Source organism: Martes martes, assembly GCF_963455335.1.
Source record: "Martes martes genome assembly, chromosome: 16".
Taxonomy (NCBI): Eukaryota; Metazoa; Chordata; class Mammalia; order Carnivora; family Mustelidae; genus Martes; species Martes martes.
This window is the reverse complement of record NC_137904.1, coordinates 54,387,623-54,531,801: the sequence shown is the minus strand read 5'-3', so window position 1 is coordinate 54,531,801 and position 144,179 is coordinate 54,387,623. Positions and strand designations below refer to the sequence as shown.

The 144,179-nt window shown below is 37.0% G+C and overlaps 2 protein-coding genes across 2 annotated transcripts in view; both read left to right on the top strand.

The window, feature by feature from the left end:
* Positions 1-35,553: 35,553 nt before the first annotated feature.
* ABCA5 (ATP binding cassette subfamily A member 5) lies at positions 35,554-107,138 on the top strand. The gene is made up of 40 exons (XM_080826725.1): positions 35,554-35,754; positions 48,398-48,514; positions 49,557-49,761; positions 51,658-51,819; positions 52,759-52,847; positions 54,641-54,870; positions 56,487-56,628; positions 57,568-57,756; positions 59,197-59,344; positions 61,460-61,628; positions 62,719-62,777; positions 69,503-69,613; positions 70,819-70,994; positions 71,527-71,646; positions 72,763-72,901; positions 73,924-74,014; positions 74,199-74,338; positions 75,268-75,387; positions 79,204-79,405; positions 81,111-81,152; positions 81,656-81,825; positions 84,141-84,268; positions 84,691-84,828; positions 86,354-86,467; positions 89,155-89,325; positions 90,288-90,401; positions 90,782-90,916; positions 92,397-92,471; positions 92,972-93,063; positions 95,111-95,237; positions 95,545-95,662; positions 95,759-95,850; positions 100,283-100,458; positions 100,825-100,900; positions 101,020-101,114; positions 102,069-102,188; positions 103,473-103,622; positions 104,024-104,103; positions 105,214-105,269; positions 106,162-107,138. The coding sequence occupies exons 2-40, from the start codon at positions 48,413-48,415 to the stop codon at positions 106,267-106,269; spliced, it is 4,971 nt and encodes a 1,656-aa protein (XP_080682851.1). The 5' UTR covers positions 35,554-35,754; positions 48,398-48,412; the 3' UTR covers positions 106,270-107,138.
* Positions 107,139-129,621: 22,483 nt separating this feature from the next.
* Positions 129,622-144,179, top strand: part of LOC308357209 (uncharacterized protein) — a gene marked incomplete at both ends in the record, with an annotated part of 65,411 nt that continues 50,853 nt past the window's right edge. The window contains 3 exon segments of the mRNA XM_080826674.1: positions 129,622-129,747; positions 129,893-130,138; positions 143,427-143,630. Of these exon segments, the coding sequence (XP_080682800.1) occupies positions 129,622-129,747; positions 129,893-130,138; positions 143,427-143,630 (576 nt within the window).

Here is a 144,179-nt window from a genome sequence, read left to right as displayed (position 1 = left end):
CAAGAAATGACAAACCTGTCATAGATCGGTGTAAACGAGGAGAAGGCGTGGGCACAGGGCCCAGACAGTGAGAGAAGGGGAAGATCAGTACCTTTTCCAAGCATTTCCCTCATCTGCCTGAAGTTTAATCTGGGAAGGATTAGAATTAAATTCTGGACCACACTATGTGTGTGACTACATATAATAGTATTTAAATGTATATGACAGCGAAATGGGTAGTAAACTAGATACGTTTATTTTGGGTTTTCAGTTTTATGATTTATAACTCCTAATTCCTATTATCCTGATAAAGTTGTGTGTTGAAAGTAATGATTCAGGTAATTTTTTTAAAGATTTTTTTTTTAAATTTATTTGACATAGAGATAGAGAGTACAAGTAGGCAGAGCAGCAGGCAGAGGGAGAGGAAGACGCAGGCTTTCCACTGAGCAGGGACCCCGATGCAGGACTCGATCCCAGGACTCTGGAGTCATGACCTGAGCCGAAGGCAGTGGCTTAAACAACTGAGCCACCCAGGCGCTCCTAAGTAATTTTTTTTTAAAGGAAATGCTATAATCATGTAGACCAGAGTGTGATTACAATGAAGATTCAACCGGAGTCTTACCATTTGGGTTAGCACCATGCTTTATAGAAGATTATCTCTGTAGGACCTGTTACTCTTTGAATATTTATTCAACAATTGAATAATGCGATATTAAATTCAGTATCCAAGTGAACAGTTCTATAACCAAAGGCCTAAGCGTCGGGCATTATTTTGATCTTACGACATTCTCAAGAACCTGGGAATTAAGTGTATTCTCTCCACTTCTGGATAATGAAGCTGAAACTTAAGGAGATTTAAGACCTTCACCAGCCAGCAAGACAAGAACTCAAGATCCAAACCCAGTTCGTTTCAAAGTCAAAGCTCATCCTTTTTTAAAAATAAGATTATTTATTTATTTATGAGAGAGAGAGAGAGAGAGAGAGAGAGTGTGTGTGTGGGGAGGAGCAGAGAGAGAGGGACAAGCAGGCTCCAAGCTGAGCTTGAAGCCGGACACAGGACTCCATCAAAGGATCCTGAGATCATGACCTGAGCTGAAACAAAGAATCAGACACTTAACCGACTGAGCCACCCAGGTAGTTAAGCTCATTCTTAACTACCATGCACATCTGCCTCTGTGCTACATCAATGAACAATTTCCTTTTGGGCCTTTGTGTCTGAATTTAGGATAATCTTTTGCATCTACTTTATACAGATTTTGATGGTCATCTGTGTATCATGAATCTTGGTGAGTCACAGAAATTACTTATTCAGGTTGTAATGATTACACATTATCAACTCATTGAGGTTAATGAAATAGCTGATAATAATGTTTGAGGCCTAATTGTTAGTTTGGGCAGGTTCATTGCAGGCTAGGTATCTAATCACATAATGGGCCTTTGTGAAAACAGAACACAGTTGTAAGACTAGTATCGGCAGCTCTTAAAGGAAGATTAAAGCAGCTGACAAGGTCTTGAAAATTCCCATGGGTATTACGGATTTCATTTTAATTGAAAAATGCAAAGCCATTATATTTCCTGTAACCGAATTCCTAGATCACACACAATTTACACTATTTTTATTCAAAAGTTAGCAACCTTGATTTCTTACAAATATGTAAAAGATATTGGTGCATATGGAAAAGGTGAAGTGGTTATGCAAAAAAGAAAACATTTTTGGTCTAAGGCTAGTAGGAGAACGGGAGGATTTTTCTTTTTAAAAGGTTTTCAGTATTACTGTTTTCGTGGTTTCTCATTTTTAAAAGAAATAAGTAAAACTCATTTACTATTTAATGCGTAGAAGAGCGTAGTGGGTTGGATTCTGTTTTACTATTTATGTTGCTACATAAACATGTTGATGTTACACAAGTCACTCCGTTCTAGACATTTAGAATATATTTACTATAAAAACAACTGGATTACAAGTTATCCCCATCCCTTCTACTTGTCCTGTGATCCCTTGGGGGCAGATCACCTGTGGTAGGTTGGATTATATTCCCCAAAAGATACATTTTAGCCCTAACCCCTGTGAATTTGACCTTGTTTGGAAATATGTCTTTGCGGATGCAGTCAGATTAAGACTAGATAATATTGGGTTAATATGGGCTTTAATCCCTGGTATCCTTATCAAGCAAGGGGCATTTGGGCACATGGAAGACAAACAGGGAGAAAGCTATGGGACAACAGAAGCAGCAGTGGGAGTGATGCATCCAGAAACCAATCAACACTAAGGATTGCAGGCAGTTACCACAAGGAAGAAGCAAGGAAGCCTCGGGGGGAGGGGAGCGTGGCCCTGCAACACCTTGATTTCAGACTTCTGGCTGCCTGAGTTGTGAGACGATGAATTTCTGTTGTTTGAATCTACTCCATTTGTGGTCATTTGGTACAACAGCCCGAGTTTGGGTGTCGCATCACCCAAACCTGCAAGGTCCACATGGAATCACCATCTGCATGGGATGAAGCCAAGGAAGGGCCCCCAAACCATCCACAGGTGCTCACTGAGAGCAGCAGCCCAAACTGGGAAGGGCTCTGCTGGATTCAACTCATGAGTTTATGTGAGAGGCTAGGATGGCAAAAGGTCTAATCACGTCTACTGATAACTGGAGGAATCCAGTTTTCCATAAACTCAGGAAGCTGGTACGTCAAAGATCCTTTCCACGTTACTTCTGCTTTAGACGTGATGGAGTTACAGACCATCCAGCCTTCCTTCAGATGAACTCTGAGCCAAACACCAAAAACAATAAGCAGCAGCAGGCAGATTTTGGAAGGCTTAAGCTTGGATGGAAAGCTCCCCCTCTTTCTGGTCGGGCAGACCAGGAAAGGAGCTCAGGGCAATCAGAGCTTCTACAGAGTGAGGAGGGAACCTAAGAAATGGTCTCATCTTATGAGAGATGGAGGACCCCAAAGTCAGAGTGAAAACCTGCCAAGTTTCATGTTCACCCTCAGAATGAAGAGGCGCAAAACAGACCCAAGTCAGACTGAACTGAGAGCAGAGACGCCACCCAACGCAGGTGTAGACAGTTTGAAGTTAATTGCCTACAAAAATGGAAATATCAACAATCTGGAGGAAAATAACAGAATCCACAATGTCCAGGTGACAATGCAAAATTACTGCATGTACAAAGAGCCAGAAAACAGATGTGATCCGTTTCAAAGAGAGAAGACTGTCCACTGATGCCAACTCCAGGATGACCAACACGTTAGAATTAATCAGGTTAGGTTTAAAAGCAGCTATTGTAACTATACCAAATGAGGCAAAAGGGAACTTGCCCACGGGGAATCAAAATAGAGGAAATTTATAGAAATGTAGAAGAGAAACATAGATTTTTAAACATAAATCCAATATAAAAACATATTCCTATGGTACAAATTCAAACATAAAATGTATTGGAGAGGGCACCTGGGTGGCTCAGTCTGTTAAGCATCTGGCTCTTGACTTTGGCTCAGGTCATGATCTTGGGGGCCTGGAATCAAACCCCCATCAAGCTCCACATTTAGCAGGGAGTCTGCTTGAGGACTCTCTTTCTCCCTCTCCCTCTCCCCCTGTTCTCTCTCTCTCTCTCACGCAAATTAAAAGAAAAAGAGAATCAGTAACAGTTTTAAGGGGTAATGTATTCTACTGTAGATACAGTACAATTATTTTCAAGGGTGAAGAATTGGGACTTTATGTTAAAAGTAGAATAAGGGGGCACCTGGGTGGCTCAATGGGTTAAAGCCTCTGCCTTCGGCTCGGGTCATGATCTCAGTATTCTGGGATGGAGCCCCGAATCGGGTTCTCTGCTCATCAGGAAGCCTGCTTCCTCCTCTCTCTCTCTCTCTCTCTCTCTCTGCCTACCTCTCTGCCTACCTCTCTGCCTACTGTCTGCCAAATAAATAAAATCTTTCAAAAAAAAAAAATAGAATAAGCTTTCTGATCTTCTTAGTGGTCTTAGGACTAAAAAAAGCTAAAGTCAGATGTTGGGCAACTGAGGGAGAAAAAGAAAAGGTAGATGAGATCGTTGGCAATTCAGTATTGCTTACAGTAGGATGCCAGCCCACAATACATTATGACTAAGTGCAGTTTATCTCAGGAACACAAGAGCGGCTCAGTATCAGAAAATCCAAAATTTATCGCATTTATAGGGCTATACAGGAAGATGATATAATCATCCCTGTAGATGTAAAAAAAAAATTTTTTTGACAAATTCAATACCTGTTCTTTAAAACCTTTCTAAAAATACTCAAGTATTGATACATGGACATGTCCTTATATATGAACTATGGACACACACACACATAAACACATACACACACAGTATCAGCATTTTACTTACTTAATGGGGAATTATTAGAGCTTGTTCTGCAAAACTCAGAAGCAATACAATGATGCTTACAATTTCCATTCCTATTTAATATTGTGTTGGAAGTATTAGCTGATATAATTAGGTAAGAGTTAGCAATCAAAGACACATAGATTAAAAGGCAAGAAGTAAAACTATAGAGACCTCCACTATCCAATATGGTAGCCAATAGCCACCTGTGATAATTCACATTTAAAGTAAGCATTGTCAGTCTTGGCGCACCTGAGTGGCTCAGTAGGTTAAGTGTCTGCTCGGGTCACGATCTCAGGGTCTTAGGACCAAACTCTGCATGAGGCTCCCTGCTCAGCGGGGAGTCCGTTTCTCCCTCTCCCTCTGTCCCTCCCCGCTGTTCGAGCTCTCTCTCGCTCTCTCTCTTTCAAATAAATAAGAAAAATATTTAAGAAAAATATTGTCTGTTTTTTGTTTAATTTTCAGGTTTGTATTACAAGGTTTATTTATTTTTTTTAAAGATTTATTTATTTCAGAGAGTGAGTGAGCAGGGGGAGAGGCAGGAGGAGAGAAAGAGCTAATCTCCAGCAGACTCCCCACTGAGCTTACAGCCCGTTGCGGGGCTCGATCCCAGGACTCCGAACTCATGACCTGAGTGAAAATCGAGAACCAGCCATTTAACCTACGGAGCCATCTAGGCACCCCCAAGGTTTAATAGTACAAAGTTTTTTGGAAAACCTAAGTAATTATAAGTGAAAGAAATTTAGAATTCAGTTCCTCAGTCATACTAGGCACATCCCAGGTGCTTAATAGCCACAGGCAGATAGTGGCTGCTTTTTTGAACAAAGTAGATATTAACCATTTCCATCATTACGAAAACTTCTATTGGACACTTCTATTACAGATAATATGTGTATAACTTGAAAACCCAAAACAAGTCATGGAAAAAATACTACAAACAAAGCATTAGGAAAGTACTGAGTTTTAAAATTAACACACCAAACCAATAGCTTGCATATATAGACAATTTTTACAATAGCAATAAATAGACGTAAATTGAAATACTCATGTTCTTGGATGGGAATATTCAACATCATATAAATTTTAGTTTTCCCTTCATTCATCAACAAACATAAAGCAAATCTCCCCCAGAAATATTGTGATGTTTTTTCTGTAACGAGACACATGGGTTATGAAATGCTTGGGGAGAATTAAGCAAGAAGACTGTGACTAAGGAGAGAATGGGGAGGGGGGCACACTGGCCCCCTACAGAGAGGGCCACACAGGCCCCCTACAGAGAGGGCCAGGAGACAGAGGCAGGCCACTCCAGAAGGACAGGTGGCAGTTTTAAGAAGAAGGAGACTCAATGAGGGTTGCCTTGGGTGCCCCACCCCCTAGCTGTGACAATCAAAAATGTCTCCAGACATCACTGAATGTTCCCTGGAGGGGAAACAAAAGTTGAGAATCCCTGCTTTAGAGTATATCTTAGTATCTGGCAGTACTACTATTGGAGGAGGTCAAGGAAAGAACATGACTGCCGGTTGACCCCCTCAATGGACCCAGGTACTCAGGCTCCTCATCCCCTCCCCTGCCCTTGGAATGTATAAGGTATGTTTTGCCGGCCATGCGGACAGCCAGAAGTATTTTCAAGGAAATATGACATCAAAATTACTGTCACAACAGAAGGTATTTTCCTGATGACAGTATTTCCTCCTTCCAGAATTAATCACTACTCTAATATTCTGACTTTTATGGAAATCAGTTCCTCGATGTTCTTGGTATCTCTTAAGAGTCTAAATAGAACTATTGCATTCTGCCCTTTATTACATTTTATATAAATGGAAGCATACTGTTTCTCTTCTTAGGTATCTTCCTTTTTTTTTCTCAAGATGTTTTTGTAATATATCCACATTGGTCTGTCTGATTATAGTTCATTTTGATTCTTACAATATTCCTTTTATGGGTTTACCCCCATTTATCCATTCTGTTGTTGGTAGTTAGGTTGTTTCCACATTTTCGCTCTTATGAATACTGCTGCTACAAACATTCTTACATATGTGTATGGTGCACATATCTACTCCAATAGTATATTGTTCCAGAGTATATAGGAGTCTCTGGGGGAGGGATATGTTATCTTCTTTTTTTTTAAGATTGACTTGGTTGTTTTTTTTTTTTTAAGTTTTTATTTGTTTATTTGACAGAGATCACAAGTAGGCAGAGAGGCAGGCAGAGAGAGAGAGAAGGAAGCAGGCTCCCTGCTGAGCAGAGAGCCCGATGAGGGACTGGATCCCAGGACCCTGAGATCATGACCTGAGCCGAAGGCAGAGGCTTTAACCCACTGAGCCACCCAGGCTCCGAGGATATGTTATCTTCTTGAAAAGAACGTGCAATCTGTGGTTGTCCCAAGCAATGCTCTATAAAGGTCTATTCAAGTTTTGCTAATCATGTTTTTCAAATCTTTTATATCTGTCTGTCCTGACTTTTTATTTATTGCATCAATTACTCAAAGGGTTTTTTTTTTTTCCCCAGCATACAATTTATGGTTATTTTTTCTTTTTCCTGTGGTTCTTTTTTCTATTTTTATACTGTGTCATTGAGTGTACCTAAAATGTAGAATGGTTTCCTTCATTTAAAGTTAAATGCTTTATCCCTATGAAGTCGTCCACTTTATCCCTAGTTTCGTTTTTGATTTTCAAGTTTACTTTCTTGCGTATCTACTTGGTTTTACCCCAGGTGCCCCAGTGGGCATGGAGCCTGCTTAAGGTTCTCTCTTCTGGCTCCCTCTGCCCCTCCCTCCCTCCTCTCTTGCGCTCTCCCTTTCATAAATAAATAAATAAATAAATATATTACATTTTCTTGAATGTAGTGTAAGAAAAATAAAAGGAAGCGAAACTGGAATTGTTGAACTTCACATGTCTCTTTACCACAGGAAAACTCATTTCCTAAAATATGTCTCCAAGGTTAATTAAAAAAAAAAAAGTACAGGTTTAAAAACATTAAAAACAAGAAGCTATTGGAGTCATGCTCTTTGAAAACACTGCATGCTTCGTATTTAGGAAGCATTTCTAGACCGTCTGCTGTGAGCCTTAGGGATCCTCTTCCCCCCACCATCCCTGTGCCAGAGTTGTAGCCCTCTTACACCATGGGGCTTACGGTCCTCCTTCGCATTCGGTTTGCTGTAATCCTCGTGGTGGTTTTGCTCTCTGACCAAACGGATTCAGAGTTACCACTGTGCTTTCACTTCTTGCTTCTTTGTTCCTGAATTCTCTGAGACATCTGAATTGTGCTATCAAGCCTTCAGAAAGGCTCATGGTGCGACTGTACAGGGTCATTTTGTGTTTGAACATCTGACCTTATAAACAGAATGGCAAACTAACTGAAAGAGAATATTCCTGCCGACGCCTTGTTTCCGTGAAGGCATTGTGGGTCAGTAATTCTCACACTTTCATATGTGTCAGCATTACCTGCAGACTTGTTAAAAATGCGGATTCAGGAAGCCTGGCATTGGGTCTGAGATTCTGTGTTTCTAGCAGGGGTCCAGGTAGCGCCCATGCTACTGACCTGTGGATCCCCCTCTGAGTAGAGCCTTAAGGACTTTGCTCCATTGTCTTTGGACCTTGAATGTGGCAACAGGGAGGCTGAACACCAGTTTTACTTTTCCCCTCTGAAAAGATGATTTGCTTTTTCACCCTGGACGGCTAAAGAATTCTTCTGTCCTTGAGATTCATCTATCATGTGGGATTTGAGCATTCTCTCTCAGACTTCCTGGGGGGGGGGGCGGGGAGAGTGTCCTTTTTAATTTGGAAATGCAACCTTTTTCTTCATTTGTGGGATATTCTTGAATTATATTTTTGTGCACATCTGTACCATCTGATGGGTCCTGATTTCATGGAGAGAAATTTATGATTGAATTACCTTGGTCTGTGTTCTGGGTCTTGTCACTTCATTTATTGCTTTAATTTCTGTATTTTTTAAAAAAGATTTTATTTATTTATTTGACAGAGAGAGAGATCACAAGTAGGCAGCAGCAGGCAGAGAAAGAGAGGGGGAAGCAGGCTCCCCGCTGAGCTGGGAGCCTGATATGGGGCTCGATCCCAGGACCCTGGGATCATGACCTGAGCTGAAGGCAGAGGCTTAACCCACTGAGCCACCTGGGCACCCCATATTTCTGTATTATTTTTTATATGCATTTACTCCGATTATCCAAAGCTTCTCTATGCCAGTAATTCAATTCTCACCAGTGTCTATTCTATTAATTATTCATTCTTCTTTCCTTCCTCCCTTCTTTCCTTCCTTTTTTTCTTTCTTTCTTCCTTCTTGGTTCTGTAATTATATAGTTTTGGACTTTGTAATAATTTTCCTTAGGTCAATATTACCCTTCCTGATTACATTCTTGAACTATGTTTTCCTGTAAGGTAGCTCTGTGTCTCTTGCATACTATATTTACTCCTCCCTCCATATGATACTTGAAGTTACCAAGCCACTGCCTTTTGCTAAGACTTGAGTGCCTCTCTCTCACCTGATACAATACAATGACTCCTTGATTCTTTTCCCACAGTGCATTACATCTGTTCATTCAACCTTTGGACCAGTTCCCTCAACTCAGAGTGTAGCCCAGCAAGAGAGTGAAGCTCATTGTTCATCTCTCTATCTCCCTTGCCCCCAACAACAGTGAGATATTGTGATTTATGGGAAATATATGTCTTTGGTCTTTCAGAGGACCAAAATATATTTCTCATATGCATTTGTTTTTTAATCACTGTTCCTGACGCACAGATCACAAAACGCTTAGAATTTCCTGAGCAATAAAAACAAGGGCAGCGTCCTCTGTTATAATATTTGGTCTCTTGTTCTTATCCCCCGCAAATGCTTCAAAGCCATCAAGGTGCAGTGGGGGTCTCCACATTCATAACCAGCCCCTTTCCACCACAACTGGGTTTATGTTAATGAGGTGACTTTTGGAAAGCACCTACACATGAGGGCTGGTTGCCAGGGGAACAACCCAGAATGGGTTTTACCCTCTGATTTCCGGGGAGGAGAGAAGTGTTGGAGGAATCAATCACCAATGACCCATGAGTTAATCAATCATGCCTTTGTAATGAAGCCTCCACTTAAAACCCAAAGAGGAGGGGTTTCAGAGAGCTTCCACATTGGTGAACCAGAAACTTCCATGTGCCAACATGTCGGGCCCCAAACTCCAGGAGGACAGAACCTCTTTTGTTTGGGACCTTGTTCTGTGTATCTCTTTATCAGGCTATTGATTGATATCTTTTAATATCCTTTGCCATAAATTGGTGATCTAGTATATAAATGGGTTTCCTGAGTTCTGTGAGCCACTCCAGCCCATTAATTGAACCCAAGGAGGAGGTTGAGGGAACCTCTGATTTATACAGCCCATGGGTCAGAAGCATAAGAAACAATCTGGGCTTGCAATTGATGTGTAAAGAGCAGGGTAGTCTTGTGGTACCAAACCCTTACCTGTGGAATCTGACACCTTCTCCAGATAGAAAGCATCTGAATTTGGTTGAATTAGAGGACATCCAGCTAGTGTCCCAAGAAAGGTGGGGAGAAATCTCCCCCTTTACACATTGGTATTGGGTGCAGAACCCAAAGTAAACCATGTTCCTCATCCCTGGTTCAAAGAGAAAAAAGGGAATAAACCAACTAACTCAACTTGGTTGTCTCCAGACTTGGGACAGGAAAATTTTCAATATGGCTCTTTGCCTGTAGGAAGCTGGTGGGGGGAGCATAGGACAAGGATGAGAGCCAAGTACTTCCCATTGACTCTTATTTCTTGTTGATTCTTTCATTATTTGATTGTAGATGTTGTTTTTTCCCTCTGGCAATTTTTTTTAAAGATTTTATTCATTTGTCAGAGAGAGAGAGAGAGAGGCAGAAGGAGAAGCAGGCTCCGTGCTGAGCAAGTAACCTGATGTGGGACTCGATCCTAGGACCCTGAGATCATGACCTGAGCTGAAGGCAGACGCTTAACCAGCTGAGCCACCCAGGCATCCCATCTAGCAATTCTTTTAAAATTTATGTCAGCTCATAGCACTCCATTATTTGAAATTCTCCAGTGGCTCCCCATCTCTGAGTGGAAAGCCAAAGACTTTACATTGGTTCCCTGGGCCCATAAGGATCTGCTTCCCTTCTCGCCAGTTACCTCCCTGACCTCATCCATTTCTCTCCTCCTTGGTCATTCTGTTATTCCTCAAGCACACCAGGTCTTTACCTGCCTCAGTGACTTCTGCCTCGAACATTCTCCCCTCCTCCCACCCCACCCCACATCTTCAGGTTGGCTCCTTTTCTTTAAGTCTTTGTTCAACTATCCTTTCAAGGTGACCTTCTCTGACCAGGCTTTTTACAACTATAGCCCTCAGCCCTTCCCTTCACTGTTCACATTCTTCTCCATAGTGCCTATGACTCTAACATACCATATCATTTATTTCTTCATTTGACCTCCTGACCGTCTCTACTACTGTGCTCCCTGCCAAGATAAGCTTCATCAGGGTAGAGATTTTTCTGGCTAAAAAAGGACTTGGCACGTGGACAGTATTTAATAAATGTTTGTTGAATTTATTTGTTTCGTGGTGGTTGTGTATTTTGCTCATCATGGTATTGAGGGAAAGAAATTGGGGGTGGGGGATGTTTCTCCTGCTCCTTCAACCCATCTTACTTAATCTTCTCAACAATCTGCTTTATATATCTTGATGAAAGCCAGGCTTGTTCCCAGAAAACCTGCTCTAGTGTGTAATAAGTTTGTAACCAGGATGCCTTTCTATTAGTTCAAACTGTTTCTTTAACTGTAACCAGCTCAGATTCCCTTGTTCCCTGGGGTAACTGAGAAATACATCTGTCAGTAAAATATCCTTTGCTTCTCTGCAGTGCTACATTTATTTTGGTAGTAAGATAAGCAGGTGGACGTTTATTTTGACTCTCTTATTTTGACTTTTATTTACCAATCCTTCTTATATCTTCCCCCTTGATGACAAAAGCCATACGATTAATGAATCTTCAGCAAGTGGATGCCTTCGATTAGTGGCAGAACTGTGAGCAGGAAGAGTTGGTTCCTTTCAAACTCTCTCTGTTTTTTTCAGGTGGTTTTCTTGAGACTCTGTGTCCATATACACTTCAGGTGGTAACTTAATCTCCGCTAGTCCCTTCACAGACTTTGAAAATATTTAATATGAATCAAAACATGACTTTAAGTGAGATTGATATTTGAACACTTATAACCAAAATAGATAGAGTTTATGGATACATAAATCCTTTCCTCAAGTAACAGTAGCTTTAATTATCTTCAAACCATCTGAGTTAAGCCTTTGTTATTTTTTTTAAGATTTTATTTATTTATTTGACAGAGATCACAAGCAGGCAGAGAGGCAGGCAGAGAGAAAGTGGGAAGCAGGCTCCCTGCTGAGCAGAGAGCCCGATGTGGGGCTCAATCCCAGGACCCTGAGACAGAGGCTTTAACCCACTGAGCCACCCAGGAGCCCCAAGCCTTTGTTATTTTGAATTCTTACCCACTCCCTGTGAGGAAGACACTTGTTCACTGGAACCAAAGTCTCACTTGGTCGGTAGACTAAACATGAATGATCACCATCGTTATGTCTCGGGCATTGTGCCTAGTACTTAACACGTACACATTATCTTACTTAATCTTTATAGCAATCTAATTATGTAGGATAATTTTTTAAAGGTGAAAATAAAAATAAGTAAATCGTGACCCTAATACAAATATGAAATGAACACATCCAAGATTTTATTTAACTTACTATTTAATGAGGAAACTGATACATGTTATAACTGATTCAAAGGAAATTCAAGGAATTACAGAGCAATTAGGAATGCTGAATTGAATTTACAAATGAACCTAAAACATGTTCATATCCAAAGGCAATGGTCAATTGCATTTCAGTGGACCCAATCTGCACATCTTTAAGCATGAATCTGTTTGAATCATTGCCAGTGTTTTACATCTTACGAAGTTACAAAATACCTCGATAACCCAGCAGGATATTCTCAACAGGACACTTAATATTCTGTCCACTACCCCGTCTTTCACAGCTGCTGTGTTTTCCTGATGGTATTATTCCAACTTCGAGATTTTAGAACTCAATACATAAGAATAAAAGATCAGCTTAATATAAGTAAGATCTTCAATTTTTGGAAAACAAAAGGTGATGTTTAAATAAAGCAAATAATCACTGAATAGTAGATCTGGAATCCAACACTGAAGATCAAACTTGACATTTTATACCTGAAAGACTCTGTTGTTAAATAATTTGCCAAAATCATAAAGCTGGCTGTTGATGGGCTAGGAAAACAGAGAAACTGGGACTTACTCCTAGAGGATTACTTAAAAAACACAAAAAAAGAAAAACCTTGTGTGTTAAAAGTGCCTTTAAGTATATTATGTTTAATGAATTATCTCTTTAAGATAAAAATAAATTGAAGCAAATGTCAGTCAGAATTCCCTAAGGATTATATAGTTTAGAATAAGACCAGAATCTGTTAGTTTCAGAAGACCTATTTTCTCCCATCGGAGCAAATGTGATGCACTCACGTTGCCTAATTACACAAATAATATATTCATTTAAAAATTACAAATATGTTCTCTAACTGTAAGGTTTCACTGAGCTGATTATTATTTCTTTGATTCAATATATCTGCAAAGAGACATTCTCTGAAAAGACAGACTCATCAACTGACATTCTCTTTTTAATTAAGTCAAAGTATTCCCTTGCCTTAAGGATACATTATCAAAGAGATTACTTCAATTACAGACTTGAATGCTAATTTAGTAAATTAAGGATGTGCCTGACATTTCATCCAACAGATAGCTAACCAGAGCGCTACAATATTTAAATTAAAAATCGAGTCCTGTTCAGATTTGCTTCATGTATATAAAAACAAAACAATTTACTACAATTTTTCTTAGTTCCTTGGGCTTCTGAAATTCAAATAGAGGTTTTGATGCAGCTTCATTTAACATACTTTAGCAAGTGGGAAAGTTCTGGAAGCCCACTGGTCTGCTTACTCAGGTTGGCATGACCGATATAACAAAAAGCAAACAGATACCATAACTTACTGTTTTGGGAAACAAGCAAGGGCTCCTGGGATGGACGGAGTCCACAAATCTCTGTTCTTTGTACTGACCCAGTCTATGTCTCTTCCTCTATTCTAAAACCATTCACTTTGACTTTGACAAAGCATTTCTTTTTTTGTTCAAAGTAGCAACTGATCTGTCAACATTACTACTGGAGAGAGATTAACCGTGACATGGTCTAAAGGCTGGATGGGTTCTGGTGAACAGAAGGAGAAGATTGCAATCTCCCTTGGGAGTAGAGATTGTCATCCTGCACTAATATATGCTTGGCTTAAAACTCAGTTATACTGGCCAGGGCATAGGTTTTTTGAGATACATCTTGCCTTTGGGAAAATAAAAAATGTGGGATGGATACTATGAAATCTTTTCACTGTAGTTGTAGTTTTGATTGACCTTCTTTCCAGTGCCATATTGAATTTTAGATACTCTAACTTGAATGTTTCATTGAACCTTTTGCATCTGCAAAAAGCCCACTATCGGGGAGGAAGACCTTCCTCTGTTCTGTGGTCCTTCTATCTGGACTTAGAATCAAACAGACGTGAAGCAGACTAGCAGGAGAAAATCAAATGTAATGGGCATATGCGTGGGGAATCCACACAGACTGGAAATTCTAAAGACAGTGTGACAGTAAGATGCTCCTCTGAGTTAAGGAGAGGGGTAGGGTCAAGGCAACAAAGGGAAAGGGAGGCCATTAACAGGAAGGAGAAGGGACATGTTTGGAAGAACAGGGTTGCCTTATTATGCCGATAAGTTTCTTAGGAGAGGGGAGTCTCTGTTAATAGCTCTCTTCCTGGAACGGCTCTCCTTTCCGATGCAAACTTTAGCAAAGAGCTCTTCCTGCATCTGCTGGGTTTTGATTACTTATAACTCAAAATAATCTTTATGCCAAAGTGGCCCATCTTGGGGCAGCTTGCCCTTGGCTTCTACAGTATCATTAAAATTGGAAATAGGCATTTGAGAATATAGAATGCCAAGGTTAAATGAAACTGGGATTTAATCTTGAGAAGAGAAAAATGACTTTTAAGTCTTGAGTTAGTGATTCAGGGAACACAGAGGCCTCCCCGTGTGGTTGCTAAGGATCACACAAACCCTGTTGTCCCAAAGGTTTTCTACATCATTGTTGCAATACCTGAAGAGGCGGTGCCTCCTGGCAGATCCAAATTTGCCTTTTAATAGCTGTGAGAACTTGGACCGGCCACTATGAGCTCTTTTCCTAGTTTTGTAAAATGGGGATAATAATGCTCATTACTTCCTGGAATGATTTTAAAGTTTAAATATGTGAATATTTGTAACGTGTTTAGGACAGAGTCTAGAACGTATAGGCGTTGTATGAGTATTTGTAAATTAAATACATAACACAAACAAAGAAACCCCATAGTGCTAGGTATGGTTGGAATCCATTGGATGCTAGAACCTAGTAAGGATGCTGAGAAGAGCTATGTGACAGAAGTTATAAGTCATGCCCAGGTGACCTGCATCTTGTGTATGCTATTGGCCTCCTCTCATGAGTTCACAAGCTGGGTATCCATCGTGAAAAATCAGGACTTCTAAGTCATGGCATTGAAAATTCGGGATCTTCACTCTTTTCTACGTAAAAAAATTTGTTTTTTTCCCCAGCCTTATTAATAAAGAGACAAGAGATAACAGGTGCTGGTAAGGATGTGGAGAAAAGGAACTTTTGTGCGTGGTTGGTGGGAACGTAAGTCCATGCAGCCGCTATGGAAAACAGTATGGAGGTTCCTCAGAAAGGTAAAAATAGAACTACACTGTGATTCAGCAATGCCACTTCTGAGACATCCATGTGAGACCACGGATGGACCTTTTCTCTTTTCTATTTACACTCTCCCTTGGTGATCCCATCCAGTCTTGTGGCTATCAGAATTTGGTAAGTTCTGATTTTATATCGTGTCTGAATCTATGTCCTGAGTTCCATATGCCTACTTAACACCTGCCATGTGAATATTTAATAATGAACATCAGTAATGTGAGTGATGATAAAAGCCGTTTATTTTGCTCATTATAATTTATATTAGTATGCAATTTTATTTTATTAATAAAATTTGCATATTTAAAATATTTTATTTTGTAAAGCACATGATTATGTTTATTATATTATTTATATTATACATTTTTATTTGTGTTAATGTTATTTTATTTATTATTATAATTTAATATTTAAGAGGTCCAATATTAAATTCTTTTTAGTCTCTCCCAAACCAAGTACTCCTATATGGTCGTCTTCATCTCATTATAAAGACATCCTAATTCTATACTTGCTTAAGCTAACAACCTTGAAGATAGCTTTGACCACTCTCTTTTTCTCACTAACTCATATTCAATTCAATGAACAAATCTATAGTCTCCACCTTCAACATTTTTCCAGAAATCGACTTCGTTACCATGTCCGAATGACCCTGGGCCAAGTCATCATCACCCTAATATATTACTGTAACAAATAATATTAGAATGGAGGATACTGATTTTTTTTTAAATCAAGGAACATTAAATAACAATTTCATAAGAATTTTGATTATCTGTATTCACCCTGAGTGTAAAATATTATGGTCAGCAAAGGCCTTAATGAACCTCCAGGGATTTTTTAAATAGCATCTGATTTCTGAAATATTTATGTTGATAACAGTTTACTTATATATATTTAAACTAGGCCAGACTCTGTAGACTTTCTTACTGGACAGATGTTCCAGTGTGACTCTTTCTACTGTGACACATCCAACAAACTTAACCTAATTATTCCTAACATCTCTTTTTATAAAGTAAAAGAACAAACCTTTGTGCTTTTCCAAGAGCCCTCAACCAAATCTCTCAGTTTTGGGGCGCCTGGGTGGCTCAGTGGGTTAAGCCTCTGCCTTCAGCTCAGGTCATGATCTCAGGGTCCTGGGATCGAGCCCTGCATCGGGCTCTCTGCTCAGCAGGGAGCGTGCTTCCTCCCCACCCCTCTCTGCCTACTTGTGATCTCTCTCTCTCTCTCTGTCAAATAAATAAATAAAATCTTAAAAAAAAAAAGGCACGAAATCTCTGTTTTAATATACAAAACTTTTTAAAAAATGTTTTTATATGTAATATCTAGTTGTGGGAAAGGAATTAAAAATGTCATTAAAGGAAATGTGGGGACTTGATTAAGATAAGATAATGGGAGCCTGTGAAACTGTTTAACCAAATTGACAATGTAACATTTAATAATCATCACAGAGACAAAGATGGCCATCTATGAACCAGGAAGTGGACCCTCACCCAGCCAATCTGCCAGCACTTTGATCTTGGACTTTATCTTCAAGTCTCCAGAACTGTGAGAAATACATTTCTGGGTTTTTATTTAAAAATAAATATAGGAAAAAATAAGTACGGAAAATAGCATTATTTTAAAGACCCTCTTAGTTCTTTCAAAGGTGGGAACCTTTGTTTTTCTTTGTCCTGAATAATCAAGGATCTAATACCATTAAGGTAAAGCAAAGAAAATCATTCTGATAGGACACAGACTCTTTGCTCTGTAGGCAGATTACACCTAAGGGAAACAATAAACTTTGATATTATGGGTAAAGCCACTAATCAGTAAGGCCAGGAAGCAAGATCATCAGAATTGAGAAAATTTTGTTATAAATTTTAACATTTCATAGCTTTTATTGAGACTCGAGTAATATAAATCCAAGCAAATAAATTTGCTCTCAAAGTTTTGTGCTTCATTATGCTCCTTCATATTCTGGGAACAAACTGAAATTTTAGGAGACTGGTTCTCTCAGGGTCTCTGTGATGTAAAAATCATACTAATGTAATAATAATACTAGGATGACATTAATGTTAATATCCACTGTGTTCCCCATTGCTGTCTTCAAATCAACAAAATAACCTTTCAATTTTTCAACCTTCCATACTTTAAGTATGGATAATTCTAACCCACATAAAACTCTTTGGGATCCTCAGTAGGTCCTACAAGTGTAACGTAGCCCAGAGATGAAAAAGCCTAAAGCTTGTTGCTTTAGAACAAAACTACTCTTCTTGAAAAAAAGGACTGTTACTCCTGGCTGAGTCTCCAGTCCTTGGCAGTAACTTTTTTTTTTTTCTTTTAAAGATTTTATTATTTATTTGAAAGAAAGAGAGACCACAAGTAGGCAGAGAGGCAGGCAGAGAGAGAGAAGCAGCCTTGGGGGCTTGATCCCAGAACCCTGAGATCATGACCTGAGCCAAAGGCAGAGGCTTAGCCCACTGAGCCACCCAGGCACCCCTAGCCCTTGGCTGTAACTTTTAAAGAAATGTCTGCTTTCTGCTTCACAGAGGAATGCAGGGAATGGATAAAGAGAACTTATCATACACAAGGCTTTTCTCCTAGACTAGCAACACTGTTGAACACCCGTGCCAGAACTCGGCAACCACGTTGTTACGGACCTAAGGGCTGTGCCCTCTTCAATTTGTATATCAAAATCCTAACCTCCAGGGTGGTGACATTTGGAGGCGAGGCCGTCTGGAGGTGATTAGGCTGTGAAGGTGAAGCTCTCATGAATGGGGTTAGCGCCATTATAAAAGAGACAGTTAGGGAGCTCTCCCACCCCAAAAGCCAGGTGAAAAACAGAGAAAATGGCCCTCTGTGAACGAGGATGCGGGCTCTCACCAGATACGGAATCTGCTGGTGCCTTGATCTCAGACTTCCCAGACTCAAAAACTGTCAGAAATGGGTGGGATCCTCACCTTTTTATCTATGGTATTTGGTATTTTTATTATGGCAGCCTGAATAGGCTAAAACACAAATACATCTCGTACATGTTCCTAAAGTGACCAAAAAAAAAAAAAAAAAAAGGACACATTGATTAGTATGACCTTGAACTATAGCCTTGCTGTAGAATTAAAAAAATAAAATAAAATAAAATAAAAGGAAAAGTATGAAATGATTACCCATTAATCAACTCGGTTTAGTATTTGTCCAAGACCGGGTGGGAAATGTGAGCTAGAAGAGGATGGTAAGTAAAACTGAAGAATGAAAGGTAGCTTTGAGGTTCCCCATGGGTGGGAATGTTGTAAAGAGAGATGAACATCACAACGTGGTAGGCACAAATTCCCAGGAGGTGATGATTTCTGCTTGAGAGGTCAAACAATCAGAGGAAGGTGGGCAGCCAGCATCTGGCCACGCATTACTGTATTTGGAAGATATGTCCCCCTTTATCAGAGGAGGCCACGTTCCAACACCCCCTAGCAGATGCCCGAAACAATGGATAGGACAGAACCCTATAATATACTATGTTGTAGGCTCTACATACCTACCTAGGATAACACTTAATTTATCATTTAGGCACAGTAAGAGATTAACAATACAATTTAATTACAAAATAGAACCATTATAACACTATACGGTAGTAAAAGTTACGTGAACGTGGCCGCTCTCTCAAAATATCTTTTGGTGCTGTACTTACTCTTCTTGTGATGGTGTGAAATGAGAAAATACCAACACTGTGATGATGTGAAGTGTGCTGAATGACACAGGTATGGGGACCTAGTGAGGCTACTATTGACCAGAGAGTGTGTCAAAGTGAGCATTGTCTGCTTCTGGACCATGGTTGACCATGGTTGACCGTGGGTAACTGAAACCACAGATAGGATGACCTTATTTGGGCTGGGTCTTGAAGTTAAAGAGATTTGTTGGGTGCCTGGGTGGCTCAATCAGTTGAGCACCCACCTCTTGATTTCGGCTCAGGTCATGATCTCAAGGTCCTGGAATCGAGCCCCGTGTCAGGCTCTGTGTTCAGTGGGGAGTCTGCTTGAGGATCCTCTCTCTTTCTCTCTCAAATAGATAAATCTTTTTTTTCTTAAAGGTAACAGATTTGTGATTTGTCTTTTTTGAGGTGATACTAAGGCCATGCAAATAGATGAAATAGCAAAGAGGAGGTTAAGAAAAACAGATTTTTTTTTTTTCAGAATGTAATTGTTATTCTGTGTGTAGGCATAACTTCATTCGTTTCTGAAATAGTGTTGCTTATAACTGTTTTTGAAAGTGTAAAAGCTAAGGGGCTCGGTCGGTTGAGAGCCTGACTCTTAATTTCAGCTGAGGTCATGATCTCAGGGTCACGAGATGGAGCCCTGCATCGGGCTCCGTGCTGGGTGTTTGCGACACTTTCTCCCTCTCCCTCTGTCCCTCCTGCCCATCCCCTACTTGCACTCGTGCGTTCTCTCTCTCTAAAAAAAAAAAAAAAGTGCAAAAGCCAAAAGAGGTTATCACCATGGCATGTTCAGGCTTGAGGTTACTGACACAATTTAAAAAAACAAAAACAAATAATAATAATTAAAAAAAAAAAACCCAAAACACATCTTGACGAATACTTAAACCAGGCTCTGACAATTTTGCCGGTTTTACCTTCCTTCTCTCTACATGGAGCTTCTTTTGCATTGGTTCCCTTACAGTTTGTGACTTGCTTGATTTTTTAGCTCATTTATTTCTTGTTGCACCTGCCTTGGGTTTCTAACACTGTCCTAATTTACCTGGATGCCACCCTGGAAAGCAAATGGGATTCTGCCTTTGTAACTTAGTTCATGGTCTTACTCAGGCGATGATATGCCCATCTTGCCTGTGTGTGTTTTCCTAGCCTAAAATGGTAAATAATATAATGAATATTTTTAAGCATTCGTTTAGGGCCACATTCTGGTTACTTCTCCCCACTCCAAACCCCTACCTCGATACCAGACAAAAGGATGGGTTCCTGGAAACTGGATTACTGGGTCAAAGGTTATACACATTGCTATGGACTGAGTTGTGTTCCCCCTAACATTCATAAATTGAAGCTCTTACCTCCAGCGTCCTGGTATCTGGGGATAAGGCTTGTAGGAGGTAATTCAAGTTAAATGTCATCCTAAGAGTGGGGTCTAATCCCATAGGACTATGGCCTTTTAAGAAAAGGAGGTGAGAGCAGTCTCTCTCTCATTATCTTTCTGCGGCCCCCTCCACCACGTGAGCACACAGAGAGATGACAGTGCTCTACAAGCCAGAAAGAGAGCTCTCCCCAGAAACTCAACCATGCCAACGCCTTGGCCTTGGACTGCCAGGCTCCAGACCTGTGAGAAATAAATTTCCCTTCTTTAAGTCCCCTAACCTGTGGTATTTTGTTAAGGCAGCCTGAGTGAGTACAAACATTTTAGAAGTTATTGATACATATTGATAAATTACTTTTTAGAAAGGTATTACCAAATTACCCCTTATGACCCTATATCCTCAACAGTACATTCAAAGTTTTTAACGCCTAACTTTATTCTTTTAATATAAATAGATAGCCTTCCAAAGTGTTTAGAAGCTCATTCTTTTAAAGGGCTACTTCATCCAAATAGACTGAGTTTCTGCGGCATTGCCTCATGGATATTTTGAAGTTCTCGGTGTTAGCAATATTTCACAGAGATAAAAACGTCCACTTGGGAATCCCAAAACAAAGCAAACAAACGCATAAGAAAAAAACTTAAAATTTTCCATCATTTTATCATCTCCATTTTTATATTTATGGAAAGGAAAAGCTATGAACTAAGAACTTGAGATGGTCTCAGGGCCATGTATTAACAGAATTAACAAAGACCTATCATATAGGCTCTCTTCATTTTAAAGCCCGCACCTTTTTTGAAAAAAAAAATGCCATTTTTGTAAGAAAAGAATAATACAGAAAGATTGCTGTAGAAACATAAAAAGATACTTCTTCAGTAACTTTTTATTATGCCTTGAAATAGAGTGCTTACTAGCAGAACACCCGCTTTTCCCCATTTTGCACCCTAAACTGTTCTGTTTCACGTTCCATACTTTTCTCTCCTTCAGCTTGTAATAGAAATCAGTGACTTAAGAGGTAGAATGGAATTAAGAACTAAATTCCACTTTCCTTTTTTTTTTTTTTAAAGATTTTATTTATTTGACAGAGATCACAAGTAGGCATAGAGGCAGGGAGGCAGGCAGAGAGAGAGAGAGGAGGAAGCAGGCTCCCTGCGGAGCAGAGAGCCCGATGTGGGGCTCGATCCCAGGACCCTGGGATCATGACCTGAGCAGAAGGCAGAGGCTTTAAACCACTGAGCCACCCAGGCACCCTAAATTCCACCTTCTGATCTACTTCCCTGCTGAGAACATTGTGCCGTGCTGTCCACAGAATGCAAATATTTATAGCACAAAATCATGTACTATTAAATAGTAGCAGAAGTTTGCCCATGACGGCCACGGGCGATTATCTTGAGGATAAATTCACGATGCCGTGACTTTATGTCTGACTCTGACTCACTTTTCCATTCTTAACTCCATTCTTAACTCACCTGTTCCATTCAGGATTACTTTACAGCACATAGCGCACTCTTCTCCTCACTTTGTCCCGAGTTGGCACCGAGTGAGTGGAGATGAAAATATCTTTCACGTCAGTCTGTCTTGCCTCATAACATTCTCAAGCTGTTTTCCCCATTTTAGCATTTCAAGGACAGTTCTGCCCTCCTGGGTCCTCTTGAGGCTGAATGGATTTCCACGGAAGAGGGGCCTGCGGAGTTGATAATCGAAGAAAGCAAAGAGAAAATGAAATTCTCCTATTCTGACCAAGTGGGCAGACGAGGGCAGTCCAATGTCAAATCAAGGATGTTTCCCAAGTCCGTCTTCGCGGACTTCTGTTTGATGGGAAACCCGGCCAGAAATGCCCTCAACCCAGAAAGGTTTTCTTATGGGCTTTCAGTTTGCATCTTAGTGTTATTTTTATAGCATCTGTATTGGTTTTCATCTACCATAAATAGAAAAAACAGAAACAAAAACAAAACCAAGCCAAAAAAACCACGGAGTTGAGGAACTGGAAAGATAATTTGAGCAGAGTGATGAGTAGGTACCGTATGGAATAAAAATGCCAGTTTTTCATATAGAAAAATGTTCTATTTCAGAAAAGAAAAGAAAAAAAAAGCCTTCTGGCTCTAAAAAAAAAAGTCACTTCAGTGATTCTTGTTTTGTTCAATGTAGAAGTGCATAGAGCAATTCTAATTTCTTAAATGACTAATGCTCTTAAAGTTGAACAGAAAAGATGTAATTTAGTGTGTATAATTTACTTGAAATGAAATTAGGTTCAAATTTAATTCTTCCTCTGTGCTCATTGTAGTGTGGAAAATGCCAGATTTTTAATAATCTTTCAGAAAAAAAATGCTGTTTCCTTATATTAGGATCTAATACGATTGGAAAATAATATTCATGTGGCTTCAGTGGAGACATTAAAGAAGGGGTTGTGTCTAAGTCAGAGAACATTTTGTGCAGTCAAAAATCCACATATAAATTTTGACTTCCCCAAAATTTAACTAATAGCCTACTGTTGACCTAAAGCCTTACCGGTAACATGAACAGTCAACACATAGTTTGTATGTTGTATGTGCTACACACTGTATTCTTATATGAAATAAGCTAGAAAAATAAATAATAAAATAAGTTAGAGAAAAGAAAACATTATTAAGAAAGCCATAAGGAAAAGAAAACGCATTTACGGTACTGTGCTGTTTTTCTGGGAAAAAAACAGCATATATGCGGACCTGCGCCATCCAAACCCATATTGTTCAACTGAGTACGCTGAGGAGAATATTTTGTTCTTAGGTAACAGACACCATAGTGTTTAGGCGGAAAGGGCTATAATGTATGCTACTTATTCTCAAATGGTTCAGACAATAAAAACAATCTGTGTGTCCACAAAGTTTTGAGGGGAAAGGGTGTTAATGCAAGAATTCTGTGTTCAGCTAAAGTGTGATTCATGCATCAGGGTAACAATATTGGAGGGGCGCCTGGCTGGCTCAGTCGTTAAGTGTCTGCCTTCGGCTCGGGTCATGATCCCAGGGTGCTGGGATCGAGCCCCACATCGGGCTCCCTGCTCAGCAGGAAGCCTCCTTCTCCCTCTCCCACTCCCCCTGCTTGTGTCCCCTCTCTCTGTCTCTCTCTCTCTGTCAAATAAATAAATAAAATAAAAAAACAAAACTAAACAAAAAAAAAACAAAACTAAACTAAAAAACCAAAGCAACCAAACTGGAGTATAAACATCCAACTTGCTAAGAGACTAGATCTTAATTATTTCCCACCACAAAAAATAAATGACAATTATGTGAAGAGATACAGGTGCTTGGGAATGATTTCAGTGTATCGAAATCAATGTGCTGGACACCTCAGCCTTATACAATGTTCTATGTCAAGTGTACTTTAGTTTTTTAAAAAAGTTCCTCAGATGAACCTGATGCCCAGCTAGATTTAGGATCTGCTGACATCATACTCAGTCTTACAGTTGTATACATGGCTTTCTCCTTCACTGCCGTTCAAGTTTCTTAAGGACAGGAACTCTGTTTTTCAGTATTGCTTTCTCTTGTAGAGTGCCTTGTACATTCACAGTAAGAAATCAGTGGCCGGGGGCGCCTGGGTGGCTCAGTGGGTTAAAGCCTCTGCCTTCGGCTCAGGTCATGATCCCAGGGTCCTGGGATTGAGCCCTGCATTGGGCTCTCTGCTCAGCGGGGAGTCTGCTTCCCCCCCTCTCTCTGCCTGCCTCTCTGCCTACTTGCGATCTCTGTCTGTCAAATAAATAAATAAAATCTTAAAAAAAGAAAAGGAAAAAAAAAATCAGTGGCCGTTTGTAGAATTCAATTGCATAACGGCATATCATTATACCTTCTTTTCTTTGTAGTAGCAATAGATATATTATATATTTATGTATATAATATATATAAAACTTTATGATTTTAATGCAATTGTGGATATTATAAATATTCTTATTTGAGTTAGTAGTATACACATTCAGTTTTTTCTTTGTAAAATGATCAAGTGTTAGAGCACTAACTGGAAAAAAAAAAAAAAACCCTTAAAGAAAATATAATCAAGTTGTTGAAAGCTCTGGGAATTGGTAGTGATTTTTAAAGCTTAGAAAACCTGGATCAAGGAAGGCAAATTTATGCCTCACATTCTTTCTTCTTATTTCCAGTGCCTCTTAGGAGACATTGCTATAGATGAGGGCATGCTTTTTTCACTTCGGTGAGGTTTGGCTTTAGAACTCTTCTTTTCTTTTCTTTTCCAAAAAAAATTTTTAAAGTAATCTTTACGCCCAGTGTGGGGCTTGAACTCATGACCCCCAAATCAAGTACAGCATGCTCTTTCCAACTGACCCGGCCAGATGCCCCTAGAACACTTCTTAACCCGCATTTCACACGGCCACTAACAAGTTATGTGGAGAGGCATGTGAATAAAAAAAAACCGGCCATCCGTTCTTAAAATAAAGGAAAAAGTAATAAAGTTTGGTTTTTTTATGTAACTTCTTGAGTTCTTTTAGTACTTTCCTCCTTCCACTTGAGTGATTTTTTTTCTTCCTCTTTCTCCCCCTTCTTTGCTTATGAGTTATATGTTCATCTCCACTTTTTAGTTGGTGTGTCAGCGGGAAATTACCTTGGTGCAATGATGACCTCCAAGTCCACTACCAAAGGGCTGACCAGAAAGGCTGACAGAACAAATTAAGATGCTGAAATCACACTATTTGTTGACTCCATTTAAAGCATCTGGCAAGAGGCAAAGGGGAGGAGATGCAGGAGATTAATAGTGTTGAGAAGGACCAAATTACCTGAATCTGGTGTTACGAAATAGTCATGTGTCCTACCTCCCATTTTTCCACATCGGCTTTCCCTACTAACGTTGTGGCTACAAGGACCAGAGTTTAGAGTGAGGTAAGAAGACGGCAATCAAAGGTACCTAGAGCCAACTTACATTTTCTCTACCAGCCCCAAGGACTGGTATGCCTGGCTACCATTGGTACTCAGCACTGATGACTCGCTGAGCTCCTGTGGATTTGATCTACCTGGCTTGAGCAGAGGACACATGCGGCCAAGGGGTGTTCTCACGAATATCTGGTGCTTCACGGGTCTCATGAATATTTAGTGCTTATGAGGCAACATTGGTAATAACTGTAGGCTCCTCTCAAAAGCCTTCCAGAATTTAGAAACACAAAATGTTTCAACCCAACTTCTTTCATGGGACACTGTTTTCATTTTGGTGGTTAGAATGTATTATTATTATTATAGTCAATACTTATTTCCTTTCCCCCAACCTTTGAGATGTTTTCTTTTTTCAGTCTTTCTTCTTGCTGTTGTTTTGTCCTTTTGGATTCATGCTTCGTCCTTTTGGATTCAACTTTTTTTCTCACTGAAATACATCTGTTAGTAACCTAGGTCTGTGAACTGTAAACTCTATTGATTTTTTTTTGTCTGAAACTCTTTTTTCATCCTCACTTTGAATGACAGTTTAGCTGAGAATAGAATTTCCAGCACTTTAAAATTTTTATTTCAATCTTATTTTACAATGAGTTGCTGGATTTTTTTTTTTTTTTTTTTGGTCATTCTAGATGCTTTGTAGATGTTCTTTCTTTTATTATTTTTTTCCTGTTACAGTTTTCTTCTTGTTTTTGGTGTTCTTCAATTTAAATAGAAGCTTTTGGATACGGTATTTACTTTTTCTTTTTAAAGAAGCTGTTTTTTTCTTTTCTTTCTTTCTTTCTTTTTTTTTTTTAAGATTTTATTTACTTACTTGACACAGAGAGAGGAGGAGGGGGAGAGCACAAGCAGGGGGAGCGTGGCAGGCAGAGGGAGAAGGAGGAGTAGGCTTCCCACTGAGCAGGGAGACTGACATGGGGCTCCATGCCGGGATCCTGGGATCATGATCTGAGCTGAAGGCACACGCTTAAACCACTGAGCCACCCAGGTACCCCCAGTATTGACTTCTTGAAAATTTATCCGGTTGAGGACTCACTGTATTATTTCATGGGTCATGCCTTTCTTTCTTTCTGAGAAATTCTTTGCCATTTTCTCTTTGAATAGTGCCTCTTTCCATTATCTCTTTGCTCTCTTTTGGAGACGTCTATTAGATGTGCATTGGACCCTATTGTTTCTCTACCTCTTTCTTTTTCTTTTTTAAAAGACTTATTTATTTTAGAGAGAGAGAGAGAACACACAAGCAGGAGGGACAGAGGGAGAAGGAGAGAGAACCTCAAGCTGGCTCCCCAGTGAGTACAGAGCCCGAGGTGGGGCCCAATCTTAGAAGAGATTGGAACCACAAGATCACGATCTGAGCTGAAACCAAGAATTGGGCATTCAAACAATTGAGCCACCCAGGCATCCCTATTCTCTGTATCTCTTAACTTCACTTTCATAGTCACCATTTTGTTTTAATCCTCTGTGCTGTACTATGGGTAATCTTCTAAGGTTTATTTCTAGTTGAATAATCATCTCTTCTGCTGTTTCTGTTATACCCATCTGTTGAGTGTTTTATTTTCAATACAATACAAGCTCTCTGGTAGTAGGGAATTTGTATATCTTGGTCACCATTTTCTCTCCAGCACCTCAAAGAATGACTGTTCAATAAATAGTTGTTGAAAGAACTAATGAATCAATAAAGTCCAACTTTTCCAAATATTTCTTTGTTCAAAAATTTCTATTTTTTAATCTCGTTCTTTTACTTTATTTTTATTTTACATTCTTTCTTTTACGTTTTAAATCATTTTATTCTTTTGTAGTCATGTTAAAGTTGTTTTATTAACAGAAGTTAATTGGGCACAGATTCTTTTTTTTTTTTTCAATTTGGTGTATCTGCTGACTCTCTCTTGTGGTGGATCATTCCCTTGTGTACAAGAACATTGTGTACACATTTTATTGAGAACTTATCTTCAGTGAAGGTAGTTTATTCTGTGGGATTCTTCTGTGCCCTGAGTTGTGCAAGTATCCTTACTACACATTTTTATACTTGTTTCTCTAGTGCTTTGGCAGTTTCTCTGTTTCTAAGCTTGGGCTTCTGTTTTCAAATGTAAAACTAGATTTCCATAGACTAGGACTTTCCCTTTTCATGGGAACTGTGACCCCCTCACCTCTATCCGACCTAGGCTACTGGGTAGAAGATAAGCTTCTCGGCAATTTCCTTAGGCTTTGAATAGTGACAACCCTTTTGGGTCCTAACTTATGTAGGACTTTTAGTTTTAGCCTCATTAAGTGACTCTAGGGCCTCACCTCTTGGTCCTGCAAGAAGTTAAAACTTAACTCCTGGCTCTGATTACTATGACTTTGAATTTCTTCTTCATTTCTGGTATCTGAAGGTTTTACTCTCTCAATTTTGAACTCAGCTCTATAGTTTAAAATAGGTATATTCTATCCATCATTTCTATAAATTTAGAGGAGGTGAGTTGCATGCCATGGCTCTCATTTCTACTTGGAAAGATGATTTAGTTCCCCCCATCTTGCTAATGAATTTCATCCAAATTATCCGAGAGACTATCTCTAAGAGTCATCATCTCATTTTTTTAAAAGATTTTTAGAGATCATAGGTAGGCAGAGAGGCAGGCAGAGGGTGAGAGAGAGGGGGAAGCAGGCTCCCTGCTGAGCAGAGAGCCTGATGGGAGGCTTGATCCCAAGACCCTGGGACCATGACCTGAGCCGAAGGCAGAGGCTTTAACCCACTGAGCCACCCAGGCGCCCCCATCATCTCATTTTTGATTCGTAGAGTTTTTGGCAACAATCTTATAGAGACTACCATTCAAATCAACTCAATAAATAATACAGTGCTAAATGCTTCAGGACATATAAAGATGACTAAGGTGATTTCTGTGCTCAAAACGCAAACATTATATAGCAGGGAGATTATGAAATGTTCATAAGTAATTGTGAGGCAGAAAGTCTTTAAGTGCTACAGAGATGCATATAGCTTTAGAACAAGGCATGCTATATTTATTATTAAACGAAATACAAAGCTTGTTTAGAGAAGGTAAAGAGAACTGAAAAAGTATTTTCTAGTGGTAGTAACAGAAAAAAATGTCATGGTAGAGGTGGTAGTTGAAAGGTGTCTTGAAGAACGAGTGGGATTTCTAAAGGGAATAATAATGGAGGCAGAAGTATTTGACCAGCGAGAGTGGCTCTTCCAAACTGAGGAAAAATCAGAAGCTTAGATTAGGAGATGGGACAGTAGAGAGCATGTAATAGGGAACAGGTAGTCTAATTTGGCAGGTTAGGATGCCGGAATGATAGTATTATTAGAAAGTAAAAATTTAAAAAAATTAAAAATTTTAAAAAGAAAAATATTTTAAAAAGGAAAGTAAAAATAAAAGAAATGGAAATAAAGCATGAATGGGCGTGGGGATGGATGTACAGGTAATTAAATTTTATTTTTTTATTTTTTATTTTTTAAAAATCTTTTTAATTTTTTTTTTAAAGATTTTATTTTATTTATTTGACAGAGAGAGAGAGATAGAATCACAAGTAGGCAGAGCAGCAGGCAGAGAGAGAGGGAGAAGCAGGCTCCCGGCTGAGCAGAGAGCCCGATGTGGGGCTCGATCCCAGGACCCTGAGATCATGACCTGAGCCGAAGGCAGAGGCTTAACCCACTGAGCCACCCAGGTGCCCCGGTAATTAAATTTTAAATTTATCCAAAGGGAAAGAAAGATGTTGGATTTATTTTGTTAAGGATACATGTAAGAACCAGGATCACTTAAAAATTTAGTTTGGGTAGTTTCTTATTCCCCACGTCCCAATCTTCTAATTGGTTCGTTTTTCTAGTTCCCAGGAAGAGGGAAACTGATTCAGCGTGTTTGTCTCTCAGGCATACGTGCGCCATCTAGTGGGCACAGCAAGTAATCACAGGAAATCACAATTCCTCTCTATAGAAATACTTGTTTATTTTCCACTTGTTATTTATACTATGATTAGCTTTAAAGGGGGCCAAGTCTGACTGGATAAGGAAATAAAGTGGTCTAAAACAGTATTGCTTGATCATTGGATTAAGAGAATGTGGAATCAGATACAAATGGATTAGGCACCAAAGCCTTACTCAGTATGAACCGTGAACATTTCCTATCTGAGACTTAACATCAAATTGTATTTTGGGATGAACCTTAAAGCAGGATCTACCTGAGTTTGTAGAGAGAGCTGAGAATAAGTAAGTCGGTAAGTGAGGAAGGACCTGAGCGAGTGCAGGTTACAGCACTCTCCCAAAGTTTTCTGTCCTCCTTTGCCAAACGCTACTCAGCCTTCAGACCCTAATATGACTCTGCGAACCATGTTCCTTCACCTCTCAGGTGTGTATTAGGTGAATCGCTTACCTGCTCCTACTGACAACTATACCCATCATGCTACTGACCACACTGTTATGTCACTCCCATTTTTCTTTAAAGATTTTATTTATTTATTTGACAGAGGGAGATCGCAAGTAGGCAGAGAGGCAGGCAGAGAGAGAGAGAGGAGGAAGCAGGCTCCCCGCTGAGCAGGGAGCCCGAAGCCGGGCTTGATCCCAGGACCCTGGGACCATGACCTGAGCCGAAGGCAGAGGCTTTAACCCACTGAGCCACCCAGGTGCCCCTGTCACTCCCATTTTTATCGATAGCCCTCCTTACAATTTAAACTCCTTAACAGCTTGTACTACACCTGTTTCATTTTCTCTTCTCTCCCTGATGCTTAGGAGAGTGCCTGACATAACTGGCATTCCAACAAATATGACTTACAGAATGAATGGGCAGATTAATGCAGAGAGTAACTGTGGTGGGAATGTGTGAGGAACAAATACTGAGAGTAACTATCAGTAAAGTTTTGTGTTTTTGTTTGTTTGTTTTTGACAGAGAGAGGGAGAGAGCACAGCAGGGGTAGCAGCGGGATGAGGGAGAAGGAGAAGCAGGCTTGCTGAGCAGGGAGACTGATGCAGGGCTCAATTCCAGGACCCTGGGATCATGACCTGAGCCGAAGGCAGACACTTAACGACTGAGCCATCCAGGCACCCCAATATCAGTAAAGTTTAAATGAAAAAAAAAATATTTTTTGGGAATATTACTAGTAGGCAAAAGCTTTTTTTTTTCATTGTATACCGATTCCCTCCATGATGTCCATTTATTTGTAATCTCTGGCGTTTTATAACTTTCACAATACTTCTTTCTGCCTTGGTGGGGGAAACATAGTAGTCTATAGCTCACATTGTCCTTGTAGAGATTAAATAAAAGACTCCATGTGAGGCATATACAGCAGCGTGGAGCACATATTACGTGCCTAATAGTTGGCTTTTATGATTTCACTCACCTCCTCTCAAAAACTCCCTGAAGCAACCCAGAGACTCAAAGATGGTAGATGTGTTCTATCCTCCTTTACAAGTTGGAAAACTAGTGATCATACAGGCTAACGATGCATCTATGATTATGGAGTCACATGAGTTATTACGTTTATGAATCCACAATATCTAAGTAATCATTCATTGCCCTTTCTGTGGCATTATGTTGCTTACTTAGATGGAGAGAAGGAAAGAAACGACATTTGGATGCTAAATAATAAAAGGGCTATAAGGCAGAGAATGAAAGCGAGTTCTAAGAGGTGTATTATTTTCCTAATGCTGCTCTAAGAAATAACCACAGCCTTAGTGACTTCAACACCACAAATTTGTTATCTGATTGTTAGCTCTGCAATAAAAATCAAGGGGTTGGAAGGGCTGCATTTCTTTCTGGAGGTTCTCAGGAGAGTGTGCCTCGCTTTTTCCAGCTCCTAGAGGCCACTTGCATTCTTTCACCCAGCTTCAAAGCCAGTGGTAGGTTGAGTCTTCCCTGTGCGTCACTCTGACTCATTCCTCTGTTTCCCTCTTCTACTTTTAAAGACCCTTGTGATTATACTGAGTCCCCCTGGATAATCCAGGATGATCTCCCTATTTTAAGGTCAGCTGATTAACAAACCTAATCATCTTTTTCCCTGTAAGGTAACATATTCCCAGTTTCCAGGGATCGGGATGTGGACATCTTCGGGCAGATTACAGGTCGTATTCTGCCTATTCCAAAGGGATAGGGAATCCTAAAGCGAATACTGGGAAAGGGATCCCCCAAGGATGAAAGCAAGGGGCAAGTGCTTTGTGGACACAGTGTTTTCAAATGGAAATGTTAGAGGCATCACTGCAAGCCATCGGACATATATTATTAACTCACATTGATTTTGGCAGACAAGGAAACCTCTTGATAATTTTCACATGGCTAAGCCAGAATCTTGTTTGTACTTCCTTTGTGCTTTTATTTCTCTATTTAAACCAATGTAGGGACTTTCATATACTCCTGTTTAATTTTATCTTTATATTTTAGCACAGGGTTCAAGTTGTTGTTTTTTTTCCCCAAAGATTTTATTTATTTATTTGACAGAGAGAGATCACAAGTAGGCAGAGAGGCAGGCAGAGAGAGGGGGGGAAGCAGGCTCCCTGCCGAGCAGAGAGCCCGATGTGAGGCTGGATCCTAGGACCCTGGGATCATGACCTAAGCTGAAGGCAGAAGCTTTAACCCACTGAGCCACCCAGGTGCCCCAGGGTTCAAGTTGTTAACCTAATTTTGTTTCCTGGTCCTGTCTTCAGAACAGAACTTTGGCTACAATTATCCAACTTACTTCGACTTTATCTAATTATAATTATAATTGATTATAATTATATTGATTATAATCAAGCCATTATTTAGGAGTCTCATCCACAAGTATCATGAAAGACTGGATTAAATGCTTTGTTGAAATTAATTTCTATCATGATTATACAATTCCCATTTTAACTCAAAGATCAAATAAAAAAAAAAAAGTATAGGATGACTTATCTTTAGGTAGTCTGGTTCTCAGTAACCAGCAAACCCTCTTTTAAATGTTCACAAATCTATGAATTCTGGAATGTTACTTTTTTGTTCTAAAGCTTTTAGTGTCTGTCTTTAAGCCATTTTTTTGAAAGCAGGTGATTTGTCATCTTTTTTTTCATTTTTTACAGTTTCTCTGAACTTACCAGTCACGGGTCTTGGGTTATCCGTGAATAGCTGTGGGATGTAATTTGTGCCTGGAAACATGAACTTATTTGAAACAGATAGGTGTGATCGCTATCCCCTCACCTCTCTCGAGTTTCACTTCTTTCTCTACTTAGTTTCACCTTTACCACCTTCAAGTCCATTTTCCTTACTGAAGAAAAAACGCACAGATCGAGTCAACTCTCCATTTTAGCCTCTACATTATTCTCTGCTGTAAATTGATAATTCTGTGTTTATGAAAATCTAGGCAGACATAATTATTTCTTTGTGCCCTCTATTATACCCCACGCTACTTTAAACCCGTCTTTCCACCTTTTCTTGTCGAAGGTACCAGGTAACTCCAGCCCTCAGTGCTTTCTTCATGGCCCTTTATAGTTTATACGACATCGTTTAACGGTGGAAAAAGTATCACCTTCCATTTGATGCTCTTTAATTATTTATTTTGTTGTCTCTCAGAATAGTTGTTGATTTCTTTGCTTTTTTTTTTTTTTAATTTGCCTGCAAAACTGGGGTTCTTGCTAAGCAAGAGTGCCAGGTACTCAATATATACTGTGGGTTAGTTGAGTTTCTTACATATCAAATTTGGATAGATATTCTCCACGTATTAATCTCTTTGACTGATTTGCTTGTAATAAAAGCCAAACAAAACTACCTTTAGAAGTGGTTCTCATCTCCAACCTTCTACCAATTACTAATTAATCATGTCTTTAAGCTATTTAATAACAATCTCAGCTGCATTTGAGATGGCAGTTTGGAATTCTATTGCGAAAGAGGCAAGTCTCTTTTTCTGCTTTGCCAGTCAAGACTGTGTTTCTTTATTTGTCTGGCCTTATTCTAGAAAAAGATTCTAATTTGAAACTTCTAAATTATACCTAATTTAAACCCTGAATTTAGAAACCACATCCCTTCTCTTGGTGCTATTTTTTAGCTTGGAGAATTGGTAAATGTTTAAAAACAAGAAATTATAAAGAGTGCTTAATAGTACTAATTTAAAAATGGTATATATAATTTTCAATGCATTGATAATCATGCAGAATAAGCTACTGATGTAACATTGGGAAAAGTGTAGCAAGCTTAATTCTCTTTTTTACATTAAACACTGTCAAAATTCTGGTTCACCATTTATTTTGTTCAGCGATGCAACTTGTTAAATCTCAGTCTATGACTTCTATGATCTATGTATTCCCATGTGATTTATTTGTCTAAAAATCTATTAATGAGATATGGGGATTTGGGTTGCCGTCATGACAACCACGCAGTACGGCTTGTTTGCTATTTCCTAGATACAAGAAGCTCGGAAAAGAATATCCTCCCTGCAGATGCTTATTTAGTACTGGGACCTGGTAACTATGGAAATTTAGTTTGAGATTATGTAGCTAAATTGTTTACAAGGTAGTGAAAACAGATAAAAGAGCTAGTAAAATATGTTATGGTCAATATATTTTTTGGTGGCAGTCTTGTTATGTAAAGGTCTTGGTGTTTTCTCTCTATAATTCCCCAAACCATATTATTATCCTGATTTTGTGATCCATTGCATAAGAAGAATTTAATATCTTCCTTTTCTTTTATTAGGTAGATTTTGTTGAGTGACCAATGCTATTTGGTGGGGATAATAATGACAATAATATTCACATCCTGTTGCACACGTGCTTTTTTCATCCCTAGGTACCTCACATTATGATATGTAAGACCTGGAAATCCAGATTGATGTAAGAAAAAAATCTTAATCCCAGACCACTTATAATTTAATTAAAGAGACAGTACATATGTAAAATGATGGTGAACAAGACAGGAGCATGTATGCTGTTGAGAGGAGAGTGGGACCATTTTGCCTGAGGTGAGAAGAGTTTCGAAGAACTGGGTTTTGGTCTTGAAACAAGAGTAGAAACACCAGCAGGCAGAATGGATGACAGAGAACCTCATAAAAACAGGAAGCTCAGGAAATAAATTCCCCCTATAGCGACATAAAAGAAGAGAACTCTGAACTTAGAGCAGGTTGAGACTACTAGTGGGAAGTATAATTGCAGAGTTGATATGAATATGCGTTTCAGTAACCCGTTTTTACCAAGTTGATTTATGTTTGACCTCCATTGACATACTTGCCCACAAATCCTAGGCCATCAGGAATTCACTCCTCTGAATTTGTAGCTAACGTGTCTTACGTATTTCAAAGGAGAAAAAAATACATGGTTGAATAGTTTTTATTACCTGCCTTCTTCAGTTTCCTGCGTCGTTTCTAGGACATTCTATTTCCCCTCCTGCACTCCCACTGCCAGATTTTAAGCATCATGGATTCTGCCAACCCTCTTTGAATTTCTCATTTAATCCATATTGGGTAGGAGAAACAAAACGCGATTCCTTGGTATTTGGCGGGGAGGGGGGGTAGGATTTGGCAGTGACAGTTGGAGAGATTTGGTTTAAATTTGAGAGATTTGGTGTTTACAGGATTAACAGAATTTTCTAAAAAGGCTTTAAATAGTTAAATACCCCCAAGTAAAGAACTGTGCAAGAAATGTGACCATACAGAAATCTGGAAAGTCTGTAACGTTGGGCGTTGAGCTTTTTTTCCCTTTACAATAACTTTTGACTACCATCTGGGTCACTTTGGGCAGTAAAACTCAAAACATCGGTTTATATTTTTAGCAAAAATAAGTGCGGTTTAGAATCTCCCACAGATGCCTGTGCATCAGGCCATTTGGAAAATTCAGGAGTCGCCCCATTCCCAGACTCTCCTGAGGACACTTAGAAACTAAAAGGATCCTCAGTGTCCAGATGTCTCAGGTCTGATGGGGGAACGAGGCAGAAGGTAGGGAGACAATGAGGACACTGCAACCCAGACACTGCAGCGGGGAGGACAAGGGGCAGCGGAGTGAATCGAAATGCAGTCCTGGGAGAGGGCCACTCAAAAGCCGGGAACGGATAAGAAAGGGATCCTAAAACTAGATGCCACCGGGAGGCGGATGGAAGGGCTGCAGGTCAAGGTCAAACGCTAGGAGGCGGCAGCGTCTGGAGTCAAACGCAAACAGCTGGCTTCAGGCCCCTTGTTTTGCCTGTGCCTCGAGGGAGAGCATGCCGAGGTCTCCGCAGACTGTACAGATCCCAAGCTCCAGGGCCGGCCGCGCCAGTGACACTCAAGCTCTGCGGCTGGGCGCGCGCGCGCGCATGCCCCGACCTCAGCGCGCCCGGTTCGCCCCGCTCGCCCCGCCCCCTCGGAGCCCCGCCCCCAGGTGCGCAGGCCTCGCACGCGCGTCAGCCCCACAGCCCGCGACGGGACGCGCGGGGCCAAGCGCCGGGAGCGCGCGTGTCCGCAGATCCCGGTCCTTCGGGAGCCCCGCCCCCAGGTGCGTTCGGCAGGAGGCGGAGCGAGGCTTCCCGCGCTGCGCGCTCCCCCGGCAGGCGCGCTGCCGGCCCTGCGGCTCTGGGGCGCACGGGGCCGAGCGTCGGGGGCGCGCGCGCGGGGCCGCGCGCTCTCTCTCACACACACTCCCATTTCCGAGCTCCGTCACCCGCGCGGAGTGTCTCCCCAGGCGGAGCTTGTCCCTGCCTGACCGCGCTGCGGCTCGGCCCTGAGGTGAGGGGGGCTTGGAGAGCCGCGGCGCCGGCGGCTCGCCCCGGGGGGGACGCCGCCTCTACGGAAGTGAGAGACCGGCGAGGGAGAGGGGTGGCGGGGAGGGGCCCGAGGGGCGGGGTGCAGCGGGCCTCGGTGGCGGCCCAGCCCGCGAGCTGAGGGGGGCGGGAGGAGCCCCCAGGTGGGAGGAAGCGCGGTTTGCGGGGGTCGCGGTGGCCGCTGCCCGGGTGTCGCGCGCGGGTGCGGGGGCCGCCGCGGGCGCGACGGGGTCGGGTCCCTCGCGGGGCGACGAGAGAGAGAAAATGTGGTGCGAGTCCGTTTCCCTCCAAGCGCCTGAGGCGCCGAGCGCCGGTCACTCCCGGGGACTCTCGCGCCGCTCCTCGCCCTGGGTGTTCGGAGGAGAGTTTGGGTGAGAGGAGAACGCGCAGGTCTCAGGACAGGACTTGGGGGGAAATGCCCTGATTCCCGAGACGCAGGGCAGAGCTCGGGCGCCGAAAGATTTCCGCGTCCCCCAAAGCTGGGTCGGCTGGAGGCATCCATGTATGGGGTCGAGGCGCTCGCAGCTCGGGGGAGGGGGGGGGTCTCCTGTGCTCCTGGGGCTGACATGCACCTTTTTGGACAAATAAGTCAGAAAGACTATAGATGATCCTGTGCTTTCTGTCGAGGACGTTCTGGGGGAACAGAAGGGCGGGGTGGGGTGGAGAAGTGTTGGGCTCCCAACTGTGAGCCAGGCTCCGTGTTAATCTCGTTGCGTCCCGACGGCATCCCATGGAGGTTGGGCTCAGGTGGAAAAGTGGGTCACAAAGAGGTTAAGTCACTTAGGGAGGTCTCCGCTAGCCAGAAAGGTAGAGCGAAGATTCTAACCCGGGGATGCCGGACTCCAAATTCTGGTGCTTTCTTTACGCACCATGTTTTGTGTCTGCCCAAGAGACGCGATGGGTATCTTCAGGGAAGGCTCCGCGCAGGAGAACGCTGTTAGGGCAGTTAAGGCTCTTGGGATGTTTGAGGAGAAATCAAACTAACGAGGCAATCAGCCTTGACCGTGTGCTCTTCGAGTCTGTTTCCCTCCAAACGGGGTTTGGTATAAGAAATCTTGCAGTGCAGGTCGAAGCCAATTTATGAATATTATCCATAATTTATTTGAGTGTCTTTCGTATTCCAGATACTATGTGGGGAGAGTACCAAGATGAATAGGGTTTTTATAATCTCTGCCCTTGGGTTGAGAGGATGATCCTGTAAAGTAACTTTGCAATATTCTTATAAATAATCATAAATTATAAATAATCGTAAATAATTAAGATACATATCATGAATTATAAATAAATCCTAATCTTTACTAGCATATGAATTAATTGGATTTAAATAGTCGTGAGGTCAAACTTTTAGGAACCTATTATATGTAAGAAGAGGGGTGGGAGGGACCTCTGAGTGGCTCAGGTCATGATCCCAGGGTCCTGGGATCCAGACCCCAGTCAGGCTTCCTGCTCAGGGGGGAGACTGCTTCTCCCTCTCCCTCTCCCTGCTATTCTGCCTGCTTGTGCTCTCTCTCTCTGTCAAATAAATAAATACCTCTTAAATAATTAAATACATCTTTAGAAAAAAAAAAGGATGGGAAAGCTGGTTATGTGGGCACCATTGCATTGTTGTTTTCCGGTTCAACAAAAAAATAGTCATAAAATTCAGGTTAAATCATGTTGTCAGTATTTTGTTTTATTATTACATTACCTTCAGTAAATCTTAAAACATGAGAAAAGAGAGTATTTATGATCCCCCCCCCCCATTGAATTAAATTTTATGGTGCTTTTATTAGTTGAGAAACCAGTGATGTAATTTGGCAGGAATTTCTTTCATCTGCCTGATATATTCTTAACCTCTTCCTCCAAAATATGAACCTTAACTACTAGATTCTGTTTAAGCTTTTATGGTTCAGATTTTTAACGAAAACAGAGTTATCATGTTATCCAGAAATGGAATATTGTTTAAATATTTAATATTACCATAGGCGTAGTGGTAGGTGGAAGGATAGCGGGACGTTTGGAAGTTTCTTCTGATTGCTTCAGTTTTTTCAGTGAAAGAGGAATCAAGGTTTTAATCTGAGTGTGACAGAAGTAGAAGTAAGTGGAGGTCTTGGGTTTGGGAGAGTGAATGGACTAGTGAAATACATGATTGCCGGGCAATTAAACAATTATTCTTAGGTATGAAAAACAAAGTAGAGGAAATAGAGAGTGCTATATATGGGTACACAAGGTAAAGATGTCTAATCTAATTTTGCATACTGGGTGTTTCACCACCCATCTCCAGGGCCTGTCTTTTCAGTGTCATCTAGAGCAATACACCTGCACCCTTGGCCCTAGTTCACTTTGTCCATGCCTCAGCCATGCCATAGGAATCCCTGTTCCTTATGTAAGTCAAGCCCTTTTGGGATTATAGCTTTCCCCTTCTTTTCTCTTTGCCTGAAATTTCCATTCCATTCTTTCCCCAGTTGGACTTAATACATTATATTAAATTTTATCTATCTGCAAAGTCATTGACAGTGTGTTTTTTTCCCATTATGTTTGATGCATAAATTTCTTAGTAAGTGTTAAATGAGTGCGCCACTTTTCTTCTTTCTCTCTCCTTCTGTAACAGTGGTCAGCAAACTTTCTGTAAAGAGCCAGATAGTAAATATCTTAGGTTTTGTGGACTATATGGTCTCTGTATCAATTAACTCTGCCATTGTAGCACAAAAGCAATCATAGACAATGCAGAAATGAGTGAGCATGGCTGTGTTAGGATAACACATGTGAAAAACACTCTTAGCTCATGGGTTGTACAAAACAGAATTTAGCTCCTACCTCCTTCATTGTAGTTGGCGGATCTTTGATCTATAAGGACTCTTAACAAGCCCTGATAAACGAACTTGCAGTAAGAAGTTATTGGTTATAAGATTACCATTGGTGGTGGAGAAGCAAAGATAAAGCAGTCTTTTTGGTCAAGAATCTCATGGTCAGATTCAAGATTAAGACATGTAAACAAATAATGATGAGGACACAGTATGGTAATGGTAATTAGTTTATTTATTGGATGTGGAAGTGGAAGACATTAGTGAAAATCATTTTTGCTTGGACTAGGGAGTAACCTCTGACAGTTATGTGTTGGGGATGGGGAACATTTTCAGCAAAGAGCCTTTCCAAAAATCTTTGAAGCTTGCTAAAAAGGTGACTGACCTGGGGCACCTGGGTGACTCAATGGGTTAAAGCCTCTGCCTTTGGCTCAGGTCATGGTCTCAGGGTCCTGGGATCGAGCCCCGCTCTTTGCTCAGCAGGGAGCCTGCTTCCTCCCTCTCTCTGCCTACTTGTGATCTGTCTGTCAAATAAATAAATAAAATCTTTAAAAAAAAAAAAAAGGTGGCTGACCACATCTCTTACCAGGACAACTCAATTTCTTTATTTTATAGGATATGATTTTGATTCATTTCTCTCAGAAGTAAAACTAATACATTCTAATAATTCATAACAATTTTTTCTAATAGTTCTGCATGTTTTTTATTGCTTTGAGAAAGGTAGAATATATTTCACAGCAGGTGTAATGTAGTAACCAATATTTCTTGAATAAATGAATAAATGAATATTTAATATTGAATACTGGATTATATCACATCTAGTCTTAAGTCGTTTATCAATACATTGGAAAAGGAAGATAAGCTTTAGTGGGCTTTGAATTTTCTTGCAATTTATAGATTTGGTGTGAATCGTTTATATCTAGGAAAGTTAAATATTTGATTGAAACTTTAGTGATACTAGGTGTTTAAAACTTACCTAATTATTTAAAAGCTCTACGACAAACTTAATGCATTCCCCAGGTATGCTGTGGAGAAATGGAAAGTAACTTAAAATGTTTAGAATCATTGTGTACTCTTATTTATGTGTGTCGGTCATTGCTTTTAGCATTGTTTTAAGAATTGGCTTTGTTAGAGAGTTTTAAGGATGCTGGTCTGGTACAACTTTGTGCTGGAACTGTATCAGGTATTATAAGTTTTCTAAAAAGTATGGTTTGTTAAAAATATGACATTAGAAGTTTTATTGTATTTCAGTTGTTAGCCTATGCTTTCAAGGATTCTCTTCCAGTATATGCTGCAAAAGAGAAGGTCTTAGGTGTTGTCTCCTCAGAAAGCTCCTTTTGATGTTGTGTAGTCCTCTCTACCATTCACAGCTCTGCCGTGGTTTTCATGAACTCCATCACTACTGAGTGCACTCCTGAATGTGAGATCCTGTTCCCACTTACAATGTCAAATGTGGGGCTGGCTAAGCATCTTATCTTGCCTTTTCCTTTTGTTCTTTTGAATGCCTTTATAGGGCCATAAAGTTTGAGATAATTAAAAAGAATTAGAGTGCAAAAGACGACATTTAGAGCCCTGTGCTAAATATGGCTTTTCTTATGGTTTAGGGGAAAGGCACCTGACAACTTAAACTCTTCACAGATGTCCCCTCGCTGGCCACACCTCATTTCTAACTTTGCGGCCTTGTTTCATTTCTGTCTGTCAGAAGCACCACTTTCATGTCACATCTGTTGATGGATCTCCTCCACCTTTCTTTCAGGAAAACTCATTCACCCACCCATAGGAGTTGGTCTCATCTCAGATATCATCTCTTTATCTTTGGCTTCATTATAGAAAACACTGCCTTCCCACATCTTTCCTCCACTCTAATTTCCCATTGGAAACCCTGCAGAAGAGTGTGGGGGATGAGGGTGAGAAGGGACTTTTGTGATTACCCTACCAGTGTGAGTCGCAGATACCCTTCTTTCATTTTTCTGTCTTCTTCCCAAGGGGCAAACATTCTCAGAGCCAATATGGTCTGGATACTGGAAGAGGAAGCAAAATATTTCCCCAAACACCCATAATTTGCAGGGAACCTTTTACAGTAGAGTCAGTGCTTCACATTATTGTGCAGAGCAGACATTGCCTGTTTATCCCCATGGCCCCTTTCATTCGGGCCTGCTTAGGCACTGTGGGTTGTGAGGGTGAGGACATTTAGGTCCATTGTTGTGTCTGTTTACAAAACCTGACTATAGCTTTAAAATTACTGTTTAGATAAACATTAAACTAAAAAGTTTGTGAAGATTCGATGTTAAGAATGTTTCAGTTTTTTTTTTTAACAGCCAAACCAGATGTTACATAACAAGTGGCCAATTGGATTTTCTTCTTAAAATATCTTTAAGATGTTTTACTAATTTGAATAGATAGAAGTTCAAGGTTATTGAAATTTAACATTTTCACATGATTAGACTAGAGCTTGTGAATAGAAGAAACATTGCTTTGTTTAGGCCAGTGTCATGAGCACAGTATGAGGGCGCACATACCAAGTTGTGTCTTTCCGCAATGTCAGCTTTATTCAGTCATAAAACGAGGTTAACAAAGCAGTTATAGGATTCCAAACTCAATGACATTTCACCGTGTGAGTAACTTGGCTTCTTACTCAGCACACAAAGCAGAAACATAGGACAAGTCACACAGCAAACAGGATAACACAGAGAGTAGGAAGTTAATGAACCAAACATGAAGTCAGTAGGTAGGCTCACCGTTGAGATAAGGCATCCGTCGTCCTGGTCAGCTCTCAGCACTTACTGCCTACCGTGTTTGAGCGGTGAAGAATCTCAGTTCCTGTCGGACATAGTCGGACAGAGCCTTTGGCGGCAGCTTTAAGTGGTCAGACATACAGGAGTCAAGTCTGAAGAGTGACAATTTGCTGCAAAAATCCTCCCTTCTTAAAGGGATTTAGTTAGCTAGAGCCCTGCAGACCTCCTCTGCTTCTGCTGCATTACCCTTAATTGATTGTGTCTTGTTTGACACAGGCCCGGCATGACATAGGTGACTCCATTTTGCTCACTACAGTCAGTCATACTGATCCATCTTTATAATTTTATAACAGATTTCGTAATCGTTTTTGGCTCTTTGCACTTTTACCATCCATTCTGGAAGATTTCCTTACTCAGCGTTCTTTCTAACTCACTGATTTTCTTCAGATGCTGTTCACCCCATCTACTGAGAATTTTATTTCTATCAGTTTGCTTCCTTTCCAGGTTCCAGGGAGCTTTTTTTTAAGTTGCCTTGTTTTTGTTTCATGGATATGATATTCTTTGTTATCCTTTTGAGGATATTAGTTATACTGATTTTCAACATTTCTTTCTTTCTTTTCTTTTTTTTTTTTTTTTAAAGATTTTACTTATTTATTTGACAGAGAGAGATCACAAGTAGGCAGAGAGGTAGCCAAAGAGAGAGGGAGGGAAGCAGGCTCCCTGCTGAGCAGAGAGCCCGATGCGGGGCTTGATCCCAGGACCCTGAGAATCATGATCTGAGCCAAAGGCAGAGGCTTAACCCACTGAGCCACCCAGGTGCCCCTTCAACATGTATTTCAACTTGCCATGGACCAGACACCATTTTTGTGTTTTTAATTACATGTATTAATTCTTTTAGTCATTCTAATAAGTCAGTGAAGTCGGTACTATTATTATTTCACTTACAAATGAGAAAACTTAAACACAGAAGAGTTAAATAACTTGCCCAAAGTCTCAAGGCTAGTGAGTGGCAGAGGCTGGGTTCATATTTTAATTGGTTTGCCTCCAGAGGTCACACCTTTATGCTGCATTATTAGTTGTTGGGATTGTAGACTTTGTTGTCACCTCTTGGTGGTATTGTTTTTATGTAAATGCGTACTGATTCGAGTTTCTTTCAGCATGTCTGAAGATTCTGCTTGGATTTACTGTGGCGTGTTGTTTTTTCATTGTGTGTGTGCTGGGGCAGGGGAGAATAGTAGCAGCCTGCTGAAAGTTAGCAGCCACCTAAGTAAGGCCTTCACTGCCTCTCAATTTAAATAAAAACTCCTACTCTTCCAGAGGGAAATAGATGAAGAGGTAAGATTGGGATTTTTACCTGTTAAGTTAACCTCTTTTTAAAAAGGTATTATTTTAATTCAAAATAGAAATCTTTTTAAAGTGTTGAAGTCAAATGTAGATGGAATATTTCCTTTCTGTAAATATTAAAACAGCAGTTCTGTTTATGTTTGCGTTGATTTTGAATCTTTTTTGGTGGAGAGGGAGGACAGAGGATAAATGAATCAACTCAGCCTCATATTGATGAGATTATCTAGGCAATAAGTAGGAAGTATTCCCTGAGAGACCTGGGTATAATGTAATGCAGGACGATTTGACTAAGGAAAAGGACAAGGACCCAAAAATCTACCTAAAGGAATAGAGAGATCAGGAGCAGAAGGGAAACAGCATGAAAACACATTTTGCTTATAGGGATTTTGTGCTTTGGAGGAAAGGGCATAAAACCGAGAGTTGGATAGACACCAAATTACTGTGTGTTCTCTTCTATAGAAACATTACCCTGTTAATATTATTTTAAAGTAACTTTAAGAACTCTACATCATTCAGTGGTTCTCAACTTTTTATCTGCCCTTAGGCACTCCCGATAGTATCAGTGGAATTCTTTACTTAGTAGGGAGGGGAGGTAGACAGGTTTTTAACATTCCCCTTACCATGCTCACTTTGAAAATCACTCTTGACCTTATGAATATTCCAACTATGGAGTTAAGGACTTTATAACATTATAAATTTATAGCATTATACTGTTATATTAGTTAAGTGGTTTTGGTTGTGAAGAACAGAATCTGATTCTTGCTAGCTTATGTGAAAATAAAATATATTGGGTGGCTAATAGGGCATTTCGGATACTGTAAGAAAGAAAAACCAAGTTTTGGCACAGGAGGTATCATACTTTAATGGAAAGCATAGTACCAAGAGTGCATGAACTTTCTTTTCTTTTTTTTTCTAGCATGGGGCTCATCCCACTGAGCAATCAGGCGCCCCTGAATTTTCTTTCTTACATGTTTCCATTAATGTAACTGTTTACATGACTCTCAGTCTCCGGATCTTAGTTAAAAATTCCATACTTCCAGGAGAAAATTGATTACAGATCAGGGGTAGCCGTAGAGGTGGTAGTGGTAGGGATGGCCATGGTTTGTGTGTCTCTTGGCATGGTGGGAAGGTAGAAGGTGATGTGTTTTTGGAGTAGTGTTGGGGTCCAGAGCTGATGGCCAAGAAAGAATTATTGAGATGTCTTCAATGCAAAAGGTGGTTTTATTAAAGCATGGGGACAGGACCTGTGGGGGGGGGGGCTGCAGCCCTGGGACCATAAGGGGCAACTGATTATATACTTTGGGGTTGAGGGAAGTAAAGACAGAGGGAAGTTTCGAAAGGATTTTCCTGTGCTAAAGAAGACTCTCAGGATAGTGGAGGCATGGCTGTTGTTAATCTGAGGTAGTTTTTCCCTCTACCAAGGCATTATTGTTAAGATAGTTGGGATCTTTCTGGAGGAACATTATGCTCTGCCTGCCTCAAGTTATTTGTCAGTGGGCTGCAGGTTATAAGGACATTTAATTTTATCTACATTTCCTTCTGCCTTTTTTTCCCCACATAGAGGGTAGAAGTAAGTTTTGCTATAAAAAGCCCTGATTAGTGGTGGGGTAGGACCAAGTGTTCACAAACTTCAGACAAGCCTGTTAAAGACAAAACCCTGAGTTCAGGGAGCAGTTCTCAAGGAAGAAAAATATTTATGAGTCCATCAGCAACTTTATGAGGAGCCTGTTTTCTAAAAATGAAGACTTACTTAAGCATGCAGCATTCAATTTGAATGAATAATTCAGTTGGTGCTCACTAAATCAATGTGTTTTGGCAGATAATGAGAATGTTCTTGCTGTACTGGTTAATGTTTCTGTTTGTGTTGTAGTAAATCATCCTTGAATGAGTGTAGTTTTTCTTTTTTTGTTTGTTTCTTCTTTTTGGCCTAGAGATGATTATCAGTTCTTTACAGAATCTAATATAACATTGAGACTGTTGGAAGAATTTATTTTTAACATATCCTCCATTCTTACCTGCTTTACTAGTTCTGTTTTTAATTTACTTGTTTAATATTTTTTATATTATGTCTAATTGTACAATTTTTTTTTTTTAAAAGATTTTTATTTATTTATTTTGTGAGAGAGACAGAGTGAGAGCGAGCATGAGAGGGGAGGTCAGAGGGAGAAGCATACTCCCCATGGAGCTGGGAGCCCGATGTGGGACTCGATCCCAGGACTCTGGGACCATGACCTGAGCCGAAGGCAGTTGCTCAACCAACTGAGCCACCCAGGCGCCCTAATTGTACAATTTTTTTAAAAGACTTTATTTTTAAGTACTCTCTACACCGAGGGTAGGGCTTGGACTACCAACCTTGAGATCAAAAGTTGAATGTTTTTCTGACTGAGCCAGCAAGGCACCACTGCAATTTTTTTAGTATGTGAGTAATGCATATTAATAGGAAAATTGAGAAAATGGAAAAAAAGCACAAAGAAAGTAAAAGTTGTCTATAATTCCATTGTTAAAAAAATCTCTCTTTGTGCACATAAAGAGGATACTTACTTAATCAAAACTTAATTTATATTTACCTTTTTGAGTAAGGTGAACTGTCTCTAAAAAGTTGCCTGCTTTTTTTATCTAGGTGGAGATGGTCAGCCAGTTTGGAATGGATTGTTCTTGTTTTGGAGGGAAATCACACCAGTGGCCCCCATCAAATAGGTTTTAGATACAATAAGGCAACAATTAATGTTCTAGAAGGTGGCCTAACAAGACCTTTTATTGTCGCTTTCAAGCTGCCCTCTCAATACCCTTTGGTGTGTAGAGATTTTAGGTTATTGGGGTAAGCAAATTAGACCACAGAGATTGCGGTTGAGACTCTGGCCACTTCTCTTGAGTTCAGCTTTAATATAACCTCTTTGAAAAATTGAGATAGCTCCAACAGAGGTCCACTTGCAGAAGGAGCTCTAAGGACCTTCAAAGGGTACAGTTAGGCTGGAAGAGGGATACTGGACCTGTGACAGTGATTTAGGTCATACTGTTTTTCTTTTTGCTTTTAAAGATTTTATTTATTTGAGGGAGAGCATGAGCTAGGGAAGGGGCAGAGGGACAAGCACACTGTGCATTGAGCAAGGAGCCAACCTTGAGCCTCAGTCCTAGGACCCTGAGGTGATGACTGGAGCTGAAGTAAGACGCTTAACTGGCTGAGCCACTCAGGTACCCTTTAGTCATACTGTTTAAAAAAAAAAAAAAAAAAAAAAAAATTAAGGCGAAATTTGTTCCCATTACTTCAAAGTAAAACCCCTTACTCAGTAAGCAGTTTCTCTTTATTCTCTCCCCAGCTTCTGGCAACCACTAATCTCCATTTTTCACTTCTATGGTTTTATACATTCTAGAAATTCCATATAAATGGAATCATATAATATTTGGTTTTTGTATCTGGCTTCTTTCACTTAGCATAATGTTTTGGAGGTTCATCCTTGTTGTAGCATATGTCAGTATTTAATTCATTTTTATGGCTGGATATTTAATTGTGTGTATATATGACAATTTGTTTATCCATTCATCTGTTTATGGAGATTTGGGCTGTTTCTACCTTTGGCAATTATGAATAGGGCTGTTATGAACCAGTGTGAACATGCACTTGTTTGATTCCCTGTTTTCAGTATTTTGGTGTTCTTTTGGGTATATATCTAGAAATGGAATTGTGGGGAGATAGGGTAATTCTGTTTAACTTTCTGGGGAGCTGACAAACTGTTTTCCTCAGCAGTTGAACCAACACTCCACTAGCAGTGTAAGTTTCCAGTTTAAACACTGAGTTTCTTATGAGAAATATGCTCTCCTTCAAGTCATTATTCCGCTATAGGTAATGCATGGTTCTGTGACTGCTTTCAAGATTTTTTATTGTCTTTAATTTTTAATGGTTTGATTATGGTGTGTATGGATATGGGTTTCCTTTGATTTATACTCTTTGGGATTCACTAAGCTTCTTGGAATTTGTAGATTTTTATTTCTTGCCCAAAATATTTTTCATCATTAACACTCTTCTCTCCTTTCTGGAACTCTGATAATTTGAATGTCAGACCTTTGTTAACGTCCATGGTTCTCTAAGACACTGTTAATTTTTTGAAAAACCCATTTTCTTTCTGTGGTTCAGATTGGATGGATAGCATCTATTAGTCTGTGAAGTTCACTGACTTTTTCTATTATCTCTGTTCTACAGTTGAGCCCATTCCACGGGTTTTAGTTATTTGTCATTGTGTTTTTCTGTTCGAAAGTTCCTTTTTTTTTTTTTTTAAGATTTATTTATTTACTTGAGTGAGTGAGAGAGAGAGAGAGAGAATGAGCAGGCAGAGCAGCAGAGGGAAAGGGAGAAGCAGACTCCCTGCTGAGCAGGGAGCCCCGTGTAGGGCTAGATCCCAGGACCCTGGGTCATGACGTGAGCCGAAGGCAGATGCTTAACTGACTGAGCTGCCCAAGAACCCCTATTCTAAAGTTTCTCTTTGGTGCTACTTTATGTCTTATTTCTTTGCTGAGGTTTTTGTTAATTTTTCATTGTTTTTAAGAATGCTTGCTATTGTTTGCTGGAACACTTTTAAAATATCTACTTTAAAGTTTTTGTTTGAATTTTTCAAAATTTGTCATCTTGGCATTGGCATCTGTTGATTTTTCTTTTCTTAATAGAGTTGCTATTTTCCACCCACTAACTACTTCTGCTGAGTTGTTTTGGATTGTATGAGACTGGGTTTTGTTTTGATTGTATGGAAAGTGTTGATACTTAATTCTAGCATGCTGTCAACCTGGTTAGGTTCTGGTCACAAGTTTCATCTGCATTCTTTGAGCTGTGTTTCTAATTTTGGTTTAGTTTTCAAAAGCCCTTGTAGTGTCGTTTGGATCTGTCCTGTGTATGCCACCTTATAATCAGTCTGGATCTGGGCAGTAGTCTGTCTTTTAGTTCAGTTCCTCAGGTCTTTGGTACACAGAATAGGATTAGATCCATGTGTGCCTGGCTTTGGGGTTAGTTAATCTAGGAGTTAATAAACAACTTTATTATTTTGCTTTCCTGAGCTCTTCTTTTTATTTGCACTCCCCACTACTTTCGAATTCCCTATGGCTTTTCATTTCCATCATACAGCCAGAATACTAGAGTTTATTTGCCCCACTGGGCCATGCACTTGTGCAACTGCATCCACCACATCCAGAGCCCAGGGGCAGGAGAAGAACACCTTGGGATTTGGCCGCACCCTATTTGAGGTATAGCTCCACTTACTGGTGAGGAAGGTTTCCTTGCCTCAGAGTTGGGACTGCATTAAACTTTGATTACTGCAGTCTGACACTGCTATCATGTGATTTCTTGGAGAAAAGGGCATAAGAGAATGTAGGAAAGAAAGAAAGTGGGGTAGTTTCGCATTCTCTGTGAACAAACTCTCCATTCCGAGTTCTCAAGCCAGAACTAGAGAGCTTTCGGACCTTGGTTTCTGTGCCTCAGTGCCTACTTCCAGTGTATTTAGTTTGGGGATATGAAAAGAGAAAAAGTGGTGAGCTCACTGTTGTGGAGGATTTTGAATTCTAGTTCCCTCTTGTTTCACATGCTGCTGTTTACTTTTCAGGGTCTTCAAATTGATGTTGCATGCATTCTGTCCAGATAGGAGAGACAGGTTGGAGTATGCTTAATTCCATCTAACCTGAGACTGAAACATCTATCTGTTTTGCTATTGAATGGCATGTGCTTGGTGTGTGGTTCCAGTTTTTTCATCTACTCTTTTAACAGACTAATTCAGAAAACATGGCTACTGCAATTAGGGAGGTGGGAGTTTGGAGACAGACCAGAACACTCCTACTGAAGAATTACCTAATCAAATGCAGGACTAAAAAAAGTAGCGTTCAGGTAAATTAAATAACTTTCTTATGCCTTATTGCCATTTTTGTACTGACATATTTCATCTTTAAGAGAATTTATTTTTCTGGATACATTTTTATTATAATTTGATGTCATTAGGTCTCTCTAATATGCTTAAGAAATAAAACTTGTGTCAGCACAGTGAAGTACCTACATTACCTAAAGCTTTCTGAGTGTTAAAAATTTTAATAATGATTCCTAAATTTAGTTAATTTCTGATATCAGTGCTTAAGTTTGAACTTTAGACATGCATTTCCCAGGTTTCATGGAATTAAAAAATAATTCCACAGGAAACTTTGGAACTTTTCCACAGTTTATTCCCAGTGACTTCCCATCATTTGAACTCTGGATTGAATTACCCAAGATTACTAAAATTATGTCATGTATTTGTTTTCAACAATATACATTACTTTAAAAGATAAAAGAAAGTAATAACTCTGGCTAACCAGTTAATAATTCTAAAGGCTGAAAATATATTGTTCCTTTTCTGAAACCAGTATAACAATTAAACAGGTGAAACAGTAAATAGTTCATCCCTATTAAAACTGATTATTCAGTTTAACAGAATATAGTTTTAATAGTAGACATTTAGGTATAATTAAAGCATGTGTTTTAAATTAGATTTGAATAAAGATATTTTTATGGTGAGCCCTAATAGGGCTGTTTGGTAAGTTAATTTAAATAATGTTATATTAAGTAAACTTATTATTATATTTTACATTTAGTAATCTGAGATCTTTAAATATTAGTGTTTATGTCATTTTAATTTATTATGTGACTTGAGTTTTAAAGTATTACAGTGAAACTGAACATAAAGGAAAAATTGTCTAATATTGCTGTTGGGTTAGGTGAGATGCTCAATGTAATATTTCTTTCAGGATAGAATTGCTTTTACTTTTTGTGCTTAAGAAAGGATCCCCAGATTCCTCCTGTTTTGTGCTTGGTATTACATTGTTTGCATAGAAATCTTGATGATATTTGCTGCCACTGGTATATTTTGTAACCATCTTGTTTGTCTCCTTTATTATAGGAAATTCTTTTTCCATTATTTTTTTTATTTTGGTTAATATTAATTAGTATGATGCATCCAAATAAGAAATACGAAGAAGTGCCTGACATAGAACTTAACCCTATGGACAAATCTATTCTGTCTAACCTAATTCTGGGATATACTCCAGTGACTAATATTACAAGAAACATCATGCAGAAGGTTTCTACTGACCACCTTCCTGAGGGTATTGTGAACTTATATATGGATTCTATCTGTAACACTATTTTTCTGCTTGCTTTACTGAGTAAATTACACTCTTAACACTTAAAGATATGTCCCCTCACCAAAATGTAGTTTAATAAAAATTATTAAATCATTCAATCCTGCTGAAGCATGTTTTATAGGTCTTAATATTTTATATTTCTCAGACCATTTATAAAATAAGCATATTTATATAGGATAAAAGATTTGAAGGCATATTTCCTTTTGATTCTGACCCATATAATAAGCTGGAGGTATAAAGATTACAAAGCAGTAATCATTTCAGACTGCCATGCTTATTTATGGAGGTATATGGTATAAACAGAAGTGGTGCTTATCTTTGAAGACGATGACTGTGGCTAAGTACCTAAGTCTATTTCTCTCAGTTTGTACTTCTCACAAGAAATAGACTGGAAAACAGTGTAAATGATGTGATACTAATGAGCCTAAAGTTGGCTGTGAGAGAATCCAAGACAAGAACTAGAGGAAGTGACAATTTATACTATGATGATTAATTTAATGAAATACTAAATTGTTGAAAATAACAGATTAACATGTTATCTTATATAATCAGATAGTTTTAATTAACTTCTAGTATGTATCGTCATAGTTCTGGATAATGCATCACTGAATAGACAATGCTTATACAATCAGGAGCCAGATAACTTTCTCCTGTTGGTTTCTCCTTGACTTACTACTATTTAATATCTTATTGGTATGTTTGTTGGTTTACCTGAGCACAAGTAGCATGGATAGCCATAAGCATTTAGCATGTCAACTCAAAAAACTGATCAGAAATATTGAGAACAAAATTCTTTGATAGTTCTGACTTAGAGGAAAGCGTATACACCAGAGAAACCCAAGTCAGTGTGTATTAACTTAGATGCTAAAATAGTAGAAATATATATAGATACTTTTAAAAAGTTCTGTCTTTTTAACAACAGAACTGTATGAAAGTGGTACATGCATCCATATATGGTAACATGACTGGTAAGATGTTGAACTAACACCCTCTTTAGTCAGATCAATCTGTGTTCACCTTAAAGGTCCAGAAAATCATGACAATTAACACTGAGGTAATACTTTATAATTTACAGAGCATTTTTATGTTTGTAATTGCATTTGTTCTTGACCAGTGTAATCAGCTAGGTGTTAAGGGTGGGGATGCTGGAGTTCAGAGAATTCATTTGCTTATCGCTGCTCACACAGTTAGTAAGTAACGTAGTTAAACACGTAATCCTGTGTTCTTCCATTTCACCACATGTCCTGAAGCTTCTGTAGTGAACACTAGTTGCTTGTAAATAAAACTCTAAGAAAATATTTAAAAATTGGGATTATTTGATGTGAAAGGAATCTCAGTAGAGATTATTTTCTCCACACATCTTCTAGGAAAGGAACAAGCAATAGGGGTTGAAATGGCAATTTTTTATTCAAAGGAGAGTTGTGTCTTAGTTACCAGAGTACATATTTGGTTTCTGAGAAGGATAATGGAATTTTCTTCTTCAGAAGAAATATTTGAAAATAAAATATCCATTCACTTATCAAGGAGTTATCTGTATGGTTTATTTTGAAATAGATAAATGAACTGCATATACTGCATAATAAAGTATATGCTGGACTTCATCATATTAATAACTTTTATGTGTTACACAGACACATAATTTATGTACTCAGATGACAGCTGAGAAATAGTGTCTGAAATTGTGCTGTTATTAATTATCATGTATATTTTTTAAATGGCTCTATTTTCTTGAAAGTTAGAGAATAAAACAGAAGTGCTTATAAAATACTATATTCACTAAATATCATGCTAAATGTCTGTTGTTTGGTAGTAAACTTTTAATTTGTGAGTTAATGTTATTGTTATAATATTTTACAGTCATAATTACTGAAGAATATGCAAATGAAAAAGAATTGTTAGTATCCAGTCTTTCTAAACCCAACAACTTTGTGGGTGTGGTTTTCAAAGACTTCATGTCCTATGAACTTCGTTTTTTTCCTGATATGATTCCAGTGTCTTCTATTTATATGGATTCAAGAGGTAAATAGCCCTAAACAATCTTGTAAATCAAGTAAATGCATGTCTTTGCTGGTTTTAGTTCATATGCAAAATTTGATGGGGTCCAACATTGGCATTTTCAACTGTACTTTCTTGTTCAGAGAAGAAAACAGTCAAGTGTAGCATAAATATATATGTACAAACAAATATCTGTCTATATCTACATGTAATATAAAATATAATTTATATAACATCCATTTTAATATATATTATATTATCATTGATATAATATATAGTATATATTATATATAATATGTAATATTATATATAATATATATAACACATTTATATATATCTTCATTACAGTAACAGCAAAATTTTATCTTGAATTATATGACTTTCTGAATCAGCATTTTTTTCTCCATGTAATTGTTTTTCACATGTGGTGTGCTACATATCTTCAAAATTTCAAGGTCTTGGACCAATGAACTTTATTAGTTTTATGTTTATATCATGGAAAACAACCTTCAGTGGTTAAACCTCTAAAGAGACACTATCAACCACAAACATTTATTGAGCAATGTTGAAGTCCCTTATGCTGAGTGTTGAATTTGTGACTTGATTCCAAAAGGCACTTAGAAAAAAAAATTTTTTTCCTGTCCTCTTAACCTGTACTTGTCCTGGCATTTGGACGTGCTTTGAATCTGATTAAGTCACTATAGAATGACTTACCTTGAAACAGAAAAGTGACTTATTTTAAGTAACCATGTTTACAGTTGATTTCTTTCTATGTAACCCTTTTATTTCAAAACTTTCAAGTAAATAATAAAGAATGTGCTATTCTCTGCCTTCAAAGGACAACTCTTTATTTTCTTTGGTCCTATGGAGATTAATTAATTATATTGCTTTAGTAACCCTCCATATAAAAGAAAGCACTTACATGTTGTGCAAATATTTCTGTCTCACATTTTGTCCCCATAGCTGGCTGTTCAACATCGTGTGAGGCAGCTCAGTACTGGACCTCAGGGTTCACGGTTTTACAAGCATCCATAGATGCAGCCATTATACAGGTAACTATGATGAAGGAAGTAAAATAAAGCCAAGCCATATATATATTTTTTAAAGATTTTATTTATTTGAGAGAGAGAGAAAGCCAAACCATATTTTGACAATTTTGCCGTAAGTCTTTATAGTTAGGAATTTGTTTGTCTACTGTCAAATGTACAGAATACATTTACAGCTTCTTTAAGAAAAAAAGATAAGGAAGGAGTCATGTTTTCTGATTAAATATTTTTCAGACCCCACTTTTATTTGATGGTTTCTAAACACGTGAACGTAGCATTCCATATATCTGTATTGTTGTACCTGTGTTGACCATAGGTAATACTTATGAAAGATGTATATTTACAGACTTTTCCCTTAAATAAAAACAAGTTAAAGAAAGTGAGTATTTTTATTATGTTAATCATAGTAGTAGATTTCACTTTTTTATCTAATAAAAATTTATCTTATTTGCCAAGCAATCTTATTTGCCAAGCATCATTTCTTTTTCTTTTTTTTTTAAAGATTTTTTCTTTTTCTTTTTCTTTTTTTTTAAGATTTTATTTATTTATTCATGAAAGACAGAGAGAGGCAGTAGCAGAGGGAGAAGCACGCTCCCTGTGGAGCAGGGAGCCTGACGTGGGGCCTGATTTCAGGACACTGGGATCATGACCTGAGCTGAAGGCAGACACTTTGACTAAGCCACCCAGGTGCCTGCCAAGCATTGTTTCTAAGTGATATACTAATATGAATCCATTTAATCTGTAGCAACCATATGAGATTTGTGCCATTACTCTCTCCATTTTAAAAATGAAACTGAAGCACAGGGAGATTAAGTGACTTTCCAAAATTCAGTTAATTAGTGGCAAAGCTAATTCAAACTCTGGCTTTTTGCCTCCCAACTTTGTGTTTGAATACTGTACTGCCACTAGGACTAGGATTGTGTATAACTGTTACAATTATAATCTAAAGACATTTAGAACTTACCGAGTGTCTCACATTTTAGTATAAAAGAACAGGAGACCTTGAATAGGACACCTATCTCTGTTAGTTGTTAGACTGCTATATAGTAAACTGACTACAGTCATAATACTTCATTTGACAGGGTTGTTGTAAGAACCAACTGATAGGAATAGGATTGTCTTATAAACTCTTACAAGATGGTATAATGTGTTAATATTACCCAAATTCAATAATATAGAAGTTTAAGGTAAAGACAGTGAAATATAGGATCTATCGCATAAAAGTAGTATAACACTTTTATACTACTTTTTTATGTTTTGGCCAAAGACCTTAGCCATTCACAGCCTAGACCACACTGGATGGATAAGCAGAGCACATATTATTTTAGACAAGGTAGAAGTATCATATGGCCTAAGGTTTTATAATTCTGTCTATATATGCTGCATATATAGATCTTAAAACAATAGAACATACCATTTAAAAAAATTTTTGTAAAGAGAGTCTTTCATGGTACTATAATCATTCCTTAATTCTCAATTTTATAAATGCGTATTTTTGTTAAGATGTGTATAATTGCTTAAGAAGATAATTATTCCATTTTATTTTCTTCGACAAGTTATTTCATCAAAATTTATAGACTTCCCAACTACGGACTTTATGGTATACTTCCAGAATGAATAAAAGCAATAATGTATGCTATATCATGATATTGTAGTCAGTTACTTTATCTCAGTTGTGGTTTTTGAGAATTGTATTTGTAATAGGTTTATACTAAATTTGGGAGTGTAATTGTCACATTCTAGTGGGGGCCACTACCTGCATTAAATTCACTGATTATATTTTTATTTTCCAATTCTAGCTGAAGACCAATGTTTCCTTTTGGAAGGAACTGGAGTCAACTAGAGCTGTCATTATGGGAGAAACTTCTGTGGTTGAGATAGATACCTTTCCCCGAGGAGTAATTTTAATATACCTAGTTATAGCATTTTCACCTTTTGGATACTTTTTGGCAATTCATATCGTAGCAGAAAAAGAGAAAAAGTTAAAGGAGTTTTTAAAGATAATGGGACTTCATGACACTGCCTTTTGGTATGTTATTACAAGTTCATTGTTTAGTGTGATTAATAATTGATTGTAAAGATCGTCAGTTTGTAATTTTGTTTTTCGCTCAAGTTGAGGTACTGATCCTTTTTACTTGCAATGATTGCCTTTGTCTTGGAATATGAGACTAAGGCAATAATAAGCTTTAACAATATATTGGCTTCTTTTTTTTTTTTTTTTAAACCCATAAGGGAAATGGGATTTGAAAAACTGATGTTGATGTAACTGTTTAAATTTTATTTCACATTTTGTCTTAATTGATGAGGTGTGTTCTTTGTATTTCAGTGTCTAGAACATGAAAGATCTTGGAAAGTTAGGAATTAATTGTGTTATAGTCTTCCCCCAATATCATATCATATGCATTTATTAAAAATTTAATTAAAATGATTGAAGTTTGCGTATGTGGTATGTGGGATTTTCCCCCTGGGAAAAAAGTTATTTGCATGAATTAAGATGAAAATATACAAAATAGTTTATAGAGAAGCAAATTTGAAAAATGTTTTCACAAGTGAGCTTTCATGGGTCAGTAATTTTATATAATGATGATGTTATAGAGGCATGACTTTTTATAAATAATTCTGAGTGAATTTTCCTTACTTTTCCCACTGTGTAGTAGGAAAATTTATTTTGACCTCACTTTGGGAGAAAAGTTAATACTGTGCATGTGAGTTGCTATTATAGTCCATTTTATAAAATTTTATTCCATTTAGTCCAATGCAACAATTAATTATAACACTTTAATAATATCACTTTACATAATGGGGTCATTGTGTATAATGTATTTTCTTTGCGTGTTTTTTTTTTTCCTGTTATTTGAGTAGTGATTGGTTTTTAAGATGCAATAAATTATTAAAGTGATTTGTGAGGAAGTGGTAGTTGGAAGCATTTAGGCAAATCAATTTCTTAGTGCCTCCGTTTTGCCTCTGTAAAATGATGGAGAGTCAGTTTTGGTAATGTAGGTATCTTTTAGTCCTATTTCATTGCTTTTATGGTAGCACACATAGATTATGATCTGCTTACATTAAAAAAACGAACAAACCCAAATACTGTAGCAATTCCATTGAACTCTGATTTGGGAAGAAATTTTGAGTAAATATAGTGAGTCCGTTGTTGATCTTTATCTTACACTGTATAAATGTAGTAAGTATGTTGTTTATTAGTGATTGTGTTGATTAGTTGATTAGTGTTGTTTTAAAGTACCAAAAGCTGTTGGAAGTTTAATTATATCCCAGGGCATAAGAAAATTGTCATTAGACTCTTTTGTATTTTATGAAAATCAGAAATGTTGTACATTATTGAACTTTTCAGAATATTAGATTTAAATTAGTCATAAATTGCTATTAATTTGTGAAGTTTTTTTTGACTCTTAAAAAGATAATCACTATTTTACCTCTATATCAGGTTGTACTTTTATCTTTAACTTAACTAATGTATTCTTAATTAGTTGTAAGAGCATTAGTTTTTAGTAAATGAACATACATAGGAGAGAATAAGCAATTTTAAGAATAAAATTGCTAAAATAAAGCTGAAGTTTTGTTTGAAATGATTTTTAATTGTTAAAGCCTATGTATGTAACCATAAATATGTTTATATTCTCATTTTAGGCTTTCCTGGGTTCTTCTGTATACAAGTTTGATTTTTCTTATGTCCCTTCTTATGGCAGTCATTGCAACAGCTTCTTCGTTATTCCCTCAAAGTAGCTGTGTTGTGATATTTCTACTTTTTTTCCTGTATGGGTTATCGTCTGTGAGTATTTTAACTTGAAATGGGAATAAAGAACTGTCAAGGTAGTTGATTAATATAGCGAATTATTATTCTTTGGTTAATTTATAGTTGATTTGTTACTAGGTTACTGATAAATGAATTGTGTATAGCATCATTTTATCTCTAGATTTTTAGGAAAGGTACAAAATAGTCTCAAATTTAACTTGTTTTCATATTACGTATTTCACATACAAATTTCTGAGTCTTTTACTATTCATATAATCAAATTATGTGTATACTTAAGATTGTCTAGTACTAGAGTTTTTTCAAACCCTTTGTTTTCATGAAATCCTGACTATTTCAAGTTAATTTATGTTATAGGGTGATGATTTATAAAGGTATGCCTTTGTAAATATAGCTCTTTGGCAGTGTTGATTGGTATATTGGCTGAATGCAGCTGTTGTTTCCAGTAGTTCCAGTTTCCATTCTGATTGGCTTATGTGCCTATGCTATACCGATTAAATTTTTTGATGATCAACCTTGCTTTTTAACATGATGATTTACAAACAACTCAGACTTCTATATACAGTTAACTGATTTTGCATCTTATTAACACATTGAGTTTAAAAGATAGGTTCTCTGTTTAAAAGCTGGTTGGTTTATTGTTTTGTTCATATATATATATACATATATATATATATCTAACTGCAGAAACACGTGACTGTTTATGGTTTCTATAGTGTAGAAGTTTGCATTATGTAGGTAAATTGTAGTTTTTAATGTTTGTCATCTTAAGTTTTGTTATGTATTTATCATGATTTACATGAAAATAAAATACTTTACCATAGATGGCATTTAGAAAGTATTTCAGTGAGTGTATTTTCCAATGAAAATAACTTGTTCTTTTACAAGCAAAATTAATTTTATTTTCATACCAATGTATATGAACAATGCATTAATCTTAATATTTATATTTTACAGATATTTTTTGCTTTAATGCTGACACCTCTTTTTAAAAAATCAAAACATGTGGGAATAGTTGAATTTTTAGTCACTGTGGCTTTTGGATTTGTTGGCCTTTTGATAGTCTTCATGGAAAGTTTTCCCAAATCATTAGTGTGGCTTTTCAGTCCTTTCTGTCAGTGTACTTTTTTGATTGGTATTGCACAGGTAGGTAATATATTCATCTTGCTTTCACTAAATATTTTTTTCCTCCAATTCCATGCAGCCTGTTATACTACAATGCATACTACACTGGATTTGTGAAGAAATTATTTTAAAATGTCCACATGAGAAAGTAATCCTATTTGAATACTAGAGTACATTTTACTGGGTTTTATTTACATTTTCTTCATTTCTAAGTTTTTCATTTACATGATTGTTTATAAGTTTTCTACTCCATGTGTTAGTGTGTCTCAATAATCTATTTCACTGCAATAATTCAGTTTGTTAGATATCGTTGTTTTAAGCATCAGGTAATCTGGATTGCTCTATGGCCTGGTTACATTGCTCCTTTTGTGAATTTATCTCAGATGTGTACCTGGCAGAAAGTTGTGGAGCAAAACAAATTTTCATGACTGTATTAGTGAAATAAGTAGACCTGGTAGATTTTACTGCTTTAGGGTTCATGGGATTGTCATTCACCTAAATAATATTTATATTCATTTATTTCTAAAATTAGTCTTTACAGGGGCAGTCAGGTTCTAAGTGAAAAATTCTTATGAGAAATTGCTTTATATAATAAAACATAAATTTGTTTAATGTATAAAGAGAAAATATAATTACTAATATAAGAGATGATTCATGTTGACTAGATAGAATATTCTGATTTGTGAGATCTAAGATAGATTGTTTATGAGCATTGCATTAAACAAGTTTTAATTACATTGGACCTAAGAACAGTTGTTTAAACATTTTAAGAGTCCATTGAGTTCTCCTTCAACTTAGAGAGGTAGAATTAGAGATTCATAAGTTTTGTTGATTGTGGGAAGGACTTTTGATGTTTATTTAACCCATCTTCCATTTCATGGAGGAGGAAACTGAGATCCAGAGTGGTGTGATTAAATATTCACTTGATGGCAGATCTAGGACCTAAATGAGGCCTCAGCCTCTAGTATATTTCTTTCTGCTCTCTTGTATATATCTACCATGAACAATGTAATGGTTGTGTTCATCAAATCAGAATGCCTTCCTATTTTCAGCATTGAAAGGATGCTGATCATAATTTTATCCTCTAATACTTAATTTGCTTGACTGCCACATGGACCATTTGTTTTGCATCAGTTAGTGTTAATTGGATACTTTATTGTTATTTCATTTGATAGTCATTGCATCAGAATTAAAAGCCCCAAGAGTGGATGTATACTCCTTTTAACAAGTTTTAGAAACATAACATTAAAAAGGATTGAAATGGATTGTTGTGATAAATTTATATTTTGGTTAAGTTTCTGTTGTTTTCCTTGTAAATTCATACTAACTTGGTAGATTGTTTAATCTGTTAAAAGGCCCAGTTTGGTTACCACCAATCTGGATATAATGAGTAACTCTGGTGTTAGCTTTCAGTTATTTTTATCATTTTTATATAATAAAGTTTGTGTTTCTGTTTTTCAGGTCATGCACTTAGAAGATTTTAATGAAGGTGCTTTATTTTCTAATTTGGCTGAAGGCCCATATCCTCTAATTATTACTATTATCATTCTAGCACTTAATAGTGTATTCTATGTCCTCTTGGCTATCTATCTTGATCAAGTCATTCCAGGTATGCAGGTAGTTATTAGATTTTGTTTTAAAGATTTTTAGTTTTTTTGCTCACATAGCATCAATTTAAATATTTTTTTCTAGCCAGAGTACCCGATCATATTTGTTGTCCAGGCTTTTAACTTAATTTTAAATAAATATATTTTGTACCTGTGTCTTAACCACTAGTGAACATAAGGAGATTCTGGTAAAAAGAGGAGTTTGCTTTTGAAAACATTAAGTCCTTAACTGAATTTATCTCTGTCCTTCCCTGTGTCAGTCTTTCTTGGCTAAAGTATTTGACTATTTTACCCTCTAAGGTACAAAACTGTGAAGTAATCTTGTAACTTCATAGTTTTCACCTTATGTAGTTCATTTAATTCTCCTTACCTATCATGTATCTCTAGCCAAGTCCTGTAGATTCAAAATATTATTAAAACATCTAACACTTCCTTGACTTTCCCCTTTGAGTTCCTCATTATACTTTTGTCTGTGTTCTAGACCTGCACTTATATGGTAACTACTAGACATGAGTGGCTTTTAAAATTTAAATTAATTAAAATTAATTAAATTAACAGTCCATTTCCTCGATAGCACAAGTCACCTTTCGACTGCTCAGTAGCTGTTATTATATTGTACAGTCAGATAGAGGACATTTCCATCCCTGCAGAGGGATAGGCTGGGCAGCACTAGTCTACAGCATTGTAATACCTCTAATCTCATTACCTGCCTTCAGTCTGTCTAAAATTTCACCATTCCCTTTAATCAAGTTAATCATCTGCTCCAAAATCACCTCGCTGGGCATATCCTAGTGAATTAAATAGAAACTCCTTATGTATTAATGTCCTTCACAATACTTTTATATATTTAATCCCTTTTTACTCTCTCCCTCCTTACTGTATTCTATACTCATCCTATGTACCTATTTAAACACAGCTCCAGTATATCAGTTAGATTGTTTTTAGTTAGAAAACCATTTTGGTTGACTTAAACAAGAAGGAAATTGGCTGTTTCACTTAAAAGGAAGTCCAGAGAGATAGGATAGACTCCGAGTTGGTTGTCTTGCTCAACTATGCCATCAGGGACCCACTCTGTCCATGCTTTGGCCACCTGTATCTGAGTCTGACACGTTTGCTCTCTTCATGGCTGCCGTGGAATGCTTCTTTGTTCGTGTCCAGGGGAAGAGGGAGGGTGAATCTTTCCCCTACCTACCTAAAACGTTTGCTTTTGTCTAATTGGTTACATGCCTATGGTTGGAGCAGTAACAGTCACCAGAGCGTGCCACGTACTGATTAGATCAGTTAGGATCTTCTCTGTAGTTGGGATCAGATCAGGTGTGGTCATCTACAAGAGGAGTGGATATTTTAAAAAATGGGAAGTATCGGTTTTTGTGGGGAAAGAGGTGAAAATGGATATATACTGTGTGCGCAACCATCACTGTCTGCCATGTCTAAGTCTTCTTTGCCTCTCCTGTTGCTATGTTACTCTCCTGATTTTAAAAAGGCTTCTCCATGATGGAGCATCTGGGTGGCTTAGTCGGTTAAGTGGCTGCTTCAGTTCAGGTCATGATCTCTGGATCCTGGGGAGCCTGCTTTTCCCTCTCCCTCTGCCTGGGGCTCTGCCTACTTGTGCTCTCTCTCTCTGTCTCTCTCTGTCAAATAAATAAATAAAATCTTCAAAAGAAAAAAAGGTCTTCTTCATGAACTACATCCACTTTTCTAAGTATTAAATATTAGCTGTTTTCATTGACTCTCTAAGATGAGACACATTTAAGCCTTCAGGATATGTTCCCTATCTAGGTATAAACTTTTCCTCTTTTGAACTCTTATTAGTACCATGTATGACATGCTTCATGTTCTGCATTGTGTTCTAGTCACTTGTTATAGTGTACCCATAAAGACATAAGTTCCTTTAGAATGGAAAATGCATTTCATGCATCTTTATATTCTCATGCACTGTAAGTATCTCAAACTGTTTATGGACTAGAATTGTCAATAAAACATTTCTCACACAATGATGATTTAATACTTTATATGTAAACTTTAGATCTAGGTCATATGTTTCACATACTGCTTTAATGATTTAAAACATGGTTTTTAGAAATAATTTGTTATGATAAAGTTTTTTTATTTTTCAGGGGAATTTGGCTTACGGAGATCATCTTTTTATTTTCTAAAGCCATCATATTGGTCAAAGAGCAAAAGAAATTATAAGGAGTTATCGGAAGGCAATGTTAATGGGAATATTAGTTTTAGTGAAATTGTTGAGCCTGTTTCTTCAGAATTTATGGGAAAAGAAGCCATAAGGTATCATTTAATCATTGGCAATTTAGGTATAAGAAGTATTGATGGAAACTGCTACATTTAAATCCTGTTTTTAAAAAAATGTATATAAATACTACATCTTAAGAGAGTTGGTACAGATCTCATGATTTTTAAAACAGTATTAATGTGGGCTACTTCTCTTTTAAGTTCTTATTTTCTTCGTAATCATTTAGAGTAATGTGCTAGGTTTGAGATTTTATGTTTCAATGGAAATTTTTAGAAGTAATGAAACCTAGTATTTCACAATTAAGCTCTTTTCAAATTTGCTCCATTATGTAGATTGAAACAGAATAAATATTAACTTTATAATTTTATTCAGGCTACATTGTATATTGTCCTTTGTTAATTTCATAGATCTTTGGGTATTGTGAGGTAATTATGAACCAAAGAAATTTCTATGAACCAAAGAAATTCACTACTATACCTTGCTAGATGAATCAAAACCAAATGTAAAAAATAACAGGAAGAAGAAAGAGAAAAGAAATAAAAAGAAAAATGGAAGAAAAAGTGTTTTTCAAATTTGAGAAAGATAAAAGCAAGGAAGAACCAAATACTTAGGATATAAAAGTGGGCTAATGGTCTGCTTTCTCAAGGGCAAATTTTGAACTGGTTAACGAAACAATTCATTCTTTAAAAAGTGATTTAAGACGTTTAAAGTAGAGTGAGAGAACCATTTCACATTACAGATAGTTTGAAATGTGTGCTGATGTGAAATATAGCATTTGGTTTTTAATCTCTCTTAACTGATGTAACAAGTATTTGATAAATTATAAATAGGAAAATATCAAAAATGAAAAGAAATCTATAAATTCCTTGAGCGAAGTGCTTTATTTTTAGAAGTTGGCTTGTTAAGAAAAATGAATGAATGACACTTAAAATGGAGAGGAGTATATACTTCTATGGTCTTTAAAGTGATTTTATAATTATTGTCAGCTCTCTTAGGTTTATTGTTTTAGTAGAAAGGTACTTTATTATTATTCCTATTAAATATGACTGCTTTGATAAAAATATTATATATGGAAACACACATCCCTATGCTTTAAATACTTAAGTAGAAAATGGTGTTTTTCAGAATCAGTGGTATTCAGAAGACATACAGAAAAAAAGGTGAAAATGTGGAGGCTTTGAGAAGTAAGTAGCTTTTCTTTATTCAGTCCATAATTGTAAAGTACAAATTGGAAAATAATTTGCTTAGTTTTTTTAGTTTGTGGGAAATTTAACTTCTTTACCACAATTTTCTCTCTTTCTTTTAGGGCTACTTTCATTTATTTATGATTAATATTCGTAATAAAATTAACAGCATCAAAATAGTAAAAGGAAAAAGTACTATCTATTAAAGATGAAAAATATTCAACTATTGGGATGCCTGAGTGGCTCAGTTGGTTAAGCATCTGCCTTCAACTCAGGTTGTAATCCTAGGGTCCTAGGATCCAGTCCCACATCAGGCTCCCTGCTCGGCAGGCAGCCTACTTTCCACTCTCCCTCTTCCAATCCCTTTGCTTGTGCTCGCTCACTCTGTCTCTCATGACTAAAATCTTAAAAAAAAACAAAAAACACACACACAGAAAAAAGAAAGAACAGTGTTCAACTATTTGAACAAGTATATGTCCTTTTTTGTTTTATTATTATGTATGTATATATGTGTTATTTTTTTTCCCTTTTGACCTAGCACAGGGTTTCTCAGTGTCAGTACAGTACTACTGACATTTTGAGTCTGATAATTACTTGCTGTGGAAACTATCCTGAGATTTGTAGAATGCTTAACAATGTGTCAGGATTCTTCAGAAGGAATAGAACTTATACACACACAGACATAGGAACACATACATACAGAGAGCAGGTGATCTGGAGGGATAGGGGAAGGAGGGAATGAAGAAGTTATTTTTAAGAAATTGGTTCACATGATTGTGGGACCCTGCAAGTCGGAAATCTGTAGGGCAGAATGGCAGCTTGGAAACTGAGGCAAGAGCTGGAGTTGCAGCCTTGAGTCCAAAATTCATAGGATAGGCTGTCAGGCTGGAGACTTAGGAAATCTATGCTGCACTCTTGAGGAAGAATTCTGTCTTTTTAGGGAAACCTGTTTTTGCTCTGTAGGCCTTCAGCTGAGAAGATATGGCTCACCAGTATTATGGAGGCATCCAAATTGGAAAGGAAGCAAGGAAACTTTATTTGTTGTTGATATGAGTGTCCATTTAAGAAATCTGAGTAGATTTACAAAAAAGTCAGTGGAACTAAAAAGTGAATTTAGCAAGGGTGACAGGATATAAGATAAATATGGAAAAATCAATTATATTTCTATATACTATTAAAAAATAAAATTAAAAATAGTATATATCTTAGTATCGGAAAATGTATCTGTAATTAAATCTGACAAAGATGTAACAGATTTGTACCCTAAAAAATAAAAAAACAAACATTGCTGAAAGAAATTTAATATGTAAATAAGTGGAGAGAGATACCATGTTCATGGGTGAGAAGACTCAATGTTAGATGTCAACTTTACTCAAATTTAAGTATAGTCAGACACAATTAAAAATCCTATTAGACTCTTTCTTGTATATTTTGACAAACTGACTCTAAAATTTACATGAAAATGCAAATGAGCTTGAATATTCAAAACCCCTTTGAAAAAGAACAAAGTTGGAGAACTAGTTTTACCTTGTTTCAAGATTTCATATAAATGTTCCAATTATCAAGGCATTGTAATTTTGGTATAAAAATGACAGAAAAATAGATCAGTGAAACAGAACAGAGAACATGGAAACAGGCCCATATAGCTGATTTTCAACAGAGGTAAAAAGAGAACTTCTAGAGAAAAGATGGACTTTTAAACAAATTGCTGTTGAAATAGTTAGGTAAAGTGAGCATTGGTCTGTGCTGGGCACCATATACAAAAACTAACTAAAAAATGGGTCATACACCTAACTGTAAAACCTAAAACAATAAAACTTCAAAAAGAGCAAACATTGGAGAAATGCTTTAGAACCTTGAGTTCGATGAAAATTTCTCAGATATGGCACCAGAAGTATAAACTGTAAAATAACTAATTGATAAACTGGACTATAAAAAGTAAAGAGAGTTCTGTTCTTTGTAAGACCCTGGTAAGGGAAATGAAAAGACAAAATACAGACCTGGGAGAAATAGTTGTAAATCATGTATTTGATCAAAGACTTCGATCCAGAATATATAAAGATTTCTCAAAACTTGGTAATAAGGAAACAACCCAATTAATGGGTAGAATATTTGAATAGACTCTTTGCCAAAGAAGATATAAGGATAAAAAATAAGCACATGAAAAGATGTCCAACATTATTACTTATTAGGGAAATGCAAATGAAAACCATTAAGATACCACTACATATTTAGTACAATGATTGAAATTACTATTTTCTATATGTTATGCTATGCTTACTGCAAGTATAGCTACCATCTGTTCCCACACAGCACTGTAGAATGATTAAAATTGAATCATACCAAGTGTTGGTGCAGATGTGCAGCTAGAACTCATGCACTACTGGAGGGAACGTGAGGTGGCACAACTATTTTGGAAAATAGTTTGACAGCATTTGAAAAAGTTAAATATACACCTATAATGTGATCTAGCCATTTTGCTTTTAGGTATTTGGCCAGGAACATAACTTTATAGAAAGACTTATGAATATTTACCATACCTTATTTATTAGACAAAAACTGAGAACAGCCTAAATGCCTATCAGTAGGTGAATACACAAACCAACAGTGGTATACCCATACAAGGGAATGCTGTTCAGCAAAAAAAGGAATGAATTCTTAATACATGCTATAACATGGATGAATCTCAAAATAATAATGCTAAATGAAAGAAGCCAGAAATAAAATAGAAATAGTATATAATTAAATTTGTATAAAATTATAGAGGAGGCAGAACTAGTCTTTAGTGAAAGACTGAAAGCAGATCAGTGATTATCTGGAGATGGGTGGAGGTGGGTAGAACAGGCAAAAGGGGGAGACATTTAAAGTAGCACTTTTTGTGGAGATAGATATGTTCATTATCTTGATAGTGGTAATAGTTTTATGGTTATGTACACGTGTCAAATTTAGAAGATTTAGAAGATTGTTTGATATAGGTACAGTTTATTACTTGTCAACCATATCTCAGTAGTGTTATTTTAAAAATTAAATCAAGTAACTCTGAGTTGTAAGATTGAGCCCCGCTTTGGGCTCTGCTCTGGGTGTGGAGCCTGCTTTAGATTGTCTCCCTCTGCCCACCACCCCCTCCTAAAAAAAAAAAAAAATGAAATCAAGTGATTATAAATGTGTGGTTTAACTTCTGAATTCTTTTGTTCCCTGGTCTATTTATCTATGCTTGGTTCTAACTGTTTTAACCATTGTAGCTTTATAGTTAGTCTTGGTAACTTTAAATATTATATTTTGGGCACTTTGCATTCTCATGTAAAGAATTACATGGAGGGGCGCCTGGGTGGCTCAGTGGGTTAAAGCCTCTGCCTTCGGCTCAGGTCATGATCTCAGGGTCCTGGGATCGAGCCGAGCCGCGCATCGGGCTCTCTGCTCACCAGGGAGCCTGCTTCCCTTCCTCTCTCTGCCCGCCTCTCTGCCTACTTGTGATCTCTATCTGATAAATAAACAAAATCTTTAAAAAAAAAAGAATTACATGGAAATACATTAGAATCAGTTTATAAGTTTTCAGCACGTGTCTGTTTTGGTGAGTTATTTTCAAGGAATTTGAAATTTAAATTTCATTTAAATTGCCAAATTAATTGATTGTTACAGGTTGTTCATAATAATCTCTTATCTTTTTAATGTGTGTAGAATCTGTAATGATGTTCCCTCTTCATTTAGTAATTTGTGATTATTGCATTTGCTTTACAGTGGGTTTGTCAATTTTATTAATCTTTCAAGGAATCAACTTTTGACTTTGAAGTTTTTCTTTTTTTTAAGATTTTAGTTATTATTTGAGAGAGTGAGAGAGAGCGAGCGAGAGAGAACGTGAACGGTGGCTGGAGAGGGAGAGGGAGAGAATCCACACAGACTCTGCACTAAGCACAGAGCCCATCATGGGGCTTGATCTCACAACCCTGAGCCAAAACCAAGAGTCAGACAATTAAATGACTGAGCTACTGAGGTGCACCTGACTTTGTTAGTTTTCTGTATCATGTATTTGCTTTGTAGATTATTGAGCTGTGTTACTGTCTTTGTTATTTCTCTATTACTACTTTCTTTGGGTTTAATTTATTCTACTTCTAGCTTCTTGTTATGGAATCAGTTACCTATTTCTGCTCTAATCCTAATACTCAGTGGCTGAAGGTAACCATTATTTTACTATGGCTATGTAATCTCCAGTTTGCCTGGGGAGTTCTTCATTCAGTTCATGGATTATCTGGGATTGGATGGTGATCTGGGCACATAATTGGCTAATAGGTTAGTTGGTCTAGTGGACTGTAGGTGACATAATTTGCCTTTTTTTTATGGTCTCTCATTCTTCAGTAGGCTAGTTGAACTGGAAGCAATTGAGTATTTTTTTATTGTGCCAAATATCATATCCCCTCTGTTGTCTTCTTAGTTATACATGCCTTTTTTAGAAATTACTCTTGATATTATGACATATAGATATATATATATATATTTTTTAAGATTCTATTTACTTATTTGACAGAGATCACAAGTAGGCAGAGAGGTAGGCAGAGAGAGGGGGAAGCAGGCTCCCTGCTGAGCAGAGAGCCCCATGCGGGGTTCGATCCCAGGACCCTGAGATCATGACCTGAGCCGAAGGCAGAGGCTTTAACCCGCTGAGCCACCCAGGCGCCCCATGACATATATTCTTATAAATATATTATAAATATATATATTTATAAGTTATAAATATATAAATATAAATGTACAAATATATAATATATATAAATATAAATAATTATACTTATAAATATTACTAATTTATAATATTTGTAAAATAGTAAAGCAAGAATAGGAAGTCCGGACCTTACTTTTATCCTTACTTATCCCTATTATCCCTATTCCAACTTATATGCTGTTGTTTTCATGTATTTTAATTCTACGTACATTTTAAACCAGAGATAATGTTATTAGCATTGTTTTTTAAAAGACTGTTCCATTTATATTTACCTGTATATTTACCACATCATTTACTTTTGTTACTTTCTGCATTTCTGATCTTCTATCTAGGATAATTTTCTGTGTGTATGAAAAAGATGTTTTTGCTGTTTCCTTTAATGCAGGCCTACCAATGATACATTTTCACAGTTTTTGTTTGCAAATATCTTTCTTTCACCTTTAGTTTTGAAGCCTGTTTCTCTGAATGCATAATTTTAGTTTGACGGTTACCCTTTTTCAGCAGTTTAAAATGTAATCTCTTGTCTTCTTATTTCCACTGTTGGGCTGCAGAGATAGCTGTTAGTTTTATTATTTCTCTGTTGTTGGTATATATGTTTACCCTGACTGATTTTAAAGATCTTTTTTTAGTTTTCAAGAGTTTTACTGCCACTTGCCTTGGTGGTGTTTATTTGTTTTACATTTATTCCACTTTGGGTATATAAATGCTTCTTGTCTCTCTGGCTTGATGTCTTTCTTCTGTTTAAAAATATTCTCAGCCATTTCTTTAATTCAGTATTGCTTCTGTCCTGTTTTCTCTTTTCTCTACCCTTAGGTTTATTTTTACAGGTTTATGACTTTTCATTTTATCCCAGTTGCCTTTTATTCTCTTTTCTGAATTTTTTATTGTTTTGTCTCTCTCTGTGCGTTAATCTAGGTATTTTCTTATGACATTTCTTGTCATTTACTAATTTCCTGTAGTTCCGCCTAACCTGATTAAATACGTATGGAAATATTTTTCACTTACCCTTTCCAGTTTTTGTCTTGCCACTTGGTTCTTTTATATAGTTTTAGTTCTTTGCCAACATTCTCTTGAGAGCATGATAGCATGGTTGTTTTAGAATCTTATGGTGTCAATATTTAAATCTCCTCTGGGTCTGTTTCTGTGACCTGCCTTTTCTGTTGGGCTTTGATCTTGCAATTTCCTATCTTGTTGTTTTTGACTGAGCGCTGTGTATCGCATATGAGAATTATAGAGATTATTTGATGCTCTGGATGATGTGATCTTCTTCCAGAGAGGGTTTATTTTTGCTTCTGGCCTGAAGCTTTAGGGATAACTCAGAATCCCAAGTCATCATCAAAGCAGGGTCTACGATAAAAAACAAAAACAAAAACAAAACAAAACAAAAAGCAGGGTCTCCAGTGATTTAAAGCTGGGATTTCAGATCCTTTTCTTTTATCCTTTAATCTTTGACACATCCATCTAGTGATATTTCTTCATTTTATTTATTTAATTTTTTAGAGGAGAGAGTGAGAAGTGAGTGAGGGGCAGAGGGAGAGAGAGAATCTCAAGCAGGCTCCCCACTGAGTATAGAGCGGGATGTGGGGCTCTGTCTTACGGCCCTGAGATCACGACCTGAGCCAAAATCAAGAGTCAGATGCCCAACCAACCGAACCACCCGGGTTCCCCATGTTTCTTTTATTTAAATTGAATTTCTCAAGCATTTACTCAGCTATTCCCATTCTGTTGGTTAGTTTCTAGGTTTTTGCCAATGTTTAACCTTGTTAATACCCTTGGGAACAAATTTTTGTTTGTCCCTTATTTAATTATCTTAGAAAGTCTCAAGAGTGGGTTCGTAGAAACCCTCCCCAATGTTTTGTGTATTCAAGTATTATGCTGTTAAATATGCTAATAACTTTAAATCTATCTAAACTCACTGATTACTTTGATTATTCCAGTATTTTGTATTACTTTGTATAGCTCCATAGAAATAAAAATCACATTTGAGTCTTCTTATTTTCTGAATTAGATTTGTCATTTGACATATATGAGGGTCAGATTACTGCATTACTTGGCCACAGTGGAACAGGAAAGAGTACATTGATGAATATTCTTTGTGGACTATGCCCGCCTTCTGATGGTGAGAGTTTTCCGACTTAAAAAATCTCTTGCTTCGGTTTATTAGTGTTATTAACCAAGGTACCACAAAATAATTATTTATCCTTGACTTATATAAATATATGTCATTTATTATTTATCCTTGATTTATCTAAACGTGTTGATTTTTTTCAATGAATTGAGACCAACCTCAGTGCCTGTAAATGTGTTTTATTATTTTTTCATTTTACACGTTTTTCAGTAGAAAATACAATTTAAATGTTTAATAAAGTAAAAGGATCTGATTTTGTTACCTATTTTGTCAAATATTTGTGTGTATTTTTCATTTTCAAGGAAGGATAAGTCACTAATTAATTGGAAATTAAATGAGACCTATAGATATTTTAGATTGTAGGTACAGATTTCTAAATATGCAGCAACAGTTCAAAAGGAAAGAATGATAAATATCAACACCATCTCCTAAAATAGAATTGTAAGAGCAGTACCGTAACATATAATTGTTGTATGTGATTGCCCCATAGGTGAGAATTTAATATGGTAACTCCGTATTTCCACAATAACCTAATAGAGTGGCAGTACAGTAAATACTGTACTTTAAGAAAGACTGAATTTCCGTGTATTGAATCTGCATTTCTTAAAATGTAATTTAGCTTCTGAAATTAGTTTTGTTTTCTTGCTTATCCCTAATTGTGTCACTTTTTAATGATGGTAGTAATAGCTTACATTTAATAGGAATTTATGATTTTGTTATAATTCTCCATATCTTATCATATTGGTTTAATAGTTCTTAAATTTAAGTAGGATATATTGGTATTTAGGTTATAGAAGAGAAAAGCTGGAATTCAGATTGATTCAGATTGATTTTCTCAGGGGAAACTTCTTAGTTTCTTTCATCTTTCCACTATTGAATAATGCCTGGAAATGAAGGCAAATTGCTACTGGAATATAAGTGTAAATAATGTACCAGTATACAATTATGTTTAGTGTTAAGCTCTAATTCCTTGCTCTTTTCACTATGTAATAATATCACCTGAAAATGAAGGAAAATGAGGTTGGAAATAAGGTGGAAGCAGATCACCAATCAAATGGAAATGAGGGTTTGTTGTAGCTCATACCTTATATATTTACTACTTACAAGTAACTAAATTATTAGTGTATATTAAGGCATATATGCTTTTTAATACTTAATATAGTTAGTATAAATTTAAATATATATCTTGCTTTTAGGATTTGCATCTATATATGGACACAGAGTCTCAGAAATAGATGAGATGTTTGAAGCAAGAAAAATAATTGGCATTTGTCCACAGTTAGATATACATTTTGATGTTTTGACAGTAGAAGAAAACTTATCCATTTTGGCTTCAATCAAAGGAATACCAGCCAATAATGTAATACAAGAGGTATGTCATTCATATAGAAATATTTCTTTATTCCTTATGAATTACTAATTTTTTGTAATAACTGTTGTAAAAAATGCATGAAAATCTAAATAAAAACCTGTTCTGAGCCAATAAACAGAAATTTATTATAAAGAATTGGGTGGAATTTGGAGTAAATATTTTAGCACATATAAAACTGTCCTTGTTTCATCTGGAGGATTCTAGCTTCTCAATATAGGTTTTTCTTTTCTTCCAAACTTTCCTTGCCTTTCACATCTGCCTCATTTCCTCCATACCCCCCACCCACCGCCATATAGAGCTTTCCAACTGATCCCTTCACCACAACCTAGGAAGTCACAAAAGTAAAACAGACCTATCAATCAGCAATCTTTTTATCTATTATTTCAAAATTATATATGAGTACATGTCAAAATTAAAGTCTGTACTAAAAGAACATTTTTAAGTTGATATTAAAATCAGGACACTTAAAAATTAATATTGATAATTATGCAAATCATATAATTTAAAAAATAACATTGTTTTCACTTTACAGGTGCAGAAGGTTTTACTGGATTTAGACATGCAGGCTATCAAAGATAATCAAGCTAAAAAGTTAAGTGGTGGTCAAAAAAGAAAACTCTCTTTAGGAATTGCTGTTCTTGGGAATCCAAAGGTAAATAAATATTAATGTATTATACACAAATATAATGTATATTTACGTACAATAATACATTATGTAAAGTTTCAATATACATAAAATGCTATACATTATTATGGATGTGATTTATAGTAATAAGGTTTGAAACGTGAGTTATAAAGATGAAACATATTTATGATAGTGGTTACTTCTAGAAAAGGTAATGAAAGGATGGATTTTAGTTATATTTGCAATGTTCTATTTCTTTAAAAAGAGATCTGCAGATAATATGGCCTAAAAAATGGGATTTTTTGCATTTCACTGGTGTTGTGGCTTTAACGGTATTGTTCTAATTCTCTCTTTAGTTTTCTATATGTTTGTAATAGTTCAGAATAAAATTTAAAAACAGATGAAAACCAAAGGAATAGTTCAGTTTTTCGCTGTTCTGCTGATTTTATTTTGTATGTGTCTGTTCTGTGCTCTTCTCTGTCCTGTATTAACAGAACCATCTGTTACAGTGCTTTGGATTAGGCTGGAAAGCTGCAGCCTGAGCCCTCTTGGTGCCTGCCATTCCGCTACACTTCTCCTTGCTGCTATAGCTTGGGATGACTCTGGATTCTGGCTTTATGTTTTTTTGTTTTGCTTTTGAAGATTTTATTTATTTATTTTTGACAGAGAGAGAGAGAGAGACAGCGAAAGAGGGAATACAAGCAGGGTGGTGGGAGAGGGAGAAGCAGGCTCTCCACTGAGCCTGATGTGGGGGCTCCATCCCAGGACCCTGGGATCATGACCTGAGCCGAAGGCAGACACTTAATGACTGAGTCACCCAGGCGCCCCTGGCTTTATGTTAATTTATCTTTCTCTCAACCCCCACCAGTGTTTTATTTTTTAGTTTATGTATCTGATTGTTACTGCATTTATGTCTTACGTGTTACTGATATTAGTCTTTTAAAATTGAAACAAGGAAAATATTCACTTGCCAAACAGTGTAAAAAATTTATGTTAGCTCATATAAGAATAAAAAGCCCAGATTTAGTATGCTTCCTGTTAGAAATAATAATTAGAAATGAGAAAGTTTCCCAGTGTCCATAAATTTTATGTATTTTAGTTTTTTTGAGGATTCTCTGCCGTTCCCTGCTCTTTTTCATGCAGATATTATTGCTAGATGAACCAACAGCTGGAATGGACCCCTGTTCTCGTCATATTGTTTGGAATCTTCTGAAATATGGAAAATCTAATCGGGTAACAGTGTTTAGTACTCATTTCATGGATGAAGCTGATATTCTTGCTGGTGAGATTTTAACTTTATTTTTGAAAGATAAGGTCATGGGCCCAAATAGGAGATGGACATAGACATACTAAATCCTGAGGAATAAAGAAACTGTGATTTTCACAGCTGCGTGTTTTAAACTTTTTAAAAATTACATATTTTTGTGTTTGTGAGTCCTGCAGACCATCTCAGATTCAGTAATTTGCTAGGAGAAGTACTAGGACTCGGCATATAGTTATAGTTACAGGTTCTTACCACAAGACTGAAAGGATGCATAGCAAAATCAGCAAAATGAAAAGGCTTATGGGACATGGAGGAAACCAGACACGAGCTTCCAAAAATCCGCTCCCAATGGAGTCACACAGAATATGCTTAATTTCTCTAGCAAGGAGTTGTTAACAACATATGTGAAATGTTGTCTACCAGGAAAGCTCATTAGGGACTCTGTGCTCAAGGTTTTTACTGGGTACTGGTCATAGAGGCACCTCCTGACTGCCATGTATGAAAACTCCACCTCCCAGAAGGAAGCAAATGTTCAGTACAATCTACATTGTAAATTCGTTTTTTCAGTAGTATCTTTGTTGTTTGTTTGTGTTTTTTTTTAAGTATTTTGAAAACCCAACAAACTGACTTTTTTTGGGGTTGCTTTTTGTTGTTTTTACATTTGATTATAAAGGAAATTGTGAACATGCTTATAATAGTGAGGCTTTTTTGGAAGAGGCTGAGATATTCGAAACAGTATTAAGGAAGTAGACTCCAGAGTTGGACCTGTGTGGGTACAGTGTCTGGGTTTATCACTTAATAAGCTATATGAAATGTGGCCAAATGATACGTTTTCTTATTGCCTCAGTGTTCTCATTTAAAAACCAGGAAGTGATAATCTGGTTTCTTTCTAATAAAGTTGTGAGTATTTAATGATATTTAATGATGATATTGGTGTCTTATATGGTAGTTCACAAAATACAAATGCCAACTGACTTAAAAAATTGAAATGCAGATGCTGTTATTAACCTAAAAATTGAAATGGAAATTTCTGTTTGCAGATAGGAAAGCTGTCATATCACAAGGAATGTTGAAATGTGTTGGTTCTTCAATTTTTCTCAAAAGTAAATGGGGGATCGGCTACCGCCTAAGGTATCATTCATTCTTGATTGACTTTATTCTTTATAGTATTCTTGATCTACTGATACTATATTTCAGATTTGCTATAATGTACTTTGGCCAATTTTTATGGCACTAACTTTACTTTCAACATTTAGAATTTACTTTTGGTTGTTCATTAATTATTTAAAAAACAATGACTTTTGGTTTTCTCTAGCATGTACATAGACCGATACTGTGCCACTGAATCTCTTTCTTCCCTGGTTAAACAACATATACCTGGAGCTACCTTATTACAACAGAATGACCAACAACTTGTGTATAGTTTGCCTTTTAAGGACATGGACAAATTTGCAGGTATTACTTTCAGTTTCCTGATTGTTGAACCAAGCTCTTACATTAGGAATAGGTTTTCTTGATTTACTTTGTTGTATATTTTTGTGTAATATTTACATGTTCCCGGGTAGCTTTACTTTACTCTTACATTTCTACTTTACTTTACTTTTGAAAATCAGAAACAAGCTAATGCGTTCCCCACCCCCCATTTTTTACAAACCCTATGCAGGAAACTAATATGTTAAGTAAAGGTATTTGCTTTGTTGTCAAGAAAGATTGCTCCATTTGCTCAGAAGCCTCCTGGGAATATGTATACACACACACACACACACACACACACACACACACACACACACAGTTGTTTGTATGTGTTCTCAAGTTCTTTTCTAGTTTCATGATTCCGTAATGAAGGACATAATAATATGGTGAACCCTTGAATTATTTTAATTCTGGCATTATTTTTCTGCTTTGTAATGAGGAACTCATACTCAGTCTCCTTATCTGTTCAGGGAATCTCTCAATAACCAAAAGGATATTACTGATGCAGATATGTTGTGTGGAATTCCCATAACACTTATCTCATTTAGATAGAGATTTTCTATTTAATTTAATTGATTTTTTTCCTAGGGAAAAGAAGAATCCTTCATTAACTAGAGTGAACTACATAAGCCGACTTTAGTGTACTCTGCCTATCATTCTGTCTGTAAAAATACTTCTTAGGTTTAATTTATAATATGATAAATATCTATTAGATATATCTCTATAAGCAAACATTCCTTGGGTCCTTAGCAATTTTGAGGAATGTTAATGAAGTTCTGAGACCAAAATGTTTGAGAATTAGTGTGGTAGCAGAGTAAATTTAGTCCTATCCCATTTTAAAAGAGTATTTTAGAGAAATTCATGATGATATGCTTAACAACACAACATTCTTTCATTTTTTTTTCTTTTAGGTTTATTTTCTGCTCTAGACACTCATTCAAATTTGGGTGTAATTTCTTACGGTGTTTCAATGACGACTTTGGAAGATGTGTTCTTAAAGTTGGAAGTTGAAGCAGAAATTGACCAAGCAGGTAAAAACAAAACTAACAAAAAATTTTAGGCAATTAACCAGAGAGATGGTAAGCAAGATGAATAATTATATAAACATGTGAAATATGTTTTTAGAGGAAGAAACAGTAGATGGAAACAGGTAAATAAGTAATTGAGATATTTACTGATAGCAGTAGGAGTTATGAAGGAAATAATGGGGTGCTCTTGGGAGGCAGGTAACTTAGATTGCATCTTTAGGGAGGACTGTGTTGAGATGATAAACGAAGACTTGGATGGCAAGAAAAATCTAAATATGGGAGGATTTTATTTCAAAGCTTTTCAGATAAAGGAAAGTGCTACTGCAAACTTTTTTTTACAAAAGATTTTATTTATTTGACACAGAGAGAGAATGTGCACAAGGGGGAGCAGCAGGCGGAGGGAAAGGGAGAAGCAGGCTCCCCACTGAGTAGGAAGCCCGATGTGAGCCCTGATCCCAGGACCCTGGGATCATGATCTGAGCCAAAGGCAGATGCTTAACCAACTGAACCACCCGGGTGCTCCTGCAAACTGTCAATTAAGGAATGAGTTGGATGTGTTTGATGACAGAGAACAGACCACTGTGGATTGAGTTTAAAGAGCCAAAGAGAGATTAGAGGGGAAGGCCAGGGGCTAGATCATGTCTAGTCTTCGAATATCTGGAAAAGAATTTGGTTTGTTTTCTTAGTGCAGTGTGAAGCTATTGAGAGATCTAAAGCAAAGGAGTAACATGATCTGATTTGCATGTTTAAAAAATGCATTCTGGGGGCGCCTGGGTGGCTCAGTTTGTTAAACGTCTGCCTCTTATTGCAGCTCAGGTCATGATCTCAGGGTCATGAGATTGAGCCCCTCGTCTGGCTCTGCACTGGATGTAGAGGCTGCTTAAGATTCTCTTTCTCCCTCTTCCTTTGCCTCTCTCCCCTCCTTAAAAAGGTAAATAATTAATAATAAATTAAAAATGCATTCCGATTGTTAAATAATGAGAAGATTGTAAAGGAAGTGGAAGCAGGAGGACCGTTAGGAAACTATTACACTTAATCTTGGCTTGAGCTAGGGTGGTTGTGAAAATAGGGAAACAGAATAGGGTTATATCCCTGGTACTGGTGATGACTTGCTGGTGGATTGTCAGTTGTCGGGGAAAGGAAGGACTTAAGAATAATTCCTAAGGGGGTGCCTGGGTGGCTCAGTCATTAAGGATCTGCCTTTGGCTCAGTTCATGATCCTAGGGTCCTGGGATTGAGCCTGCATCGGGCTCCCTGCTCAGTGGGAAGCCTGCTTCTCCCTCTCCCACTCCCCCTGCTTGTGTTCCCTCTCTCTCTCTCTCTCTCTCTCTCTGTCAAAAATAAATAAATAAAATCTTTAAAAAAAAAATTCCTAAGCTTTTTGCTTGAGAACTGGGAATGGCATTTCCTGAGAGTGGGGGAGGAGCAAGTTTGTGGAAAGGAGGAATCCCGGCACAAATTTTGGGTATATTGTTTGAGATGCTAATTGGACCTCTAAGTGGAGGTATACAGTGTGGGCAGTTGGATTAACACATTTGGAGCTGAGTGAAGATGTTAGGATTGACGATTTAAGTTCTGGAATTACTCACAGATAGGTGGTGCCATGGGTTTGGATGAAATCACTCAGGGAAACAGTACAGATAAAGAGTGGACAGGCAAGCCCTGAGGTTGAGTAGTGAGGGGCCAGAAAGAAGGACCCATCATTGCATTTTTTGTCTTTGCAAAAGGAGATGTAAAAGCCCAGACAAAACAACGTTTTAGGAAGGAGGAAGTGATGATCACTTATTTGCTGATTGCTGTGAAGAATAAGATAAGAACAAAAAAGATGGTTTTGGTAACAGGGAAGACAGTAAGGGCTTTGGTAGTGTGGAAGTCAGTGGTGACCTTGACAGTAGCCATTTCAATGGTGTGGTAAAGGTTAGAGTTAGTTCTGTGAGGTTTAAGGTGAGAATGCGAATTGAGGATACTTTTCTTACGATTGAAAGTTAGCAAGATGGTGGTGGTGGTAGTGGGGCAGGAGGGTGAAGGAAACAGGTTGTTTCTCTTGAACATAGAGAAAGGACAAAAGTCAGGATTATAGTAAGGTTGTGATATCAGACTGTAGTCAGAGAAATTTCACCTAAAAGTTTTAGATCTTACATAATTGGAGAGAGAACAAGATGTCAGATTTAGACACGTGTTCAGTTTGGTGAAATTGAGTAGATGAAGGTGTGGAAATGGGAGAAATAGAGGAAGTTAGGGGTCAGGATGTAGGACACATTATCAGTGAGTATGTTTGTAGTACTTCAGGTGATGAAAGAGAATTAGATGGAGAAGATGCTTATATCTCTGATGCTAAATACTTTGAGGTATTTAATGAGTAGTCTGTACAGTTGGATGGTGGGATAAAGATGAGAAGGCTATGTGCAGTGTAGGTATTACTGGCTTTATTTTGTATATCTTTAAGTCCACCATGCAGAATAAATATACCTCTAACATCGGCTTGCTTTCAGTTGGCTGATTTTAAATGTTTTATTTTTCAAAGGTTAAAAATACCAAATTCTGTAGAAGGTAGATTGGTGCTCACTGAATACCATGATTGTGATATACAATATTTTAGCCCCAATATTTAGTTTTAGTCCATTGTATCGGGTAGAGAGAGTTTAGATTGGTTCTTCTTACAAAGTAAGTCATTCATCTAAACTGTTGAGTTGCTAAGGTCCCAGGATAACCAGGCTGTGGTTCATTATTATTTTATGCATTATTCCATTCCACTCTTAAAGTTTTTAGTGTTTACTCATGTTTTAAAATTTAACCTAAGTCAGAGAAGCCCTTCTTTGCGGCTCTCCTCATACTGAAACCAATTTTCATCTCTTCATTATTTTTCATTTATTAAAAATTGAATCACCTATAAAAATAACCTATCCTTTTTCCTATTCTCATTGAATAATTTTATCTGTGTTTGGTCTCATGGAATAAATCATATAGTATGGGGGTGCCTCGGTGGCTCAGTTGGTTACACATCTGCCTTCAGGTCAGGTTATGATCCCAGGGTCCTGGAGTGGAACCCCGCTTGGGCTCCAAGCTCAGTAGGGAACCTGCTTCTCCCTCTCCCCCTCCTCCCCACTCTTATGCTCTCTCAACCTCTCTCTGTCAAATAAATAAATAAAATCTTTTAAAAATCATATAGTATGTTTTTTATGTCTCCTTTCCTTTACCTAATATATGTTGGTAAGGTTTAAACTTACTGTGGTTGTATAGTAGTTTATTCAGTTTCATTGTTTTAGACTATTCTATTACTTATGTGCTCACCTGTTGGTAGGCATTTGGATTCTTCCTAGTTAATGGCTATTCTTGACAGGTCACTAGCTAAGAATTTTCTTGTATATGTGTTTTGGTGGACCTATGTATGTATCTTCCTTGCATTTATACTTAGTGGAGAATTTTCTGGGTCATAAGGTATGCGTGTGTTCAGTTTTAATAATATTGCCAAAGTATATGAGAGTTCTGTTTGTCCGACCTCACTACCAGATGTGTGCTTCTTTAAAATTTATATGCCTCAGGGGCACCTGGGTGGCTCAGTGGGTTAAAGCCTCTGCCTTCGGCCCAGGTCATGATCCCAGGGTCCTGGGGTCGAGCCCCACATCAGGCTTACTGATCAGGGGGGAGCCTGCTTCCCTTCCTCTCTCTCTGCCTGCATCTCTGCCTACTTGTGATCTCTGTCTGTCAAATAAAAAAAATAATAAAATCTTAAAAAAAAATTTATATGCCTCAGAAAGATTTTCATTCTTTTAAGGAATATCCTGTAATTTTCTGTCTTTATTTTGTTTTGGCCAACAGATTATAGTGTATTTACTCAGCAGCCACCAGAGGAAGAAATGGATTCAAAATCTTTTGATGAAATGGAGCAGAGCTTACTTATTCTTTCTGAAACCAAGGCTTCTCTTGTGAGCACCATGAGCCTTTGGAAACAACAGGTGTATACAATAGCAAAGTTTCATTTGCTTACCTTGAAAAGGGAAAGTAAATCAGTAAGATCAGTGTAAGTATGATCACTTTCCTGCCTGATGAGTTGTTTTTTTAAGGCTACAAATTCAATTTGTCATCTTAATTTTTTAAAATGTAGACGTAGATAAATCTATGTAGTTTTGTAAGATTAAGACTATAACTTCACAATGTCGGAGAAAAGAATTACGCATGTAGCGATTTCTTTGAATACCACTAGAGCTTTCACTTTTTTTTAACTAGAATTTTTTGTCTTATCTAAATGAGGGACTGTCATAATATTCTTTAATTGTGTAATTTTTGAATTATTGTCACTAAATTTTATTTTGCAATTATATTTTACGCAATTGTTTTGTATGTATTACTATTATGTATAACCGCTTTTGTAAACAGCAGGAAGAGTAAGTTTTATCTCTATGTATTGTTAAAGAAATGGAAATATAAAGAAAGCTTTATAGCTTGTAGAACTGGGATCAAAATGATATCTTTTCATCTTTGCTTTACCTCTTTCAGGTTCCCATGGGTGCTAGACTTTCAGTTATTGGGACATAACATTAATTGTTTTCATATAACACACTCCGATCTTGTTTGATCCAAAACAGCAGTAGAAATAAAATTTAATAAGTGAGAATATTGTTATGTGCTTGAGATATGCTGAATTCATTTGCTTTTTTGCCCTAGGTTAGTCAGTATCAAAGAAATGTCAGTCAACTGTCTTATATATTCCAGTCTCAGCATTACTAAAAGAAAAATATTTACTTAAATCAGCATGTTTCAGTTTATTGAACATTACTCTCTTAAAATATTCCCTGAAAAACAATAAAAGTCTTAGTTCAGACTGTGATAACAAAAGAACATAGACTCGGTTGCTTGAACAACGAAATTTATTTTATCATGGTTTTAGAGAGTGGAAATCAGATTAGGGTACAAAATTGGTCCTGAGGGCAGTCTTTCTGGCTTGCAGAGATGGGCCATTATCTTGCTGTGTGCTCATATGACTTTCTTTGTTGATGCACAGGAGACAGAGAACAAGCTCTCTGATGTCTCTTAGACGGGCACTATTCCTATCTTAAGGGCCCAATGCCCATGACCTCATCTAATCCTGATTACCTCCCAAAGGCCTTATTCCTAATACTATCACACTGGGGATTAGGGTTTCAGAGTATGAATTTGGGGGGAGGATGACACAAATATTCAATTCCTAACAAAAAGTATTCCAAATATGCATTTGACCATCTGTGCATTTAGGAAATAGGAAATCTTATATTTAGGAAATCTTATATTTCCTGTCTTAAAGACTTGTTTATTAGCATATGAAAACACATGAGAGGTTCTATCATAAAGAAATTGCTTCAATTTTGTTAAATCCAGAGTTTCCAAATACTGTTTAATCATGAATTTTTTAACGTAAAACACCTATTAACTGGTAGGATTTAATGCAGTATGCTTTTGGAAATGCTGATTCAGGTATACTTACAGCAGTTTATAAGAATGATTTTTTGAGAATTAGAGGGTTTCTGAAAATTATAAAATGCTTAACTGATAATCTAAGCTCTCTCTACCCACTTGCTATGATACCTATTATATAAAATGTAGCAAATATTTTATAGGACAAGACAGAAGGATATCTGCCTTCCAGATAGAAGGGCATTTTGAATAGGTAATAGAATTATGTACTTGACAAATAGCAAATAATGATCCTTATAACTGACCATAGTATGTCTTGCTTTGCCTCTCTCTAGAGGAACAATGGAAATTAATATGGTATGGATGGCATTTCAAAGGTATCAGTCATTCAAAGTTTCACTATATTTAAAAACTAAAGAAAAGCTCCCTGTATTTTTGTTTCCTTCTCTATATCTTATATATTTTTGTATTGTATCTTTTCTAAAGCATAGGAGAGTAAATAGTTAAGACAGAGAGCAGGAAACAAAAGTTCCCTAAGGACAGTGAATGCGTAAATGTGGCATAATGTCTGGTTCTTAAAAAAGCTATAAGCACAAGTTTATATACCCATAAAAGTTTCAGGATGACTTGATCTTAGTTTCATAAGTTTTAATTTTGTCATTGAGTACTGGCTTTCTGTCCAGTTGTGTCATGAGATCGTTTTGGAGAATAGAAATTCTATTCCCGAACACTATTTTTTTCAGGTTTTTCTTTTCTCACTCTCTCTGTCTCTCTGTCTCTCTCTTTTTAACATGTGTACTTTTAACTGTTATTTGAAGGATTTTTAAAAATAGATTTACATATTAATGTACCCTGTGCTGTTTTATTTTTTTCCTTTCAGGTTGCTTCTGCTTTTAATTTTTTTTGCAGTTCAGATTTTTATGTTTTTGGTGCACCGCTCTTTTAAAAATGCTGTGGTTCCCATCAAACTTGTTCCAGACTTATATTTCCTAAAACCTGGAGATAAACCTCATAAATACAAAACAAATCTGCTTCTTCAAAATTCTACTGGTGAGAGTGTGTGAAGGTCTGTGAATGTGTGTTGGTTGGGACATGGGGTCTGGGATATAGGTTTGAGGTTGGGATTTTAGAAATAGATCTAAGGTAAAGGCATGGTTTGTGTGTACAAATTTAAGTTTTAAAAAACTATTTACTGATGCTGAGTAAAATATTACAGAAATGAAATTTTGGTTAAGTGTAGATTACAGTTTTTAAAACTAACATTGTACTGTTTATGATATTAAGATTCCCTTTTTTAATGGTAGCAACATATTCTGAATAGTGTGTTTCATATTAAGGTTTATTACAAGCAAAATAAACTTTGGAAGTTGAAACACCTTTAGAAAGAGTTACAATATATAATATTTATGCAGTTATATATCTCAATAGAAATGTTTAAATAATTTTTCAAGGACTATAAAAAATAGGAATTAAGAAAAACTCATTAGATATAAATATAATCAAATATATTAAATTGGTAATGAATATTTTTGATTTTGCTGTTGCTTATTTTAATTACATAGTTGTCAAATATGAAAAAAAATTAAGAACCATGGTCTTGAGCAAGGCTCAGAACAAGTAAAAAAAAAAAAATTGACATTGGTTTCTGCTTTTCAAAATAATAAAACTTAATACAGAATTTGGAACAGTTGTTCCTACAAAATCTCTCATCTGCATAGATATAGTCCTAAGGTTCTTGAAGAGTAAATCAAAGTTGGCTAACTCCGGCAGATTTTCAGAAGAACAGAGGCAACTTTATTTGCTTGTCTTGCTGAAATAGGTTAGAAAATTGCACTTAATATAATCATTTATATAACTCACAAAATCTTCGGAGTTTAGTATTTTCCAACACTTACTTATATTCTAGTATCTTTCCTTTTTGATTCACTATTAACTGAAGAGTTTTGACCAGTGTTAGATAATAATCATAGTTAGGGATGATTATAAATTACTCTTAAAATCATCACTTTTAAAATGTGACTCTTAGTTTATTATATAATCTTTATTCTTTTGGAGAAAGAATATATTTCATGATAGAAAACTACTCTTAAATAGAAAATTGATGCTTTATAATATATTTCTTTCATTAGAATTTTTGTTTTGATTTTAATACACATTTCATGTTGGTAAAATACAGTGCTACATAAAGCCTTATACTTTTATAGGGGCATTTTTTGTGTGTTTGGGAAATTGTATATGTATCTGAAATCATTTTGGTTTGAGTTCACTCTCACTGATCTGCAGAAATACTAGTATTTTCAAAGTTTTGTCCCTTTTGTTATTTTTTAGTATTTCTAGAATTGCTTACTTATGTACCCTGTATCATCCTAGGCCTTTTTGGTCCTAAATAAAGCCATATTTCTTTTGGAAATTACTGGCCTCTGTATGTCTATATTGGATTGTATCTGATCCTCCTTGGAAAGCTTTTTGTATCAAGGGTGATATAGTTCCTTCAGTTACAATGTAGCTCTCTCCTCAAGAGTACAGAGCCACTGTGGCAAACTAGAGAAAAGAGGTCATTTGAGATACTAGATGAGGAGTAAATGTAGGATCTAAAAAAGCTGCAGCAAGAGCCCTGAAAGCACCATTCCCTCTGACACTTAGGTTTGCTACAGAGTCTGATCTAGCTGCCATACTATTTTTAATTACTGATAGTGGTTTCCTTTGCTTGGTTTTGATTTCTCTCAAAGTCACATTTGTTCTTTCTGGCTTTTGTGAAGATGGAAGGGGAGCAGTTTCCATTCATCAGACTTATTGGTATAGACTTAAACCTAAGACAGGATCCATCGTCTTTCCGTTGGCTCTAGGTGATTTAAGGAATGTAGATGGAGACCTGATTATGTGATGTAGTATTTTAAGGCAGTTGAGGCAATTGACATTGATAAAATTTGTCTGTTCCAAGCACACAGAAACCCTCTAAGGAGTGATGTTACCTGACTTCACATCCTGCCTCTTTCTACCTTTCTGAGCCTAGCAGGTTCTCTTATTCCATAAAATTGTCAGATTTTTATTCTCACAATTTAGCCAAATTTCGTGTGCGTATTATAGGTAAACTTTCAGTGTAACAATAGTAGCAGCAGGAGCTAACATTTGTACAATTACTGTGCCAGGTTCTGTTTTTAAAGCCAGTTTCTGTTTTTAAAGCCTGTATGTATTGACTTGGATTTGAATCCAGGCTGACTGGCTCCACTGCCAGTGTTCTTAATGATGTCTTGTCTAACAAAGATAATCTTTTTTTTTTAAAGTTCTTCCCAATGTTATTAAAAGTCTGGGTCTGTTTCTTATTTAAACTGATTCTTTATTATTTGCTTATTTTCTCATGCCAGACTCCGATATCAGTGATCTTACCAGCTTTTTCACAAGCCAGAACATAATGGTGACAATGTTTAATGACAGTGACTATGTGTCTGCTGCTCCCCATAGTGCAGCTTTAAATGTGATGTATTCTGAAAAGGTAAGAGTAATATATGTGAGTGAATACCTATTGGAAAGTTATAGAACATTAAGATATTTTCTCTAAAGTTAATCGTTTGCTGAATTGACGTCATTAGTTGGAAATTAGAATTTACTTTTGGACATTTCTAGCATTTATAATGTATTTTATGACTTGGTGGATGACCAATATAAAAAACTATAAGAAATTTAATTTAATCTTTGTGTTCTATTTTTGCTTAAAATACCAAAATATTTATAGACTCCACACCGGGTTATGTTTATCCATCTGTCTTTATCTATTGAATATTATTTCTGTAATTTGTTCAATCAACTTTTAGTTAGTGAAGATTCCCTTAGTCTGGGAGAAAAGCTTAGTACATAGTAGCAATGGATTTATATATGGTATGTAATAACACTCTCTTTTTTTTTTTTTAATTTTAGGACTATGTTTTTACAGCTGTTTTCAACAGTACTATGGTTTGTTCTTTACCTGTATTGATGAATATTATCAGTAATTATTATCTTTATCATTTAAATGTGACTGAAAGCATCCAGGTCTGGAATACCCCATTCTTTCAAGTAAGCGAACTTTAAGAAGTGTGTGTGTAAAAAAAAAAATGTGTGTGTACACATGTGTGCAATAAAAGCTAAGACCTAATACAAAGGAAATCTGTAGACGTTCATTTTGTGACATTCTTAGTCTTACTAAAACTTGAGTTGGGGCGCCTAGGTGGCTCAGTGGGTTAAGCTGCTGCCTTCGGCTCAGGTCATGATCTCTGGGTCCTGGGATCGAGTCCCACATCGGGCTCTCTGCTCAGTGGGGAGCCTGCTTCCCTCTCTCTCTCTCTCTCTGCCTCTCTGCCTACTTGTGATCTCTGTCAAATAAATAAAATTGCAAAAAAAAAAAAAAAGCAAACAACAACAACAAAAAAAACTTGAGTTGAGGATGCTTTACATCTGGGTTTAGGAGTGCCTAGTATTAGTTTGCTTCAGGATCAAGGAAGTTCTCTCTTGGTACTGACATTTTTATAAAGCATAAGTATTTTTTGTATTAATCATACAAGAAAAATTAAGATAATTAAAACATTTATCTAAGATCTCTTACTGGGGTATTGGAAAACTTGAGAAGTTGCTCATACAGTCATTTTTCCTCTAGATAGGACTATTGGATTATAAATGTGAAAATTAAGTCTTCAGAAAAATAGTCAACATTTTTCTCTCACCCTTATGTTTTATTTTTCACATATGGAAAGTAAATGGACAAATATTTTTCTATAATAGAATTTCTACTTTCTATTGCTATACTTTTTTAACAGTTTTTTTTTGAGATCTACTTCATATGCTATTAACTCATTTCAATCCAGTGATTTTTATTATGTTCATAGAGTTCTGCATCCATCACAACATCAGTTCTAGATTTCATTATCTCTCCCACCTTCCAGAAGACCCTTGCACCTGTTGAGGGCAGCGGTAATACAATGCACTTGGTTCTGAGTAGTTTGTATTTGGGGCACCAGCTGTTTACTTTAGTTGTCTGGAAAAGTTTCCTTCTGTACTTGAGTCTTTGGGGCAGCTAGGGACCATTGAGGCCTGTGGGAGTTATAGCCCCCTCTGCTGGGGAGAAGAAACTCCTGTTTCCATAGGAGGCTGAGCTTGTTCCAAAGTACAGCTTTTTCAAAAGGGAATAGGGCCCCGAGATCCAAATGGCTCACAGTCCCAGCAACTGACGAATGCATCAATCTGACATGGTCCTGTTCATTGCATAGGACTACTGGTGGACATGTTACCTGCTTTTTCATGTACATTATTATTTTTAATTAAATGATAAAGCTTAATTTAAATGCCCTAATATTCTCTGTTGTAGATGAGAAAAGGAAATATGATGATCTGCTCAGGATTGTATAGCTACTTATTAAGTGGCAGAGCTGGTCCTGTAACTCACTGCCTGTTAACTCTGCCACCTGTTTTTTCATACCGACTATATGCCTAGAATAGATATCCTAATGTGTTTCTTCAGAGGTTTTGATAGTCTTTTATTGAGAAAGTACTAAGATGATATAAAGTGATTCTCAGTTTCATTTCTTACTCTGTGATTGTCTTTCAGGAAATTACAGACATAGTTTTTAAAATTGAGCTGTATTTTCAAGCAGCTCTTCTGGGAATCATTGTTACTGCAATGCCGCCTTACTTTGCCATGGAAAATGCAGAGAATCATAAGGTAATGATTGAGTAAAAATTACAGGTAAAGTTTATACAAAACAATTACTTGCTTTGCATGAGTGCAAGACATGTTTTAGGAGCAAGTAAATGAAGAATAAACATATTTAATATAGTAATAATAATAACTATCATTTATTACTTGAGTCCCTGTCACATGCTTCAAAAGTTACATCCTTTAATCTTTACAACACTGTGATATAAGTTTTATGTTACCAACTTTATTTATAGGTCAGGAAGTGGGGATGGTAGTGGTCATATCATGTGCCCGTGTTGTCTCATCTTGTTTAAGTAGTGGATCCTTATGTTCTTAATAGGTACACTAACCTTTCTCTCTCCCTTAACCCTTAATGGAATGTGTTGAATGCACAAGATACTTAATTTTTGCGAAATGAAAAAGTAGGTAGATAATGATTGTGACCACCAGAGCCCAGGACAAATTGCTATGTGTACAGAGTTGTTCGGTATCCTTCACTTTCTTTTCTGCCCCTTTCTCTTCTGTCCTCAGGCACATGATGCTCTTGCAAGGTCTCTTGATTGTTCAAAGCCTTCCACTCTCCTACCCTGAGGACGTTGTCCCTCTCTTACTCCTCTAATCAAAATTCTCGTTCTCCATATGTCTTCTTAGTTCAGTGTAAGCAGATAGTCTAAATTAATTTACCCATGTGACAAATAATGAAGTCTCAGAGCAGACAATTATATATTTTATATATTTTATATATTTTCTCTAGTGGAAAGTGGTACATAAGTCTCAGGAGGTATTCTAAAAATATATTCATTTTTTCTGTTATAAATATATATATGTTCATTGTTCTAATTTAGAAAATGTAGGAAAGGGGCGCCTGGGTGGCTTAGTCAGTTAAGCATTTGCCTTCAGCTCAGATTATGATCTCAGGGTCCTGGAATCAAGCCCCGGGTAGCACTCCCTGCTGAGCAGGGAGTCTGCTTCTCCCTCTGCCTATACCCCTCCCCACCCCCACTCGTGCGCTTGCTCTCTCTCAAATAAATAAATAAAATTTTCAAAAAAAATGTAGGAAAGCATAAGAAAATTAAGAAATACTCATAACACCCACAACTCACAGTAAAACTTACTAGACAATTGCATTTTTCTCTTTTGTTTCAACTTAAATGTTTTTTAATTCAAATTTTTATTTAGAGATAATTGTAGATTCATATTAGGTGTTAAGAAACAATACAGTGAGATCCTCTGTATCCTACTTGCTTCACCTCAATAATAGCTTATAAAATTGTGGTATAATAGTAAAATCCCGGGATATTGACATTGATACAGTCAGGGTAGAGTGGCTTCACCACAGAGATTCCTCCTATTGCCCTTTTCAAGCCCACACACCCACCCCCTCCCTGACCTCTGGCAACCACTAATCTATTCTCGATTTCTGTAATTCTGATATTTCAAGAGTGTATATATGGAATCATAACGTATTTTTGGGAGGGGTTAGATTTTTTTCACTTAGGATAATTCCCTGGAGATTCATTCAATTTGTTGATATGTATCAGTAGTCTATTGTTTTTTATTGCTGCGTAGTAGTCCATGGTGTGGATCTGGATTGTTTCCAGTTTTTGACTATTATGAATAAAGCTGCTGTGAACATTTGTGTAGAGGTTTTTGTGTGAATGTAAGTTTTCACTTCTCTGTGATAAATGCCCAAGAGTACAATTGCTGTGTCATATGGTGATTCCGTGTTTAGTTTTATAAGACGTTGTCAAACAGTTTTCCAGGGTGGATATTCTGTTTTACGTTCCCACCAGCATTGTATGCATGACAAAAGCGTGGATGAGCCAGAATAACTCTTATTTGACTTGGTTTATGTTTTCATACTTATATTGTTTACATTTTTGTTCTTATAATTCATTGAACATAAAAGTTGTACGTTTTTTATCACTTCTCCTCTTCTTAACTAATCTTTATATTCCATGCATCTGTTATCTCTATGGCTAGCTCCTTCATATAATATATTTAATTATTGGGAGTATGTTTTTAAAGATGCCAAAAATCAACAGTAAAATTGTTAGGTATTTGGATTTATAAAATATTTTTTGAAATTTCAAATTATGAGAAGATGAGAGAGGAAAACTCAGATCATTTAAGTTTACTGTTTGTATACATGAAAATGCTAATTACTTAAAGTAATAACAACTTACATTTTTGTACTACAAAGGAGGATATAAAAGGCTAAAATGAATTATCAGTACAGAGTTTCACTATTTAGCTGAAAACCTTATGTAAATCCCAAAGACACTTGGCAGTTTATTAGTTTTTCATGAAAGCTTAATTTTTAAAAATGAGAATGTCTTTTCTGTTTAAACATATCTTTCATCTACTTCCACAGAGTTGTAAAAGTGACATTGTTTTGGCTACTTATTGTTGGCACAGCTATAATCCCCATGACATCTTTTGCTTCATTTTAGTTTTGTGTTTCTTTACTGTATTCTGATTCTGAAAAATTTTGTCAGTATTGTTACATCTCAGGACTGAGCCAAATTAAAGACCATATGGAATTTATATTTAATTGTAGGAGGGTTTTTATTACCTAGAGAGCTGAAATGTGATCTGTCTTGTTTTATTGATGTAAAATTAAGAGTTCCACAATAATTTTCTTACTTTTTGTGTGTAAAATGTTTATAGTTATAATCAGTTTTCCCTCCTCCCTCTTTTTTGTTTTGTAGATCAAAGCTTGTACCCAGCTTAAACTTTCAGGACTTTTGCCATCTGCATATTGGATTGGACAAGCTATTGTTGATATCCCCTTATTTTTTCTTGTTCTTATTTTGATGCTAGGAAGTTTATTTGCATTTCATTATGGATTGTATTTTTATGCTATAAAGTTCCTTTCTGTGGTAAGTTAATATTACTTGTACTTATGTTATTTATAAATGAAATGTTATTTAAAAAAACTAAGTATTTGTAAACCTGACAAGTGGTTTGTCAAGTAATTTGGATATTAATTTTTTTAATAGAAAGTAGAACCAGTATCTATTTTAATCATTGTATATGATACTTATAATGAAATTTATATTACTGTAAGTGATTTTTTTAAAAAACAGCAACTAGCCATCATTATAAAATAATTCCTTGAGACTGAGGTGGTCTTTCTGTAGACTACAATACTTGTGTATAATCAGGAATAATTAAGCAGTCCTTCCTTAAAATGTCTTCCTTGTCTCTATGCCTGAAAATAATTTCAAAAGAAGCTCTTTTATTCCATAATTTAAAGTATCGCTGAAAACACTAAGGAAGAGTATGGCTTACATTCATGTTCATGTGTATATGACCCTTCATGTGAATAATTTGTATTAGGAAAAAGGGAAAATAGAACTAGGTGAGGTTGGGGTTTCTGAAAGTTATTTTATCATTTTGCCAGAGATAATACTGACTTTACATATAAATTTCTGGTTTATAAATTAATAATTTTTTTTTAAATATTTGCCAAATGTATTGAATGCTGTATATTGAAATAGTAGCTAATAGTTGATTAAGAGGGGTAAAACAGCTAGTATACTTGTTTTTATAACATGGGTAGAGATAGCATTTTGGTTAGCATAAAAAAGAACTAGAAATAGTGTTCAGTGTAATTTATTTATTTAGGATTGTGTTGACAAGTAGTTAGAAGTATGAGTTTTACTGATTTAGGAAAAATGTGCATGGTAATTCCTCAAGTAACTACAGTTGGAGTGATTGCTTGAGACATAAAATTTGAAAAATAATCATTCCTTAATATTTTGATACAACTGGTGTTTTATGTCATATATATTGCTAACTATTCATATTTTATATAAAAGTGCACATTTCTGTTTTACAGGTTTTTTGCCTTATTGGTTATGTTCCATCAGTCATTCTGTTTACCTATGTTATCTCCTTCACTTTTAAAAAAATTTTGAATACCAAAGAGTTTTGGTCATTTATCTATTCTGTGGTAAGTCATGTTTTGTATTATTTCACCCCAGCTTTTCATAGTAGCTTCCTTGTACGTCATGAACTCTTGCAGGCTTATGTTCAAATGTTATTGTGTCTTTTCTGAGTACAGAACTTAGGTAGCTAGCTGACAGCATCTCTGTGTCTAATGCATCACCCACCAAGGGGTGGTACTGAAGGCATGTAAGAATTACATGGCAAGGATACCGGGGGCAAACAGCGGGGCCTGGCACCTGGCACCTCCTGGCTAAGTATCACCTCTGGTTCTGTGTTTCATTAGAGGATTGAAAACATAGTAAATACCAAGGCACAAACTTAGAAGTGGGTTTATATAAAATTGCTAAACACTTTTTCACTTGTTTTCTCATTTTTTCTCTTTAGACAGCATTGGCTTGCATTGCAGTTACCGAAATAACATTCTTTATGGGATACACAGTTACGGCTGTTCTTCATTATACCTTTTCCATAGTCATTCCAATCTATCCACTTCTAGGTTGTCTGATTTGTTTCATAAAGGTAGGTCTTTTATATGCTTTAATATTTGTAAAGCATAAATACTGCCTAATCTTTGAGATCTTAGTTCTTATACTGAATATAGTTTAAAAAAAAAAGCTTAGTTGCTCTTTACTTGATTTGAATGTTATTAAGCAGCAGTTTAAGATTACTGTGAAATCTTTTCAAGCATGTCTTTAAGCTGTAAAATCTCAGAGGAGTACATCTGTTAACTGTTCTTTGATTCCCAAAAGGATGCACATAAATTCCAAGTATGATCTGACTTTGGTCAGTGTTTGTTTAGGGGGAGTTTTTCAGGGATGAAATAATGTATTCTACTACAGAGGGATGAGAGAAAATAAAGTGTAAGAGACTTTTTTCAAAGAAAAAATAAAACATTAGTTTTATTAAGCCTGGATAACTGAAAAAATTTGCATGTGATTAGAAAAAATTAAATAATGAATTCGTGATTTAGAATGATTGCTGACTTAATTGTATGCACTGGCCCTCCCTTTGCCCCTCCCCAGCTTTCTTTTTTGCTTCAGTTTAATATGTTTAATTTATACATCCCCAGATAGAAATATTTTGGTGTGGGGAAGATTTTAATCTAAGTAGAAATAGCTATTAATACTAATAGCTAACTTATGTATAGAGAATACATCTTTGCTGAACAAAATGCATTTTAATCTAAGTATTCCTGCACATTGCAGCTATAAGAAAACTACTACTCGCAACACTTCTGACACCAAATGTGTATGGGTTTTTCACTCACATAAAGCAGTTCTGACACCTAACTACCTGGAGTTAATGCAGACTCAGGGCTACGTTCTGGGTTAAGCATGCAGTCCCACAAGACTGACCCCTTCATTTCAGATGCCGGATCCAGGTAGTGGGTCTGCAGGTAACCCATGCTTGTTGTGTCTGAGGTGGCTGCAAATCCATGGTACCTATGACCCCTTGACATGGTCACTAATTTGTTATAATGGCTTACAGAATTTAGGGAAACACTTAATGTACTTTTACCAGTTTATTATATTGGATATGCAAGTAAGTAGATTCAGAGATAGGGATGGCAAAGTCCAGAAGGGTCCCAAGTACTGGAGCTTTTGACCCTGTGGAGTTTTGAGCATGCCGCCCTCCCAGCATGTGGATGTGTTCACCACCCTGGAAACCCTCCAAACCCTGTGCTTAACACCGAGGATTTTATGGAGGTTTCATTCCTGAGGCATAATGAGATAATCAGTCCCTCTCCCCCTTTGATCAGTGGATGAGGCTGGTAGTCCCCATCTTCTAATCACTTGGTTGGTTCCCTCGTCAAACAGCACCTTCTTCCAAGAGTCACCTCTGTAGAATGAACTGTTTTGGTTGATTGGGGCTTATTTTAAATAACAAAAGATGCTCCTTTCACCTCTGCCGCTGTGTCCTGGGGACTGGGTCAAAGACCAAATACCATTATATCATCTTATCACAGCAGCATGTCAATTTTTAAAAAATTTTGTCTTAGATTTCTTGGAAGAATATTCGAAAAAATGAAGACACCTATAATCCATGGGATAGGCTTTTGGTGGCTGTTGTATCGGTAAGAAATAACAAAAATTTTGGCCTTAGCATGCTACCTTCAGAGCAGTTTGGTTGTATGATTTTAACTCTCTTAGTTTTTACCGTGTTGCATAAGTATAAAGGTGCCTCAAAAAGTCAAGTGGGTTAGTTAGTGCCATCCAATATGCATTTTGGTGGCAATGCCTTAATTGACTATGTCCATTTTAAATATATTTGGCTCTCTTATATTATTCTATTTAATTATAATTCAGCTTCCTCAGAAGCACAGATGACTTTTCCTGTAATTATATTTTATGAAGCTGACAACCGATGAGCTTTATAGAGGTAGAAAAATATGTGAAGGATTATTTTACTAAAAATCTACATTGGTTTGCATTAACAATCTTAACACATATGACATGTGAAGAAAATAATGATTATTTTGGTGTGATGGTAAGGAACCTGATGTATGTGGTCTTTGTTCTATTGATATGGCGGAAAAAAGATTGAGTCATGAGCTCTTATGTGTTCTTCTTGTAGCCTTACCTGCAGTGTGTACTCTGGATTTTCCTCTTACAGTACTATGAGAAAAAATATGGAGGCAGGTCAATAAGAAAGGATCCTTTCTTCAGGTCAGTTAATTTTTTAAAAAAGTTTTAATTTTTTTTTTAGTATATTTACATAGTATATAATCTACTTTTAGGTAATTTCCTTCATTCTCAAAAAAAATCCTTAGAGTCATCAGTGGCCCCCCCTTGTGCATGCCCGTAGCCCTGTATAACCACTAATTTACTAATCTAGTTGCTATAGATCTGCGAATTCTAAACATTTATATAAATGGAATTATAAAATATATAGTCTTTTTGTGTCTGGCTGCTTTTACTTACCATAATGTTTTGAAGGCTCGTGATGTAGCAATACTTCATTACTTTTTTCTTTTCTTACTAATATTACACTGCAGATAAGTCATGTGGTAACACTTGACTGATCTGCTCATCAGTTGTTGGACATTTGAGTTGTTTCTATTTTTGGCCATTACGTATAATGCTGCTGTGAACATATTTATTATCCACTGAGGACTTAGCATCTGGCTCTCCTTCTTTCTCCTGCAGTCATCTTGGGGGAGAATCAGCATCCACTGAGATAACCTTTCTTACACCCTATCCCTCAGTGTCTGATTTTCTCTGCATTCATGTGTTGATTTGGGTCAGAGCCCGGCCATCACTGCTCTTCACTTCATCTGTGTCCCATGCTACCAGTCACATTTCATCTTTCCAGCTTTCTTATTTTACTAGTCTTATTGGACTTTTCTACTGTGGTTTCTACCCCTGAGTTTGTTCTTCAGATGTATCTGCTAATCACTGTTTTCACCTTTTCTCTGTTCAGCTTCACTCATGTGATTCATCGCTTTCACCCCTTTCAGCACCCTGTATTCAACTTCGGTATTTCTTTCACTTGTCTGCTAAAAATCGTGATTTTTGGTAAGTCTAATTACAGGGTAGAGAAAATTAACCTAACAGTGCAGTTTGCTAATACAGGTGATTTATCCTGCATAAATTCAGCTTTAACACTTGTTACCCCATTTTCTTCCTGTCTTTTTTCGATTGTTATCCCGAGCCTTCTTTGTATTCCTCAACTTCTCCAGGTCACCTCACCTCATTTTCTACTTCTCAGTAGATGATCTTGCCATCTCTGAAAACAGAAGCACTTAATTACAAATCTTTACACACGTATCCACCTCCTTCATCATTTTTGCCTTTTCCTAGTCCCAGAAGGAGAGGCGCCCCTCCTGTTATCCAGGTCTTCATTTATTCTGTCTACTTAAGGACGTTGCTCTGTTACTTTTATTTTCTCTTTCTGTATCTTTCCCTTTTGGATCTAAATAGGATATTTTTTCTCTGGGGAGGGAGTTATCTTTCTTACATAAAACAAACTAATAGTAATCAGAACTCCTAAATCTCATTTAAACTTGAATCCCTCTAGCTTTTGTCCTGTATGTCTTTTCTTTCATAGCAAGAAGCTTCTACTTCCAGTTCCTCACCTCCCGTTCATTCCTTAGCTCCCTGCAGTCTGGTTTCTGCACTTGCTTCTCTGCTGATGCTATTTTCAGTAAGGTGACTAATGATTTCCTGTCTCTCCTCGAGTAGGCTCTGCTTACTCACCTCAACTGCTACTTTCGTATGATTGACTTCTTCCTCCTTATTTATACTTTTCTCTTGTTCCTTTTTTGTCCATAATGTCAACTCCTGTTTTATCCCTTTACCTCTCTGATACTTCAAAATTCCCTTTTGAAGCACTTTTTTTTTCTCTGCCTACTTTTCTAGTGTTCCTGTGAGTTCTGAGTTCAGCCCTCTATATCCACTCGGCCCAGGACAATGTCATCTATACCCACACCGTAAATTCTTTGAGGGATGGCTAAATGCTTTTTTAAATCTTTTTATGTTTGTATGAAATAGTACATGACACATACCAGTCATATATGATGTTGAAAAATGAATGAATTTTGATAACATCATCCAAATGGATTCATAAGTGAAAAATAGCTCTGTAATTCCACCCTTCAGAAAGAAGATCACAGATCTCAGATTGGTGTATTGTTTTGGTCTTTTCTCCATGTTGAATTGTGCTGAATTTCTTACTCTATTAATTATTTGAAAATCTATTATCTTTAATATATAGGACTCTTTCAACAAAGTCCAAAAATAGGAAGTATCCAGAACCACCAAGCAATGAGGATGAAGATGAAGATGTGAAAGCTGAAAGACTAAAGGTCAAAGAGCTAATGAGTTGCCAGTGTTGTGAGGAGGTAATTTAGTCTTTATCATAAGTCTTATTAAATGTGCAGTCATCAGTTCCTCATGTATAGGAATTAATCTGAAAAATACTTTTCATATGAATCAATATGAAAAAAGTCTTTTCTTTTGAATAAGCCATTATTTCAGTCATAAATGGATCTTTATTTACATAATATTTCTTATTAGTGAATATAGTTCTTATGATATATGGACATGAATTGTGGGCAGCCTGTCATTTCATGATAGTTATATCTGATTTATTCTCTTTTATTATTTATTCTCTATTATTCTCTTTTTAAATCCTATTTCCCTTATTAGAAGCCAGCCATTATGGTCAGCAATTTGCATAAAGAATATGATGACAAGAAAGATTTTCTTCTTACAAGAAAAGTAAAGAAAGTGGCAACTAAATATGTCTCTTTCTGTGTGAAAAAAGGCTGGTATTTGTTTTTTCTTAAATAATTTTTCCAGAAGAGTAATTTCCATTTTTAATTTGATTTACGTATGATGATTCTTCTTTCAACTTTTTTAGGAGAGATCTTGGGGCTACTGGGTCCAAATGGTGCAGGCAAAAGCACAATTATCAATATTCTGGTTGGTGATATTGAACCAACTTCAGGCCAGGTATGATATATAAGGGTGTGGAAGATGCTGACAATGATTTATATTTTTAGTTAAAATAAATTTCTTAATAGCAGATTAGGATTTTGTGTTCATAGTATTAATTTTTTAGTATAGCTTAATCAAATTTTTTTTGGTTATCTTTGAAAATAATGTACGCAATAAAATTTTCACTCATGCAGATGCACACATAGACAGTGTTTTTGCTTTTATAATTATTACATGCGTGGGTGATTTGTCCACCTACTTAATGGAAGACAATCTCTCTTTTTTTAAAATTTTGTTAGTTAACATACAGTGCATATTAGTTTCTGGAGTAGAATTCAGTGACTCATCACATACATACAACACCTGGAGCTCATCACAAGTGCTCTCTTTAATATCCATCCCCTGTCTAGCCCATCCCCCACCGGCTTCCCTCCATTAACCCTCAGTTTGTTCTCTATCACTAAGAGTCATTTATAGCTTGCTTCCCTGTCTCCTTTTTTTCTTTTTCCCCTTCCTATATGTTCATCTGTTTTCCTAAATTCCACATATGAGTGAGATCATCCAGGATTTGTCTTTCTCTGACTTATTTCACTTAGCATAATATGCTCTAGCTCCATCTACATCGTTGCAAATGGCAAGATTTCATTCTTTTTTGATGGCTGAGTAATACTCTAGTGTGTGTGTGTGTGTGTGTGTGTGTGTGTGTGTGTGTGTGTGTGTATCATTTATCCATTCATCAGTCAGTGGACATTTGGGCTCTCTCCATTATTTGGCTATTGTTGATGATGCTGCTATAAACATCAGGGTGCATGCATGCCTTCAAATCTGTGTTTTTTTATCCTTTGGGTAAATACTTAGTAGTACAATTGCAGGATTATAGGGTAGTTCTGTTTTTTACTCTTTGAGGAACCTCCAGACTGTTCCCCAGAGTGGCTGCACTGGTTTGCATTTCCACCAACAGTGCAAGAGGGTTCCCCTTTCTCGGTATCCTTGCCAATACCTGTTGTTTCTTGCTGTGAATTTCAGCCATTCTTACAGGTGTGAGGTGGCATCTCATTGTGGTTTTGATTTGTGTTTCCCTGATGGTGAGTGATAAGGGATGTTCAGCATCTTCCATAGTTTTAAGAGTACAGATCATTTACATCTTTAGGTATGTTTATTCCTAGGTATTTTAACTGTTTTTGGTGTGATTGCAAATGGGATCGATTTTTTGATTTATTTTTCTGCTGCTTCGTTATGGGTGTATAGAAATGCAACAGATTTTTGCACATCGATATTATATCCTGCAACTTTGCTAAATTCATGTATGAGTTCTAGCAGTGTTTTGGTTGAGTCTTTCAGGTTTTCTACATAAAGTATCATGTTGTTTGCAAAAGTGAAAGTTTGAATTCTTCCTTGCCAATTTGGATACCTTTGATTTCTCTTTGTTGTCTGATTGCTAAGGTAAGGCTTATGTTAAATAGTAATGGTGAGACTGGACATCCTAGTCTTGTTCCCCATCAAGGGTGAGCTCTGAGTCTTTTGTGTATGGCCTTTATGCAAAGGCCATATTGAGGTATATTCCATCTATCCTTACCTTTTGAGGGTTTTTATTAAGAAAAGATCTGTATTTCTGTCAAATGCTTTTTCTTCATCTATCGACAGGATCATATGATTCTTATCCTTTTATTAATGTGGTGTATCACATTGATTGGTTTGCGAATGTTCAACCACCCCAGCAACCTAGGAATAAACCCAACTTGATCATGGTGAATAATTCTTTTAATGTACTGTTGAATTTGATTCACTGGTATTTTATTGAGAATTTTTGCATCCATATTCATCAAGGATATTGGCCTGGAATTCTTCTTTTTAGTGGGGTCTTTGGTTTTGGAATCAAGGTAATGCTGATTTCATAGAATGAGTTTGAAAGTTTTCCTTCCATTTCTGTATTTTGGAATAGTATGAGGAGACTACATATTAACTCTTCTTAAAATGTCCGGGAATCCATCCAACCCTGGACTTTTGTTTGTTGAGAGATTTTTGATTACTGATTCAGTTTCTTTGCTGGTTTTGGGTCTGTTCAAAATTTCTCTTTCTTACTGTTTCAGTTTGGCTTTGTTAGTTTGTAGTTATCTAGGTATCTATTTGTAGGTATCTATTTCTTCCAGGTTGCCCAGTTTGTTGGCATATAATTTTTCATAGCATTGTCTGGTAATTATTTGTATTTCTGTGGTTTTGGTTGTGATCTCTCTTCTTTCATGATTTTATCTATTTGGGCCCTTTCTCTTTTCTTTTTGATAAGTCTGGCTAGAGGTTTATCAATTTTACTAATTTCGAAGAACCAGCTCTTAGTATTGTTAATCTGTTCTACTGTTTTTGTTTGTTTGTTTCTATATTGTGTATTTATGCTCTAATCTTTATTATTTATATTCTGCTGGCTTTAGGCTTTATTTGCTATTCCTTTTTAGCTCCCTTAGGTATGAGGTTAGCTTGTGTATTTGAGACTTTTCTTGCTTCTTGAGGTGGACCTGTATTGCAATATATTTCCCTCCTAGAACTGCCTTTGCTGCATCCCAAAGGTTTTGGACTGTCCTGTTTTCATTTTCATTTGCTTCTGTGTATTTTTTTTCCTTCTTTTAATTTCCTGGTTAACTTAGGACTTAGGATGTTCTTTAACGTCCATGTATTTGTGGTCTTACCAAATTTTTTCTTGTGGTTGACTTCAAGTTTCATAGCACCGTGGTCTAAAAATACACATGGTGTGATCTCAGTCTTTTTGTACTTGTTGAGGGTTGATTTGTGACCCAGTATGTGATTTGTTCTGGAGAATGTTCCATGTGTACTCGAGAAGAATGCATATTCTTCTGCTTTAGGATGAAATGTTCGAAATATATCTGTTAAGTCCCTCTGGTCCAGTGTATCACTGAAAGCCATTGTTTCCTTACTGATTTTCTGCTTACATGATCTGTCCATTGCTGTAAGTGGGGTTTTAAAGTCCCTTATTGTATTATATTATTATCATTGAGTTTTTATGCTTATTATTAATTGAATTGTATATTTGGGTGCTCCCAAGTTGGGGGCATAAATATTTACAATTGTTGGATCTTCTTGATGGATAGACCCCTTAGTTAAGATATAATGCCCTTCTTCATCTCTTTTTACAGTCTTTGTTTTAAAATCTAGTTTGTCTGACGGAAGTATGACTACTTCAGCTTTAGGTCTAAAATGAATCTCTTATAGGCAGCATATAGATGGGTCTTGTTTTTTAATCCATTCTGGTACCCTGTGTCTTACAATTGGAGCATTTAGTCTATTTACATTCAGAGTGATTACTGAAAGATAGGAATTTAGTGCCATTGTGTTACCTGTAAAATTGGTATTTCTGGTGATGTTCTCTGGTTCTTTCTAGCCTTGCTGCTTTTGGCCTTTTTTTCCCCTCTGCTGGAAGAGTTCACCTTAAAATTTCTTGCAGGGCTGCTTTAGTGGTCACGAACTAATAAAAATAGTTTTTGTTTGTCTGGGTAACTCCTTTTTTTTTTTTTTTTTAAGATTTATTTTTTTACTTCAGAGAGAGACAGAGACAGAGATAGAGTGAGTCAGGGAGAGGTAGAGGGAGAGAACCACCAAGCAGTCTCCTCACCACATATGGAGCCCCATGTGGAGCTTGATAACATGACCCAGGAGATTATGACCTAAGCCAAAAGCAAGAGTCAGACACTCAACTGACTGAGTCACCCAGGCACCCCTGTCTGGGAGACTCTTTATCTGTCCTTCTATTCTGAATGACAACCTGGAAAAAAGAATTCTTGGCTGCATATTTTTCCCATTCAGCATGTTGAATATTTCCTTCCACTCCTTTCTGGCCTGCCAGGTTTCCGTGGACAGACCTGCTGCCAGCCTGATCTGTGGAAGACAGTCTTATTAACTTCAGGAGATATAGGAGCTAATATTGACCCTGCCATTAATTACCCTTTGATTATAAGCATATCACCACTTTGTGGAAACTTCACAGAACTGCTCTGATCCTGTCTTCTGCTCCTCTCCCCCTTTCTTACTTTACACCAACCACACTGGCCCATTGATTTCCTGGAAAATGCCAGGCATACTCTTCTGGGGTTTTGCCTTAACTAATCCTTATATTTAGTGTTCCTTACCCTGTAGAAATCTAAATGATTTAATTTGTTTTACCTTCATGGCACAAATAACACCTTACAGTTAGGTCCCTTGATTATCCTAGTTAAAATTGGAGTTTACCTTTTCAGTCAACCTACATTCCTTATCGCCCTCTTGGGCCATGTCACTGAACTCTGACTTAGTTATGTATGTCCTTTCTTCATCAAAAGGAATAAAATTTTGACTTAGTATTACCCTGGTTCTAGAAAAGAGTTTGAATTAATTCACTTACCACTTCTTCACAGTGTAAATTAAGCCAAAAGTTATTTAAAATTGGTTTGTTTTTCTGTAGGTATTTCTTGGAGATTATTCTTCAGAGCCAACTGATGGTGATGATTCCGTTAAGTATATGGGATACTGTCCTCAGATAAATCCACTGTGGCCGGATATTACATTGCAGGAACATTTTGAAATTTATGGAGCTGTGAAAGGAATGAGCTCAAGTGACATGAAAGAAGTCATAAATCGGTAAAATTAAAACTTTTTGTTACCCAGAGAAAGGCTTACATTTCACATTTATAAGTTTAATTTTTAAAAACATTTTTTGTGGATTATACTGTTCATAGAAAATGGTCATTACTTTTTCATATATTCCTTACATAATTATGATAGTTATAAAATAAAAAAATAATTTTTCTGTTTTTAATTACAGAATAAATATACCCATGAATGTCAAACTTAAAGTAAACCTTTTTGTCAAGATAGTGATTTAAGATTATGTAGATTGAAGGTCTAATTTATAGTAAGCTCCAACTGAGTGTTCTGGAAAGAAGACTGTCAATGATTACAAACAGTGAGTGATCATATAGTCATTTTGTATTACGTATTTTGCAGGATAACAAGTGCACTTGATTTAAAAGAACATCTTCAGAAAACTATAAAGAAACTACCTGCAGGAATCAAGCGAAAGGTACTTTTTTTAAAAATAATAGATGTGTGTATGGCTTATTTATAGTTTAGAGCCTGATACTGTCTTGAAAAAATTTCTTATGCAAATACTAGTCCCCGCCCCATTTTCTTTCTATCTAGTTGTGTTTTGCCCTGAGTATGCTGGGGAATCCTCACATTACCCTGTTAGATGAACCATCTACAGGTATGGATCCTAAAGCGAAACAGCACATGTGGTGAGTATGACATTGAAGATGCTTGAGACACATTATACTAGATCATACTTTAAAATAAAAGAATAGTTTGTTTTATTATAACTAATGGTTTTATATTAGTTATATATGCATATTGATTTAAAATCTTACACAAATGACAAAATAATAATTAAAAATTAAATATTTTGATTTTTAGAGAACCCCATAAACTTTTATTTTATTTATTTATTTTTAAGATTTTATTTATTTGAGAGAGAGAGCATGAGCAGTGGGGAGAAGCAGAGGGAAAGGGAGAAATGGACTCCCCACTGAGCAGGGAGCCCGACACGGGGCTCGATTCCAGGACCCTGAGATCATGACCTGAGCCAAAGGCAGATGCTTAACTGAGCCACCCAGGAACCTCTGCCATAAACTTTTAAACTTTATCAGGCTTTATACTTTCATGAAATATTAATAATAATTATTCCAGAATAAAAATAAACATATGGGTAATTATTAAGATAAAGAATACTGCTGTCTGTCTAGCTTTTAAAAGATTTTTTTTCCGAGTCATTTAACTTAAGTTCTAATTCTCATAATAATATTGGCTTGAGTTTATGTTGGAATGCCTAGGAATTCATGGTGCTACGTGGTTGACCAACTCTTTGAACCTACATTTCCATGTCTGTAAAGTGTGAGGTGTAGGATAGAAACATATTAAATTTTCCCTATGAGTTTAGGGCTATTTTAGTTACAACATGAAAGAGCATCAAATTTTATAATTTATTTTTTAATGCATAAAAACATTTGAAATCATGGAATTTCTGTTTATTTGACAAACTTCCAAAAATAAAGGAAAAGAAATTAGAAGAATCATAGTTGGGCAGTTTGTAATAACTATAGCAATTGATACTAATAAATTTTAGTTAACCAAATAGTTGGATTTTCATTAACATTGAGATGCTTTACTCTCTTTATTTTACTTATCTTTCATAGGCGAGCAATTCGAACTGCATTTAAAAATAAAAAACGGGCTGCTATTCTAACCACTCATTATATGGAGGAAGCAGAGGCTGTCTGTGACCGGGTGGCCATCATGGTATCTGGGCAGTTAAGGTAAATGTCTGAAAGGCATGCTGTTTGGTGGTGGCGGGGGTTGGGGGGTGCTGAGTAATCATTTCAGAAACTTACAGTAATAAATTTAAATGCCAAAAAATGTGTCCTTACTTGAATTTTTGACTATTAGCTTTCTGTAGAATTACTTGGAAATATAGTTTATTTCTAAGAAATTTTGCTAGCTACTTTGCATTTGTATATTAGTTTAATGGTTCAATAACTTGGAATGTTGTTTTTCATGCATGATATTTGTTAGTTTTTTAAAAGATTTTATTTATTTATTTGACAGACAGAGATCACAAGTAGGCAGAGAGGCAGGCAAAGAGAGAGGAGGAAGCAGGCTCCCTGCTGAGCAGAGAGCCCGATGCAGGCTCCATCCCAGGACCCTGGGATCATGACCTGAGCCGAAGGCAGAGGCTTTAACCCACTGAGCCATCCAGGCGCCCAATATTTGTTATTTTAAAAAAATTGCTAGGCATTTTATTGGGTTATAATCCAAAATATAAAATAAATATATTCACAATTCAAGTTCATACTCTTGTAAATAAATGGTTGAATAAATAAAATAAATGTGGGAGGAGAGCAGATTTTCCTTATGGGATAGATTCCAAACAGTAGATGTAGATACTGCTTCCTCTGGGAGGGGAAGGTAATCCTCTACCTCCTAAGTGTAGTCTGAATTTAGCCAGTCTCTTCTAATGTATGGAAAGAGGGCAATAGTAAGTTCACAGAAGAGCAGTTTTGTGTGGATATCATGTACCCCTGATAGGAAAGGTACTTCAGCTCTGTGGCGTTTCCTCCAAAACTTCTAACCCCAGTCTAATGAGAAAAGTGTCAGACTATTCCACATTGACAGACGTTCTACCAAAACACTTGACCAATTCCTAAAACTGTCAAAGGCAAAAAAAGGAGGAAAGAGTGAGAAACTGTCACAGACCTGTGGGGACTAAGTGCAGTTTGTATCCTGGATAGATCCTGGAACAGAAAAAGGACTTTAGTGAAAAACTGGTGAAATCCAAATAAAGTCCAATATAAAGTTAATAGTTATATATCAGTATTGGTTTCTTAATTTTGACAAATGTACTATGGTTATATGAGATCATAATGATAAGGAAACTGAAACTGGGTGAGGGGTATATAGAGACGCTCTGTATTATATTTGCAACTTCTCTATACATTTAAAAATATCCCATCATACATGTAATTTAACTCATCCTTTGAGAAATCATTCTTTGAAACTGTCAAGTCATTTTATATCTGAGCTTTCTTTTAAAATCACTACAGATGTATTGGGACTGTCCAGCATCTGAAGAGTAAATTTGGAAAAGGCTACTTTTTGGAAATAAAGTTAAAGGACTGGATAGAAAACCTAGAAGTAGACCGCCTTCAAAGAGAAATACAGTATATTTTCCCAAATGCAAGCCGTCAGGAGAGGTAAAGATTTTAAAAATGTAGTTTTGTTTTGTTTTGTTTTGTTTTGTTTTTGTAGAGCAGTAGTTGTAAAAATTGGTTATTGCTTTAAGGATTAGGAAAAAAAGTTCTGTTTATATCACCACTATTGGACTAATATAGTCTGATAACTGGGGTTTTATATCTAACTTAGTATTAGATCTTGCAACATTCAATAGTATTTAAATTTTAAAAAGTTCTCATACCAGTAGTAATGAGAGAATTTCACATGGAAATATTTTGAGATTTAAAACAATTTTTTTCTAAGTATGTATCAAAATAAGTTGTTGGAGATTAATTTTGAACCTTAAATAAAATTTGAGCTTTAGCTTTAGAACATATTAGTAGTCATTTATAAATTTTTCTAATATTTTATCTGTTTCCAGTTTTTCTTCTATTTTGGCTTATAAGATTCCTAAGGAAGATGTTCCATCCCTTTCACAATCTTTTTCTAAGCTGGAAGAAGGTAAGATTTGAAAAAGATTGTAAGGTAGCTTTCAATTTATGAAAGAATTTTATTTAAAAATTTAGAAATTGGGACTGTTTATTGTGGAAGCTATTGTAAATAAAAAGATAACCTTTTATTAATTTAATGTAAGATATAGGTTAAACACTAACATCGTAGAGGTTTGGTAGGTCAGGTGTATTGTAGTGTAAACCTTTTACTATTTTAGTTGACATCACCGTGGTTTTTCACATTGCATCTGTGAGAAAGTTCAGTTTAATTAGCACACAGTGGTTCATTCCAGAAGTGAGAGCATTGAGTTTCCAGAGCCCTCACTTTGTATCAGGCCCTAGAAGTAGCAGAGGTAGCAAAACTTCAGTGGCAGCAGAAGAGAGGAGAGGAAAATCCATAGTGTAGGGATATGGACATTCCTGAAAGCTTAAAGAAGCTTATTGAAATGTGATGTTTTTTTAAAATAAATGGTTGGTAGGATAAAGATACCCTGCTAACAAGTGGTAAAAGGTAAACTCCTGGATGGAACAGATATTTTCACACAGGTTGTTTTATGAAATTTGTAAACTATGCAACAACCTAATAAAGCTTGGGGAGAATTTCACTCCAGGAATGAATAGAAAGCCAAAAAATTTGATGTTAGATTAGATTGCAACAGGATCTGAAATAAATACAAAAAAGTATACGGCCATAGGAACTGTATCCAGAATCTAGTTCAAGAAGTTCAGAACAGGCTGTAATGGAAATTGGGAGATGGGAGATAAGGAACAGGGAGCCAAAGAAGTCATGAGAAAAGCCACCATAAGGAAGACTGAGGAGGGTAAATAGGAAATGGTTGGAAGGAGTGAGGTGAGGCAAGTAGTTGCTGGTAGGGTGCCTCAGGGAACCAAGATAGAGGAAAGTAACATTTTTTTGGCAGTTTCAAATTTAAATGAATTGATTACAGAATTTTTTTTAAAACAGGTTTTTAACCACAAAGTTATTTTTTTTATTCTTTAGAAATGAAGAATTTTTATTCTCTAGAAATTTTTATTTTAGAAATATTTATTTTTTATTTTTATTCTGCCATTTTTCTTTAGAAATACTAATAAGTAAAATATTGTTTTCATATTTTAATAGCTAAACATACTTTTGCCATTGAAGAATACAGCTTTTCTCAAGCAACATTGGAACAGGTACTCTAAAGTCAAATTTTTAAAAATTCTTCTATATAAGTAAGTGTTATCTAATTGTTTAGATTTATTTATTGGTTTTTAAAGATTTATTTACTTGAGAGAGAGAATGTGTGTAAGGGGAGGTGCAGAGGGAGAGGGAAAGCAGACTCCCCAGTAAGCGTGGAGCCACATGGGGCTTGATCTCACAATGCTGAGACCGTGACCTGAGCTGAAACCAAGAGTTGGAAGCTTAACTGACTGAGCCACCCATGTGCCCCTAATCATTTAGATTTATATTGGAGAAGGATGGTGTTTATGAACCAGAGACACATTGTTACACAATATGCCTAAACTTTAGGCTCTCCATCTGCTTATTTTGAAAGACTCAATATTATTCTTTAGTATATAAAATGGGTGTTGTTATTTCATATATCTGAAGTTACATTGCTAAAATATTTATAAATCATCTTTTTATGACTGCTACTTATATGTTTATCAAGAAACAATCTGTCGGGGCACCTTGGTGGCTCAGTGGATTAAGCCTCTGCCTTCGGCTCGGGTCATGATCCCAGGGTTCTGGGATCGAGCCCCGCATCGGGCTCTCTGCTCGGCAGGGAGCTTGCTTCCCCCTCTCTCTCTGCCTGCCTCTCTGCCTACTTGATCTCGCTCTCTGGCAAATAAATAAATAAAATCTTTAAAAAAAAAAAAAAAGAAACAATCTGTTAATCCTCATAGCATTCAACTTTGTGACTAAAGGAGGTTATTCTGTTTAAGTAATATTAATGCCAACGTATCTCTTGAAAGTTGAATGGTTAATGTATTTAGATATAGTCTTACACTGTTCCTGATTTAAACATTCTTTGAGATAATTGCCATACTGGAATACTGTATTAATTTATTTACTTTCATTTAGGTTTTTGTAGAACTCACTAAAGAACAAGAGGAAGAAGATAACAGTTGTGGAACCTTAAACAGCACGCTTTGGTGGGAAAGAACGCAGGAAGACAGAGTAGTGTTTTGAAGCAGTTCAGTCTGCTTACTGAATTTATTTTATGTCTGGTTTAAAAGGTGTATTATTTGGATGATGACTGAAGAACCATGAAAGCACTTGGGATTTTCCTAATTTCCTTGACTGAAATGCTGTGGTTTTGTGTTTTGCTTTTCTTTAAATAAAACTTGTGTATAAATAATTGAAACTGCATGTTTGTACATGAAGTATATTGAACTGCAGTCTGTATGTGAGGTCGAATACTAGCTTTTTTACTTTTCAAAAACAGTGCTTTTAAATTTATGATTTAAAGAAATAGTGATAGAATAGTTTTATCTTTAATGGTTATCTTTATTTTTAAATTTATACTATCTTAACCTAAGTATGTGATATCCCAGTCTAAATAAAAAGAACTAAAACATAAATAATATATAGAAAAGAGATATAAAGCAAAACTTCCTTGCTTCTCCTTTTTAATTTCCAAAGAAACTGAGTGGAAGTTGACATTCCAGAAAGCAATAAAGACCAGATAATTCCTGTGCAGGTAGAGATTTGCAGGCAGCAAAATCCGCTAGGCGGCACTCATTCATCATAATAAATGAAATGAGACCTTATTCTATCAGGTGATGTTAGACATAGATGATTTAGGTCTTTGAAGAAACATTTCTTTTGCTTACACTAAAATTCACAGGCTTTTAAATTATAATACAATTAAAGGAAGACTTTGTGTAGAGTCTTATTATGTAATAGCCTGATTGCGGTTAGAATGACATCATCTACACAATTGGAAGAATCGGCTGTACCTTTTCCTGTACCCCTCATGGAATATATAAATTTTTTTATTGTCTTTCTCCCAAAGGCACATTATATTTTGTTATAGAATAAAATAATTTGGTAATCATTTTTGTTGGTAAACTTTATTATTTAAATCTCTCCTTTATAAAATTGAAAGTTTATCTGTGTAGATTTACTTAGTAACTCCCCTCAGATTCACTTTGGAACATGGTGGGAGATAAATAACCTTTGGGGGCTAAGGATTAGAAGTAAACTATACATAATTCACTTTAATGAGAAACAGAATTTTACTATCAGAGTTGAAGAAAGGTTATGGTTAATGTAATCTTGGAAGTACTTCCTTGTAGAACCCGTGTGTGGACTATAGGTATAATGTAATACAAATAGTACCAGCTGACATTCTGTTTCAACCAGGTGAATGAAAGTTATTAACTTGCAGACAAATATGTTGGGAGTGTAATTATTGCATTGTAAGAGTCAAAAAGACAAACACACAAAAAACAAAAAAACCCAACAACAACAACAGAAGAATTTGGTATTGAGTTAACTTTAAATAGCCATATCCTTTACTGAAATGCTGTTAACTCTTTAACTTAGGTAAACTTAATGAACTTTTAGCACTACTGTGTAATAAAACATCTGTGGTTTTAGGCTCTAGCAGCTGATACAAAATAGCATTCCTTTCTGAGCCCACAGTCCATGACTGATAGGTCCCCCATTGTTTTGGCAACTGCTCTACATATTCCTAAAGATACCTACTTTTCCAGCTACCTCTGATAGATTGTCAGTCAGAGATAATCTGATCTAATCTGTCGCTCATCTAAATGAGCTGTTTTATGGTCTGCTTTGATTTTACAACCCACAGCTAATAAGTTATTTCCCTTGTAAGATTTACTTGGCACAGTTTTTAATGTTCTATCAGCAACTAACAGCCACTTGCCTCATAATATCAAGTTTTTGGATTTTTCACCTGAGAATCTCACTTTTACATCTTTAGTAAAAGTTGTGACTTTTACTGAACTTTAGTACTACATAATGAGTACAACTCGATGCATTTGAAAGAAAATCTTTACCTTTGTAGATAATTAAATAGCACATTGCATTTTCTAAAGCAAGTCACAGCTAAATGGTGCCGAAAATTTAAGGAGATACTTTCAGTATCTAGTATTCATATAAATACCCAGAGGCTTCTTTTTTTTTTTTTTTTTTTTTTTTTGGGGGGGTATATTTTCATAACCTTATATTTCCTGGAGCACTTAAACTTTGTAAGAAACAAAGCAATCTCTGGTATGCTAGGACAGTCACTGAAAAGGTAGTTTCTTAGGACCTGACCACATTGAGGAAAATGTGTTATTTTAAATAGAGTGTGGCTAATTGAGAACATTACCTGCTTCTGCACATTGATTCACTGTACATCTATGAAAGTGTGACCAACGTAAAGGGAAGTGAAAGTTGAGGTTGTGCTGAGTAGTTGTAATCATGTTCTTATCCATTACATTTCTTCAGTTACTTGATTATTGTGCTCTTGTAAGCAATTAAAAAAAAAAAAGACACTTGAATTTTTTTTTTAGTTTTTATGTAGAGTGACTATATTTTGATCATGAGTTAAATTATATGTAGGAATAGTCCCTTTTTCACATAGTAAAATCTTTCCTATTCTGAAGTTTAAGTTATTAGAGTTATTTAAATTCCAGAAGTGTAATTTAACTAATACTTAGGAAAGCAAGGGTAAATTGAGGTGAAGAAAAGGAAACAGAATCAAATAGGAAGTTTATCTTTATTTACAGTGGACAGTTCATGTTTTTGGACACATTTCAATATGTGTTAAGTTACTGATCTTAAATTTTCTATACCAATAATAAATATAAACACATACATTAGGCAAAAGTTGGAAAAAGTAGCACCACCTCGTTTATACTTTCTGTGTATGATCAAATTTTTTTAGAAGTAAAGCTTGGATTATTACTGAGTGACTCTGGTTACTGACTGATAAGGCGAACCTCTTTCTGCAGCTGTTAGGAACCAAGCATATGGGAGCAATGAAAACGCTCTGTGAGGGTACTTTACACTTCACTTTGTGGGCTCTTAATTTTTTTTTTCAAGTTCGTTTTCAGTAGAGAACAACAAGAGGCTGTAGGTTTTCTTTAAAAATATTTTTTCTTTTAAATTGACACGAACTACCTTAAATCAATATTTTGATTTTAATCATTAAAATATTTTTAGAGTAATTTAATTCGACAGACTGTTTTAGTGACGCTCTTTTAAGCAGTGGGTTCTTTGGGTAGAAAGATGACTATCCATTTTGGCCCTGTAAGATCTTACAATCTAGTAGGAGAAAGATCGATACTTATGTAACTATAATAGTATAAATGCTTTGCTGGTGGAACTAACACTTTTACTGGAGCACAGTTAATTCTACTTAGGGTAGATATATCCTTGTTTTTATTGTTCTATTGGTCATACATTTCATTCTGATTGTCCTATGAGTTTGATGAAATACCATTCTGTATTTTCATATAACACATAAATAGGCATTATTTTTTTGGAAAATAAGAATACTTATCCTTAATGTATTTTTAATATCACTAACATCCATTTTTCATTTTCTCTCCTGAAAGAACATATTACATACAACAAAAGAATTATTTCTCAGGTGAATAATTTTTATATCAGCTATTCTTCTAAGGTAAAAGTTTACTAATTTTTTAATCATAATGTGTTATATGTAAGTAATTCTCAGTGCTACTCTTTAAGAAAAATAAATATATTATTAGTAGTAAGCTTTAAGAACCAAACCTTTAAGATAGCCTTTCATTTTATATACTAAAATGGATTTGTTTGTTATTTAGTGTTGATAAATGAATAATGAGTGACCATTAAAAATGAAGAAAAAACCTGGCACTAAAATTGTTAGTAATTTTTTTTAGTATCTGTTGGGAGTTTCCAAGTACAGAGGGAATATTGATAGTACTTGTGTTTTAATTCATATTTATAATTTAAGCTTAAACAGGGTACTTTTTTTTTTTTAAGATTTTGTTTATTTGTGGGGCGCCTGGGTGGCTCAGTGGGTTAAAACCTCTGCCTTCACCTCGGTCATGATCCCGGGGTCCTGGGATCGAGCCCTGCATCGGGCTCTCTGCTTGGCGGGGAGCCTGCTTCCCTTCCGCTGTCTCTGCCTGCTTCTCTGCCTACTTGTGATCTCTGTCTGTCAAATAAATAAATAAAATCTTAAAAAAAAAAAAAAGATTTTGTTTATTTGTGAGAGAGAAAAAGAGCACAAGCAGGGGGAGCAGCAGGCAGAGAGAGAAGGAAAAGCAGGCTCCCTGGCTGAGCAAGGAGCCTGATGTAGGACTCGATCCCAGGACCCTGAGATCATGACCTGAGCTGAAGGCAGACGCCCAACTGAGCCACCCAGACGCCCCACACAGAGTATTCTTGTAGATCTTTTTATCTCAATTCTATTTTGTGAAAATATAAAACAACCACTTTCATGTATATTTTATTACATTTAGCAGATTAAATTATTCCCAAATGTTTAACACTACTTATATATTTATCAGTTTCCTTAGAATTTTTGAATAACTTTGATTATCCCAAACACTTGGACAAGATTTTTAAATTTAATGGACAAATTCTTCCCAAGAATCTAAGACATGTTTGCAAATCTAATCACCTTTTTAAATTAAGCAAATAAACTTAATTTCAAACATGCACAAAACTACATGATTTAAAGGCTTGTTCCACACATGCATAAATGCAGGATTCAAAAAAAGTGTCAAATATAATAATTTGAAGTAGTTTTTTTTCACCATCTCTACACATATATCTGCCCAGGGTTACACATTTACTAATAGAAGGGCTATCTCAGGTCACCAAAGTTTACCTCTTGATAACTGGAAACTGAGACCTGGATGGTGGTTAGTTTGCTCATTTAATGATTAAAATGGATCAGGGACTACCTATGAAGTAAACTGAATGCTAATATGAGCATAAAACCTGGATTCTGAGTTAACTGGCAGCTGTCCAGGTGGCCCTTCTTTTATGTTTAAGCTTTGACTCTGAGCTTTCAGTTGTGCCTTAACTAAGTTTCAGGTTTTTGCAACCCAGTATTTTTCTCTAAGACAAGATAGCACTTAAGTTTTGTGTTAGTTTTCATTGAAATTTTTGATAATACGGTTTTCAAATTCAACGTTGTAACTATAGCATACCTTTCTCAATTGAAGACTAGCTAAACGAATCCCTCACTTGGGTTGCAATTTTATTTTCCTTTCTGTTTCGTGGTTCTTATACGTGCATTAACTATAATACTGTGGCATTTTACTAACAGAATGACATCATTGCTTTGGATCAGTTTATCTAATTGTTATCTGTTAATATAAAGCCTGTCACATGGTTGTAGGAGGAGATACTTAGAAAGCTGATTTTCTTGTTTCTATTTTGGCTAGTAGTTTTTTTCACCACATTATTCTTATTGTGTAATTATTATGTAGTTGATCTATGTTTTTTGTTCACTCATCCAACAAGGGTTAAGTCATAAAACAACTTGGCCAAAGTTATGTGGGGTTTGCTGAGGGAAGAAAGGGGCTGTCCCTCACAGGAGCTGCAGGACCTCACCACATCTACCCACAGGAGCTAGGACAGTATACACAGGATCGGATTCCAAGGGTACTTGGTGAAGTGGGTCCAAACATGAAGTTAGATAAGAAAGAATATTCGGTAGCACTCTTTGGGAATACAGGATTTTTTAATACCCTGGTAAGAACCCTAAGAGATGTGAACATGCTGCTAAGATAGCTGCTAGAAGCATGCAAAAGCAGCGGCCCATACATTGTCACAAAGGCCAAAAAAGCCATGGTACATGATGTAAAAGGAGTGAAAAGATTCAGAAAATTAGGCATGCATGAGGTTTACTGTGAGACTGGAGAACACGATAAAGGTTAAATTAAAAGCAACAAGGAATATGCTAGTGAGGGGCACACCAACATCACCAACATATCCTTTGAGCTGATGGTCTGCAGTCATTATGTTAGTAGGCACACAAATAGCAATATCATGGCAGGTGTACATGGTATCTATCCCCATAGACCTCCTCCAGAGGGATGTCTAGCCATTAACCCAGGTAATTACACAGTGGGAAAAGGGGAATGCCCAAACATTTTAAGGTCTGTTGGACACAGGATAGAAGTTGATACAGAGACCTAAAGCATTATCATGGCCCCTGTGTCACAGCTGGGGCATTTGAGGGTCAGGTAATAAATAAGATGTTGGCCTAGATCCAGTTCATCGTCTACTAGTCTGTAGATCCATATGGTGTTCATGTCTAGTCTCTGAATATATACTTGGAATAGACCTGAGAGTTGGCATAACTTGCACATGTTTCCTTGGCTTGGATAAGAACTATTACGATAGGTGTATTTGCTTCCTAAGGCTGCCATAACAAAATGCCCCAAATTGAGTGGCTTAAGATAACAAATTTTATTCTCAGAGTTCTGGAGGCCAGAAGTCCACATTCAAGGTGTTGGTGGGGTTGGATCCTTCTTGGGGGCTCAGAGGGAGAGTCAGTCCCATGCCTCTTTTCTAGCTTATGGTAGTTGCCCAAAGTCCTTGGAGTTCCCTAGCTAACAGTTGCAAAACTCCAGTCTTGTCACATAGCCATCTTCCTTATGAATCTGTCTTGGTGTGTATTCCCTTCTAAGGGCACCAGTCATTTCTGATTGAAGGCTCAACCTGCTCCGATATGACCTCACCTTAACTGGTTGCATCTGCAAAGACCCTATTGAGCAATAGATGCCAGGAAAGAGGGATTTTGAGGGGAAGGGACATTATTCAACCTAGTACAGTGGGGAAGACCAAATGGAAGCCTCTTAAACTTCTCAGCCAACATAGGAAATAAAAACTATTTCATTCTGGGAGTAGGGAATGGAGAGAGAATGGAAGAAAGTAGAGATGCAGGTAGAAGTGGACTTTATTACATCTCTGTTTTAATATACTAATCTTGCCCCTGCAAAAACCAGATTCTGGATGACAATCTACTGCAAACTCAACCAAAGAGTAGCTCTTCTTTAGCACCCTAGCCAGATAATACTGTTTTCCAAGATGAAGAACAGCTTCTGTCGTATGGGATTCAGCCACTGATTTATTAGACAAATGCTTTTTCTATTCTAATCAGAAAGAGAATCAGGAAGATTTTGCATTAATACGGGATGGTCGAAAATGTGCATTTCAGTCTTGCCCTAAGGCTAGGCGAGAGTTCTCCCATCCTCATATTCCCAAGAGATTTGGATGAGCTGGATATCCCAAAGAACATGGCACTGTCTACTCTTGACATCAGACTAGGTGAGCAAGAAGTGGTTACTATTATTGGAGGTCTCAGTGAGATGTTGGGCTTCAGAGGGGATACAGCAAAATGCAACACAAATAATGCTCTACGGGAGAATAACATTTTCTCATTTTCCTTTTACTGTCCAAAGTATACTGGATTTTTTTGTTACCAGTTTTGCACAAAGATGATTTATGATTGTTTAATGCCAAGTATCTTAACCTTGGCCGTATTGACATTTGGGTTGGATCCTTCTCTGTTGTGTGTGTTGGGGGTAGGGTTGGAGGCCACCCTGTGCTTTGTAGGATATTAAGCAACATCCCTGACCTCTTCCTATTAGATGCCAGTAGCACAATAAAAAAATGCTTCTATTTTGTCTAATGTCCCCTTGAAGATAAGACCTTCCTCTTTGAGAACATTGATTTAAAGCGTAGAGTTGGGTTGAAAGTAGATTCAATTCATTTACCCCAAATTTTCATTGGAAAAGTTGTCTTTAACACTATCCTGTGTTTTTTCCATACACAGGAAATGTATGTTCATGAAATGAAGCATACAGTGTTCCATACTCTATGCTCAAGAGTGGTGGGTTCCTGGTCTGGTTCACTCATATCGAGTTAATAGACACATCTTTTCAATTCTAATTTTTTTCTCTTCTTCTAGTGGACATGCAATGTTATATTAGTTTCAGGTGTTGAAGTCTAATTTTTAAAATAAACATTCATGGTTTGATAGATTGCAAACTTACTCTGAAGGTCTTTGTGTACATAATGAAGTTTTCACTGCTATTTTGAGTTACTCTTAGATTTTGATTATTTTGTGATTCTTCTTATTACATGTTGTTTTTTCTGCTATTCTTAACCCATTTCTTTCTTTCTTTCTTTTTTTTTTTATTTGACAGACAGAAATCACAACTAGGCAGAGAGGCAGGCAGAGAGAGAGGAGGAAGCAGGCTCCCTGCAGAGCAGAGAGCCCGATGCGGGGCTCGATCCCAGGACCCTGGGATCATGACCTGAGCGGAAGGCAGAGGCTTTCACCCACTGAGCCACCCAGGCGCCACTCTTAACCCATTTCTTAATGAGGTTCCCAATTTAGGACTGTTTCTTTTGGGGAAGGAGGCATCCCTATTTTCAAGCCTGCATTATGAATATTAGAAATGAGTTCCTGAGATGAACATAAATATGAAAACAGTATGACAGAGCCACATGTTGGTATAGGTTTGCTTACATTTTGAAGTTCAAGGTAAGAACCTTTAAAGAAATTCTACAGATACTATCTACTTATGGCCGTTACACTCGTATACATTGTTATTACAGGATGTAAACCCAGATTCTTGTCTTGGCCCTCATGGGTGTTCCCATGCAGTTGGAGATACAAAGCCTATCCAACAGATCACTGAGGAAAAAAACATGAGAACTGAGTTGCATAAAAAAGCCACCGGAAGTCATTTTAGTCTAACTGAAAGTCAAGAGAATTTAGAGTAACAATTTACAATTTAAACGCAGAGCTCTATGCTGGGGGAGAATGAATCTCACATTGCAGGTTTTTTATTCCAAAACATTTTGTCTCAGACTTTACAATTAAGGTTCGGTCTCCCAGCCCCCTCCTAGCTCCCTGCTTCACTTCAGAGACCATGACAATCCTGCCAGGTGACAAGCAGCACGGTTAACGTGCTGCAGATGCCTAGGAGAGACCCAGTAAAATGTGAACCCCTTTGACCACCAGATGGCAGCAGAGGGCTATGTTTAAAGGGCAATTGCCCAGGACTCCCAAGAGCCAGCTAAGTTGGACCCAGCAAGGCAGCCTGGGAAGCCTGAGGCTGAACTCCATTGAGTCAAATAGTCGTCCTTGTGCTAGTTCATTTGGGAAGTACTGAGGAGCCAGCAGGGTGCACGGTGTCTGAACAAAGAATAAGAAATGAAGGATGAACCAAAAGACGGTTGTGATTATCCTACTAAGGATAGAACAGTCAGAGGTTAGAAAGGCCAGGAAGTGTGTGGTAGACAGAGATTCAAGGTGGGTTTTTAAATCCCTCCTTCTGTTCATTTTAAGGAGCCACAAAATCCAAAACTTTTCAGGTACTCTCTAATAGATGGACAGGGAATCCTATGTTATCTCTTATCCGGGAAGTAAATTTTATTGCTCACTGGGATAATTGGGAGGGAGATGGGCAGAGATGGTAGAAAGAAACTGCCAGAAAAGATGTTTTAGGGTAACAAGGTTAATAAAGATAACTACAGTCTCTAATCTGATTTTTACTTCTTACTTTGTTTTAAATAGTAAAACCAGTGATACACAGTTGAGAAGATTCGGGTTTTTTGGTTTGTTTTTTGTTTTTTGTTTTCTGTTTTTCCCTTGTAAGCAATTACTTAAGGATTTTCATGATGGTTCTCAGGTGGGCAAAAGTATCAAGATGAGTTAAAAAAAAAAAACAAACTGTCATCTTATTGGAGTATCTTAAAGGTAAGTCAATTCCCCCCAAAAGAGATTTGATATGTTGAGAACTAAGCTTTAGAAATAGTAATTGCTAACATTTATTGAGGGCTTACTCCGTTCAGGGGATCGCTCTGTGCATTTTTTATAGATCAGTGGTTCTCTGACCAGCCACATCAGAATCTGTTGGGGATTGTTATGATGTAAATCAGAGCCACCGAATTAGGCCACCCCAGAGCTACCGAATCAGGTCACCCCAGAGCTACCGAATCAGAAACTCCAGGAGTGGGGTCCAGCCACCTGTGTAATTACAGTAAACTGTCCAGGTGATCCTGATTCTTGCTAACGTTGGAGCATGTGTTCACCGGTGTTGAGTATTGTATTTAATCCTTACAACAACCCTAAGAAATAAGGATCTTTATTGTCACCCTCCATTTGATAGCTGGAAAATCTGAGACCAGAGAAGTTAAATGATTTGCCTAGTGAAACTGGGTCCCTAAGTAGCACAGCTGGGGTTTGACTTCAGAGCTTATATTCTGGAGGTCTTCCTTTTAGAGGGAGTGCCACTAAGCCTTTCATGGGATTGGCTTCTGTCCTATGGCTCTTACAACATATTGAATTCACTCATTTAAAGCAATGTATGTGATAGGTTAGATCCCTCTGGGTGTGCACACACCTCCACACACATACGAAAGTGTGTGTTGCCCAAGGTGGCTGGTAGTGACCGAAATTTTATTTGTCTTGTCTTCCTGTTAGGTCACTTCAGGATAACCAGTCAAAAGTGGCCAGTTGTGAAAAGCCTAGAGAAATGAGAATTTGCATTAGCTCAACAGTGGTTTTCAAACTTCAGCGGGCATCTGAATCGCCTGCTTTGAGAAATCCTGAATACAGTGAAGCCCGAGGGGTCTGGACAAAAGTTATGGATGGTCTAAAGGAGACAGTTCAGGAACAGACTGGAGGGTTTAGCACCTTTCCCTGAGGGTCTTCTGAAAATTAACCCTACCTGATTTTCACTATAAAGCTATTGAGTCATTTAGATTAGAAAAGATAAATCTCTGAAGAGAACATAATTGGCAGACTGAGTTTTTATGGCACAGGAGTTTTGTATTCTAAGATGTGTGTGTGTGTGTGTGTGTGTGTGTGTGTGTGTGTTGGGAAAGGGGGCCTGGGGCATAGCAAGCCGCCCCCAGACTGGATTGACTTCGTGTAGTATTCAGTGATACAATTCAACGTCTTCTGTTTTTTAACTCTTGCAGCAGCCCAAACACTAGGTTAGGAGCTGCAGATACAAGGGAAGCAATACAGTCCTGACTTTAAAGGGCTTCTGGTATATTAGGAGATGCAGAGAAATAGATGTGTGTGTTAGTTATCGATTGCTGTGTAACAAATCACCCCAAAACTTAGCATCTTAAAATATAACATTCATCAACTCACAGTGTCTGGAGGTCAGAAACCTGAGTGTAGCTTAGTTGTGTGCTTTTAAAATTAATGGCCAAATAAACAGGACAAAAGGCAGTTTGGAGATAGTCCTATATAAGGAAATATGAGCTATGAGAGATTCAATGCAGCACCATAAAAAGAAGCAGGGTGCTATAAAAAAGAAAAGTCAGAGGACGAGACTACATTAGGAACAAGTGGGTTTTATGCTGGGAATTCAACTTCCGAGAATTGTAAGAATTGTTAGAAAACAGATATTTTGAACTCATTTTTTGCAGATGAATTTATTGTTTGGAAATTTTTAAAAGTTTACAATTAGAATAAATAAGAGTTCAGCAAAGTTCAAATTAACATACAAATTTAATAGTGCTTCTATATACAAGCAAAAATTAAGTCAAAAATATATTTAAAAATAGATCCTATTAAAAAAATAGATCCTATTAAGTTAGTAATGGATATTCTTTGCTATGGCAAAAAAACCTTGCAAAAGACATGGAAGACTATTATAGTAAAACATACAGAGTTTATTAAAGGATGTAGAAGTGACCCAAGTAAACAGAGTTTCATCCTGTTGTGGGGGGGAGGTGAAATTCAACATTATGAAGAAGTGAACTCTCTTAAACTATAAATGCAAAAATATTTTGGGAGAAAACAAATTTAAAATTCTTTTGTTTTTAAAATGTTAATTTAAATTCAATATAATTATGGTGCTTGGGTGGCTCAGTCATTAAGCGTCTGCCTTTGCCCAGGTCATGATCCCAGAGTCCTGGGATCAAGTCCCACGTCAGGCTCCCTGCTCATTGGGGAAGCCTGCTTCTCCTTCTCCCACTCCCCCTGTTATGTTCTTATTCTCGTTATCTCTCTCTCTCTCAAATAAATAAATAAAATCTTTAAAAAGTACATTCAATGTAGTTAAAATATAGTGTATTATTGGATTCAGGGGCTGAATTTAGTGATTCATCAGTTGCCTATAACATCCAACTGATTATATATCCAACTGATGCCCTCCATAATGCCCATCACCCAGTTACCACTTCTCCCCACCCTATCCCCTCCAGCAACCCTCAGTTTGTTTCCTAGAATTAAGAGTCTCTTATGGTTTACCCCCATCTCTGTTTTCATCTTATTTTATTTTATTTTTTTAATTTTATTTATTTTATTTTTCCTTCCCTTCCCCAATGTCCTTATGTTTTGTTTCTTGAATCCACCTATGAGTGAAATCATACGGTATTTGTCTTTCTCTGACTGACTTACATCGCTCAGCCTAACACCTTCTGGTTCCATCCACGTCATTGCAAATGGCAAGATTTCATTCTTCCTGAATGAATGGCTGAGTAATACTCCATCGTGTATTTACAGTACCTCTTTATCCAATTCAACAAACGCTAAAATTCTGAACTGGGTATCTAGTAAGAGAAATGAAAAGAAAGAGTGCGTCAAGTGTATTAGGGAGGTAAGTCATCGACTTGGGTTTTGACGTGTTGAAATGGGATCGATAGATCCAGTATAGGGAGGTCATGGCTAGAAACATACATCTAGGATAAAGCTGAAAGGGTGGATATATTTATTAAAGGAAAGGTCAGAACTTGAAATAAAAAGTGCCAAGGGACATAAATAAATTGAGGATTTTAGAAAAAGAAAAGTCAGGAAAGAAAAGAGTAGATTGTAACACAGAGTTCCTAGCAGTGGGTCAGTTGCTGCAGAAAGGCTAAAAAAAAAAAAAAAAAAAAAGGTAAGAGAAGGCCACTGAAGTTGTCAGAGGCTATTGGCAAGCTTTGAGAGCTTTGTTTCATCCTCATGGATACAAGGGTAAGGAACACTGTCGAATGACCATCAGTTGTAAAAATTGAGGTGTTGACTATGTATTGCCTTCTGTGTTTGTTATGGGTTAAATCGTATGCCTCAAAAAGATCTGTAGAAGCCCCAACCCCTTACCTGTAAATGATTTTATTTGGAAAATAGGGTCTTCAGTAGACATCATCTCATACTGGAGTAGGACGGGCCCTTAATCCAATATGACTAGTCTCCTTGTGTAAGAAGAGGGGACAAAAGAGACGCAGAGGGGACCACCACATGATGATGGGGGCAGAGCCAAGACAAGGCATAGGAAGGATGATTGGCAAACTCTGGGAGCCAGGAGAGAGCGTGGCCCTGAGGTTGACACCTTGATTTCAGACTTCCAGCCTCTGAAACTGTGAAAGAATAAATTTCTGTTTGTTTTAATACACCCCGCTTGTGGTACCTTGTTATAGCGCCGCTGAAAATCTAATACCGTGGGGGTTTGTGCAGCAAACGTGAGATGAGCTAGTATATGAAGTTTATATGATTAAGTAGCTTAAGAAAGGGGGCAGCAGCCAGTGGAAAATATTTCCCCATGTTTAATTATTAGGCATGTCTGAGAAAAGTGGGGAGGAGAGAAGATATATTAGAAGTCATAAAGAGGGAGCTGGATTTTAGAGTAGGCTATAAGACTGGGTTGAGAGACTGAGCAGTGGGATTGAGTTTGGTGAAGACCGGCCCAATTTCTTCTGGGAAGTTCACTTGGAGTAGAGATGGTGGGAGGGAAACCTCCACCCAGTGGTCTCTGAGATTTCAGTAAAACAATACATTCAGGCACTGAGGCAGAAGTTCAGCAGAAGTAGGGCTGAGGACCCAGGGAGAGTAGGAAGACAAAGGAGTAGATTAAAAGATCTGTGAAATGTGCTGAGGAGGCCTGGCTTGATGCGACATGAGCCCCCACAAATCCGAGTTTGGAGGAGTTCAGCATTGGGACCCAGAAGCAGTAAGACCCAGGTGTCAGTGTGCAGAGGCTCAGAACAGAAAAGGTCCAGTCCCCCTAATCCATGTGGAACAGAGGTCTGGGAATTCTGCCCATGAGTGAGAGGTTTGGAATGTACGTCTCAGACTTCCAACCTTGTATCTTGTAAGCACTTCCCTGCACCCTCTAGGAGAGTAAAATCCCTAAAATGATGAAAATAAATGAGCTTTTAAATTTAGTCACTAAGAAAGGTGTGTGTGTGCATGTATTACAATATGATTTTTTAAAAAAAAGATTTTATTTACTTGACAGACATTGAGAGAGGGAACACAATCAGAGGGAGTAGGAGAGGGAGAAGCAGGCTTCCTGCAGAGCAGGGAGCCCGATGTGGGGCTCGATCCCAGGACCCTGGGATCATGACCTGAGCCAAAGGCAGACGCTTAATGACTGAGCCACCCAGGCATCCCTACAATATGATTTTTATTGTTTTTCCCCCCACCCATATAAAATAAATCTCATCATTAATGTCTGGGATTGGAACCAGGTTAAATATTTGGCGTTGTTTGGTTCGTGGACTTTTACTTCGAGTAGTGACGGGCAAAACAAGAGGAGAAATGTGACCACTAACAATGGAAGGATACAATTAGAGTCAAAGACTATGTTTATATCCATTTTCTTGATAAAAATGGTAGTCCCTGAAATTGTCTTACTGGTGTTTCTGTCCTCTTTCATGAATGGTTATCAACTCATGTATACATCTAGGAAATGTACTAATTACAGTAAAAAATCATGGAATGAGATTTTCAGGATTGATAAGCAGGGATTACTTACAGTTCTGAGAATGTCTCATTTATTTGCTGAAAAATAAAAGCAACACAATCATTAAAGTTCCACCATCTCGCCTAAACTATTAAACTATGAAAATGGGTATTAGATACTGTTTTGATTAGTATCATTTTCATAGTGGTCATTGAGAGTGAGGGGCTTGGAGTCCAAACGCGGTTCTGGACTCGCATGTGGGCTCTGCTGTTATTTGAACATCTGCTGATACCTTCCACCTATAAGCCTCACTTTTTGAATCTATAACACGGTTGTGAATATAGCACCAATTTCATAGGTTTGCTTTCATTAGTAAATAAGAAAATTTGTTATAAACCCTTCCGCATACTTTCAAGCACACAGGATTCCATCAGCATGAGGAACCACGTAACGGAATTGCCGTTAAGTCTTAGGTGAAGGCTGCTTGTGTGTATTTTTCTGATTTCTGAGAAGATTGAGCCTCATTTTCCCTCTCTCTGCTCAACTCCCTTTCTTTTTAATCTCTCTCTCTCTCTCTCTCTTTTTTTTTTTTTTGACTTGGCTGTCTAATTTTTAATCATGAAAGGCTAATAAAGACTGACCCAACACCATGGGTTTTTTTTTTTTTTCCCCTTCCTTTTGGAATCTGATTTCTTTTTATGAATGCCGGAAAGACAGAACAATAATTACCACGTCCATGCTTAGCCAATCATCCACAACTACAAGGTCCCTGCAGAGTAATTGTACAAGAAAGACATGGAAAAAGACAAAACCAAGAAACACAAACCAACTTAACAAGTAAAGAACATTTGGCAGCCTTTTTACACACAGGCTATGTCCTGTTTTCAGATGCCAAACTGAATAAGAACAGTTTTAAGCGAGGCAAACATTTGCAGAAGAGCTCTTGAAGGAATCTTAGGTGTTCTCCTAGAAAAAAAGAAAACAATGAGTCAGAGGTGCTTCTAAGTTCCTCACTCATTTTCCTGAGAGTCAAATTTGGTTTTACCTTCCACTTTGCACAAGGTGAGTAAGACATAAAGGACATATAGCCAATGCGAAACATATTGATTGATAGTGTTAAAGTTATTCAATCATTCTGATATTTCTAAATTAATATATATTTTATATTGTAGACCTAATGAGCGATTTAATTTTTTAAACTCAGTTATATAGTATTTTAGTGCAGTAGTAAAATGTAAGAGATACTCAGAAGTATGTACAAGTGTAACTAATTTCTTTTGGTCAGATTTATACTTCCTGGGTAACCTTTTGAGAATTTGTAAGGCAAGTATAGGCATTAGGACAAGTTACTTTTCTCTGTGGCTTTTTTTTTTTTTCTTTTAAAATGTCTTTGTGGATAGCTTTCTGAGCTTCAGACAGACCTGTACAGCCATAAGGTGAAGATGAATGTTTTGACTTAGACGTTTTCTCAAATTAAATTTGAGATTATTTTGATATTTGATCGCTTTACCTTTTCTTTTGTCAAAAAAGAAAAAAAAAAGCAAAGTCTCTGAAATCGAATTTGTGTATGACATCAACATTTATTCAAATGAATTTAAGTAACCGGAGTTGTGATACCAAATCATCACTGGAATTTCAAAGTGAAAACAGAAAGATCCCTGTTACACATCATGGTGACCTACAAATCAATGACCTCAGTCATACCCACTACCATGTTTTTGGTTTTCGTCTGCATCTGTCTTACAGTCTTAGTTCAAAAGGAGGACCCATGGATTTAAGAGAAGAAATTAGCTCTTTGGGATTCTAAGAATGACGATGATGTTCTTTGACTTTGCCTTAATCAGTGGTTACCTAGATATTAAATAAGCATGCAAACGTGTGCCATTCAAAGTATAGACTGCTCATGGGCAATTCTCTGACAAAATAACTAGATATATTTTATTTCTGTTGTGCTTTTTAAAAAAAGATTCTACTTATTTGAAAGAGAGAGAAGCAGGGGGTGCGTGGGTGGGCAGAGGGAGAGGGACAAGCAGACCCCCACTGAGAAAGAGCCCAATGCAGGACTCAATCCCTGGACCCCAAGATCACGACCAGAGCCAAAGGCAGATGCTTAACAGACTGAGCCACCCAGGTGCCCCTGTTATACTTCTTTTCTTAAACCAAGTGAAGGGCAAAGTGTTTTTTGAATTCCAAGCATTGCTAACATTTTACTCCCTTATTTACTTTAGATTGTAGTAATGTCAAGATTTGGGAGGAAAAAAAGTTATGTTTGAGACAAGAGAGGAAAGACCTCCTACAGCACTACCCTCATTACCCATAGCCACAAGAGCCTGGAAAGAAATACTGGCTGACAAGATAGTTTACATTCATTAATACTTTAACTCTCACAAAACCCCCTCCAGAATGTGTATCTGCAGTGTTGAATAAGGTATCAGGTCAGTGCATTTGAAGCAACATTTTCAAAGTGTTTGAAAGCTTTTTTGTAACTGGACTTTTTTTGGTCTTTTCTTTCTTCTAGTTATTGCTGTACAATATTTACTTCACCCTTTCCATGAACAGGAGAAAATGATTAAAAGAGAGATAAGCATGTATCAATAAACTCAGGCCCTTTTATACAAGAATTTTCTTAAACAATGGAGAATGAAAAAAGAGAGTGTATTGGTATGGTTCACAATATCTATTTTTCCATATGAAAATGCATTCTTTAGTATTATGCTATTTTTATTGCTTTTAAATAGTCACAAATTCCACAGGTTAGTTGATGGGGAATTCTAGATACAATATTTTGCAAATATTGTAGAATGAGATATATTGCAGAAAAGGATAATATTTATGGCAAATTGATGAGATCAACTAAAGAACTCCTAGGATAGCTCCTGAAAAGCAAAGTAACATTTTATTGACTTAGAACAAGCCATTCTCCAAATAATTACTTCCTTTGGATCTTGTGGAGTTATTCTGATTTACTTGGAGCCAACTTTGTGTTAGGGGAAAAAAATGAAATAGATTTTAAGTGAGTAAATGGTAGCACTCTACTGGGGACATTTTGATTAAGATTCTACTAGTTGGGAGGGCTGGGGGAAAAATGCTATGAGGACAAATTAGGGAACTTTTTTGGGGATCTCTTTTCAAGGCTATGCTTTTTTTGTAAACATAGAGTGGTTTAGGGAGCCAGATTTCTGATTGTCAATATCTTTGCATTCTGTTGAGTTTCTAGCACAAGGACATGGACATTAGGTCAAAGAGATTTGCTTTGTTTCCTTGAGATGTATCTGGGGCTGCCTTGGCCACATCTGGGGCTGCCTTGGCTACATTGAGACTGTATTCTGTCCAAAAATAGTAACATTTCCCTGGGAGCTAGCAGAGTTCACATATTCTTTCCATTCTGTGCAATAGCTCTTGAAGCATTCAGTTAGACTATTTTAGCCACTATGTTGATGGTGGTACATTTATAATAATCACCCTCTAGAAATTTTTTTTTAAAGATTTTATTTATTTGATAGAGGTCACAAGTAGACAGAGAGGCGGGCAGAGAAAGAGAGGAAGCAGGCTCCCCGCTGAGCAGAGAGCCTGATGTGGGGCTTGATCCCCGGACCCTGGGATCATGACCTGAGCCAAAGGTAAAGGCTCTAACCCACTGAGCCACCCAGGTGCCCCTAATCACCCACTAGAATTTTAAAAGAACTTAGCAAAAATGTTTTAAATCTCAGTGTAGAAATAGTGGTCCAATAAACCCACATCCTTCTCTCTTCAACCACAATCCAGATTTGACAGGTGTTAACTTCTTGCCAACTTTGCTTCATCTCTGTGTCTCTCCTCTTTCAAGATATATGACACTTTACTGTCATACTTCAGCTAGAACCTACAAAATTTAAACACCTATTCTCCATAACCACTAATACATTTCACAAAATTAGCAAAAATTGCATATAATCGTCTCATTTCAAGTTCAATTGCCTAAATTTCCTGAAAATTTCTTTTAAGAAATTTTAAGAAATTAAGAAAATTTTTTTTTTTTTTTTTTTTAAAGATTTTATTTATTTATTTGACAGATCACAAGTAGGCGGAGAGGCAGGCAGAGAGAGAAGGGAGGAAGCAGGCTCCCTGCTGAGCAGAGAGCCCGACGCGGGACTCGATCCCAGGACCCTGAGATCATGACCTGAGCCGAAGGCAGCGGCTTTAACCCACTGAGCCACCCAGGCGCCCCGAGAAATTAAGAAAATTTTTTAAAGATTTACTTATTTATTTGAGAGAGAGAGCATGAGAGGGAGCATGAGTGGGAGGGATACTGGGAGAGGGAGAGAGAATCTCCACCAGACTGTTCTGAACACAGAGCCCCACGTGGGGCTTGATCTCAAAACACTAAGATCACAACCTGAGCCGAAACCAAGAGTCAGACGCTTAACTAGCTGCACCACCCAGGTGTCCCTGAAAATTTTTTTAAAGTTGGTTTTGATAAGCCCACAACCAATGAGACCATCTCATATCTTGTCGAATATTCATATTCTGTATTTGTCTGATTCCTTCTTCACGCTGTCATTTAACTCATTCTTTTGCCTTCTTACATTTCTTTAAACAGAAAAATGGGTTGAAAAACAGCATTAACTTCAGGGTGAACATTTTTGGCAGGACTATCTCATATTTGATGCTAGGTACTTGTATTACATTACATATGAAGGCATGCATTCAATAGCGGTTCACTATTGGGGTCGCTGTATTCATGAGTTAAGATCAATGGATGCATTTAAAGTTGTATGTTTTTGAAATGGTGTTTTCTTTGAAGGATACGCAGTAATTGAGGAAAGCAAAACTCAGGGCAAAACGAAGCCCAATGCTCAATGGCAATACTTTCTGTCTCAAAATGAGTTTGAATGTTTCTTGATATCTGGACAGCATTATAATTGGCTCATTTTTCTTTTGTGTGCTGAAGGAATGGACAGTAATATTGCTTCTAGGGCTATATTTGTGTGTCTTTTCAGAACCCTTCAGAACAACCCATCTTCCTGAACAGCCTCCTCATGTCCTGGGATGTATGGATGAATTTAAAGACTTTGATCTGGTGGTGGCACATACCCCAGTCACTACCATGACACAGAGGATGATGGAGAAGATGGCTTTGGCTTCCTTTACGAAAGATGTGTTACCCAGTCATCAATGTTTCATTATTATTATACAGCCTGCACATGTTTAACTTGAAGTTCATTTTGCAAATTGAGTTTATTTGCTGAGGCTATGTTTTGGTTGTTCTCAACTGGAGCAAGGACCCTTACACCACAGGCCATGTAGGGGTTGGTGTGGGGCTACAGGTGAGGGTGGGGGGGGTGAGAAGTAATATAGACTTAACTGGGGGCATTTTATTTTACTGCATTGCATTTTATTTTATTTCATTTTAAGATTTTATTTATTTATTTGACAGAGAGAGAGACAGCGAGAGAGGGAACACAAGCGGGGGGAGTGGGAGAGGGAGAAGCAGGCTTCCTGCTGAGCAGGGAGTCCAATGCGGGGCTTGATCCCAGGACCATGGGTTCTTGACCTGAGCCAAAGGCAGACACTTAATGACTAAAGCACCCAGGCGCCCCAAATAGGGGCTTTTAAAATCACACACCTCTCTCATCCTTGAAATCTATGCTGTTGTGAGTCATTACTATTCTGTGATGTGTAATCCAAAAAGTAAGGTTGGAATAGGAGAAAAAAAAAAAGTTTGGACTCTATTCTTTTTTTTTTTTTTAAGATTTCATTTATTTATTTGACAGAGATAGATCACAAGTAGTCAGAGAGGCAGGCAGAGAGAGAAGGGGAAGCAGGCTCCCTGCTGAGCAGAGAGCCCGATGCGGGACTTGATCCCAGGACCCTGAGATCATAACCTGGGCCAAAGGCAGAGGCTTAGCCCACTGAGCCAGGTGCCTCTGGACTCTATTCTAAATGATTTCACTTTTTATCCCTGACCACTTTTTTCTGTTTTGTGACTCTTCATTGCAGCTTCTGGATCTCTGACTTCTGCCTGTCTTCCTCACCCACATTGGCCATGTGCTCTGACTGACCAGCGGTCAGTCTACTCTGAGCTGGTTTCCCATGCCTCCCCCATTTGATCATTTACCACATGTCTTTTTAACTCAGGAAGCATTTACAAAAGCCACAGGGACTGGTCTCCTTGCCTGCACAGTGCATACTCTCTGCTGCTTTCTGCCCTTGGGGTCCCATGGCTCATGGAGTCTATCCTTGAATGTGGCACCTGCCGTGCCAGCCTGTCCCAGTCAAGCTCCTCTCCTGTTGTATTATTCTACATTTATCTGACTCATGCTGTCCAGCCCAAGTACTCATGTTTTGCCCTTGACAATATTTGTATACTGCCAGAGAAAATCAGTGAAATTAGCACTGTCCTCATAAAAATGTCACAGCCTTATTCCATGTTTGGAAGGATGAATAGTTTAGAAATATGTGGCTACACTATGAAAATAAGTACCTTTTCCTTTCCTTGTCCTGAGTGAGATGTAAATACTGTGTTAAAATCAGTAAAAATAGGGGCACTTGGGTGGCTCAGTGGGTTAAAGCCTCTGCCTTCGGCTCAGGTCACGATCCCAGGGTCCTGGGATCCAGCCCCGCATCAGGCTCTCTGCTCAGCGGGGAGCCTGCTTCCCCCTCTCTCTCTGCCTGCCTCTCTGCCTACTTGTAATCTCTGTCTGTCAAATAAATAAATAAAAAATCTTAAAAAGAAATTTTAAAAAAATCAGTAAAAATATTAGAACATAATACGTGAAATTATTATTATTATTATTATTATTATTTTTAGGATTTTTTCATTTATTCATTTGACAGAGAGAGATCACAGTAGACAGAGAGGCAGAGAGAGAGAGAGAGAGAAGCAGGCTCCCCGCTGAGCAGAGAGCCCGATGCAGGACTCGATCCCAGGACCCCAAGACCATAACCCGCGCTGAAGGCAGCGGCTCAACCCACTGAGCCACCCAGGCGCCCGCTACATGAAATTATTTTTAAAAAGTCTTTAAAAAAGGAGGTCATATATTGGACTTCAGAGGTTTCCAAGGTTTTCATTTGTGAAGGATCAATTAACCACATATTGGGTGGATTCCTTCTGAAGATTATGAGCTCATCCATGATGAATGTTTTGAACTCAATTCTAAGGAGTGCTCTTGGCTCCAATGAACCTGTAGGTGGACTGTAACTTTACTTGCGACTTTTTTTTTTTTTAGAGATTTTATTTATTTGACAGAGATCACAAGTAGGCAGAGAGGCAGGCAGAGAGAGAGAGGAAGGGAAGCAGGCTCCCTGCTGAGCAGAGAGCCCGACGCGGGGCTCGATCCCAGGACCCTGAGATCATGACCAGAGCCGAAGGCAGAGGCCTTAACCCACTGAGCCACCCAGGTGCCCCTACTTGCAACTTTTATACTCTGATTATTTGCATGTGATTTATTTCTACTGGCGTAGTACTTTCATGGGATAGAAATTAGTCCTCTTGGTGGGAAAAGAAAAACTCACCCAATTCTCAAGTATTTCCATTGATTATTTTAAATATTTTTTTCTTTTTATTTTTTTAATTACTTTAATCACCAAGATAATACACCACCCTAAATAAAGCTAAGCAATAAAAACTGAAGAAAAAAGAAAATCCTAACCACAACTTCCCTCCCTATCATACCTCCCATTTCAATCTGTGGGTCTCTTTTTAGGGTAATATGTATACACACACACCTGGTCACATATATAGATGAATATATTCATATACATATATAGGCACACAGATTCAGTTTCTTTACTAAGATGGGAGCACACTAAAAAAATGATGCAAATTTTTAAAAAAGAATTATTTATTTATTTATTTTAGAGCAGGGGAGGGGCAGAGGGAGAGACAGAACCTTAAGCAGACTCCCCTTGAGAGCACAGAGCCCAAGGCGGGGCTTAATCTCATGACCCTGAGATCATGCACCTGAGCTGAAACCAAGGGTTGGATGCTCAACTGACTGAGCCTCCCAGGTGCTCCTGCAAATGGTTTTTAAAAGACATGTCATTTATATCTTTTCACATATTTACATTGAGCCTAAAATAATAGAAACAACTTTCAGTACCTAAATTAGCGACACCTACTTAGGGACAGCATGTGACCCCAGTAAACCTAAATAATTGCAACTTGGTTTTATGTCTCTCTAGGGATGAGTTGATATGATTATTGTTTTTTTTTTTTTTTTCATACACGGCAGGAAGGACTATCATGAGGATTGCTGATACAGAAATGATGGCTACGGCACTTTCAGAAAACTATCATGAATGGTGGGAATTGTGTTTCATGATACTTTTTCATATCAGCTGAAGTTTAGTTGGGGATATGAAGTCCCAAAGATGGAAGAAAACTCGGATTATGCAGCTAACTATATAAGAATTGATTCAATCGTTTTCGCTGCTTCATCAAATCCCCAGCTGGGAAGGACTGATAGAAATGTTAATAAAATCAAGAAATGAAGTAATATACTTTTTATTCCTGAACTTAGTGATCAGTCTTTACTACAGAATTATTCTGTCCACTGTTCAATAATATGCTTCTTTATTCCTGTTTTGCAGAACGCTTTAAAAATGCTCTCACTTGGGGCACCTGGGTGGCTAAGTGGGTTAAAGCCTCTGCCTTCAGCTCAGGTCATGATCCCAGGGTCCTGGGATCGAGCCCTGCATGGGGCTCTGTGCTCAGCTGGGAGCCTGCTTCCTCCTCTCTCTCTGCCTGCCTCTCTGCCTACTTGTGATCTCTGTCTGTCAAATAAATAAATAAAACCTTTTAAAAAATGCTCTAAATTGTATAATCATTGTATAATCATGGGCTCTGAACAGGCATATAAGTTAAGGTTTTAATTCCATTGACTGGTTCCACTGCATAACGACGGGCATGTTCGTCTCCTTCCTTAAAGAACACTGCTGGGATTCTGATGATGAAATTATTTGTCACTCGACAAGATACTGGCAAAATGGGTTTGTGGCTTTTCAGATGGCAATTATCGCTGCAATTACAGAAGTAAGTGCCTAACTTACTTCTGTAAAATATAAAATATAAAAATATTTTATATTTTCTGTATTTTCTCCTTGTCTTCGGTCTCCACCTCCTCCTCTACTTTGCCCCTACAACGCTTAGGAGATTGTGCTCTGCCTCTTTTTCTCAGAGGAAAAAGAAACTGACGGGCACATCCCCACTTCCCAACACACACCCTGCTGAGCTACAGACCTACTGCTCCCTGCACCCTTCCTTTTCCTTCGGCCTCACCTCTGACGTCCTTCGTCAGTTCACAGGCTGGATCCTGTTCCCTCCATCATCATCATCAGAAAGGCTGCACCACGGATCTTCCCTTCTGTCTCCTCCTTCTTCAGCTTCCCCCTCTCAACTAGATTCTTCTCTTTGGGATTGGAAAGTATTGATTTCTTCACATAGTAGCAGGACCTTTCCTTATTTCCTCCTCAGGCAAGAACGTTAGCTCCCTCCTCTTAATGGCTGAATTTCTTGAACGCGTTGCCTTCACCGAGGCTCCCCTCAACTCAGAACGATTTCTGTCCCCAACCACACCACCCGAATGGCTTTTTCTGAGGTCAGTAACAACCCCCACGTTAATTAAACATGGACATTTTTCATTTCTTATTTTACTTGATCTTTTAACTAAATAATATAGCCTTCCCTTGATTTTCATGCACTTTTCTAGCCTTTCCTTCTCAGCCTTCTTGCCACCTTATCCAGCTTCAGACTCGTGCTTTTTTTTTTAAGATTTTATTTATTTATTTATTTATTTGGCAGACAGATCACAAGCAGGCAGAGAGGCAGAGAGAGAGGGGGAAGCAGGCTCCCCGCTGAGCAGAGAGCCTGATGTGGGGCTCGATCCCAAGACCCTGAGATCATGATCCAAGCCGAAGGCAGAGGCTTAACCCACTGAGCCACCCAGGCACCCCAGATTCGTGCTTTTTTAAATCTATAGTTCAACAAGGTTCTAACCTAGACATCTTTCCCCATCCTATCTATGTTCTCCAAACAAGGTTATTTACTTCCATAACTTTAATTGTAATTTACATGCTGATAACTCTGAGAACCCTACTTCATCTTGTAGACCAGCAAACTTGTTCTGTAAGGGTAATAAATATTGTAATAAATATTGTAGTCTCCAGGGGCCAAAGTTTTTCTATGATACCTATTCAGCTCAACTGTTGTAACATGAAAGAAACCATAAACAGTACATAAAGCAGAGTATGGCTCCATTCTAATAAAAACTTTATTTACAAAAGCAGGTAGTAGACCAGATTTGGTCCATGGACCATAGTTACCTAACCTTGCTCTAGTTCCATGTATCTGACTGTTTGCTGAATATCTCTACTTTGATGCTTCCTAAACGATTTAAACGAGTATGTTCAAAACCGAATGTGGGTATTTTTCTCTTCATGTGGCTGAATCTTTTAAAAATTTTCCTGCCTTAGTGAATGCAAGACTACCCACCTAGGTGACCCATTAGAAACTAGGGAATTATCAGAGAACATTTCCTCTGCCTCACCCATTACCTCTGATCTCTCATCAGCTCTGCTAATCCTAAACTGAAATCCATGTGCTTCTCAACTCTGCAACCAACACTAGTCCAAGCCATTACCACCTTTTGCCTGAACTGTGGGAGTAGTTTATTTCTCTAGCCTTGTCTCTCTCCCCCACTCCCCTTCTGTCACTTTTGCCTTAAGGACCTCCTTCCTGTGTCTCCAATGCATTGTACCCCTTCCTTCTTTTGCAAATGCTGTTTCCTCTGCTCAGATTTTTCTTCTCCATCCTCAGCTTCCCTCCCTGCCCAAGCTTTGTTTAGGTAAGATCACTGTATAAATAAATGTCATTTATTCAGGGAAGCCTTCCCTGTTTTTGTTCTCAGAACACCCGCTACTTCTCCTTTAATGTAGTTGCTCAACTATAATCAAACTATTGATTGTGCAATGGGCTGTTTGATGCCTCGCCTTCCTTCTCTGCCCCACCATGAAATGTAAAGCTCCAGGAAGAGTGAGGAGTGTTCCTGTGGATTGGCTCTCTCTTTCTACCACCCATCCCAGTATACTGGGCATGTTAGACCTCTAGTATTTTTAAAATGACTCTTGGGACCCTGGGTGGCTCAGTGGGTTGAGCCTCTGTCTTCGGCCTGGGTCATGATCTCAGGGTCTTGGGATCGAGCCCCACGTCGGGCTCTATGCTCGGCGGGGAGCCTGCTTTCCTCTCTCTCTCTCTCTGCCTGCCTCTCTGCCTACTTGTGATCTCTCTGTCAAATAAATAAATGAAATAAAAAAAAAATAAAATGACTCTTATAAATAATGTCAACCTTACTAATACCAGAAGTCATCAAGACTGTTCCGATGATATTAATAGTTTACCATATTTTAAAAGATAGCAACATGTAAGTACTGAAAATGAAAAGGAACAAAACATGTACCTTTTTTATAACATAATTTTTCTTTTTTTCTAATATATTTTTCTATAGTTAATGTAATGAATTTGTTTAATATCCCAATTTAGATCATGACAAATCATTCTGTGATGGGAAAGTTGACATCAGTTATTGGAATCAATATGAAGATGCCGCCTTTCATTTCTAATGGAGATATTATAAATAACCTGGTTTACTTTTATTTGTGTGGTTTATTTCTCCCCTTTTGTGTACTTCACATCATTAAATGTTATGCAGGAAAGAAAAAAGTTTAAGAAACTGATGACAGTGATGGGTCTCCAAGAGTCTGCCTTCCGGTGAGTTAAGTTGCTTTCTTGCCTGTGTATCACACATTAATAAACAGAGAAACCCATTAAGTTATAAAAGAAACTAGATGCATTCAGGAGTTGGTTTTTTGTTTGTTTGGTTTTTTTTGCATGCGTTCAATTTTAATTAGCTTACCCATACTACATTTTAAGATACTGGTAGTAGAAATGAAATAAGAATTATGCTTATGCTTCCCTGAGTTGAAGAATAGAAATATGGTGCTTGTATCTGTTAGCTATTGTTAGAAAGATGCTGCATAAAACACCACCCTAAAACCCGTTAATGTCAAACAAAACTCATTTATTTCTTCTCATTTGTCTGTGGCATGACCGGAGTCTGGCAGATCCAGTCTGGGCTTGGCTGGGCTTGGATCCAAGTTTCAGGTGGCATCAAGTCTGCCCCGTGTGGCTCTGCTCCTCCGTGGTTCCGCAGCAGAGCTGGACATACTCTTCTCTTTCAATCACAGAAGCGCAAGAGAGCAAGTCTCACTGCCCCGCGCATTTCAAGCTCCTCCTCAAGTCCTATTTGATAAAATCCCATTGGTTACAGCAAGTCATGTGGACAAATCCAAAGTCAAGGGGCAAAAAAGCATGTTCTGCCCACCATAAAGCCCAAGCAAGTCAAAGGGCCAAGCCCGGGATCAGTGATACGGGTAATTATTCCTTCATGGACGCGAAGCAGGGAAGAAGGGGTTGAAAAATTTGAACATTAAACTGATTTACCATGATGTTATCAAAGCTAGTTCATGCAGTTGGTCAATAAAGATGTTCTTTGGGTCAGACTAAGGTTTAGATGAGACAATATCTCTAAACCACTTAGCACAGTGCTGCTCCTGTAAGACACAAGGCACAGAGTCAAATGAATCTCTCTCTCTCTCTCTGTCTCTCTTCATTTATCTATAGTCCCTTTCCCCATAGACTTTGGGATAATACACAATAATAAAGCAAGAGCAGCAAACATTGAACTTTGAATCTATTGTATTCCAAGGACCACTCACAGTTTTTAGTGCTGTTAGTTCACAAGAAAACCAAGGCACGGAAAAGTTAAGATTTTTGACTAAGAAACCTCTTTCTTTCTTTTTGTTTGTTTAATTTTATTTATTTGACAGAGAGAGTCAGTGAGAGAGGGAACACAAGCAGGGGGAGTGGGAGAGGGAGGAGCAGACTCCCCACCAAGCAGGGAGCCCGATCCCAGGACCCTGGGATCATGACCCCAGACGAAGGCAGCTGCTTTAAAGATTTTATTCATTTGAGAGAGAGAGAGCATAAGCAGGGGGAGAGGCAGAGGGAGAGGGGAAAGTGGGCTCCTTGATGAGTTGGGAGCCCAACGTGACCTTGATCCCAGGATCTGGAGATCATGACCTGAGCTGAAGACAGACCCTCAATGACTGAGCCACTCAGGCGCCCAGGAAAAGAGATTCTTAAAATGAAATAATATGTATAAAAAAGTATGGATTTGACTATTTAACTTTGAAGAAAAAACCATTACCAGCTGCAGTCAAGCATCCCAGTTATTGGGGGGATCCTGGGTGGCTCAGTTGGTTAGGTGACGGCCTTTGGCTCAGGTCATAATCCTGGAGTCTTGGGGTCGAGTCCCGCCTTGGGGTCCCTTCTGAGCAGGGAGTCTGCTTCTCCCTCTTACCCTCTGCCATCTCATGCTCTCTCTCTCTCTCAAAATAAATAAATAAAATCTTAAAAAACAAAACAAAACATCCCAGTTATTGGGGTAAAACTGATGTATTTCCCATAAAGTCCCCACAGTTGTTGTATATTTTACCCTCTTCACTTTTTTCCTGAATGCTCATAAATTTTGCTATAATCTACTTGACCCAAATAAGGCTCAACAAGACAGAATTTTCAATTTTCAACAACAAAAAAAGGACTGCAGAATTTTCAAAGGATCTCAAGAGTAATTTCTTACATAAAACATCATGATGAGATCATGAGAATTATTTACAGTAGTCCCTTTCTAACTGTACATTTCTGTTATATGAAATTCTAGCAATTTCAGTTCTACGAGCCATAATTATATTCACAGTTAAGAGAATTTGGTTTAAATATCCATGAATGATGGTTAGCTCATATTGAGGCAAATTTTTTTAAGGGCGGAACAGGAAAACAAAGGTAAAACAAATGATTGAAAACAGAATTTTTTTGCTTAACTTTTTCCTTTATTAGATAATTGGCTGTTTGCCTGACATTCTTCAAAGATGACTGATTTTTAAAAATACCATTATAAACTCATGGATCTAAACATGTCTAATAGGTTTCAAGCCATTGTAATAATTATTCTCATTGAAATTCAAATTGTCCCATCTTTGGTCAAAGGGAACTGAAGGTTGGTTTCTGATTCTTTTTGACAAGATTCTAAGTGGGTTTTTGAAAAAAAAAAAAAAAAAAAAAAAAAAAAAGAAATAGGTACCTTGCTATTTTGTGTCGCAAGATTTCTTTTAGTTAGAAAAAGTATTTCCGGAGCATTGCATACTAGAAATATCTTTTGCTATTTAATTGGTCATTGTTTCTAGACTTTTTTTTTTAAAGAATTTATTTATTTGACAAACAGAGATCATAAGTAGGCAGAGAGGTAGGCAGAGAGAGAGGGGGAAGCAGGCTCCCTGCTGAGCAGAGAGCCCAATGTGGGGCTCGATCCCAGGATCCTGGGATCATGACCTGAACCGAAGGCAGAGGCTTTAACCCACTGAGCCACCCAGGTGCCCCTGTTTCTAGGCTTTTTCAATAGCAGAGATAAAATCATGATGTATTTTCTACATTTTGTAGAAATACATACTAAAGATAAATGCCTTATGAATTCACGCTGATACTTAACAATTCAAATATAGTACTATTATACATATAATAGGTCTTACAATACTAATAGTATTATTTCAATGTAACTGAAAGCAGTTAAAGTACTTTTTTCCCACAGGCTCTCCCAATCCCCTCAACTGTTTATAGTTTAGTGAGTCTATACTGACATGGTACAAACCATTTCTTTCTCCTTTTTAAAACATCATTTAGGGCGCCTGGGTGGCTCAGTGGGTTAAGCCGCTGCCTTCAGCTCAGGTCATGATCTCAGAGTCCTGGGATCGAGTCCCGCATCGGGCTCTCTGCTCAGCAGAGAGCCTGCTTCTCTCTCTCCCTCTCTCTCTGCTTCTCTGTCTACTGTGATCTCTCTCTGTCAAATAAATAAATAAAATAAAATATTAAAAAAAAAATAATGTAAATGATTTAAAAAAAAAAAAAAATAAAACATCATTTAGTCTTAGTCCTACAAGTAACTACAATTTTTTTTAATTAAACATTTTTATTTGAGGTAGATACATACTCAGTTTTAAGAAATAGATTGTGTGTACCCTTTACCCGGTTTCCCCCAATGATAACGTCATGTAAAACTGTCACATGATATCACAATCTCATTGTGGACATTGATACAGTTAAGATACAGAACAGTTCCATTGTTCGGTCATTATAGTCACAGTCAACACTCTTCCTTATCCCCCATCCCTAACCCCTGCCAAACACCAATCTCTTCACCATTTCTATAATTTTGACACTTCAAGAAGGCTCTATAAATGGAATCCCATAGTTCATAACCTTTGGTTTTTTTTTCCCACTAATTATAATTTCCTGGCCCTTCTTACAAGTTTGTATTTATCAATAGTTTGCTCCTTTTTATTGCTGAAACTATCCCATAGTAGCAATATCTCTGTTTGGTTCCTTGTTCAGTCTTTCAAAGGGGTAGGGGTTGTTCCCAGTTTGGGAGCATTACAAATAAAATACAATATAAATACAAATATATAAATATACAAATATATAAAATACAAATAAAGCTACTGTGAACATTGATGTCCAGGTATTTTTATAAGCATAATTTTTCATTTCTCTGAGGTAAATACCCAATGGTATAATTTCTGGGTTGTATGGCGGTTTAGTTTAATAAGAAACTGCTTAACTGTTTTCCAGAGTAGATATACCATTTTATATTCCCAATGTATAAGTGGCAAAAGCATAGAAAATAATTGTATTTGACTTGGTTTATGCTTTGATACATATATTGGAATTTATATTTGTCTAACATTCTTATTAATTCATTGAACACAGTATTGTGTAATACAATGAATTGAATAGTATTGTCCATTTTTCTTCTTTTCTTCTCCTTAACCCATCTTCATATTTCATGCTCTCTTTAGTCCAATCTGTGACCAGCTCTTCTGAAAAATCATTATTATTAGGAGCAGATGTTTCTATATATGAAAGATTTACCCGATCTTCAAAAACTTAACTGAATAAAATTGTTAGGTATTTAGTTTTGTAGAAGATTTTTTAAATTTTAGTTTAGTTTAGTCTAGTTTATTCCTTTTTTATTTTTATTTTCTAATATTCATATAGAGTTAAACTTCAAGGTAACCCCCTTTCCCAAATCAATGCTACTCCTATAGGTAAACCAATTTTTAAACCAATTTTTAAACCAATTTTTCCTTTATCTTAGGAAAGTTGAGTCCCTTAACAAAGATATCAAGATACATCCAGGAAGAATCAAAATAACCTTCTTCCCCCACACTGAGAATCTATAACCACTCTCCCATCTTTTTCTTCCGCCAGTGTTTCTGTATATTTGTGTTTGTCCTGATAGTATATAAAGCTTATACTTGGGGTTCTTTTTGACGAAGTTCTTCCTTTTTTTACTTTTATATATATATATATATATTTTTTTTTTCTCTTGTCATATACTTTTATCAGTCTTTTTATTTGTCTGTTTTTGTTTGTATACTTCATAAATCTTACCTTGGGGCCCATTTGGGCTGAACCTTCTCTTTTATCTTCCCTTTTTTTCCTGTCTCTCTCTCTCTCTCTTTTTTCTTTTTCTTTTCTTTTTTCTCTCATTTGGCTGGGGAATCCTGATTGCTCAGAAGCGTTCCAGGGTGCACCTATACTGCACCACGGTCGATACATCCAGCTACATCTGTTCAGTCATCTCTCACCAAAATGACTAGGAGGAGGAATGCCCAACAGAAGAAAAATACAGAGGATGGGCCTTCTGCAATAGAGCTAACGGCTATCAACATAGACAATATGTCGGAAAGAGAATTCAGGCTAACAATTATCCAGGCAATAGCTAGGTTGGAGAAAGTTATGGATGACCAAATGGAATTGATTAGGGCAGAACTGAAAGCCACCAGATTTTTAAAATTTCAAATGGAGTAATGAGACCATGAGGAAAACTATGATCTTTTTTTGATTGGAATATAATGGATACATAGTATTATATTAGTTTCAGGTGAAAAACATAATGATTCAATATTTGTATATATTGTGAAATGATCACCACCATAAATCCACACAGGTTTACAACTTTCTTTCTTGTGATGAGAACTTTTAAGATCTACTCTCTTAGCAACTTTCAAAAAGATGATACAGTATTATTAACTACATTCACTATGCTAAGTATTACATTCCCATGATTTATTTTATAGCTTGTTTGTGTGCTTTTTAATCACCTTCACCCATTTTTCCTGCTCCCTACCCCCACCTCTGGCTACCACCAATCTGTTCTCCATATCTATGAGTTTGTTTGTTTGTTTGTTTTAGATTCTATGTATAAGTGAGATTATATGGTATTAATCTTTGTCTATTTTAACTTAGCATAATGGCCTCAATCCTTTTTATTGCAGATAGCAAGATTTTCTTCTTTTTTGTGGCTGAGTAATATTTCATTGTGCGTATATCTATACCACTTTTGTTATCCTTTCATTCATTGATGGAGACATAAGTTGCTTCCATGTCTTGGTTATTGTAAATAATGTTGCAATAAGCATGGGGGGGCACATATATGTTTTTGAATTAGGGTTTTAATCAGAGAGATTTCAATTTAGTATAAGGGAGTTTAAAGGTGAGATTATTATATTTCCATTTCATATTTAGTCACTTGACTGAAAGAATCAGATTATGTGTAGTTATATGAATTTTTAAATTCATTCAACAATTGTAAAGTAATTCTAAGAACAGCTCAGCTAAAGAGTTCATACACAGTATCTTAAAACAAAACAACCGTATGAGGTAGCTACCACCATTAATTCCAATTCACAGACGAGGGTGAGAATGGAAAAGTCCTACCCATGACTGCATGGAGCCACAGTTTTATAGTAAATTTGACTCTGGTCTGTTTGTTTTAGAAGTTGTGCTCCTAACGGTTTTTGCGTATGGCCTCTCCAGACATTTACCTGTGTGTGACATTCTGAAGCAACACCTTGTTTCTACCATAGGCTCTCCTGGGGATTAATGCCTGCTAGTTTTGTATTTATCCTGTCCATTGTTATGGTTCTGATCATAACATCTATCCAAATTGTAGTCATTGTTGGCTTCATGGTGATATTCACACTCTTTGTCCCATATGGCCCGTCTTTGGTGTGTTAGCCAAAGATACCTCTTAATTTGTTTTACGTCTCGGATCTATGAGTAGATGATGTTTCTTCAGGATATTGCTATGACATAGGCACTAATTTGGTATCTAGTTTTCTATATGTTTTGAGAAAGTTTTTGACAGTGTGAGGAATTGATTAATATTGCTAAAAATGATTCTCAAAGGAACAAATATACCAATTGGAACTCTTCTTTCTTCCTTCACATAGCATTGGCTTTCCTCCTGAGTGTGCTGATAAAGAAACCTATCCTTACCAGTTTGGTTGGGTTTCTCTTCACTATATTTTGGGGATGTCTGGGAGTCACTTGTATTGTACAGACAACTTCGTTCATCTTTGGGATGGACATTAGATCTTTTAAGCCCCTTTGTCTTCATTGCTGCAATGGTCCAGGTGAAGAGCACAGTGATTTTATTTTTTTTTAAATATTTGTTTTTATTATTTATTTGACAGACAATGATCACAAGTAGGCAGAGAGGCAGAGAGAGAGGGAAGCGGGCTCCATCCCAGGACCCTGAGATCATGACCTGAGCCGAAGGCAGAGGCTTAACCCACTGAGCCACCCAGGTGTCCCACACAGTGATTTTATGATTTTATTTATTAGATTTTCAAAGTTATTGAAGAGTTTGGTAACTTCATGAAACTTAGTGATCAGTCACCTTGTATTTTAAGAAGTTCTGTTGCATTCTCACCAAAGTAATAAGCAAAGAAGATAGGTCATTTGTAAAAGCCTAGACAATTTAAAGAAGAAAAATAATTGTCCATTATCTAACCCCTCAGTTTGTCTGATTTATGTCCCCATTTAAAGAAGCAGTAAAATGTGGAGGTATGAGTAATAGTGAATAAGTTACAATGCATGAATCAGTCTCCGCTCTGCCCACGTACCAGCTGGGTAGCCTTGGGCAAGTCACTTGGTTTCTGTAGCCTTCCTTTCTTCTTCTGCAGAAAGGGGATGTCAGTAGAAATCTCCTCAATGGGGGTAAATGGGAGGGCTGACTGTGTTATTCTGTAACCATAATGCCAGTGCAGTTCCTGACACATGCTATAGGAATGTGAACTATTGTCTTTCTTATCTTTAAAATGAAATCTCTTCAAGTCTTCAATACTTATTTAATAGTTGAGTGTTTCTACAATATCTTACCCTTAGCATTTTTATATTTCCTTTACACGTCCTCTAGTTTCACTGCCCACTCTGAGTTTCTCTTCCTACAATATGTTATTTTTGGCTCCTTGACCACTTCTGTAAATCCCCTTCTTTAAAACTTATGTGGTAATCAATTAGTCAGTTAAATTTCTATTCTTCAATTGTTTTACTTTTCAGATAGCATTTCCCGCTTTTGTGGCAATAATTTTATTTGTAAAAAGCAGCACTACTACTAACATCTTCACTGTGAATTTTTGAAGAAAAAGCTATTAAAATATGAACTGTATTTGTCTAGCAGTACAATTTAATTAAAAAAAAAACCCTTTAGCCTTATAGGTTCATCTTCTGTTATTTTATTCTTTTTAATCTCAGATTTTACACATGGATTATACCTTGATTGGCGTTTTTTTTCCCGATCCGTCTGGAGAGTCATACATTATGATGATTACTTTCTTCATTCTGGCAGTTGATCTCATCTCTATTTGATATTAACGTTATATTTTGAGCGAGTTTTGCCTGGTAAGTCATAGTGTGGTTACAGTTGAATTTAAAGCCATTCTTGCTTCTTATAAGGTATTATCTTACTATTTGTTTGCTTGTAATTTAAGAAGCATTTCTGTTGGCAGAGGAAAGGAAATAGTTTCAAAATTAATAGAATCTCCTCATTTTCATCTCATTATTTAATGGTCTGACCAGAATTATTTGGTAAAAAATAACTTGTAGTTCTTTTGGTTTTTATCTTTTATAAAGGTATGGGGGGTGTGTGAGTGTGTGTGCATATGTGTGTGTGTGTGTTGGTTGCAGGTGGGGAGAGAGAAGGAAACAACTCTAACAACTATTGAACACGATGATGCTTTTTAGTATTTGAATTGAACTTATGAACGTTAAAAGCTCATTAAACAGCTCATTGTAAAAACATTTTCTCTCTTTTGCAGAGTAGGTTATATTTAAATGCTCTAGGAAACTTGTTCTTCTGCATCTCAAGAATATGAAGAAGGGACCAGTATGGGATGATCAGCCTAACAAGAATGCTTTATAGAGTATCATAAAAATCAGTAAAATAAACTCATTAAATTACATAAAATTAGTTAAAAGTGTTTCTTAAATAATTATTGTTAAATTGCTATATAGAATGCATATGCCATCCCAGGAACTAATACACTTATATTCCTTTCTGCCCACGTAAAATCCACAAATTGTACTCATACATAATTCCTTCTCATGCATCAGAATCTGAATATGTCTGTCCTTTTCAAATCCTATTATTTTGTTGTCTTTCCTTAAACATTGTCTAATTCAAGTATTCTATTTTTAAAGCATGCATAGTTTTTTAAGATCTTTATTTGTTTCATGTTCTTTATCTCTATTATACTGTTATTTTAGAACTTTATCCCCTATGCCTCTTACTTGTTCCATTAATATAATTTCATTTTAAAATTTCATAGTCTATCATTTTGAAATAATGCATTTCTTATGCACTTAGCAAATTGCCTTCAAAATTACTTTGCAAAATTATTCTCATGAATAAACAACTTCTTAAAATTAAATGAAATTTCTTCTTTGAAAAAAAAGTAGCATATAATAAATACATGTGATCTCTGAATCCAAGTTAACATGTGTACATTGGCATGGGTCGTAGACAAGAATCAGCACTCTAGTGTCCAACTGCTTAGAAAATTTTACTTTCATCTCAAACCTGCAAAATGGGAAGTAAAATCCCAGATCTGATCTCCTGATGTACGCACTCATCCTCTTGTTCACATACATAGCAAAGGTCTTAAAAATTCCCTTTTGCTGAACCCTTAAAAGTGTCCCCAGCTAAACTGGGGCTAGGATCTTCTCTACTTTTTCATCATCTTTTTCCTTTTGGAATTTCTTATTTTCTATTTTGCCCATTGTTTATAACCCTTTGTATATAAATCAAGTCAGTTTGTTTTTAGCCCTTCAGGCCCTGGAATCTAGTAGATAAAACTGAAATTCTTTCTTGGGAGTAGACGAAGGCATAGTTAATGCTCCAAAGTTAATCTTCCCCTGACATAACTCTGTGCCATATTGCCTATTTGCCCTCTTCTAACGTTTTGGTTTTTTTCTGCTCTAACATTTTTTTCCAATACTTCCATCTAAAATTTGATTTGTACTTTAATTGGTTAAATAGCCATTTTTTCTTCTAAATTCTCTACTCATTCATAATTAGCCTACTTTTCAACTACTACCCTAACCCCCACCCTCTACTATGGGAAGGCACAGTAAGTAATATTTATTTCTGGGAAAGTGGAATTCAATTTTTTTTTCTGTCTCTATGTAGTCATATAATCAGAAAATTTTACCAATGAGTATTTAGTTCAGCATTTTGTACAAGCCTCACATTTTAGAGATGCCAAAGCAGTGGTTATATGACTAGCCCAAGAACAAAGGTTATATGACTAGCCCAAGAACAAAGTTAGCAGAATTTGGGTGAAAACTTTGAAACTGACTTAGTCCTCCCCTTCCGGGTTTCCCCCCCCCCCCCACTAAATTTGATATTCATTACATTTGTTATTTATGTCTTGTCTTTTGTCTCTGGAATGTAAGTCCCCCTGAGGAAGAGATACTTGTGTTTTATTACACTGGTATCTCCAAGCATCTAGAGCAGTCTTTGTCATATAGTAGGTCCTCAACAAATTCCTGATGAATTACATAAATGCATGTATTTTGGTTTTCTTATTTGAACTTTCTTCCAGATACATAATGTGTTTTCCATCTAGAGACCACCTGGTGCAAAGAAGCTCTCAAATATTTGATGAAGGAATCCAAGAATGTCCTCTTAATTTCCCTCAGCTTCAAATAAAAAAATCTGTTTCTTCTTTTCCTTCTTCTTCCTGTCCCTCCTCCTTCTCTTCCTCCTTGTTTTTTTTTTTTTTTCTTTTTCCCACAAGTTTGATTAAGTCTCACTTTCCCCTTACTTGGGTACAATATGTACTCTTTAACCCAATTTTTAAAAAACATATTTCAAATCCACATTTTTAGAGTAGGTTATATTTATTTATTTATTTATTTTAAAGATTTTATTTATTTATTTGACAGAGATCACAAGTAGGCAGAGAGGTGGGGGGGGGGAGCGGGGGGCAGGCGAGAAGCAGGCCCCCTGCTGAGCAGAGAGCCCGATGCAGGGCTCAACCCCAGGACTCTGGGATCATGACGACCTGAGGCAAAGGCAGAGTCTTCAACCCACTGAGCCACCCAGGTGCCCCAAGAGTAGGTTATATTTAAATGTGTTTACATTAATCATTCTTTTTCTGGATCAGAATTTCCCATAAAATTGATACTAATTAGATATCAGATTTCATCTTTGTATCTAATACATAACTGCTATTTAAGTTTATGTGGGTCAACAGTCTGTGTCTTCAAGGCTTTCAAGGTTAGCATTGGAGACACTTCACAAATCAGTACTTAAATGTAGTGTAGGAAGTGCGATAGGAGAGGATACCACAAGTTTCTACGATAGTCTAAGTCCTCGGGTTGGTGGGAGGAAAGAATTTCAGCTGCATTTAAAGGATAATGAGAAAGTTTACCTGGTGGACAAGAATGCACGAAAAATTGTATGGTCAAAAGGAATAGCATGTGTGCCGAGTAATGGGAAACGGCTGTAGTGTGGGGAAAATGAAAATTTATTAGGTAGAGCTAGTGCATGGTTGGGGTGTCAGATGTGGTTCTAATGTAGGAATTAATAAGCAGCTAACAAGAAATTAAAAGGGGAAATTTTTTTCCGAATACGTATCGTGCACAGCTATGCACAGGGCAATATAACGTGTAAAGATCCCAGGGGGCTGAGCGTCACCTCCAGTTACGTCCCTCTGTAGGTGCTTGTGCTCGCTGACTCTACGGATCATGTGAAGAATTTGGGATTCTCTCCCCTAGTCAGTTCCAGTATTGGTGGTGATCCCTGACAAGGGTTTCTCTTGTTTTTGTTGAAATGACAAAAACAATGTGAGACTTAAATACCTTAATTCTTTCATTGGAAATTCTCTTTCGTATTGTGAGATTATAGCCTTTAAATATCTATACGTTTGTTGTGAAAATATTTTCTCTCTTTCGCAGTAGCGATCATAGCAAGATGGGAGTTTTTGTTTTTGTTTTTCAATTGTCCT

Coding starts and splice junctions, on each gene's coding strand:
- ABCA5 (XM_080826725.1), top strand. CDS start 48,413: ATGGCTACTGCAATTAGGGAGGTGGGAGTTTGGAGACAGACCAGAACA. Junction 49,762..51,657: donor TACTGACCACCTTCCTGAGG/GTATTGTGAACT, acceptor AATATTTTACAG/TCATAATTACTGAAGAATAT. Junction 103,623..104,023: donor AATGCAAGCCGTCAGGAGAG/GTAAAGATTTTA, acceptor ATCTGTTTCCAG/TTTTTCTTCTATTTTGGCTT.